Here is a 121,949-nt window from a genome sequence, read left to right as displayed (position 1 = left end):
ATCCTCTGCGGAGGAGAGAGGGGTATACATTCAAACCTCATAGACACTCTTGTTCCTTGGCCATTTTAATTACATTCCATTGCATTCAAACCTGTAATCATCAAAGCGTTGAAAGGAAGAGTAGAGGGGTTAGGGGGGGGGGGGGGGGTGAACTTAGAATAAGACCAACGATAAATAAATCCAACTAGTGCACGTTTAAGTAAAAAATTCAATTTCTGGTAGCTTGCGTAGCAGGCGTAAAAAGGGGAAGGGGGTAGAAGGACGATTGAGGGAATACTAATTTCTGGAAGAGTGTCTCACCCATTTTGCAAGTGGTAGTTGCCTTACCTTATAGGGTCAATATATCCCTGTGCCTTCGGATCCCCCTGTTTTGAGCACCTGAGCTGGATCCTTACGACCGCTTCTCTAGTGTGATGGTCCAGATGAGGTTAGCCCTGAAAACAAGTGTTGTGGTGACCGATGTTTCAACAACCTGCAGATGGAGTCAGACGGCACCTACTCCTTCTGAAGGACTACTCTTGCCCTGACGGTTACACCACAAAGAACTACCAAATCTCAGAATAACACTTCTCTCTGTTTTTATTCTCTTTTTACGTTTTACTTAAATTTTAAATTTAAATATACATGAAAGTACCTAGGGCTTTCCACAAGTTGCTCGGCAACTTTTTGGCAACTTTTCATATTTCGAGCAACTTTTTTTCCTTCGAGCAACTTTTTCCCTCTTGATCAATTTGTTGCATTTTGAACAATTTCTAGAGTAAAGATTTCGAAAGATTATCCGAGTGCTGTTCAGAGGCCACACGAACATTTCCGAAGATTTACGAAGTCGGTTTTGCCGAAAATGTTCGAGGACATCTGAAGACGTTTCAACTTTCGGCTCATTTTGCTTTAAAACGTTACAAAACTCGTCAGCAAACATGACGTCATCAATATGTTCACTACTTTTCTCAGTTAAAGAAATCCTTGTTAATTAACAAATTTTCCCCTTAAGATGTTATTAAGATACTTCTTTTGCTGTACAATTGCATAAAACCGCTTAGAAATCATACCTTCAAATGGAAATTAGCTTATATTCAGAGAAATTTTCTTGATTAGAAGAAGAGTTTTGGATATTTTGTGGCAAATCTCGAGCAACTTCGTTAATCAAAAATTTTGAGAAATTATGGGCAACTCTTTGGGAAATCTCGAGCAACTTGTAGAAAGCCCTAAAATTACCTTTGAGTTTCCAGTTATTATGTTAGGACTGACTCGTAAAATTAATCTCTTCTTTGCCCATGGAGAAACCATAATCTCTTCTTATGCCCATGGCATAAAAACGCGTTATTTTTCATGCATAGGCAAAGCTGTGGATTGTATACTGCCTGATGACTTTTGCTGATGGGAATGCCTTAGATTCGTAAAGACATTCATGTAAAATAGTGTCAGGAACCCATAGGCTCCTGATAGTGTACATTTCTCCTGAAATATTCTCAATTAATATTTTCAATGAAAAGTAATTTAATTTTTCACAAATTTTTATTTTTTGACAGGAACCCAGATTCCTGTTACGGAGCTCCTCGTCCAGTTCAGTCCGGGGAAATCTGAGTACAAGAACACTGTCGCTGGCATAAGCCCAGAGTGCACGTGGGCTCAGATGTAAATTCCCGCGAGATTTGCAAGCTTTTCAGTCGCAAAGTGACTCGCAAGGGAACCTCTTTCGTTCATAAACTACGTCGATGGAATCTTATTTGTTCGATTTCCAGCTCATTAGCTTGCTTTCAAGCGTTGAATAATCCACCGGTAGTTAATTATTCCGTCTTCAACCGCAGAAAATACACAAGGGACGCGATGAAGTCCATATCGCTGCATATCGCCATTGTTCAAACGGTTTGCAAAGAATAATTTTGAAGAGAACAAAAATTAGCAGGTAAGTCAATAAAACAATGGACACATTGTCCTTATATGCTTTTAAAACTTCATTTGCACAAAGTTAAAGAACTTTTAGTATGGAACAACAAAGGAGGTAATTAATTTATAGTCGTAGCTTTTGAATAGCAAGTCAGCTCGAGCTGAAATACCTTAGCACTGACGCTTCATAAATTAAATTCGGGAAACGGTGTTCGTTCGGTAAACTTTCGGCAATGGTGCCTTAGTCACCGTTATTGCAAAATCTTAAGTTTTTGTATGGTTTAGCTCTGTGAATGATACATTCAGCCAGAATCCAGCTCTCTAAAAGATCTTTAGAGTGATGGAATTACCTCAAAGCTACATGCATTGTGAGCGCGCAAGTGAAGGTATTTCTCACTTCGCGCCCGGAGGAAAGAAGCCTTTTAAGAAAAATGCGACCAGCCAGAACAATTCTTATAAAAATACGTTTTCCTCGTTTTGCAGTGAGCAGTGTGACCCATCAGCAAAAGTTTTATTCACCGGCAAGCCTGAATGCACTTCATCTTGTGATCAATTCTCAAAGATTGAGTCCACGGCCGAGTGTCGCAGTGAAGTCAAATCGAATTTTCCTTTCGGGACTCATCAAATGTCAAGCTTTGAGCGGGCTTGCTACGAGGACTTCCAAACTTACATCCCAGAAATTACAGCTGAAACACAGTTCATACATCCAAGCAAATTAATTGAAGATAATTCAGGTTATGGCTGTGTGTCTCAATCTCGTTCATCTGTCAATCATGACAAGATCTTGACACATTATCCTAGTGTGAGCAGCCAAAAAGCCACACAAAGTGCAAGACACTGCTTTTACAATGAAGGATTGGAGCATTTTGCTGGTGAAGCCAAGAAGAATGTGACATCCAATGCACCATTGAGTTGCGAGTTCAGGGACACTGCACCTGGTTTTTGCGCCGAAAATGGATTTTCGTGGTCCCAAGAAATGCGTCCCAATTTACCTGAAAATCTGAGATTTTCCAAGAGTGCGTATTCCAGGTCAAATACAGAAGCATCACAGGTTCCACCAAACAAGGTTGTGAACCGTTTTTCGCAACCGTTATGCCCAACTGTGAGCATTCGTGTGGATATCTCTTGTCCTAGTCTTACTTCGTGCAACTGCAACCAGATGTCTTGTTGTTGTCGAGATGGTTACACCAAATCTCCTATGCTACTTAGTCATGGTAACCTTTCAGGAAAAAGGAATAACAACGCTTTCAGGTCAAGTGACTTTGGAAACATCCCCGCAGCAGCATGGAACACTAAAACAAATTCATTTAGCAGTAAATTAAGTCACAGCCCAGTTTATTCCAATGGTTATACCACAGATGTTTCAAAGTATCCAATGAAATCCGATTGCTTTCCTGAAACAAGTTTCATGCTTGATTCTTTAGCAAACAACAATGGATTCTCAGATAGGTTTAGTAACAATCTGTTGAATGTTGACAGACCTGTTCAGACCCGAAGCTGGATGACTGAAGATCCAAGATCATGTCAAAGACTGTGGGCTGATAACACTGAAAAGAAGTTTGCCTTTCAGAATACAAGGACTGAAACTGTTAATCCAAATGCAATCCAATATGATGAGAAAATGAGATGGAATTTGAACTATACAAAGCCTGAGCACTTCTCTGTTAGTGAAAATCCTTGTGCTGTGCCAGACAATAAAGATATGAAAAACATGAATTTTCCAAAAGTAAAACAGGCATATCCAAGAGAACTTTACTTTCCCAAAACGATGATAAATTCATATCACAATGGCGGTGATTTTAAGAGTGATATGGACAATGTCGTGGAGTTGAGACCCATCAATCCTGGAAAGATTTTTGGACAATGTCAATTCCAGACCAATGAAAACAACATGCATGCAGAAAAGAAATATAGTTGTGCACAACCGACAGGTCAAGCAAAAACCTGGCAAAATGCTTCAAACCAAGACGTACCATTGTTACAAGCTCAAAAGCCTGTAAATGCGAGAAGCAAGAAAGCGCTGAATGATGTCTCCTTAGTTGTGGAACCATCGTCTCCTATTGCAAACCTGTCCAATCTAGTAGCAAAGATTCACCCGGATCATGCAAACATCATGACAGGAAAAAAGAATCCAAAACCCGAAGGTCAGTAAAATTGTAGAACTGAATTTAAAGGGCTCTGTTACATTTCACGAAGAACATTTTGTTGACTAGTGTATGTTAGAAATGTCTTGAAAATGAAGAAAATTTAACTGCATGTGGTGTATAACTGTCACGGTTCTGCAAATGGTAGATAGTACATTGGCCTTTGACCGTAATGTAAATGGCCAATACCCTATATCCGCCTTATCGAAGATATCTTATTTATCTAATTAATTAATTATTTATTTATTTATTATAAAAGTAATGTACATTGGGTCTGAAAAGCCCTGATTGGGAGATTCAATAAAGTATTACTTATTACTTATGTCTGTAATGAACAACTTAACAAGCTTTTCACAAATATATCATATATCATATTCTCTACCTGTGAAAACAAAAGGCATTACACCCACTTTTAGTGTTATGTGCATAGCAGCTATCTTTCAATGTTCTGTTTGAAATGAGCCAGTCACAACCAATGCATACCAGTGTTTGTTTCATGTCACTTCTGTGGAAATGAGCCACAAGTTCAGAAGGTCATACTTGTGGGCTATGATTAGTGGATTTTGATCAGTCTCATTTGTTTAGCATGTCAAAAGATAGGTGTCGAAAGATAGCCACTATGCATGTAATAATGAAAGAAGGTGTAAGGAAGGCAACTTTAACTCACCCCCTCTATAATTCCCATGAGACAAAGAAAAGTCATCATTGTTCATTTTGCAAACTTTTTCTTCTTTTTGTCTTCTTAGTTCAAAGAAATGAACCATTTAACAAGAGGCGCTCTCACTGTGTCTGTCCAAACTGTATCAGTGGTCTTAACAGCGGAACAGGAAACGTGCAACAAAGATCACACAGCTGTCATTACCCTGGCTGTGGCAAGGTATGTACATGTACAGCATCTATTAAGTTATTTTTAAGAACAGCATAGGTCATAGTGTGCATTCTATAGATGTCATAATGACATGATATTCCACTTTAATTCTTCAAAAAAAATACACAATCCCTTTTCCACAGTAGATTTGCCATATTACAAGCTGCAGACTGGTACATAACCAATACTGGTAGTACACAGTCTGTGGTAGGCTATTTTCCATCCCCTACCTCTACCCCCTCCCCCCTCTGTCAAGATCAGCATGCAAAGAAGTTAGTGTCCGCTGGCCTGGGGCAAGTGGATTTTGCGGTCAGAAGAGTGAGCTTAATCCTTCACTTGCCCAAGTTGGGCAAGTGAAGCATCATAAGCATTGTGCTTAATAAGAGAATTTTTTGGGCTCATAAAAATGACTTTTGGGCTAGAACATCAAAGGGCAGGCTGGGAAATCTATTTCTTTGCACCCTTTAAGATACCCCAACAATAATATTCATCAGCACCTAGTTAACATACCTTCTACAACCTTTTTATACAGTAAGTTTGTTCTCCCATTATAGGTTTATGGAAAAACCTCTCACTTGAAGGCTCATTTACGTTGGCATAAGGGAGAAAGGCCATTTGTGTGTAACTGGGTAAGTTCATTTAAACAAAAGTAGTACTCGATATGATTCTAGGTGGCATAATTTTTTTTAAGTAAGGATGAATGCAGGAATTGCTACCTCTCCCTCCCTCCCTCCTTCCCACTGTCCTTTCTCTCTCCCTTCTGCACTCCTATTTTTTTTTTTTTTTCATTTCCCACTTCCACTGGAGAGCTTGCTTGCAGTGATTGATAGAGCAATGCTACCCATGGAGCCAAATATAATTTGCAACCTTCCAAGTTAAGACCATTTTAGTTGCCATGGCAACTAAAATTTTCGAGCTGGCGACTAAGTTGGAACCGAAATCGCCAGCCTGGCAAAACAAGTTTTTTCACTGGCGACCAAACTTGAGCAGTCGGTGGCCAAATGGCCACTAAGAAAAAAAAATAAACTTGGAGGGTTGATCTGACCAGTGGTGTGTCTTAGAGACGACACTCATTTTATTAATTTGATTTAATTCTATTTTTTCATAGAATACTAGTGCACGTCGATGTGGGAAGAGCTTTACTCGGTCAGACGAACTGCAGCGTCACTTGAGAATACACACAAAAGAGAAAGCCTTCATGTGCACTGTTTGCAACAAAGCTTTTGGGCGAAGCGATCACCTGAGTAAACACCTTAGAACTCATGAAAGCAAAGGAAAGAAAGTTGTCCAGGAAAAGGAAAGTGAAGAAGATGATCAAGATGATGCAAAAGTACTTGATGTGGACGACGAAGATGATGATGTCTTTGAAGATGATTAAGGTTCAGAGAACAAACTTGTACGTTTTGAGTGAAATTCAGTAATTATTCAGGCATCTTAGATGACCAGTACAATTTTTGCTCATGACTGTCACATTATGACTTGGGTCCAATTAGTTTCCCTCGCAGCCGTTTTTAGTGTCGTCATGCAACCCTCCTCCCCTTGTCAACACTAAAAACAGCTGCAAGGGAGACTACAATAGGGTCCCATTTACGCATAGACCACTTTGCTGTGATGATCTTAAGTAAACAAGCAGTAGGCAGTAGGTTGAAAAAAGGTGTGCGACAGGCACATTATACATAAGAATTTCTCATGTCTAAGTCGACCCTGTAACGTACTGAAAGAACTTCATATTGTTACTGCCCAGCCTCAAAGAAGGGTTTTTTCCTGCATGTAGACTGTATGTTAAGACTGTTTGTTGGTTAACAAGTTGTTGAAGAGTATATGTGTATTTTGGTTTTTTTCTGGTTTTTGACGTTTTAAAGTAAATTGTTGACATAATTTGCTGTGTTGACAAAACAGATATGTTTGGCTTTTCAGCCAGAGAAATAATGTGCAAATTTGCACAAAGCAATTTTTCTTACAGCTTATAATGCCATGCAATGCCAGCTTCATTGCACTTCAGATTGACTAAGGGTCATTTAGAACCTCGCAAAGTAACCTTCACTCAGATCAAGGATGGCTTCAGTTTGGGTAATAAACTTTAGCTTTTTGAGCTATAATACTATTACATTGAATATTATTTGGGTGAAGTTTTTCTTTCATTCCTAGATGGCTTACCAGCCAAGTGCTTATTCTGATTGACAAGGAGCATTGCTTCTCCCCTGGATGGGATGCTAGCAGGCTTGAAGCTAGATGTAAATTGCTGTTTCAAGAGTTAGTTTTTTAGCAAAATTAATTTGGAAATCTTCAAATAAATTTGCACTTAACACTGCAGATACACCCTACATGCTTAAATTTTGTCCTCAGACCCCAGGGGGTACTCCCGCATGTAGATGACGGGGATGATCGAAGGATTTTTTGGGGGTTGAAATTTTAGGTTCTGGGATTTTTTTGGGTTGGAAAATTTGGCAAGTATTTTTTTGGGTGACTTGATTTAAATTGGGGATTTTTGAAGTATTAAAAACGAACTTAAGTGCCTTGGCACGGCCTTTGGCGTATTTATGGTATGATGAATAAATTTACAGGAATATTATTGCCCCTCCTGGCAATTTAGGGGTAATTTGACAAGGGATTTTTTGGGGGGTTATTTTTGGTCCAGGGATTTTTTTGGGGTAATGTCGGAAGACTTTGGGGTCCTGAATTTTGCCTCCATTCGATCATCCCCGTCATTTACAAGCCGGAGTACCCCCCCTGGGCCTCAGACCCTCCTAAGAGGTAGGACTTGGGCCTTTTAGAAATTGTTAGATGCATGCCAACTTCTCAAAGCTAGCTAAAAGCCTTGATGCTAATCCATCGCATTATTCTGTCATGGAATACAGTAATTTTGTAACATCCCATCCAGGTGTATGACAACTCCATATAACAATATTTGTACTTAGGAAATTGTTTTATAAATTTTTTAACAAAGCATTTTGATGTGTAACTACTGAACAAATTGTTAGTTAAGACAAGATATCTAATATTTATTTGTTATTTAGTATAATTTTGTATGAAAAAGGATATTGAAATAATTAGTATTGTTGATTGACAAAACAATCTCATTTTAGAGATTAACTTTACTTAGTATTTAACATTTAAGATAAGCTTGTATCAAGTTTTGTGTACTATAACTTATTTATTATCAGTTAACTATTAATTTATATTTGCACATCTCAGTTGTTGCATTGTTGTTTCAAGTCTGTAATGTTAAAAACCATAAAATAATCATTACAAAAAAACATATCATTTATGTACTATATTTATCAACAGTTCTATTTATATGATGCACATCTTGTTGCATTTGTTTGTACCAAAACTGCTAAAGCACAATAAAAATTTCACAATTTTTCACAAGAAACAATGGAATGGCAGGGAATGTAGGGTTTGATGGTAAGGTTGTGGCCCCGGGGGGAGGGGGGGGGACTCGCATATGAAAGTGACGGGGATGCTCGTCGTCTCGCTTAGGGGTGTAAATTTTGGATTTTTGGTCTCACTTAGGGTGTTCTGGGCAAAACGCCAATATTTTTAGCCATAATGGTCTCGTTTAGGGTTACACACGAAGAAATATACAAATATATTTTCTATTCTTTGTTTTTTGGTATCTTTTAGGGGTCAAGAAAAGCTTGAGCCACACGCAGATTGGTCTCTTTTAGGGGTTCTTTTCAAAATTTCCGACGAACATCCCCGTCCGTTTCACATAGGAGTCCCCCCCTGGGGGTTGTGGGCCACGTTTTCCCGTTCCCATCAGGCTCACAATGCCAAGCGAACCGTGCACGTCCGTCCCACAATGCCAAATGAGACATGCACGACCAAGGAGGTGGACGCCCGGGATGAGGCAGGCAATTTTACCCTATTTCTCAAACTCATTATCTTTTGCTTGGAGGTGAGAAATCCCACTGTACAGCAATTTTCTGCTTTTATACTTATTCATCCTTCACCTTTTGCATTTTATTGCTATTTTTGTGTGAAAACTTGAAACTAAAAAGCCCTATTAAAAACAGCAGAAATCGATGTCATTTTTTGGGGGGTTGATATTTTGGCGACATGCAGCTGAGCCAAACTACTTTTTACCCATGGTGAGACCAAAGGACTATACTCAACCCAAGAAATTCTGAGTGGTAGAGGGTTTCAAAAGCCAAAGTTTTTAAAGGAAAGTATACAAAGTTGCACTATCTCCAGAGGGGTAGGTGGTGGTTAAATCAGTAAAGAGTGGGATCCAAAGTTAATGACGTCAAATTCGTTGTCATGGCAACATGAAAGAGGTCAAAAATACCCTATTATTTTTACCATTCAAGGCAGTGAAAGTTTTTCATACATATTTTAAGACATGAGGCCTTTTAACAAATTTTAAAATAAATCTGTAGATAGGGTTCAGTGCCACCTTAAATTTATGTAAAAATAACAAAGCTCTAAGCCCTCCAACAGAATTTTTCAGACTTTGCCAAAACGCTTCTTATGTACCCCCCCTCCCTCCTTTCCACCTCCCCCATCTTCTAATTAGACAAGTTATTCCTTAACATTATTGGTGTGGCTGTGATTGAATGCCAAAGAGGGAGTCAACATTACAAGCTTTATGTATGTCTATTGCATCCCATCCAGGGGGGAGTAAAAATACTCCTAGCTGCTTAATGCTAAGGAAACCGGGATAAGCTCCGGCAGTATGCGCCACTTTGGCTCGAAGCTGACCTTTTTTTTTTATTATTGCTGTACCAGCAGAATAAAGAGGATTAAAGAAAACAAAAAAAGATAGCAAAAACTCTTATAAGCAAAATTTAATTCTTTTAATTTATATTTCAATGAATTACATTGACAGTAGTAAGCTCAAAGGCATCTTATGTAGTGCTGTGAAAAATCTGACAAGTATGACAAATACTTTTAACTCTTTGGTCTCTCTTCAAGCATATTTACAGCATTAAAATATAATGTACCATTTTTTTTTATTTTTTTTTTGCTATTTGCATGCAGCATTTGCATGATCTATAACTTCTAATGTAAATGGAATTTCAACCAAACAAACCAAGTACAATAACTATATTCTTGGTAATAAATAAATAAAATTGGGTTTGTATTTAAATGGTTCTTGTTACACCATAATGGATTGCAAAGATGCAAATTATTTAGTCATAAAACAGTCAAGGTTCCCTTGAACGTTGTTTTTTAAAGTACATTTGACCAAGGGAACAACATGTTGCCCAGTCATGGGAGCCATGCGAGTCATTCAGGTTAGCCTAAATAACACATTGGTTAGCCTACATATCACTCCGGTTAGCCTAAATAGTACTGTGGTTAGCCTACAATTAGTTTAGGTAGCTTGTGGTTAGCCTTTTATTGGGATTTGGGATTTCTGGCTTGCATATTGTCCTAACTCATCCCTTTCATATGGGAGTACCCCAGGCTTTTCCTACTGTTAACAACCTATTCTTTACAAACAAATGTACACACTGGAGGGCCATGAAAGAGTTTAGTTAAAAAGGTGTTTGATGTGTCACTAAGAGTACAGTCATCAGAGAATGAAATCTAAGGGCTAAAACTTAATATGAAGTTTGAGCTGAGTTTACACCAACAGCCAAAACTTGTTATACATGTATGAAATGTAAACAGTCCTCGTGAAGCATAGATTCCAGTAAAAACCTTCATTCAGCCATCAACTCGGTCAAACTTAGAAGCTTTAAATAGCAGCTGCTCTTAAAGTTTACTTCTATGTTTAGGGCTTTTTGTTGTGGTTTTAATTTATCTCTGGTTTAAAATTTTTCAAACCACTTCCACTTGTGTCAAATTATGATAAGCAACATGAGACAATCGAAATCAAAAACCACAAAAAAATGTTTAAAGCAAAGATAAATTTAAACCACAACACATAATCTAATAAAACAAAGATAAGTAAAGACAAGCTTTGGTACCCTCCTTCTGTTGCTATCAGGAAGTAGTCTTCTACTGATTTACAAAATATTTTCTGTTTTGTGCAAATGCCTGCCAATAAAAAGTCTTCAACCCTTGAAACCCAAGGTAATCAAAATCTAACTTCTCCTTCTGTTATTAACATAATGCCGAGCAAACAGGTAATACTTAGAATACAGAAAACCATCAACTGAACATTGAGCCTCTATGGGTATTTCCGAAGAAATTGAAGATGCGAAGATCATCGCAGAAAAAACGAAGATCTCAAGGTTGAAGTGAAGATCTAAAATTGGCCAAAATTCGCATGATCAAATTGAACACTGTTATAGCTTATTGTAAGTAGTGTTATGTCTTGTGTTGTATTGTACGTATTATAACTAAATGTCAAAAAAAAAAAAAAAATTACAAAAAAAAAAAATTGAACACTCAGATACAAATTTCTGAATTTTGGCATTTGACCACATATCACAAAAAAAACGAACGAAGATAAAACGAAGATCTGCTTAAAAAAACGAAGATTTTGAAAAACAATTGTGAAGAAAACGAAGACCTTGGGTACCCATAGAGGCTCAACATTGATCTGATGTACCATGAAATTCTTGTCACTGAACAGAGGGGCCTGAAGGGGTAAAATGGGAACTGGGATTTGAGCAAATTTTGACTGGAAAAATGGAATTTGGTTCACTGGGACTGGGAATTAAACAATAGAACTGGGACTGGGATTTGGAAAATCTGGAAAACAGTAGGCTGGGAAATGGGATTTTATACGCCCCCCCCCCCCTTCAGGACCTTCCAAACACTAAGGAAATAACGGTATGAAATAGTGTTTTAAGCAGGGTCCCTGCAGGCGGGGTGTAGGGCTCCTGGCTCTGCAGCAATAGGCTATGCAGAAATAGCACTAGGGCTCCACTGAGCAAATTGAGGGTGCTCTGGGTTCCACAGCAAAGATATTAGGGCCTCTGGGCTGTGGCCGGCCACCCCCAACTCTTCTGGGACCCTGATTAAGGTACACCAAATAAACATAAGTACCCTAACAAGAATAAGATAACCATTGTTTTTTTTTTTTTTTTCAAAATAACTATATGTTTACATTTTGGGGGGTGTATTAAGTGATATCTTTGTCTATAAGTCGTTACTTTCTAAAGGATAAATAAACTAATTCAATTTAGTATCAAAAAAATATTTATAACTGAGAATTACGAAAGCATAACTATGCCATTTTGACTCTCAGGAATGACTTATAAATAATTTAACACCATTTATTTAATTAATTTTTTGCATTGCCTACTTCTTTTTTCTTGACACATTTTCGGCAAATGCGTAACATTTCTCCACTTTGTTGAGCAAACAGAGGCTTGATGTGGACAGGTGCATCTCCACGTGTCACACATCTGTAAGACTTGACTACTTTCTCATTACATCCTGCACACTTCACAGGCATCTGGTTTCTTCTTGTCATACAGTGACCTTTTACTGGAGACAAAGAAAGCAATTATCAAAGCCTTGTTTTACATAAGGATTTTCGCATCACCATTTCAATCTTCTTTATTAGGCTGCCCCCATCCTCCTTAAAATGTGCTTGAAATACTGTTAACACCCGCAGATAAGCCGCACCCTGAATTTAGCAACTCATGTTTTGAAAAACGTTTTTTGAAAGTAAATCAATGAAAGAAAATCCAAAGTTGAGTCTTTAGAACAAAGTCTTCATCATTGAACATAAATTTGAGCTCTTTAATTAATATAATGAACACCAACTTTTCTCGCTCGTGGAATATCGATTGCAAGCAGCTTTTAGGAGCTAATATTAATTTACATACTTTTCCATAAAAGTGTCAATTCACGAAAATTTATGGCACTTCTACTTTTCCAAATGTTCCCGCAGATAAGCCACACCCTCGAAGATTTGTGGAAAAAAGGTGCTGCTTATCTGCGGGACTTTACGGTACCCCCCTCCCCTGGTGGGATAAATAAAAGGTTCACATCGTAGTCTTTGCCAAATTTATGAGTGACATGGTTTTTGCAATGTGTATCACAACCTCATTAACCACCACACTGGAAATTTTTTTTTGTGTGCAATGTCTTGTTAATCTGATGAAAATGCTCTATAGGTCTTTATATAATAACCTGAATTCTACGCGCATTTTGATTGGTTCTTACTTATGATCTATTAGAGTACAGACACATAGATGACGTCACGCGGTGGTGTGACTCGCGCGCGTGATCAGAGTTCATAGTCCAAAACTCCAAATCAGAGTTGTCGGCAAAGTTTTTCAAACTTGCGGGGCCACAACAAAACAAAAAAGTTCAGCTTAATTACAAATCTTCAGTGAGAAACAATACGCCAAGCATTGTTCACCTTTCGAAGCATTTAACTGGGCGAAACAAGCTTGAAGGAGACAGTGAATTATTCAAGAAATTATCCGAAATCTGTATGAAAGTTTGACCGATGTTGTACAGTTGGACGACGCCACGGAAAACAAACGAATTGCGGTTGAACGCTTTGGTTAATGCTTACAGATTTGAACAACTTTCCAAATCAGAATAAAGGTTAGTTTTTCCATTGACTTTCAATTGACCATTTTTCTGTTTATTCAATCGGATTAACAGTGCTTCGTGTTAACGAAAACTTAATAGTGAAATCAAAACAACTTAGCTCATCGTTACGGCGGCATTGCTCACACTCAAAAGTGTGCTGAAGTCTTGTGTTATTATATAAAACAAATAGATTCCATTTTGCCGTGGGTCTGTTCAGTTATAGATCACAGAAGACGTCAAAATGTGTTATGAACATCAGTGACCAACTCGCCTTCGGCTCGTGGGCCACTTCTTTTGTTCATACCACATTTTGACGTCATCTGTGATCTATAACTGAACAGATGCACGGCAAAATGGAATCTATTTGTTAAGCAGACAACATGCATCACAAGCCCCTGACTAATCAGAATTCTTTTAAATTTGGAAGCAAATATCTTAATTAAAGAAATATAAACAAGGAAACAAAATGACCAAAATGAGTGAAACGACCGAAACAAAACCGTCGAAACAACCGAAACGGCTGAAATGAAACGAAATTGGCGAAACAAGCAATACCCTGATTACAGTTATTGCGAGCTATCCTTAAACAGGCTAGCCAGAGTGCTTTTTAGGCTAACCAGAGTGTTATTTAGGCTATCTGGAGTGCTAGTTTAGGCTAACCAGAGTGTTATTTAGGCTATCCGGAGTGCTAGTTTAGGCTAAGTTCTGGAGTGGAAGGTGCACTCCAGTTTGCTTGAATAGCACTCCGGTTAGACTGTTTACCGTTAGCTCTCAGGAATTTAATGGGTTTTGCTTGTTTCAGTGATTTGTTTTATTTCACTCGTTTAGGCCCTTTCACCAATTTGGTTCAGTGGTTTCATTTTGTTGTTTCAGGTTTTATACATGCCAAGAAGTATTAGTCTCACCTTCTTTTCCCGGCTCTTTTTCTTCTTTTGCATAAGGATGCTCCACCTTCACTTTGTTGGTAGCAGCACTAGCAGTGGATGACGCCAAATCAGCAGCTTTCCTGGACATCTTCTCAAGCAGAGCAGCAGCCAATGCTCGCTTTTTCCCACCCGGAGTGTCATCCACTTTTTTATCTGCCTCCGACTCGGAAAATGAAGCCAGTCTTTTACGCGTCATTACTGTCGGCATTATTTGTTTATCCTCACGCTTTCTTTCTGGTGTATTTAAACTTCTACATTTCCTTGGTGAAGGAACTTCAGTAGATTTTGTTTCTCTTGTTATCACAGGAGATCTTGAAGCTGATCTTCTTCCTCTAGTCATTATATTTTCTGCGATGTTTATAGAGACTGCTGTCTCTTCCTTGTCTTGTTTTGTTCCCTCCTTGGGACCCTCAGCATGTTTAGATTCCACTTCCAGTTCCTTTGATTCCACTTGGTTCTCCTCTAGTTTATCGCTTGTTTTATCTTTATCAGTTAATTTTATATTTATTTCTTCATCATTTTTCTCCTTGACACTGGCTTCTACATCACTTGTTGTTACTGTCTCCGCTTCTGTTGCAGAAACCTCTTCACTTGGCTTTGATTCAACAGGAGTTTTTTCTGCTACATTTTCTTGCTTCTTGGACACATCCTCAACATCAGCCTCTTTTACCGTGGGCTTCTTGTCAACAACATTGTCATCTACACTCAACAAAACAACTTCATCTTCCTCGACACTCTCATTCAGTGACGAGTCAGTTGCCTTGGTTTTTACTCTGTTGACACCAATCATAGATTTCATTGACTGTGTTCCAGAATCTACCTTAACTGACTTCTGCTTGCTCACTGTATCATTTTCCTTTTCCACTGTACTGTTCTTAGCTTTTTCTGTCACGCTGGTATCATTTTTCTGTGTCTGCGTACCACTCTTTGACAAGGTCAACAATGTCTTACTCCCTGCATTTGCACCTTTGGGATTGTTTGATTTGCCAGCCTCTCCCTTTGATTCCTCTTTCACCGGAGGATGAATACCTTTCGGCAAAGCTTGCACAAGTTTGACATTCAACACTTTTAGTTCTTTTGTCACTGTTCCTTTTGAAACAGGAATTTTCTTTGTTTGCACCGCTAGTGAACAAAGCTTTTTTGAAGCAGGAAGGACCTTTGACTTGTCATCTTTGGCACTGTCCTTTCTTTTCTTTTCATCCTTTGTCAGCAACTTAACACTGTTCTTGTCGACACTTGTAACCTTTGTTTTATCACTCGTCTTCACAGCATTTGCTTTTCCACCTGACTTTGCATTTTTGATCAACTTCGCGCTGTGAAGCTTTGCAAGTTTTCCTTTCAACACTTTCACTTTTCCCTTTCCTGTTCCAGCACCATCTTCACTGCCATCCTTGGGTTTCTTGTAAGGCATACATCTGCGACAAACTTTGACGATCTTCACTCCAGAGGTAAAAAGATGTTTGATTTTCTCTGGGGCATTCTCTTTCTTGTAACAGCTGTATGATTTTGTAACTAGCTTGTCGCACTGGAAGCAGACTATCCCACAGGTTCTCTCTGAAGTAGTTGTTTGTCCATCTGTAGTTACTGCAATCAAGAAAAAGAATTGTTGTCAAATAATTGAGGCTTTGTTTTCTGCACTCCATCCCCTATAAATGGGCTAATGGGGATGTGCCTCTGGATGGGGTCGCATTTTCACGACTGGACTGACTATAATGGGGTCGCCTTTTCAAGCATTTTTTATAGGGTGACTAGAATGGGGTCACACAGTCCAGGATTTTGAGAGTAAGAAAATTATTTATGGTAAGCAAATGTACCAGAATGTTTATAGTGTTGGTGTAAAGTAAAGTGTTCTTCATTCAGTTTATGAAATGTGTCAATTCATTTTAGAATGACTTAGTTAAAAGGATTTATTCGGTAGACGCAAAAGCAGAAAGTGACTACGTTGGGGTCGTGAAAATTACATTTACTCAAAAGTGACTAAGATGGGGTCTATACTTGGCCATAGAATATGACTATAATGGGGTAGGGTTTCTGAGAGGCCAGCGGCACATACCCAACAAAAATTGACCCAAGTACCCTCCCCGGGACTCCATCAGTCATGATGAGCTAGCTCACATAATCTGATTGGTTAATGGAGCAGTCCCAACTTTTTATCTACCCCTATGTTAGAAATAATAAAAAGAACAACAACAACAAACGTTTTGACCTTGAGCTTAATTACATCCCTTCATTATGCCTAGTTGACTGGCAAATTATATATGGGCATAGTCAGGTATTTTTTTCCGGTTGCAGGTTGAAAAATCTACTTTTGAGTTTACATTGTACTTAGCACTTCGGTTAGTCTGAATATAGCACTTTGATTGGCCTAGATTAGCTGAGGTTGTTTGCAGCCATTCAAGCCTTACACAGTCAACTCTTTCTAAGACAGACACCGTTGGGAGTGTCTCCAACTGTCTGTCTTAAAGGGGTGTCCGTCGTATACACATGTAGGGAGTTTTATTACTGACAGTAAAATGACTGAAAAAGGCGGGAATGAGACCAACACCAGGTGTCAGTCTTATGGAGGTGTCCATCTTATAGAGTGTCTGTTATGAGAGAGTTGACTGTATTGAGGTTTTTTCAACTTGCAACCTGCAACCAGCAAAAAATACCTGCCGTATGGGCAACGGCACAGCAAAGTACCACATTATCAGGTTAAACCTGGGATCCTACTGGTAGAATATTGCCGTCAGTCTTCAGCTTGCACAGCCTTGGGTGATATTCTCCCAGCTCAGCCCTCACACTCAGTTAATAAAAAGTAATATCATTGTCTCAACATTACCTGTCTTCTTCTGTGGGTCTTGTTTTGTGTTGTTTGGTACTTTGGCTTCCTTTGGAACAGATGGCTTCACAGGCTTTGTGACAGCTCTGGGAGATGATGGTGTCTTTCCTTTCGGGGGTGGTAGGGCATAAGCATGGTCCAAAAATGTCAGTTTGTTGTTTATAGTGTTGATCTCAGAAGTTGTGGTTTTATTCACAGTTGGTGGTAATGAGATACTGTGTTCCACAAGTTTTCTAAGATTTTCTGTGACATCTATTGCAAGCCCATTTTCTTTTTGTTTCTCGGCTTTCTCAGTCACATTCTCATTGTCCTTCAAGTTGCTGTCTTCGCCATAAAGTGTAAAACAATTTGGCGTGGAGCTGTACTTTCCACTGCGATGTCTCACCACTGTAACAATTCCGATATTCTTAATGGGTGACACTGGCACTTTATCTTGTTTAACATTTTCATTTTCTGTTCCAAAACGTTTAGGACTTTGAGCCTCTTTGCTTTTTGTTTCATCGCTATTCAACAAGAACTTCTCACTGTCATTCTCCATTTCATCTTCATCTGCCATAGTCTCGTCGCACAGAAGGTCTTCATAAGGCCTTTTAAGCCCTTTCCTTAGGTCACGTGCAATGTACTCAATGCCTTTCGTGGCTCGATTGTAGGTAACTCCAAGAGGTGTTCGCAGGTGAACCATTTGGCTTGTTTTGGAGCGGAGCAGTATGAGCGCCAGATTTTGCCGGCAGCGCTCTCGAGAGCTAAAGCACCTCTTGCAAACCCTGATACGGTCATTGTCTGGAGTAACAAAGCTCTTCAAGTGTACAGGTGCACTGGTTCGGTTGACAAAACGATAAGATTTAAATGCTCTTAGTCCACAAACATCACACCTCAATGGCACCTTGGGGACAGCATCTAACAAAATGCAAATTAAAGCATTCATGTAAGGTAGCAATAAGAGAATGGAAAGAAAGGTTGGCCATCAGACGGATGTAGTAGCTGCTAGCTTTGCAATATTAATAATTTTAATTTTTCTTACAGGATTTTTCTGTATATCATTTTGTAATTTTTTTTCAGAATTATGTTTACTATTTATTATCCATTTCGATTTCGATTTTATATTCATTAAGGCGTCCCCTATTAGCAGTGGGGATTTCCCACTGCTAGATTTAATTGACACAGTAATAAAGTCATTTTAATTACCGGTATTATCTAATGGTATATCGGCCAACTGCCCCACCAGCATTTTGTAGATTTCTACCAACAATAATACATGGGACTGGTGTGGTGGCCTAATGAGGCCCTGCCAGGGTAAATTCCGACAAGCGACATGGCCCAAAAAGTAGCAACAGCATATTAATAAAATCACGACAAACGACAGCCTTTATGGAAAAACTTAAATTCCGACAAGGACAAGCAATTTTCCTTAATTTTAATTAATGACAGCGACATGAAGAGCGATAAAGCAACGACACGGCACATTTTAAATTTAGACAAGCGACACAGGAACCCCCCCTGGCAGTGCCTCCCTAATGGTTAGACATATAGTTGATTAGACTACAGATCAAGTGGTCCAGGTTCAAACCCTGACCAAGACCTTAGTCCATCTCTGACAGCATTACCCCCAGCATTAAATTCAGTGGTACCCATTTATACACCTGGGTGAAAAGAGGTACTGAGGTACTGAGAGTGTCTTAGCCAAGAATACAACACAGCCCCCCCTCCTGCTAAAGCAATCTGACTGCCTACCGTAAAATTCAGGTTATAAGCCCTGGGCTTATACAACTTTGTAAGGGGTTTTGTTTGGGCTTATAAGCAGAGGGGCTTATATCCGGGAGGGCTTATAAACGGAATAAAAAAAATGTCTTGAAACGAGCCACGGGAGTGTGGATCAAACTACGTTTTTTGGTTAAAAACGCATATTAAAGCAAAATTTAGCCCTGTTCAGTACTGTCATCCAGCAGAGGGGACTTATATCCGGGGGGGCTTATAATCGGATGTATTTTTTTGTTTCCAGGTAGATGGGCCTATTAAACCGGAGGAGCTTATAATTGGGGATCTTGTAACTGAAATTTTACGGTATATCAATAAAGGGACTCTGCTGGTCAGTAGTTTACTTGTGTTTAACTTAGCCTTAATAATACATTTTGTTACATTTAGATCAAAGGCAAAAGGTACGCTACTAACCTTTCTTAATTTCTTCCTTTTCATCTTGTGTGACGTCTCCTTTGTCACTTGATTGTTCTTCTTCACTGATACTCTCCTGGTCACTTATGGCAGGTGACGCCGGGCCCGAAGATGGTGTGGGCGGCAATAGATATGGCCTGTTATATTGAGAAATAATTAGCAACTACACTACAAGCCCAAGTTTTCTATGATTGAATAGTCAGCATGACTAGCCGCTTGATGCTACAGAAACCAGGATAAGCTCGGGCCTGATGAGCCACTTGGCTCGACAGCAGGCCTTACCTTACATTAATGCCTAGCTTGGATGATTAAATTGATTATTTTGCTGTATAACAATTATTTAAGAGGAAATATCATGGCAAAGCCTTTGGTTACCTTATAGAAACAGCTGGTCTTGGAGAAGACAACGGTTCTTCTTCCTGCCAAGAAATTATGAGAAAAAACGAAGTCACCTTCCATTCTATACAGTCAAACATTTCTGTGCCACCACCTCTTGTATGTGTTGTGGTTTAATTTTTTCTTTGGTTTAAAATTTTTCAAACCAGTTTGATTTTTATTTCCCTTTGTTTCAGATTATGTTAATGAACATAAGACAATGAAAAATTTTAAACCAAAGAAAAAATTAAACCACAACATATGCAGCCACTTGCAACCACAATGCTAGTATTGCAACTTGGAAATTGCGTTGGATGCACTGAAATCTCTTTAAATTACCAGCTGTATTCTTGAATAAAGTGTTTTTTGGTTAAGAGATGTATTTATGCATGGATTAGGTCTCTAGCCTAAGATTACTACAGAATTAAGATCCCCTTGTGGTCTAACATCTTGGCATTTAGAGTGGTCAACACCTAAGAGAGGTTCAAGGCTGAATTTCTACAACTCTCTTATGTCCAGTTTTCATTCTTCCAGTAAAAAAGGGGCAAGATGATTGACCCAATTTCAGCCTAAAGTTCTGAAAACCAATAAAAAATATTATTCTCTTAACTTACTGCCATGCTTTGCTTTCAATAAGAGTAAGGACAATTTAGTGGTGCATCAAAAATTTCAAGATCTCTTATTTTGCCGTTGTCATTTATAAACCAGTGCAATCATACAAATGTGTGAAATGGGGATACCTAAAACACATTTATTGACAATGACATGTGTCACTGTAATTTTTATGGCTACATGAAGGGGTACACAGGAATTTCAAGTGATGAGATGATGAAAAGAATGATTTTTCAGGGTTTGAAATTTTTGATTCCAGGATTTTTTGGATAGGGAAATTTGGCAAGTATTTTTTTTGATTAAAGTAGGGATTTTTTTGGAGTATAAAAACAATCTAAAGACTTGTGGTTGTGCCTTGGATGCATAGTTCTGCAATTTAAGTACAAACAAACATGTTTTGCTGTTGATTTTTGGGGAGTTTATTTTTGGTCTAAGGATTTTTTTTGCATTTTGTTGGAAGCCCTGGAGATTTTGGGGGTCTTGATTTTGGCTCCCATTCAATCATCCCTGTGAAATCTGGAGTAACCCCTGGACATAAATGCTTCAACAGGCAATAACATCATTACATGAGCAGCCTCCCCTCCCTAGACAGCTTTTGCACAATCAGTTTATGTCTGTAAACCATAGTTTTTTGGGAGGGGGGAGGGGAAGTAAGGTGTGAAATTTGACAAATTTTCTGTTGTCCACTAACTGCATTGATGATCAACCAAAAATAACTTTTAAAATTTTAAAATAGCATAAGACTTTTGTCAACTTTAACAATGCAAACTGTGAAATCTACACCTCCAGAAATAAACATGGGGCAAACCACCAACTATCAAATTCCGTTCAATTTTGCCTTCAATTGTTGCAATTTGTCAGATAAGAGCTCAAAGATTAAAGCCATTGCATCATGGCTTAACTCGGGAGATTAAGGAAAATATGCGTTATTTCAAGTCCTTGTGTTTCAAGAACGCCCCCAATCAACAGTTTTGTCGCCGGGCAGAACTGTAAACAGTGCTAACAACATTGGAACCACCTCCCCCATAAACAAGTCTTGCGCAAATTATAGTTCGACGATATTTTTTCAAGTCGCAAAGTGCGCGTCACGATTGCAGTTTCTTTTTTAGTGCTCCTGCTAATTATCCACTGCGTCGAAACACCATTTCATGCAATCAAGCGCTTAAAATGCAAAATTTAACATTTTATCGATTCGCAACTGTTTCTAGACGCGTCTTTGAAATTCAAAGCAGTGCGCTGCGCTGAGAAAACGAAACGTTTAGATGAAATCCTTAATTCTGATCGTAAAAAAAGATTCGTACGCAATATACATCCTGGCGCACTCCATTGAAGCGGAAACTTTTATGCATCCGACACAGCGCAATCTAGACACCTAAGTACAAAAGCGACGCACGCAAAATTTAAGTACACTTTATTGCGTTTATTTATTTTGCGCCTTCGCGAAAATCGGTTTGGCCTGAGTGAGGAAAATTTCCTGAGACTAAATATCTGAATGCGGTGTTTTGACTGTAAGATTTTTGCGCTTTTCTGATCACACGACGCGGTCGTTTTGCCTTGTGAATGGCGCCGGCAGCCATGTTCATGAAAGAAATGCGTTCTAGAATTTTACCATAATGCGCGCAAGGAAATGAGATTTTCACTCAAATATCGGTTCAAAGGGGTTGCGCACACCGAAAAGAAAGTAAATACTTATCAGTCAGGGCAAAACAGTTATCGTATCTTGTCGTTCATGATTACATTCGACGATACGCATCTTTTGCAAACGGCAAACAGCCGGCTTTGAGCCGTTGTGCGGGTCCAAACAAGCTCGAAAGCACTGCCACTTATTGGACGGTGCGCATCGAAAATTTCTACCAAAAAAGTATTCTCACAAACTAAAAACGTTGATTTATAGTGAAAATGACTACAATGTGAGTTAAAAGTCGCCTTAAACAGCGACCGAAGACTTAAATTCTGCTCGCAGCGAACGGTATCCATGATCCACGCGAAGACGAAGAACGCGAAATGGCCACGATCGCGTTCGCACATCGCAATTCAAAGTAAATCTTCCCTTTTTTCGACAAAAATCGATGCGTAAACGTCTAACAGGAACAAGGGAATCAATTTTGATGAAATCTGTGAGTGCGCAAGTTGTTTATAGCGAAAAAAGCGAGAAGAAAGCGGAAAGCGCGTCGCAAACGACCTCTAAATTCTTAAAAAATCGCTCTGTAATCCAGTTCTGCAGCTTGCGCCGTGCGCCAAATCAAACCTTCTTCTACATACCTGTTTTTTCGAAACGATGGCATCATTTTTCGTTTCATTCTTTTTAACGAGTCGGTCTACGATGCTCAGAAGGTTGGTTCTGGAAAACATGAAAAAATACAAAATATTTTAGCGTTATTAGAAAGCGACGTCACAAAACCGAAACACGGAAACTTCGGTGCGGAAACTCGCTGTCGAGCGAAATCTTCTCACCGCTTCTTCACTGTTGAATTGAGCGCCATCACAACACAACAATTCTCTCATTCCGCGTTTTAAAACTTCCACATTTCGCAGAGAAGACGCGAGAGGGTGTTGGTGAGGGAACTGAGAAAGAATATCCAACGCAAAGCTAAATGAGATTCGCATAAAATTTACAAGTTAGCGCGCCCGGTGTTATCCCAGAGTTCAGTGCGATCGCCTAGAAATTATGGGCTGTCCACAAAGAAAATCTATTTATAGCGTTTTACAGAAAATGAGGTAATCTTTCAGAAAATGTGCACATGAAAAATAAAATAGAAATATCACAGAACAAATTGGTACTCCCAAACCGGAAATTATTGAGCCCTCTATTGGACTAATTTATTGCAAGCACCACAATAAACATTCCAGCCCCCAATAAAAATTCCGTGCGTTTATATTGTGTGAAGTATTTCGATTTCTCTCGTTTTGTGGCAACCGACAAATGCGTTCTTTTTATGTCACGCAATACAAGCTGTCTACAGGTGCATTTTGCATAAGAGTGACCTTCTCCCTTTTATATTTTTAAGTATGTGATGCAGCGAAGACTCCTATTATTCAGCCTTTTAAACGCTCCAGGGAAACTTCTAGAGTATTCCAAAAATTCTGCTATTCGCTCAGCGCGCTAGCCTGTCTTTCCTTGCGGAAAATTGTGGCGCAAAACGCCAAACCTCGATGTTAGCTAGTGAACTTCGTGCGACTACAAGCCCCATTTAAAGGCATTGTTTGCACACGAAACTTGTGGAAAAAGAGACATAATAATTTCTCAGCTTGCATACAGCGTTTACAGTAAGTAAATACTTACAAGGCAAATTTACATTCTAGCCGAGGGTAATGAGCTTTCCCCTATAGAATTTCAAATCAGATTTAGTTAATCTTATGTCAAGCGAAAGAAAATACAAACTTATTCATGATGAAGGAAAGCTTCCTTATCCATTGTTGATTAATGTGACGTCGCGCTTTAATTTTAAATTTGCAAAAGAAGTAGCAATAGTTTGATGTTTGGAGGCAGGCTATTTCAGGCTTTCCAAGTTACCAAGGGATTGTTTTAAAAACTAGACTGCGTGCAATTTCTCCCAAAAAACGAAAAATGCGGCGAAAGAGAATCAGCGTGGATGGTGTTTTCCTTATCGCGCTCAACAGACTGGCTTCATCTACGAGGGATTCATTTGAGCTTTTTCATCTGAGCTGTGCTCAATCTTATTGTGACAAAAACCGCTATACCTTTCGGTTGCCGACTTTTTGCCTTTGTAGTTTACGCGCTAGATAGCACAATTAGATCCAATATGGTAAAATCGTTTTCGGACAAACGATGTTTTCTCTCTTGTTATTTGGTTTTCAACGCCATAACGCCGAGTAAGCGGAAGTTAACTATGAACAATAACTCTGTGTGGGAAATGAGAAAATTAGAGCAAGATGAAGTTAACTGAGACATAAGCTGCAGGGAATTAAGAAAACAGGGGAAAGTTCTGCGTTTTTCGTAATGTGGCCCAGGAATCCCCGACCCGGCGTCATATGTGTAAATGTTGAATGTAAGTTGGAGAAAGCGGAGCTTTTTCTTTAACTCTTCAGCTCTTACATCTTGTTCAACAATTTTGCATCCTGACTTGCCGTACCTTTGAACTTGGTGAATCGAAGCAATATCGATGGGTACATGTTGTTCTAAATAGTCTGTTTAAGGCTATGCCATCCACCGCAAGGAGAAGCCCTGCTTGCCGCATCCGCCGGTCTGTTATGTCTTTTGCATTGCGCTCGTCTTCGTGTTACAATACCACATCTCTATTTATATTGAAGGCAGCCTCATTTTCCCGTTCTTGGCCGTGATCAATACTTAGTTAACGAAGAATTAAGAACAAAAGCAAACTTTAAAATAATGGAAGCTTTACGATATTAATTCTACCAAGATAGCTGAAGTGAACGAGTATGCGCCGTGAGTGGGCGGTCTTTGTCCTTTCCAAGATGTAGCTTCTAGTTTAATTAATTTTATGCTTTCCATGCTTGCGTCCGGTCAACAAATCAGCAATGCTCTAGTTCAGTTCCGCAACCCATTACCCCACTTTCCTTCTTTCCGTGGAGTAGAAAAGAGGAAAAGGGGTTGAGGGACTAAACAAGCAATGCTGAAATTTGAACCACTTCACTCGTACACGCATAATTAACTAGCATTTCCCCCAAGCGAGCGACTGGGGGACGAGGCAGTATAGTCTACATCACAAACAGTCTACACCGTCGTTTGTGACACGTTCGGCTGTGACACCGTCCGCAGTTTACGCACGCGCTGTTCACGCTTCCATCCGCCGAAAAATCCGCCGAATCCACCGAAGAACGAATCTCATTGGCTGATGCTTGCACGCGCGTTTCTTCTCCTCTGTTTACGTCACAGTGGAAACATTTCGGTGGCGATCGCAAGTTGAGAACGTTTGTTTCAGACGCTCCTTTGCCAAGAGAGAAAAGTTTTCTGTATTACACAAAACGAGAAAGAAGGAAGAGAAGGGAAAAAATGAACGTGGAAGGTACTGAAGTCAACTTTACCAGATGTTTTCAGTAGGAATAATGGTATACAAAAGCTCAAACATATAACAATCAAATATCATCTCAAACATGTCAAAAAGGCAATATTGCACAAAAACACCGTTAAAAAAAACATCGAGCATACGAATTCCAGCGCGGTAAACAGTAACAACGGTAACAATTTGTCAATTAATATAGATATTTACAAGACACAGCTCACATGCAGCTCGCTTTCACCAACTTGCACAAGGTTGCGTCAACAAATCAAACATGCTCTTGTCGGCTTCTTCGACCGTTTTCACCGCCTCTCTATTTCCGGTCGAGTACAAAATCGCAGAAAAGAAGTCCACAAACCATTCAAGGGACTGCGCGCACGCACCGCACGCGCTTACGTCACGGCACACGAGAGCGAATGCCATTGGCCGATGCTCGCACGCGCGTTTCGAATCTCCTCTGTTTATGTCATACAGGAAGGATTTCCGTCGCGAGATGAAGTCGTTCGTTTCAGACGCTTTTTTTGCAAAAGAGGATAGTTTATTACATTTCACTAAACGAGAAAAAAAAAAACTTGAACATGTAAGTGATGTCAGTTTTTAAAGCGGTTTTTCAGAAGGGAGATGTGGCACTTTTTATACAAAATACATTGACGAACCCACTGTTCTTCTTTCAGCAAGGTGAAAACAGAAAGTAAGCAAGCAAGAAAGGAAGGAAGGAAGGAAGGAAGGAAGGAAGGAAGGAAGGAGGGAAGGAGGGAAGAGGAAAGTGCCTTATTATAGGAAATTAACGCTTGTGTTAATTAAAGTTTTTGAAATTAACGCGACTTAAATTAACGCGAATTGTAGAAAAAATTACTTCCCAGTAAAGGAAATTAACGAGAAAGAGGGGGTTACATTTCAAAATAAAGGAAATTAACGCGACGAACACAAAGAAAAAAAACTTATTGGGACAACAGGGACAAATTTTTCCCAACACTAGGCGTATAATCCGCCTCCAGCGTTCTTCATAGTTTTAGTGATACTGACAGATGTCTACCCTGATGACATTACGCCTTTTCCTAGGAGTCAAGAACGCCTTAGCAGTATCGAGAAATTGGAGCCAAAATAATGGAAATTAAGGTCATGGAAATTAACGCTCCATTTAATTAACGGCGCGGAAATTAACGTTAACAAAAATTAACGCGACTTAAATTAACGCGAATTTTTGAAATTCGCGTTAATTTCATGTAGCGTAATTTTCTATAATTAGGTAAGTTATGTATAAAGTAACTTTATTAAAGTGTCAAAACTTCTAGCACTTGATATACTAATTGGTGACACTAAAAAATAAATATAGTAGTATAAGTTTTAAAATTAATAAAAACAAATAACACATTTACACTTAAAAAAGGGAAAAATATCTTCAAATCTACATGTATGGATTTAAAAATACTATTTATAAGCGCCAGTACCAGTTATAAGTGCAGTGTTAGCAGTGTTAAGTTCATCCTAGAAACCACTGTTTTCTCGACAACGAAAAACTTCACTAAATTGGAAAAATGCATTTTGCAGCATTTGAAGGCGAGTCTGGTAGAAAATGAAAATTCCACTCTTTTCTTTTCGCCTTTGTGTATCGCATAATATTTGCATATTTTTCTTACCTATAATTTCCCTGAAATTATTTTGTTATACTTAACGTCTTCCCTTTACTTTAATACCTCTCTATTTTTTTTATTGGCCTTTTAGCCGCTAGGTTTCAACCGGACTAAAGTTTAAAATAAGGAATTCAAAAAATCGTGTCTCGACTGAAGTATAATATCAGAAACCCTTATAGGTTTCTGAGAATATATAGTGCAGATGTAAGACGAGCTTAAGACCGATTTTGCAAGGTCAGGTGCGTGTAAGGCTAAGACACCAGGGTATGGGGAAATGAGTGTTCTTTAACTCGTTTCGTGGTCGGCTACCGTGAAAAGGGTCCTGAAGGGGTAAAATGGGTACTGGGATTGGTCTGCCTTTGCCATGGGAAAATGGGATTTATCACTGGGACTGGGATTTAGGTCACTGGCAATGGGAATATATGCCAAAATGAGAATGGGATAAGTGTTTGTATTTGTAATTTATATGAAAATGAAACCGTATTGAAACCAGTCAATTTAAATTCACTGATAGCAATAGAAAGAGTTCCAAGCGAAAATGATGAGACACCTAATTCAAATGAGGACGTCAGTATATCACCAAACTCGCCTTACAATGGACATGTAGACAGCTTTAGCGCCAGTGACAGTGACTCTGATGAAGAGAGCACTACTGATCATGATCCGTCCGACTAGGCTTGGAAAAAAATTAGGAACACTTACAAGTCGAACGGCAGACTTCCTGCAGGCAGGAATGTAAAGTGGCAGGAACATGTCACCTAAATAAGTGCTGCAACTTCCCTACTTGCACCGTTTTAATACTGAGTCAAAAAGGACCCTATCGTCTTCAGAACATTTTTGTAAATCCTCGTGAATCTTTGGGTCATTGGGAATGGGTTTTGACACTGGGAAGTGGGATTTGGAAAAAGGATAACGAACAAATGCACTGGGCCGCGAACAAAATGCTGCTAGTAGGCTGGGAAATGAGATTGATACCCCCCTTTCAGAACCTTCTATCCAATGGACTTTTGAAAAATTGTCTGAAAACAACATGATTTTGACAATTTAAAAAATACTCAATTTCTGAAAGTTTTAGGACCCAAAAAAGCCAAGAAATTCTTTTCCAGCACTCAGTTTTCAAAACTTTTTCCGAGGGGGAATGTCTCCGCCTTCCTAAGAAGTGAAGCTGAAACCGTCTAGTTTTCAAAAATCGCAAGATCACCGAACACCCTGAGTGGCAGAACTAATAAAAGTGACAGTGCCAAATGCGCGTGCTGCGCGCGCTTCCAAGAACAAATTTCATTGGCTAATGCTTGCACGAGTGTTTTCCCTCTGTTTATGTCATAATGAACTGAGCCAGTCGCAAGATGATCCCTTGCTTTGTCAAGGGAGAAAAGTTTGCTTTATTACACAACATGAAGAAAAACTGGACATAATAGGTATGTTTACTTGGCAAAGTGTTTTCAGTAGAAACACGTCGTACATAAAAATGTAAGCACAGAACAAGCAGCATTTTTAGGTCAAATTGCATTGTCGAGCTTGCGAAATGTTTTTCGTCCAGCGCCCATTGCGAGGTATAAAAAAACATAAACAATAAATAAATGATCTATACTATGATTAGTATGGATTATCAAATTTAATATTTTGAATGCAATTTGAAAGAAACACGAGTAAATTTTCAAAAGCTACGCCTTGTATCATTTGACAACTTTTTTGAGTTACTTCTCCCTCGAATGGCTTATAGATGGAAACCTCGCCAGCGGCTCGAACTCTTTCTACACTATCTCAGAAGCCAAATGTAAGCCTGCCCATTTATAAAACGGAAAATAAAGAAAGCCCATTACGTTCGACTTCTTAAGGTATTCAAATTTGAATATGCGCAAGAGAATTTTTTCGTATTTTTCCCAAGCACCGACAACGGGGACCGCAACGGGGACGTGGAAACGCGAGGGAAAACCCCAATAACGTTCTGCGCATGTCTGGCGGGAAAAATCTTGACGTTTGCCATTTCACAAATTTTATTCCGTTCTTTGCTCTTAAACGAAATAATTAATATCAAATGGTATTTAAGAAACTGTAAAGATAGTCGACATGTATTCTTTGTCGCAATTTATGCGAGATAATTGAATATATTTACAAATTCAAACTGGAGAAATTATCTGGCGGCGGAAATAATTTCACAGCCACTGTCAATTCCTTTAAACTCCGAGCTGTTTTGCGAGTTTTCCGTTATTTTTCAATGTGTATTACTTGCTTTTCCTTCTTGTTCAAAATAAGACTTGCCAAGACGTCCAAGTTAATTTGCACCAAGACGGACAAACGGTGAATACTGCGAAATTTATCAAAATTTTCTCATTGGATTCGTACGGAAGATCCAGTTTTCTTGACTTATTTAAATCGTAAAATAGAAAAAAAAATCTTCATCGTTTATCACTCCTTGAGAGTGGCTTACCAGGAGTTGATTTCTAACTTCTTTTAGCTTAGGCATATTTCGGAAAAATATTTTTGGAATTTTACGGCAACGACTCTTTGAGCTGCTCTTTCAGCAACCTTACGGCACAAGGAAACGCCGAAGGGGTCCCAAAATCCCCGCGAATTTCCCTAGAGGGGTCCAGTAGCCGAGCGAAGTATAGCAACCCTTGGGGTCAAAACAGGTTGACCCCGCAAGGAAGTTTTCGCAAACCGCAGTGCGCGCGAAGAATGTGTGACCATCTTGTGATGACATATCTAGAAAGCAGGCTTTTGCGTGTTTTCTTTATAACTCAGGTTTATTTATTCGCTGGCAGCATGTAGACTTATAATGAGTCTCGTGGCATTTTGCAACCAGCAAAACGAAAGTAAATTCAACGTAGCGAAGCGGAAGGAAGAAAAACGACATATGATACAGACTTCGCTTCCTTGCAAATGGCGTAGCACAGGACTTGGAATAGAGCGCGCTACATTCTGGTAAACATGTATGTTTTCAGCGTACGTTTTCCAAATTACTTGTTATTCTCGTAAGACTTTGGAGAGAAAGATCAGATTGCTTTCTGTAATGGAAAAAGCATCTGCGTCACATGGTTTTTAGAGGAATTCATTTAACGAGGAGCTAGTGAAAGTGCGTTTGTCAGCCGCTAAATGGACGAAAATGCCGCATGGCAGCTTGTGACAGTGTAAGTCAACAGTGGGCTTACTTGCATTGAAATGCAGTCGACCACAATTTTGTTTGCGTTCATTTTAATAATCAGAGATTAGTTTGTGGAACGTATAAATTGAACGTTCAGTTGAATAACTGAATACACATTGCGAACGCTTTAGCCCTGCAAGATCACGTCGAAGCAAATTACAAAGAATTGAAGGTCAATCTTTGTGGATTGTTCCTGTTCGGATTTTATCCATCACGTTAAATCCATGGATCCGAAACCAAACAGTAGCTCAGTGGAAAAGTTCAGGAAAAACAAAGTCAGCGTGGTGTCTGTTGCAAGCCAGAGAGCTGTTCAAGTGGAATTGGATTCTATGCCCGCTGTAGATGCCCCAAGCAAGGTACATGCTAAGCTTATTATAAGCTAATTTGTTAACAAAGTAAAAGAGGCCGGGAAGAAAGAACTTAATAGTAACGTGTTAATTTGATTAACGCGTGGGTAAAGAATATTAACCATTTATTTAGGCTTAGTTTCAGAAAATACGCTAGAAGACAAAATACAGAGGTTCTTGCATAAAATATCATCGCTATTTAAACCTGAAAAAAACATCTACTGATAATGCACTTTTGAACAAACTTAAGCTTAGATTTGACAGAATAAATGAAATCATTTTTTTCTATCCTTTCTATCACAGTGATCCACCCATTTTTTTCTAGTGTAACATTCACTCTTATGCTCATATCGCAGAGATAAGCCCAAATAACATATTACAATATCCTGATCGTAAAGGTAATAGGGATAATCTTTGATTTAAGATTTGGAGAGGCTTGGAAAGACGATCTTGTGCCAATGTACAGATTACAAGTTTACAGGGTAAAATACCCAGTAAAATACTTGATGTTCCAAGGGAAATCCTGGCCTGGCCTGGCTTTAACTTTGAAATGCTACACTTTCAATGTCCACGAAACCTTTCCTTTAGCACTATATCTTACCAAACCCTTTTTTCAAAATTTTTCTAGTGGTAAATGCAAGACTTTGCAAGATGGCGAAACTGATATCTTTTCATGAGCCTGAGACCTTTTTAGCCTTGCAAAAGACAAAAAAAAAAAATTCGAGACGATGAGCCCTGAAATTTGGCTAAAATTCTGCGAGACTCCCCTTTTTGAAGGACCATTTGCCACCCCTAGTTTTAGCGAGATGTCATGCTTTACTGTTAGCAGGAAAGTAGGGAAAATGCTTTAGTATTTTTTTTTATCAAGGCCCTTGAAGTGAAGTGAAAACACAATGTCTTCTTACATACCACACACTATTAATCAGTATCTTCCTTTCATTCCTAGAAAATGTGACAAAACAATTTTAAAGTTAAATTTAGTTTCTGGAGATTGTTTTGATCTTGGTTACAGATTTCTTAGAATCTCTCTACTTACTTCATATTGAAGTGAACATATATCTCAAAAACAAAATCTTGCTATAACAACAAAATTATTTTCATAGAGAGATAGAAAATAAAATTTATTTTAATTAATAGTTATTATAGCTAAGGATTTACACCACAAATGGCTGACTAGCCCCACGTTTGCAGGTTTTTAATGGCTGATGGTCCGGAAGCTGGGCAAAGTTCCTAACCTTTGTTCCATTGAAGTGGCTAAATTGCTTTTAAGAAAAGTAATTACTTTTGATCAATTAGGTGTCAAGTTTTGATGCAAGTTTACACACATGAGAGAAGAGATTATGTTTCGTGTAATTAAAAGTTAATTAGTTTACAATATGGTGACTTGTAAAGTATAATTATTTTTCTACTAAGCAACCTATTAGTCTGATTATTGCCCCTTTAGCAGGTATAATAAAATACCAGTATATATATTATTATTTATATCATTGTTACAATTTACCACCCATAGGGAATAACCCTGGGGTAGTATATGTGTTAACCAGTTTAAGGTGATTTAGAAATTTTGAATTCTTCCTTCTTGTTTACAAGTGACAGTGTGTGAATATATAAGGCAAGATGTTTTAAGTTATTGTGGTTCCAAAAGTTACAAACGGTTATTTGGTTATTTGGTATCTACATAATTGCAGCAACCCAGGTCTAAATTTCTCTTGCTTAAAAGAGAGGGTACATGATTTTTCTAGCTCTTATATTGCATGGGGCTTTATATTATTTCATCAAAAAGGGGTTTCTGGGAACCCTGGCCCCTCCCATCATTGGACACCGATTATTTTTTTTTTTTTTTTTTTTTTTTTTTTCTCTTCCCAAGAGAAAGCTTTTTTTTGCCAAAATACCATGCATACTCACCCCAGGGAAGGTCATTGAAAATTCCTAGTGGCTGGAGGGTCTCAAAAGCCAAAGTTTTTAAGGAAACTGGGAAGCTAAGGTGGAATTACCAGAGGAGTGGGGCATTCAAACAAAAAACTTTATGTCAGGAAGGTAAACCTATATGGATATTTTCTGGAACAACACATTTATGGCTAAGGTTATAAGTTGTGACAGAGTCCAAATATTGTCTAATCTTCTGTTGATTTTCATTTAATCCTCTGTGCTGGATTTTACAATTTTGCATCCCAACTAATTACCTTAAACTGCAGAGTTATGGATACCCTTTGACCTTTTCAAAAAAGCCTGTCACAACACATAACTTTGCTACAAGCCAATTGTTGGCTTGGTTATGGTGAAGATTATAATCTGTGACAGACTAATTTATTAAGGGTGAAAAGTGTGTTCAATCTTGGGGAGTATCTAAATATTGTTTAATCCTGGGCTTAATTCATTGTTAATAAGTTTGAACTTAGCAAAGTAATTTGTTTCTATCAAGCGTTTTTGTTGATTATCATTCAATCGTCTATGTGCTGGGTTGAATTTGTATATGTCTGTACTTCTCAACTGATTACCAAAAAATGGCCGAATTATGGGCACATTTTCTATTTTCTATTAAATTTATTTAGTCTTTCACAGCTAATATTTCCTGCCAAAGTGAATCCAGTTTTTACTTGCTCATGGCCAAAGTTGTAAGCTCTGATAGGCTAATTTAAATGGGTGAAAGGTGTAAGTTCATTCTGAGAGGTATCTAAATATTGCCTAATCCTGGGCTGTTATAGACTGTTAACAAGTGTACAACAAAGTAATTTATCAAACTGTTTTGTTGATTCTCATTTAATCCTCTACGTGCTGGATTGCACACGTGTTTACGTCCCAGTTAATTAAGTTAGTTAATTAGTTGGGACGTGATTAGTTATGGACATCAAAGGTGAAGGTCAGATAAGATCTTAGGAATTTTGTTCAGTCTTTTCTTGATCCATTTCAATCTCAAGTGCCAAATCCTTCTTATAACATATGGCACGCAATGCATGTAGAAGCGATGAGGTTTGACAAGGGGTCTTACATAATTTTGAGGAAATTTGTCAAAAACTTAACGTAAATAAAAGGAGCTGACACCTTGTATGTGAAAAGACTGTTATCCAACTGCAGCTTACATTTTTAAAACATAAGAAGCAATGTTAGTGATTGTGTAAATAGCATAGTTAGGATCCGATGGAATTCAAATAAATACAGTACTTATGAATTCATTGGCTAAGGATGCAAATAATACATTTTCTTCCTTGATTTGCTCAAATGAACAACAGTTATATTTTATTTATATTTCTAATTTTTTTTCTAGGGTTCCCTATGTTGTCTCAACAAAGATTGCGTTATATTTTAGTGTGACATCTGATAAACGAAATACGATACGTGCGAGCAAGCTTTTAAGCTGCGAGAAAGGTCAAACGGTCTCTTGCTCATAGCGGCCCTTTATATTATAAGAATAAGAAATTTCTGTCTTCTAAATCTAATAGATCCCACCATATATAATTAATCTCTTTCGTTTATACATTGTCAGTAGTGTTCCATTCTGCGTGTGACCAAAGAAAATTGTTTCCTTTGCATAATTTACAAAGCAATGCTTTATTTTTGAAAAAGTTTTAAATCGCACGTAACATCAAGCAAACTTCCAACTGATGCCAGAATGCTTAAGAGTTGGCTAAAATGTCTTGACAACCATAATACAACAGTCAGTGACAAACATTAACTAATAAATTCTTCAAATACATATAATAGTAATGTGGGATAAAGTTCATTAAAACATGTAAACATAGTCATCAACGTCATTCCCAGGATCTTTCTTGCATTGGTAATTTACATAGTCAAAGTTTGTCACGTCTTCTGTAAAACTTGCATGTTTTTCTTCCACAGGATGCATTTATCAAAAGTGACTCTCAACAAGATCTGTTGCCTACTGACACTGAGGGTTCTACTCATGACAAAGAAGCGGAGAGGCAGAGAAGGAGAAGGCTAATCTTTATTCTTGTTGTAGCTTTGGTAACTACAGTCCTTCTAGTGCTGGTGGCAACCATCCCTTTCTTGCTTGGTAGGTAATCTGTGGCAGGGATTAATTCCTATAAACAAAGTTTGATCCTAGTAAGGAAAAAGGGACAGAATTTCCCTATGAGTAATCAATACTAAATTTTCATCAAGTTGTCATGAAATCCTGCTACAGGCCCCTCCCTTAGATCTTCACTGTATTTGCCCCCTGGATATGGTGGCGACAACTAGAACAAATTTTATTTCAACATTGAATGCTTTTGGCTGAAATCGTACAGAGTTGATATGTCAGATGTGGAACATCTGAAAGCAGGCCCGAACTGTAAATAGCATAAACAATATACCCATAGGATTTTACGTTGCAAATTAAGATCAAAATACAGTTTGCAGAAAAGAGAAAGCCAACTATGTCTGGACAGGATCCAGAATTTGGGGTAATACTAACAGAAATTAGGGAAATGGTCAAAACTATTGTACTCAGACAGGACCCACCACTCTGCAAAAAGACAGGTGGTCCCCTCCCCACCTTAAAAGATGAGGTCTTGTTTGTATAGCCCCCACTCTATCAGGAGTAGAAACTAAGAAAAAGATTCAAATATCCTTGTGTCATTTCTCTAGCAATGCAAGCTTCATGCACACCTAATATGAAAGTCTTAACTCAAATTTTGAAGCCAATAAATTTTGTCCATTTGGCTAATCAGACAGGTGGTATCTTGCATAACCCCCCTACCCCTACGCAAAGTGGGTCTTCATCAAGTACACTTGTTATGACCACTTCCCTTAAGGTCCTGAACTAAGGAATGAGGTGTTTGAGTTTAAGTGCTGGCCAGAGTCACTGTTTACACTTGCAGTGGCTCTTTCCTCCCCTTCTGGGGCTAACTTGTGATGAATTAGCATCCCATCCAGGGGAAGAAGCAATACCTCTAGTCACTTCATGCTACAGAAACTTTAGCTAAGCACCAGAACCAGTGAGCTGTTTTCTTCAGTATTGCAACGGAGTTAATCCTATTTCTTTTTTCAGGATCCAAGTCGACAGACAAGGATTTACAGGATGGCGGAGGTTCAAAAAAAGCAATCGGAGAAGAGCTGAAATGTGGGCGATTGAATCATACGCTGACAGATGGGCACCTGGTTTGTGATGGAGAAGGCGTCAACTCCACATGCTGGACTGTGTGTATTGAGGGTTATGAAAAGGAGAATGCTTTGACTGGAAGTTTTGAATGTGAGGAAAATGGAGAATGGAACGGAGAGAGAACTACATGCATTCAAAAAGACTGCGGACCTCTTGAACAGGTTGTGAAAAACTTAGAATTTTATTTTTCAGAGTAAGAATTATCTGACAGTAGAGTTTAACTTCTTATTGTAAGGTGCAGACCAAAATTCTGTAAACAAATTAACAAAATTATATTCCTCAGAATGTATTTATTAATTGAGTCACATACAAAAGATCAGAGACTGAGAAGTGAGTTGAACATTTGTTGCATATTTTCAAATTTAAATAAAATAATAATAATTAAATTTTATAGAATGAAATAGATTAAATAAAATGAAATAAATTAAATTAGAGTAAAATAAAATTAAACAAAATTGAATTGAACTAAATGAAATAAAAATAAAAATAATAAATTAAAATATTTAAATTAGATTGGGATTAAGTTTAGAATGTTCTGGGCATGAATTATTAAAACACTATGTAACTTAATGTGTACAAAGTTACAATCAGATGAAACTAGGGTGTATTGAAAAAAGTATTTAAAAAATAAAATAGATTTTATTAATTTCTATAATCTCCTTAAAAATGTTGTGTATCACAACCTGTTGACTGGAAATAAGCATCGGAACACACAACTTGAAAAAATTAGCAAGTTTTTTCAAGTTTGTCATTCGTAATTCGTCTTACAGTTGATTTCAGTTTACTTTGGCCGCCCACTTTGCAAAGTTCGTTGGGAAATTGGAAACGTTGTTACCAAGTTGCCAATTATGTTGCGAATTTGCAAATCAAATTGCGAACAAAGTTCCCAACTTCGGCCCGAATTTATTAAAACCTTCTGTAATTATGTTATCAAAAAGGGCTTTGCTACGCTAAACTGTTGGAAACAAATGTCATAAAAATAAAAAATGACTTAAAATATTGTGACACTGCTCCTTTAAGAGATCGAATGAAACTACAGTACTCCATATGTTGACCTACCTGTTTTTTTTCATTTCTCTAGGTGCCCAATGCTCTACAGGAATGCACAGATACAAAATACAGAGACACATGTGAAGTGAAGTGTATTGAGGGATATGAAAAGAAGAATGCTTTGACTGGAAGTTATGCATGTGAAGATGATGGAAAGTGGAGTGGAGAGGAAACAAGTTGCATTCCAACAGACTGCGGAGCACCACGCCAGGTAGTAAAGAGAAAAGTAATGTTATTTAACAAAGTTTTTTTAATAGGTCATATAGTGTGATTGTCTGGGTGAGAGGAGTAAGTTCTGAGAAGAACTGTTGTTAGTGACAGACATAATTTTTCGTCAACCTGAGCAGAAGTCATCTTCAGAGTCAAGTGGGTCTAGTCTGACACTGACTGTCAACTGACTGGTTTGACACTAACTGTATATAATGTTCAGCATTTCAGTCAGTGTCAGACCAGTTGAAAAACTTTGTTATGCCTATCCTGTCTGCAATTTTAGCATTTTTAATATAATTTAGTTCTGTAATATTTTGAAAATCTGATTGAGAGAAAAAGAACTGTAGATTTTTGAAAATTATATGCTCTGTTCATATTTTTGCTCAAAAGGTTTTTTATTTTCATGGGCTAAATTATTTATTGTTATAATTACTCTTTTGGGAGAAGAAGGGGTTTGTATACTAGCTGTCAGAAGGAATTTTGTGTTTTCAAAAGTTTCAAAATATTTGAAATATATTTTGTCTGCAAAAGGTCAGGAACATATTAGAATGTAATTGTAATAAGTTCTAAATTTATTGTTAAAATATAACATGTACAACAAGCTCCATAGCGCAGGGAGCTTATCATCTGAAAAGGTCATACCGTCACTTGCATCTAAGCGTGAATACATGCTGCCGAAACATGATCTAATTGGATATTGAACGTGGCACGATTGGTCGTCAAACGTTTGAAGTTTGGCAGATGTAACGGACACACTCGTGCCAAAAGTTCAACACATTCCGGTTTCAAAATGGCGAAAAGGTTGGATATAGAGTCTTTTTCCAAAAATATGATCCTGATCTGTGTCGATATGTATTTGCAGGTTCACTTGAATCTCTTCTAGTGTAAAGGTTTGCCCGTACTCAGTGTTTACTTTGAGCATTTTTAGTGTGACAGTTAGTGTTACAGTCTGCTAAACTTCAAATGTTTAACGACCAATCATGCCATGTTTAATCCCAATTAGATCATGTTTCGGTGGCACATGTTTATGCTTAGATGCAAGGGACAGTATTGCCCACTGAGGGCTAACTCTAATCTTTTTTCAGGTGCCATTTGTGGAATTGTACAGCTGCACTGGTACGAAATACAAAGATACCTGTGAAGTGAGGTGCGATGAAGGCTTTAATAAAACTGTCTCTTATGTACAGTGTGGATCAGATGGCCAATGGAAGAATCTAACTGGAGGTAAGTATGTTTATGTCATTGAAGCAAAGTCTTTCTGATGAGTGTCCTGGTAAACGTGACTGTTCTAAGTAACCAAGTAAACTTGAAAATAAAATTCAGATAATCTTGACCACATTGCCATGAACTGTGTTGTTCCAGAAAATATCCATACCCCTCCCATGGAAGGGCTTTTGGTTTGAATCTCCCAACTCACTTTGGAAAGTCCAGTCAAGATTCATACTTTCCTTTAAAAATATTGGCTTTTGAGAATCGCACCCCCTTGGAATTTCCAATGACCTTCCATAAGGTGGGTATTTCCTAGAGCAGCACATTCCTAATATAGTGAAACTTGATGCATGCATCTGCAGTCTCCCATGTTACACTGCCTTTTACTTGGTTTACTTGTTGTCTATGCATGTGGCAAGTGCTTTATATACAGTTGTTAAAACATTGGCATTAAATGTAGAAAGCTCAATCAATAGGACAATGACTGATCATGGTCACTTTAATGGTGAGAAATTGGTCTGCATTTGTGATACTATGGTTTACAACATGCAGGAGTAAGTAGACTTGTACATAATGTGCAAGAGTTGATAACCCAGGCCATTAGTATATAGTAGTACTTAGCACATACTGGGTAGTAAGTAGTTCCATTCTAAGAGTCAAGTGACTAATTATAGACGAGGCAAGACTACTATTGTGGGAGGCGCGGTGGCCTAATGGTTAGCGCGCTCACCTCCGAGTCGAACGGCCCGGGTTCGAGGCCTGGCCTGACTGGGGCGCTGCGTTGTGTTCTTGGGCAAGACACTTTACTCTCACAGTGCCTCTTTCCACCCAGGTGTATAAATGGGTACCGGCGAATTTACTGCTGGGGGATAACCCTGCGATGGACTAGCATCCCATCCAGGGGGGAGTAGCAATACTCCTAGTCGCTTAATGCTACGGAAACTGGGATAAGCTCCGGCTGTATGGGCCTTATGGCTCGGAGACAGACTTTACTACTACTTTACAAGACTACTAGTAAGGTAGTCAATAGTGATTACTGACAGCAGTTAAACTCAAGACTATTCTCACTCAAACAATCATCCTAAACAAACTAGAATGTATTAAGTTTAATAACTGCAAAGCTTCACTTCTGAAATGATTTCTCGCTATTTTTTGGCAGCTTGTTTCATAAGTGACATTTGTAGAATTTGCAACAAAGTGAATGGTTCATGCATTCAAATGCCAAACAACCCTCAGTCATTCTGCCAGTGTAATTTGGGGTTTGCTGGTAATGGTGTTCACTGTCAGGAAGATTCCGATTTGGATGGCTACCCTGATGTCAATCTGACTTGTCGTGAAAAGCATTGCAAGGCTGACAACTGTCCGTCAATACCCAATAGCGGGCAAGAAAACAACGATGGCGACCAGCTTGGGGATGTTTGTGATGTTGACGATGACAATGACAGTGTCACAGATGCTTACGACAACTGCCAGTTTGTGGCAAATCCACTTCAAGAAGACAGAGATAAAGATGGTGTTGGTGACGCCTGCGATAACTGCATTGATGTTGCTAATTCAGACCAGGCAGATAGTGATGGTGATGGTATTGGCGATGCTTGCCAGGTTGGGGATTTAGACAATGATGGTGTAGAGAAAGGGGACAATTGCCCTCTTGTGCCGAACCCTGGCCAGGAAGACAGTGATGGTGACGGCGTGGGTGATGCCTGTGATAACTGTGTCAGTGTCTCTAATGTTCACCAGAACGATACAGATCAGAATCTCATTGGTGATGCATGTGATGAAATAGCTGATGAAGATCGCGATGGTGTAAGTGATAGCATAGACAACTGTAAAACTGTCCCTAATGGAGACCAGGTGAGATACGAGATTCATATTGACCCTTTCAGTATTTTGCATACCAGGCAGGGAACCCAATTTACAGGTCGTTGGGCGGGGTGGGTGTGTCGGGGATGATCTGTGGTTGGTCAGTTGGTGGGAGGTTCTTTGGGTGTGTTAGTCAGCCAGTAGATTGAACAGCTGCAGTCAATTTCTTTTAAATTGTATAGAAATGATCATAGATAATATAGACTTCAATGACATGGGCACAAATAAATTACTTTGGTCAAAGAGTGGGTATCTACAGGATACCCAGACCCCCTTTTACCACAGGACACCCAGGCACCTTTCTCAGGGATGTATCTACGAAAACACTATGCCAGCTCATTTATAAGCCCAGCTGGCTTTTCTGGTCTTGGCAGCTCTAAAAATTTACCCAAGTTTTTGTTGTCATGTGACATTTCAGCCAGATTTAAGTTCTTGTTCAGCCGGTGAAAAAACCCGGGAGCCGGCCCTTAGCAACATCCCTGCCTTCTGGTTAAATATTGTTTTCAATAATATACCACATGCCCACTACTTACTTAATATGTCTTTTTAATCGATTAACTAATCTGTTACATTTACAGCTTAACAGTGACAATGACAAACTTGGAGATGCCTGTGATAATGATAAAGATGGAGACAGCGTTTTGAATGTAAACGACAACTGTCCACTTGTATCCAATCCAGATCAGGTAAGCTTTGGCTGCTGATCCTTTAACAGTTTGCTGCATTGGTGAAAAAATAGTAATGAACAATTCAAAAATAATTGCTAAGTCAAAGATCTCCATCACAATAAATAAAATGACAGACCCTTATTTTTAAAATGTATTTGTAGGTCTTCTCTATTATATCTGGCAGTATAAGTTACCTGCTAGACTCAATTGTTATAAACATTCTTTTTCATTAGAATAGTTAAGCTATGGAATAATTTACCAAGAGACTTAGTGGAAGCTGATAGCCTCCAGCTATTTAAATCCAAGTTCAAATTGTACCTCAATGTTTAGTTAAGGATCTTTGTTTTGATATATTTTCTGTATTTCTCGTATTATTTTAGGGAGTTTTTTCATTTGTATACTTTTGTAACTTTGCGTTTTGAATAAAGAATGTATGTATTTATAGTAGAATACTAAGTACTCTTAGTACATTTGGTGATTTTTTTCTCTCCACAGGCAGACCATGATGGTGATGGTATTGGTGATGCTTGTTCTGGTGACACTGATGGTGACTCAGTGATTGATAACCAGGTATAGCTATAAAACAATAAACAATAATTGTGTAAATAAGAATGTTTAAAAATGGCATTTTCTTCCCCCTTTTTTCCTTCCTTCCCTTTTTTTTTTTCTTTTTTTTCTCCTATTTCTTTCCATTCTTTTCTTTCCCATCAAATAAAACTTCACTAATAACTGACACCAAGAAAATGGGGGCGGGAGAGAGAGAGAGACCCAGGGAACAAGGTTGATATACATGTAGCACTACATCCTAGACTGTTCAGAGCCCATTAGGGGTATAATAAGGGATTGATGACTACATTCCATTGCCGGTGTAAAGAAAGTCCTGTCCAATAACTCAGTACTAGCTAGTGGATTTTCTTGTCTGGCTAGTGGGTTTTGTTTATCACTTGCCTGATGGCCAAGAAATATTTTTGGGTTATTTTTGTTGGCACTTGAAGAAACGCCACTGAGAAAGGCCGTTGGGCTAGAACACAATGACTCCAACTGGGAAATCGATTTATTTTGCACCCTGATTGCATAAAGGCTCCAAGAAGCAACAATATAACAATAGAAAATCTCTCAGCTCCAGGCACCACAGAAAATCAGCCAAAAACATCAACTTCTAGAGCTTCCTACCCCTCCAGGACTTTAACTGTTGATTTTTATTTATGATCTTTGCAGGATGATTATCCAGTCAATAAGTTTTTAAACAAAACTGACTTCAGTTTGTATCAGGAAGTGATTTTGGATAGTGTGGGGAAAGTTCAGAAGCCTCCAAAGTGGATGGTTTATGACAACGGACGAGAGATTGTGCAAACTGTTAATGGGTAAGTATCTGTCTTGCTCTCCTTACATACGCAAATTAGAAGTCATTGGCATCAGTGTTTCGCAGGTTTTAAGTTTGCTTACAGGTCAAGGGCCCATTTCTCGAAAGTCCCTGAAACCTTTTGGGCCTGCAAAACCATTTTTAGTTATCTGTGTCTTAAAAACAAAGAAGGGCCTGAAACTGTATATGTGAATGAAACAACAGTTGCTCTGTACAATCATAAGGTTTGAGATTTTGCTGTGGCTTTCTGGGTGTAAAAACGTTTTGGGATCACCGTAAAGAAATGGCCCAGGTCACAGGTATGGTGTAGTAAATGTGAAATATTAGCAAGATTGTTGACTGGTAGAGTGTAGCATCAGTACTTGAGCAGGAAATGTAAGTTGTAATTTAAAACTATCAATGGATCCAGAATTAAGTCATACATTTAGTTCTCGGTAAATCTTGATTTCATCATTGCAATGAACCATGTCCTTTTGATTAGGAACCCAGGCCTTCTGTTGAGCTACACAAGATTTGGACGTGTAGATTACAGTGGAACATTCTTTATATCTGACACAAAAGATGACGACTTTGCTGGCATTGTCTTTGGCTACCAGAGTAATAGGTACTAACAGAGAGATGTTTTAGATATACAGTTGTTGTTAACCTGTTGGCCAGACTTGTTGGAGGGTGAGCACTTTCACCACTGGGCCATCCCTGCTGCCCCAAATAAGCAACCTGAGGTTCAATAGAGCTGGGGGGAGGTGCTGGTACTCCCTTATAAAAGCTATATTATAGTCATGTTTGGCGGCAAAGGGTATGGTTTTCAAGCTGGTTTGGTCTGCAGTAACATAGCGTAAATTTGGACTGGTTTGGTCTATAATAGCGTATGCTTTGTGCACTCTGGTCAGCTTTAATTAAGGTATATTTGTTGAAAAGCCACTTTTTGTGTGTTATATTTAATATGCATCCCTTAAGAAGTGCAATTTAAATATGTTGGACATTTGAAGCCCTTCACGAATGTTTACACAAACTGAAGCAGTTTCTGGGTTTAATCTGGTCTGATATAGGGTAGGCAAAATTGCATAATAATTATAGTCTAAAATAGGATTCAGGTGTGCCACCCCCCCCCCCCCTTCCCCAACCCAAAGTTTTAGAGGGCACCCCCCTCTGGAAATAGAGTTTTTGTGGTGATTTTATTGTGGTAATTTTTTTCTAATTTAAATTAGGCATTTTTACGTCTGCTCTTGGAAGCAAAAGACCCAATCATATAACCTACAGAAAGATTTGCCTTATCCAAGATCTGTTGCAAGACAAGGCATAAATCTCATGGTATGTGAAATTAAATGGGTTCAAAATATGCAAGGCGGCGGAACATGCCAGTCTCATCTTGAAGGTTATATATTCAAAAAATACTTACATATTAATTAAAAATGGGTTTCAGTGAGTTTAAAATGTGAACTAGTTTACACTAAGGAACACTACACACGCAATCAGTGTAAGCTGCCCCTGCACTGTGCTCTGAGACAAGCAGTGACCATCTCTCTACTACCAAACATGGCCTTCAGGTTTCACTTAAGAATAACCTACAGTTTGCTTTTGACTGTCATGTATGACACAAAAAATGTAGGATTTTGAAACATGTTTTTAGTCACACCATGGATGTATTTCCAGATTTTCAATTTGGCATAAACCGTTTCCCAATAAACGGGAGCTTGGCAGGGGAATGTCTCTCAAACATTTTTTAACATTAATGCATGAACCTAGTTTACAGGGTCTGGAAGGGGGGGGGGGGTCCTGATCCCGCATTCCCGCTCCATTTTTACAAAATCCTGAATCCCGCACTTTTTTAATTGCCATCCCGAATCACGTTTTTTCTTTTCCCAAAAAGACATTAAAAATACTTATTTCTCCAAAAGCTTATAAATGTAAGGTGTCCTGCATCCCATGCCCAAATTTTGGTGAATCCCACTTCCTGGAGAGAGGTCAAATCCCGAATCCCGTCAAAATATTTTGCGTTTTCCGAATCCCGCACCATATTTTCGTCAAATCCCGGATCCCGAAAATACCCTTCCAGACCCTGAGTTAAGTTAAGCCTTACATGTAAGTTCTGTTTCATACAGTCGAAGCTCTCTTAACAGACACTCTCGCAAGCGGACAGCTTGCGGTTTTAACTTACATACAAACTCTGTATTTTTACATTCTCGTAAGCAGACATTCCCGTAAGCGGCTACGGACACTTTCAGAGATTACGACTTAGACTTTTTCTTTGTTTTTAAGCTCCTGTAAGCAGACACCCCAAAGAAAATCCTGTTAACAACCTCTGTATCTTGTTTTTATCAATCAACTTCACATCGCCGTCCATCACAATGGTTTTACAGTTAATACAGTACTATATTTCAGTGCTTGTTTTGTCATCATCCACGTCCGTCCGGTTATTGTTAGCTGGGTAAGCTTCCATAAGCGGCCATTTATCTCCTACACCTCTAGTGGCCGTTTACGAGAACCATTATCGTAAGCGGCCAGCTCCAGTTACGGACACTTTTTTCGCTTCCCGACGGTGTCCGCTTACGAGAGCTTCAACTGTAGTAACGTTTACTTATGAAAAGAAAAGAGAAAACTTTCATTGCAGTTGGGACAACTACATAGATGTTTGATAGTTGGCCATCATTGAAGCATCTTCTGGTTTATGCCTTTAGGTCATCGATTCCAGCACTGGTCCTGGTGAGAGGTTACGTGATGCTTTATGGGAGACTGGGAACACCATCAATCAGTCACATGTTCTGTGGTATGACCCTGTACCTCAGTGGGTTCCGGGCGTGGCATATCGCTGGAGACTCCAGCATGACCCAGACTCTGGAAGAATCCGTGTCCGTTGGTACCAAGTAAGTCATCTGCCGATAACAGAGTAACATAATTGCACACAATATCATGCTAAACACTTTACCATGCAGGGCTCAAAATAATTTTCGGACAGTTAACGGTCATGTTGTCCGGCCAGACTGATTTTAGCTCGGTCATGTGTCGCTTCTGACCGGTCAAAATATAAAAAAATAGAACTTTTAAACTACCACTCATTTCTGCTGTTCGTTAGATAGTCTGTTTGCGTGGCATAAAACCCCCCTCGACCCCCCGCTATTTCTTCACTGTTTTTGGCTACAATTTTTATGAATAGGTCGCTTTTTAATGCCCTCGTGGTCATCAGTTACTATTTTTAAAGCCACTGCATGTAGGTGACCGGTCGAAATGACCGGCAAACTGAAGCTTTGTCCGGACAAATTGTCATCTTGGTCGGACATTGTCCGTTGACCGGCCGTTATTTTGAGCCCTGCCATGCTACTGTACTTTAACTCATGTTTCTATAGCATAAACTGACTATGTAACTTTCCCCTGAATGCTAGTCTACTGCAAAAATTCCTAATGTGATAACCACAAAGCTGTGGTGCCCCTCAGATACTGGTACTTACGGTAAGCTGACATGCTGCAGCATTAAATATTAAACAACTAGCAATGGTATATTGCAATTCCTGCATTTTGATTGGTTAACAGGCAATGGTATATGAGCTCATATACCATTGTCCACAAATATGGTAGCCAATATGTGTCAACGAAAACAGCTGGGAAGCTCAAATATTGCAATTATTCCACTCGCGCTTGTTGGAAAAATTGTCCATTATAGCCAAATGGTGCTATGTGCCTCGTTGGCTATCTACCATCTCATATCCAACATACGCTTGTGGAATAATTGTCAAATAAAAACTTGTTTTTCCCACAGGGTGGAAACTTGTTATCAGACTCAGGGAACATCCTTGACAAACGCTATAGAGGTGGACGTCTTGGCATGTATGTCTTCTCGCAAGAAGCAGTTTACTATTCAAAATTATATGCGGGGTCCCCTGAGGTAAGAATTACAGTTGTCTTAACTAGAACACCTGTAAGTACATCCAGAAGTATGAATGGGATATATCTTAGACAGATAGATAGATCTTAGGGGCTGTTTACATTATTTTGAAATAACTTTCATTCATTCTGGTGTGTGCATTAAGGACAATTTACTTTATGGAATTGTCTTTAGTCATTTGTGGTCTATTCTTTTTGACAGAACAGAGATTATGCTCTAAGCCTCAATGGAATTGGTGATTATGCAGATTTAGGAGCCCTCGGTGACATCCTGGGAGGGTCCAGCAGTATCACTGTGGCTGCTTGGGTGTGGATAACAGGTGCCAAGTGAGTATTAACTTATCAATAACAACACTTTTATTATAGATTACAGATTAGCTGAGAATTTTGGTGCGAATTCCGGACTCTTCATGTCAGAAAGCTCTGATCGTGGATACTAAAATGATGTTCAGATAACTTTTGGTCACTTCTTTGTGCAGTTGTTATTTATTATTAATTTTCAGGTTAGTGTTGACATGTGCCTTGTATCCAACCTCCACTATAAACAACCCTCCAAGTTAAGACCATGCAACTAAAATTTTGTGCTGGCGACTGATTTGGAACCTAAGTCACCAGCCTGGCGACTAAAATTGAGAAGAAGGATTAAAAGCGTGAGCTTAATTTAGCGACTAAAATTTTTCACTCTTGACCAAACTTGAGCAGTCAGTGGCAAAATGGCCACTAAGTGCTTGGAGGGTTGATAAAGCTGCTTTCTTCTCATCAGGTGTGATCACCTGATTATTTAAATAGATGTCTTGATTTTAACATTATACCAGATTATAATAATCTGCATTGAGTAAGTAATTAGGGTTACTAGAAGAAAATTGTGTCACTCTGATTTGACTTGTAGTGGAAGAATCACATGCAATTTGCCTTCAATTAATTTTGGGGTCCGGGCCCCAGAATTGGGGATTCTCAAGCAGTCTTCAGATGACGAGGAGGACTGGATACTAACCAACGGGAGAACCCCATCAGGAGCCACTGGACCTTCAGCTGACCACACTTCAGGCTCAGGATATTATGCTTATTTGGAAGCGTCAGGAATAAGAGTTGGAAATAGAGTATGTGGACTTAATTATTTTTATAGTAGAGTGGAATTTCAAAGCCTTCAAATTGATGGGCTGCCATTCCATTGCAGTTACCATCTGACAAGTAACATTTAGTTATTTAGTTTTTCCAAGAAGTTTTCAGTGTCCATTTGCACTCCTAGGTGGTGAGAGGTCTCCTGCCCAAGAACATAGCATAATGGAGGTCATCTTGCACTCAAACTTTCAACCTTTGTGATTCTTTATTAAACCCATCAACTCCTAGAGATTTTTGAAAAAACCCGTATTTTTTTGGATGTTTTTGAGCTTGCTAATTTATTAAGCTCCAACCTACTCAAAATGTCACTTGCAACATGAAAGCATGCTTTTCTTTCCACTAGCATCACATTTTATGACATTTTTGTTCGGGCATGCGCACAAGGTAAAGTTTGGAGTTAAATTTCCGAAAAATTAAGGTGGCTCTGAAACCGCTCCAGAGAAATTCTTTTCACTTTGCAAAAGGTTGTATTTTAACATACTGATCATTATTCAATAATAAAACATAGGGGTCACCGGACTCGTTTCTGAGTTATAAGTGCTTAAAAGAAAAAACTAAGGGTGTTTTAAACAGGTGATACTGTTGCTATGGTAGCCAGTGACGTCATGAAAGTGACCACAACTTGTTCAGCAATAATTGGACATTTGTTTGATATCATTATTGTAGTAGCAACTGATAAAGATTTGTAGTACTGACCAGTCAAAGTATAAGAGCTGGAAAATGCTGGAAACCGTTGTGAGCCGCCTTAAACTTGAGTAATAGTTTTCACTACAGCTTCCCCCGCCTTTATATACTGTAATTTTATTTACTTGGTAATCAAACATTAGTGGAGTACATTTGATGCTTTTAATTATTACTAGCTGGTAGCTATAATTTAAGAGGGAAATAAAATATGGTAATAATTAACAACTATTCGCCGAAATGGAGGTGGCCAGCGGTGGATATTTACTGAGCTGCGAAGCGGCGAGGAAAATATCCACCACTAGCCACCTCCACTTCCGCAAATAGTTGTTGTTAGTATATACTAAAACTGGGAGATACCGGTAATATAGCCCGAAAATGATGATGTTTGACTCTAGAGTTAATTATTGTCAAAGATTACAATTTTCTTGCACGCGTTGCTCGGAGGGGAATAGCAAAGGATATTATGAGTAGTCAATCAGCGCGCGCCAAAAACGCTATCCACTGTTTTAGTGTATATACTAATTAAAAATATACCAAATTCTTTTTCTGATATTATAGTAGCTTGTACCATTAACTGAATAATTCTTTTTGCATTAAATTGAAAACATTTTCTTTTTTTGTCAGGCATCTTTTGAGACCCCCTGGTTTGCTGCTGGTGATGGATGCAATATGAGTTTCTTTTACCATATGTATGATAATTCAAGTAGTAATGCTATGGGGACCCTGAGTGTGGAGGTAAAAACAGTGGATAAAACATGGTTCATAGTATTTGGGAAACGTGGAAACCAAGGCAACACATGGCATCAAGGGACTGTTGATCTCTCGGTAAGAACCATCGTTTTTTCTGATTGTGTGGTTTCAGAAATACCTATACCCACCCCACGGAGGGTCGTTGGAATTCTGATAGGGCGGGGTTGTTAAAGGGCAGAACTTTTAAAGGAAAGTATGAAGCTAATACAGAATTCCCAGAGCAAACCCTCTGTGGAAGAAGTATGGATATTTTCTGAAGCAACACATTCACAAAAATATTAAATAAGTTTTGTGCAATTAAAGATTGAACTGTAACACGGATGTGACATAATAAAAATGTAAAAAGCATTCTCTGGTTAAAAAAGTTTAAGAAAATATAATTAAGCTTTCGGCTATTATACTATAGCCTTTAACGAATGAAAAAGAGAGAGTAAACGCGTGATTGGAAATATATGCAGGGGAGGGTGAGAAAAGATTAAAAACTAAAATACAATAGAAGTGTGAAAAGCTAAAAAATGGACAAAACAGACAAAAATAAAAATTACAATAAGATCGAATATTGTCTTGGTAGCGGTTTTCTCACCCTCCCCTGCATATATATTTCCAATCACACGCTTACTCTCTCTTTTTCATTCGTTAAAGGCTATAGGATAGCCGAAAGCTTATATTTTCTTAAACTTTTTTAACCAGAGAACTCTTTTTACATTTTTATTAAGTTTTGTGCAATCACAATATGTAGTATATGCGTGGTTATCTGGAAAAAGTATGGAAATCATCTCACTACTTTTTCAGTTCTGGTAAAAGTTCAGAAGATGAAAATATATCTCAAATTTTGGTATTTTTGCCCAAGCCGTAACATGTAATCTCATTTGTTAGTGATCAGTGAAAAAACTCCTGTTTTGATTTTAATCACTTTAAGTTACTTTAAAAAAGGTGATGCCATGTAGTAATCTTTCATGCTAGTAAGGGATTTCAAAAAGTTTTGAAGTACCGGTAGGTGTCAGCAACTGGAATAGTAGGCGGCTGTGACAAGCTGAGCTTGTTTCTCACAAGCTGATTGCTATTGCCAAAGTCACCAGTGATATAAAATCAAGTAGCCGGTGGAACTTTGGTGGGTGCCGGCTTCTTTTCAAAACCCTGTGCTTAAGTTGCTAAGGGATGCCTCCTGGCCCCTACTATGCTAAATTCATGTGTTGTTTGTTAATGTCTGCTCTTATAAATTATATAACAAATCAACTTAGCAGAGGTCATTTACATATTATCATTACAATAGGAAGCTAATTGGCACCTTATGCTGAGCAAATAGATACAGGCAGCTTAAGAGCTCTTTTTATCCTGAACATGAATGTAATATGAAAGGTCAAATCAGTGAGGTCGGTTGTTGTCAGGTCCATATAGCTGGTGCATTCATTTGCAATCTCCTCTGGAATGTCGCAGTCTCTGAGTTTTATACCAAGCACTGTGTTTCCTTCAATGGCGTCAAGAATCTCGAGGCAGAAAGGCTCGTCAAAAAGCTCTGGAGTGAGAACAACAATCATCCTAGAAGCATTTCTTGATGCCTTTCTGTTTGTGGTGACGTTAAATCTGTTTGCTTCCATCATTCCACTTAGCCATCTCTTTACCCATAATCTATCCTTTTTGCTGTGAAAGATGTGAACTTGAGAATCCTCTGGCACTACAGATAGAAAAATAAAAATTAATTACAGCTACAAACTTGTACATTCAGGATAAAGCTGACAAGAGGAAGCACACTTTAAGTCAATTGTTATAAATGTATAGGTTTTCCTTTCACATCCACATGCAGGCTTATGATTTTTATTAACCAATCAGTTGTGCAGCCCCACAAAATATCCAGATACATCACACGAGAAGGTCTTTGAAATTCTGAGGGGGAAGGTGGTGGTGGGTCAAAAGCCAAAAGTATGAAGCTTAAGCTAGACTGAATCTTGGGGGGTGGGGTGTTCAAACATGCATGAGAGGGGGGTTGCAATTGGTTTTTTTTATAGAACAACACATTGTTTTCATCGCCGTTGTTGTCATCGCCATCATTATCATCATCATCATCATCATCATCAATATTTTTATCATTTTCATTTTCATTGTCATCACCATCATCATTGCTTTATAATTTCTCCATGTAGGGTCTGTAGGTGTCACTGTTATAAATTGAAAGTTGTTTTTTACTATTATTTTCTTTTTTGGATTGGGGGGGGGGGGTGTGCAGTGATGGAAGGCTTGCTATTGAAGAGAAATTACCAAAAACATGGAAGGGCTTAAAAAAACTTACATGTTTCTGGATCAATGGGTGGTTTTGGTGTCTTCATCCTCAGTGGATATCTTGCACTGCTACTGGGTGTCCATCGACGTAGGTCAGGTTGCCACTCATTCATGTCGTTAAGTGAGTATACGTCATTGTCCAGCAGCCACTGAAGATGTGCTGTCCTATATCTAACTGCTCTGTTGTCTCCTTGGGTTGAAAACTCATCAAAGTCTGGAACATATTTTATTAAACATTGTCAGATGCAGTTCTATATAATTTGATGTGATTGTGAGACTTGTCAAAAAGACAGATAAAAATCAAAATGACCAAGACCCTTTTCTGCTATATCCCATTCCTCTCCTACATGTATGACTTAAATTTTCTTTGGTCCAGTTGCTGGACTTTCAATGCATTCAATTCCCGGGAGGGGGGGGGGGGTACTCCCCCAAAATACCTATACCTGTGGATCCAAAATATCGATATCACGCATACAGACCAACTTCTCAAGTCACATCAAGTCTTCAAGTCATCAAAACATCTTAGGTCCTCTTTGGTAATGCTCGGAAGTCGTCGGAACATGTTCAGAAATCGGAACATCGGAACATCGTCGGAACATCTTCGAAAAATGTGGAGATGGCAATCTCACGCTTTTGACCACTTAGGAAAAGTTGGCAGGTATAGGACAATCAGTGGTGTGAAAAGGAAAGACAGTGAACAATTATTACCTGTGCACTCCTCAGGGTATCCCCTTGAGGCAGGGCTCCTATCAGCTGCTTTTCTTTGGTTGCGTCGTTTGTCTCTGTACTGACTGTCACAGTATGATGTCCTTGAGCATGAGTTACTGCGTGCTGCAGATTGTTTATCAGAGACTTCACCACTTGGGTGACAATGACTTCTTGACGACATGATCCAGTAGACAACTAAATTAATTAAGTTAAATACATTTTTCATTGTTTTATTTTCAATATTATTACCATTTTTATTATCATTATAATTATCATTGTTATTATTATTATTATTATTATTATTATTATTACGGTATTCCAGTTGTAATATTAATTGTTGAGCTACTTCTATATATGCATATGATTTATTTGAACTATATATTTGTTTTCAAATTGCCAAAATGTTTCTCTTGTTTAAAAGGTATAAATAAACTGTTTGTGAATGATTATTCTTATTTTGTTGGTGTCTGTTGTTTCTGAAATTAGCTACAGACAGATAGTGTCTTGAGGAATTGAAAACAAATATGTATAACTTTAGGTAGTTAGTCCTGTAAATTATTTCTTTACATGCATGTACTCTGGAACTAAATATGTTCACGAAAATCACAAGAAAAATTGTATAGATATATTTGAGAATAACTTTAAAATGAATGTAACCAGTGTAAACATTCAGCATGCACCTAATCGATCACAGAAATATTTGTATACTAATTTTAAAGCATACATTTTAACAATCTAGTAGTACTTCAAAATACCAAAATACAATTGTAATTATGATTAGTTTTAGTTTCTGTAAAGAATCAATTTTTTTCAAAACACTTAAAGTAAATTACTGTATATACTTACCTTAAACTACACAGCAGGACTTGGGAATTGTTGGATTTTATCACCATGGAAATTCACTACATTTTTAATTTATAAGAAATAAATGTTTTGACAGGAATGCTTTTTCATTGGTTAATCTACCTTAAAATGGTTTTAAAATATTTCAGCATTTTATACCTTTGATCAGAACATAACTTCTTTTAACTTTTTGTGAATATTTATATCATTTTAGAAAGAGAATTTAGTAATTTTGTCCGCTGAGAATTTAAGTGGGGGCTTAGCAAGCAGGTGTCAAATTGTTGTAATTTTTAGTTATAAAATATTCATGTGTGTTGAAACTTTGCATCCTGGGTTTAAGTTGTAAGAGTTTTCTTAATTTCTCATAAAAATTATGTTGAAACTCAGTGATAGAATTTAAAAAAATCAACATATTTTTAGTTATCATGACTTATTCAAAATATTTTATGCATTCTCATTCTTACTTAACGAAACTACAAAGTATAAAATTTATTCGCAGAGGTTTAAATGTATGTATGTGAATGATTGTGTTACAATTATATTATTTACTCCAGACAGCTTAAAATGTACTAAATTAAATCTCTGTATTGTAGCAATTTTGTGTAAAAAAAGGATTTCTGACTTGTTATCAAACTTGCAAAATTGGCAACGTTGAATAAAAGTACCAAATATACAAAAATATTATTTCATGTGATGAAAATTTGTTTTCTGCAACTTTATAATTTTTAAGCAGAACACATTTATCCAGAAGTTTAGGAAATCTTCCCTTAATCTTTTATTTGAAATGAGTTGGTAGAACAATCATATGTTATTAATTGACAAAATGAATTTTTTTTTCTTCTGGTAAAGTATTTACCCAGCTCAGACAAAGTAGATTTATGTTAGATTTTTAGGAATACAGCCAGCAAAATAATTACTGCGGACCTGTGTTGGGAACCCAATTTTGATACTCACAAGAAAAATCAAATTCCGGCGCAAGATGTCACCAGTATCCAATTCACATGGCTGCTAGTTCAAAGTATTTTTTTGTTTCTAATCTTTTTAGGTTTACAAAGGACTTGTTGCTGTAAAATTTATTGCAGCCAAAGGAAAAGCAGCAAACAGTGACATTGCCTTGGATGACATAGTGTTTAGGTAAGAGAGGTAAAGCTAAGAGGTTAATGACTGGGCCATTAATGACTGGGCCACACTACCTAGTGTTTTAAAGAAACTGATGCCGAAAACTATTTTTAAATACAAACTGAAACAGTTTTTATTAAATCATTTTTAACCTTAGTTAGTAGTATTTTAATTCTTGTTCTAATTTTTAATCTTAGTTAGCGTACCGCATAGGTTTTATCTTTTTATTATATTTTAGATTTTAATGTATTTTAAGGTTAAACATTTATTTTTTCAGAGGACCCTCCTGAAAACCACCCCTAGGTGTTTGGAGGCCTCCTCTTAAAATATTATGTATTATTATTATAGGTGCACTTACTCAAGAATAGTTTTGCTACCAATATCCACATACAAATTCTCCTGACCGATCTCCATACATTTTCTTATAGTGTTAGTTAGAAGAATTTGTTGAACGATTAAAGCAGTTTTCCATTGGCGATCATTATACTAATTCTCATAACCTTTTCTCCTGATTAAGTATTGATATTGTGAGGAGAAATTTGATGTTGGTCACTTAAAAAAATGTTCTTGTAAGAAACACCTCCATTCCAACATGCACCACTATTTGTACTAATAAGTGCCCCCCCATATTGTAATGAATGCCACCTGTTCTATAAAGTTCTGTACTTTGCAGTTTGCTTCCAGCTATCAATATTAGTGCTCAGTATAAGTGGCGGATTTAGGGGAGGAGAGGCCCGAAGAGCTGAGAAACTTTTTTCTCAGAGCACCCCCCTTATTCTAGGGTTTGGATGATGGCCCCCCCCCCCCCCCCCCCCCATCTGAAGGTCTGGATCCACCACTGAGTATGACATGCTTAGTTAAGTTATGAGTTAAACTGATTTAACCAAGATCATGGCTTGTAGTCTGGGCATTCCACAGAGAATTACCAAGGTTAAAAAATCAGCAAGGTAAAAAAACACATAAGAAACACCCTATAAGCCCCTCTCCCTCGAGCAACCAAAAACTAGTATTAGTGTTGTGGGTTCTGAATCAAATTGTTACAGAAAATGTCAAGCTATTTTTGTCCAAGCTTACTTAATTTTCTCCATTTTGCCTGGTCCTTAGGCTAATAATAAGCTAGGTTCATCTTTCTTAATTGTCATTTTATAGTGCAAGCTGTGGCTCTGCTAAAGCTTGTAGCAGTCCAGATGTTGTTCCCATCTTTGGTACCAAAGAAGGAACAGGTATGTACCCAGCTAACTTGTCTCTATAGGTTAGTGCATTAGACCAGGGTACATGTTGGTAATCAGGAGATAGTGAACTCTGTTTTAACAAAGTGGTTGTAAGATGGGGCTTCACTCCTGTAGCAATAATGGGGGGGGGAAAGGGGGTGTCTGACCCCCCACTTCCCGTACCTTTTTCTCCCAGTTCCCCACGTCCCCCTTTTCTTTAGCAGTTCCTGCCTCTTTGTGCTATTTCTATCGGAAAATATTTCATAATGTAAAATGTTTCTCAATTTCTCCAGTTCCTGCCACCCTGCCGGAATCCCGCTTCCCGCCCTCTCTCCCCCTCTCCTGCCCCCCGTATCCTTCCCACTCCTATTTACCTGGGCTCCTGCCCACTTGTCCCCCCCCCCCCCCCGCAACAATTATTTCCAGCACTTCACTGATCCCTGAGTTGTCTGAATTGTGTTTGTTCAGGTGTACATTTGTCTGTGAGTGGTGGCAGTATACTGGGTGGAGTGAGTGCTTATCATTCTATTAGAGGCAACTTGTCGTTTACATACAACACCTGGACTCATGTGGCCTTGCAGTACAATGATCAGACAAAACAGCAAGTAAGGTCTCTTTCCATTCAATAAATCAGAAAGCAGAATAAAGTGGTTTTCACTTGAGTGTCAAAAGTAATTTGGATTTGCTTTTGTTTTGCATTACTAGGCTTATAATCTTGCGCCACTTTCTCAGTCAATCAGAACTAAAACCAAAACCAATCGTGTCTCCCTTGCGCACGTTTTCTCACGCTTCGTGCCAGCTACAGTCAACTCTCGCCTTGCGGACACCCCGCTATTGCGGACACTTGCTATTACGGACAAAATCCAGATCCCCAGCAAGAGAGATTTGACTGGAAATGACTCCCGCTATTAGGGACTCTCGCTATATAGGACACTAAACGACGCCCCGAGCGTGTCCGCTATAACGAGAGTTGACTGTACATGTATTTGCTTTGAGTATTGATTGGTTTACTGGATTGTCTGTGTCTTTTGTGATTGGCCAGAGTAATTTGGGAACAATAAATAATTATAAATAATTTATTATTGGCCATCAAAGGCATGTAATGCATGCAAAAAGCTACAATGTATGTTACTCTCTGCACACATTGCGTGCCCACGATGCAAGTAAACAATTTAGAGCAATTTTCACTTGAGTGACAAAAGTAATTCACATTTGCTTTAATTTGGTTTTGCAAATGACTATGCTTTGTGACTGGCTAAAAAATTGCAACAATTTCTCAACCAATCAGAAGGAAAATTGTAAAACTCAAATTTTGTGACTCGTTCCTGAAGATGCATTTAACTGTGCTAAATGCCAGCTTCATGTATTTGCTTTGAGTTTTGATTGGCCAGCATAAATACTTTTGTTTTGGTTTTATGCGCTCTTTTGTATGTTTTGGTTCACTGGATTTGTCTGGTTCCCTCTCCAAGAATCGACTGCAACACAGGATGCTAATCTTTTTTCTTTCCATTTTATTTTTTTGAGGTCCTGTTTGTTAATGGCAAGGTGGATCAAGTCATGAACAATGTTTCAGCCCCCTTGTTGCCAACAAACCTCCTCTTGGGAATGAATGGTGCTAAGCATATGGCTGGACAGATAGACGAGGTAACAGCAAAAAAAGTTCTGTCTTATTAATTGCCAAACCTATCCAGAGGTCTATCATCTTAGGCCTTAGGGTAAAAAAATCATGTCAATAAGTGGGCATTAGGTCATCTTACTATCCTGCAGGGAGAGTCTCTTCCAAAAAGTCAGGAAGTTTTTTCCTTGGAAGATCAAACAAGGCTTTACTTGTTAAAAACTAACTTTTGAAAGTGCATGCAATTGCACAAGTGTGAAATGAACTGGATCAAATTTCCTAGTTTTAAAAAAGCCCTCTCTCTAATGTAGTTTGTTTTCATTGTTACAGGTCCAAATCTGGAACACTGCTGCCAATGTGTCAGTTTTCTATGACAAGTACTTGAAAGGCACTGAAGAAGGGCTGGTCAGATATTACAGGTCAGTTGAAGATAGAACAAAACAGTCAAAAACAGTAATCTAAACTCACTCTCAAGTTTACTGGCTAGCAAAAAAAATTAAGAAATAAAAAAGTGTTTTGTCCCAAAACTTGACACCGAGTTGAGATTGCTGTTGTAAGTCAGCTTTTTTGCTACTTTCACTAATCAACAAAAGCACCAAAAACTAGGCAAAATATGACCATAATTACAATACACTATTATATTCTGTATAGCAGTATAACTTTGTAGTGCCTTACATTGGAACTGAAAAAAACAAACAAGAAAAAAAGGGAAGTGAAATGGTTATTCCCTAAATTTCTATGGTTTTACAGACAATACTTTTGCTCATTCCCTGCACAACTTACAACAATGTCTGCACTTTTATCTGTAAAGCTAATAAACTTGTTGATATACTGTGCATCAAAGTTAATCAGTTGAAGAACAAAACCACTCCTTAAAGTAGATCACCACATTGAGTTGTAGCTGATGTTCTTGCATGCCAAGATCAATTTTAAATTTTTAGACAATATGCAAAATTAGTGCCATTATAAGTTAACACTTTATGTAAACAAACTTCTCTGTATCAAAATTATATCAGGTGCAATGAAGGAGAGGGGCAACAGCTAAAAGACAGCCCTGCATCAAAGAAGACTGGCTACCTTAATGGAACAAACTGGCTTTCCTCATCACTGGAGCTTAATAAGCTAGACTAAACCAGATGTACACAGCTTGTGTATTACTTTGATGTACAAAGTGACAGTTAGTAGTGAAACAAGCAACTGGCTGATCTTTGTGTTTGATTGGAGGCAGTGTGGACAAGTCGCTAAGACACTAAATATCCTGGATTAAAATCTTTCATTCACCTTTCAGTTGGATTTGTAGCACATTCCTAGGTCCAGCTCCTTGATTATGAGCATGGCAAAGGGTTTTTTTTTTTCTTTTCTGTTCTTTGTTTCTTTTGTGCTGCCTCTGATCTTTCTCCCTTCCAAAACATTATCCACTAATTGCGTGACCAGTGCACGGCCACGACTGATCTTCTTTTTGGACCCTAGGTCAATCTTTTCTGATAGGTAACTGAACACCTTTTATCTTGGTTTTGTGAAATGGCTTTTTTATTTTGCATGAAACGTTAAACGGCCATTTGAATTTTTGGTGCAACGTGATCTAGACCCCTCCCCCCCCCCCCCCAGCCCTCATTAATGTAAATAGTGTAAATGGCCAACTGGTCTGCCTCACGCAGTTCGGATTCTAAACAAGTTTATCTTCAGTTGCTAGATTGTCAGAAAACCATCAGGATCACTAGTTAAATGTGCAACTTGTTACCCTCATTACAGTTAATTTTTATATTACACAGCAAAATAATATAATTTAGTAGTCCAACCACAAAACCAGTTGACTACATGCAGAAATAGAAATTTCATCAAAGAAAATGTAAACAGAGGTACTGATGTTAGCTGCTGGTCACTCCATTGTAGAATTTGTAGAATAAGTTAATGTTGCTACTGGCACTGTGTAGTAATAATAATTATTATGGAAATTTGTGTATCTGCCCGTGTAGGATATTATATTTTCAAGCGTGTATTATTTTTAACAGCAAATTTTTTAATACACTTATTTTTTAGTTTCTGTATTCACTGTAATTCATTCAGTCATTCTGTATACAGTGACATTTTACTTTGTTGTTAAAAAGCTGGTTGTACAGTTTCATTTTAAGCTATTGCTACAGGTGTGTTTTTTTGCCATACACATAATTTCATTCCTGGCTGGCAATACAACAGTTTTCAGCCTGAGCTTTACCCAGGTTAACAGTAAACCATAATTATTGTACATGTCCTTTGTATTCTGTGTGAAAAATAAACAAATAAACAAAGAAGCTACAGTATTGAAAACACAGTATTTATTAGACAGCTTTTCAGACTTGTTTCGCTTGTTTTTGTTCTTGTTACATGGCTATCATTCCTTATTGCATTTTCTCATTTGTCAATTCACAATGTTCAATACAAAAATGCCTGAAACCTTACTCTGAAACAGTCTTCACTTTACATTCCAATTTAAAACCTCTGACACTTAATCACAAAGCTGAAAACACCTCATCAACATCTTGATAACAAAATAAAGAAATGTACATTTTTGGGATTCCTTATTCTGAGACAATCTCTTAAAACACCCAAGCATAAACTTAAGTCAATTACTCACAAATTAATTGTACCAAACTATATCTGACAAGTTTACTGTTCTGTTGATTCCTTGGGTGGCCATTTTCCTTCCTTGACAAGCTTATCTTTCTGTCTCTTTACCTTTTGAACTCTTGTATACTGTTGGAAACAAAAGCATCACGTGACTATATATGACAATAATTACCTTATTACCTGAGATGTTGCAAACTACCCTTGTAATTCCTTTATATAACCACAGTCACCATTTAAAAGACAGCGGTGGCCAAAATAAAATTAGATTGTAGTCGAGATGCTTGCAAACACCGGTGGAGTATTTCTGTCCCCCCTTGGATGGGTTGCGAGTCGATTACATAATGCAAGAACATAATCGAAACACAAAGAAGCGAATGCAAGGGCATCAAAAACAACAGCAATCGATGTTTTGCCGAACATAATTGAGAACACAAAAAACACAATTCCTAACATCAAAAACACCAGCAAAAATATTAAAAACCGCATTGGCTAACAGCATAACTAAATCCGAAACTTAAATTTGGCGGTAATCACCCCTCATAACATTGTCTCCCAAAACTTGTTGTTATACAGTCAACTCTTTCTTAACGGTCCTGTCCCTGCCGTTTTTTCAGTCATTTTACTGTAACTAAACTCCCTATAAATTGGACATCTCTCTTAGAGAGAGTTGACTGTACATCTTATCCTGAGAAGAATGGTGACTCATGCTAGTGAGCTCAAATTTATCCCAGGTCTGGTAAAGTACACCTGACTCTCCTGATGACCCAAAACCTCTGTTTAACTGCTAGAAAACAAACGCATTTTGCTGATGCTCTAAGCTGCGAAAGATGACTCACGCATGACAATCAAGGATGGTGAAACCAAAAGTAAACAAGAGTGCTTATAGTTCCCAGTTCTCTTTGGTTTGATTAGTGGAGTAATCATGCATCACATGTCACAATAATCCACCATCGCCTCACAGCATTAGGTGATACTGTTAATGCCTAAAAATATGACTGGGTTAAAAATTTTGGCTTTCGTTACTTTTAAGGGACTCGCGCTAATACCTAACAACTGTCTAAATGCTCGCGCAAAATGGCGCAATTAACTGTAAAGGCGATGTACACGCAAAATGACATTTATTGAAAAAACGCATCACGTTTGTTCTTCAGTTTGCTTGCGGTTAGTTCCACTCCAGTTTGCTTGCGGTTACTCTGGTTTTCTTGCGGTTAGTTCCACTTCGGTTTGCTCGCGGTTAGCTTTTATTTATTAGTAAAGCAGCACTTTTTTAAAAATTGATAACCATATCACTAGCGTAGTACTACTTTTGTTTACGCCATTTTGCACGTGCATTTAGACAGTTGTTTTCCCTATATAGCGCGAGTCCCTTTAAAGTAATGAAAGCCAAAATTTTGCAGGCCCAGCCCAACGAAATTATGGGCTGATAGTAGGAATGTAGAGACTCAGGATACTATACACTGTATACATGACCTTGGGTGAGACACCAATTGTCAGAGAAAATAAATATTAGGCGATTAAACCCCCTGTAGCATTTTAACGCTCTCGAACTAACTTGGGTGTTTATAGCATGGGGGTGGGGGGGGGGGGGGGGGGGGGGGGGGGGGGGGTATTTGATCACCTAATGTAATATTTAGAATATTATATCCTGATTATATTAACCCAGCAGAGATAGATTTTACTTTTATGTTTTGAGAGTTAGAGAGACTCAACTATCAGCTTACCAGTTTCTTGTGGTGCAAACATTCAAGGTAATCTTCTCTGAAGTTTTGACATTGTACCCACTGATCATTACGGCCAACTCTTACCACGCATGCGAAAAAGTCGTCCCAAAATGGAGCACATCTCGGTCTATTTCCGTCGAGTCCCGGCCCAAACATCCTCGAAAAAACACTGGAAAAACGAAACGATAAAGATTGAGGTACACTTGAACTGTTTATCATGACTGTAAAAGCAAAATCTAGCTGTAAATTTTAAGAATAACATAAAACATACCAATATTTCCAGAGTTTGTGTCAGTTTACTTGGCACACAAAACAAAATGGCGCTGGAATATATACGGGATCTTTTCAAGTAAGAACCCGCTGCATTTCCCACGCGGGCGCTAGAACTCAGAGTGGCGCCACTTTTCCTTTTGTTCTGCCGCCTTTGTTTTCCAAATATGGTTTATGGCGTCGGGGTGATATTTCCCGGGAACAAAACTAGCCAATGAAAAGGTGAAATTCCTTTGTAACTCGTTCGCTGATTGGTTGTTCGATTCCACCGCGCGCAAATTCAAGTTTGCGTCGCGTCCTTCGCTGATCAGTCCTTCCTCAGCCTCTTTGTACATTGCATCTCCTTGCACTTTTATCTCCTTCTTTTTAGTAAGTAATACCTTCGTAGTTCATCATGCTTGGTGTAGACAACTATATAGTCAAGAGCGACGACATTGGCAAGCTCTCAAAAGCCGTCAAGGACGTCGATATTAACGAGAACGAAGACAAATCCTACGAGAAAAGCGACGAGGTAAGACAAAGAGTTCGTAACGATATCTTCGATTTTGGCGGGAGAAAAACATTCTTGACAAACTTGCTCCCGTTTATCCGCACGTAAGGTTATATAGGAGCAACAGTTTCTTTGCAAGTTAGCTCGCTGTTCCATTTTTTGACCCATGGCCTTATTTTTTGCCCTCATAAATCGAGCAAATTCACCGACAACGCGGCAAACGACTTCGTGGCAAAGTGCTGCCACTTCGAGCTTCTGGAATCGTGCGGTTTGAAAGGATTTCGCATCGCCGAATGGTTTCCTAAGCGTCTGAACGTTAGAGGTTTGGTTTTAAAGGTTTTCAGTGTTGTTAGAGTATTTTCTTATCGTTTGCAATTGAAGTATTCTCGGCAAACGCATACATCGGCGCAAACAAAGCACGAAGTTCGTTTCGGTTTTCGACCACAACGGTATTTGGCGGTAAATCGAGAACTCGGAAAATTTTTCTTTAAGCGTGCGTTCCCTTCAAACCTTTTCTTCTTCTCTACTTTAGAACCAACGACGCTCTAACTTCTTAAAAGTATGAAACGTGTAAATAAATGTGCCTTTTTTTATTTTATTTCAGCATCGTGGACCAGAGAAACCGGTTTACAAAGAGAAGTCCAAGTTTAACACCGAAGATGAACCGCTTCTCCGTGAAAATCCACACCGATTTGTCCTCCTTCCCATACAGTTTAAAGATATCTGGCAAATGTACAAAAAGGCTGAAGGTAAGGAGGCGAATTAACTGAAAAAAGTTATAAATTTTCTACATAAAGCTTCAAGCATTCATGAAAGTTACATAACATTTTGTCCAGGCAGTTGCATAACTTTTGGTCTAAGCGCTCGTTGATTTCTTTTTTCGTTTGAATCTTACATAACATACAGTCAGTTGCATAACTTTTCGTCCAAACAAAGCCAGCACTTGTTTATTTCTTTGTATGTGTTTGGAAAGGGGGGGTTGACATGGTGATATTGTGTCCAGGAAATTTAAAAATTTTCCCATGATGTTAAACTATAGACAATTCTATGATCTGATACAAAATTGCCTACATTCACAGGAATCTTACCAAAAGTAAACTGTTTTACCAGAGTATTTGTTGAAATATTTTTTTGTCCTTCTGTTGCAGCGTCCTTCTGGACAGCAGAGGAAGTAGATCTTTCCAAAGACAAAGATGACTGGGCTAAACTTTCGGTAAGAGTTCTACCACCCTGTTAATATTGGGGCTTGGCAGTGGTGTACCACATTTACATGTAGACAGCATTTTGTTGTGTTTCCAAAGAAGTGGTCTTTGCATTATTATCCTATAGTTTGGTCCCTTTTCTTTTTTTGTTTTTTGTTTTCGTGTTTGTTGGCAATTTCCCAGGAATTTCTTATTTACTCAACACTTATTTATTGATTTCTTGCATTTCCTAGGATGACGAAAGATACTTCATCAAACACGTCCTCGCCTTCTTTGCAGCCAGTGATGGCATTGTGAATGAAAACTTGGTCGAGTGCTTTAGCCAGGAAGTCCAGGTCCCAGAGGCAAGATGTTTCTATGGTTTCCAAATTGCAATTGAGGTAAGTTCTCCTTACACACACTCTTAAAATCTATAAACAGTATGTCTGAATAAAACTAGACATGTAAAGTCAACTTGGATAAATTGAAAATCTTACTTATAGTGGAAAGTAATGTTCTTTTTTATTCCTTTCAGAATATCCACTCTGAAATGTACAGTCTGTTGATTGAAACTTACATTGAGGACTCTGCGGAAAAGTAAGTTACATGTGTTCATGCAGCTTTCATACTTGTGCATATACCGGTAATTTCCTTCTGGACTTCAGAGCGGGACTCTACTGTTACAGTTATCAATTTGCTTCTTGTTTGTTTTCAGGCAGCGACTGTTCAATGCTATTGACACAATGCCTTGCGTCATGAAAAAAGCACAATGGGCCCTTAACTGGATCAACCCTCAGAGAGTAAGTTGGGTTCTAAATATTAACCTCTTTCTTGCAGGTTCTTTCTTGAAATTGAACTCTTTACACTATAAGTTTGTCAGCCTTGGATGCAAAAAAAATTAACTCTACTGATATTTTTTTTTTTTGACAGGCATCTTATGGTGAGAGGATAGTGGCCTTTGCTGCTGTGGAAGGAATCTTTTTCTCTGGTTCTTTTGCTGCCATTTTCTGGCTGAAAAAGAGAGGCAAGATGCCAGGACTCACATTCTCAAATGAGCTCATCAGCCGCGATGAGGTAAGAAATATTTGTTAACACTTTGTTTCTCTAAGCATTTCCTTAGTTGCCTTGGCTTGATGAAAATAAAACACTTCGGCAAGAAGTTGCACCCTGATCTAAAGTCTAATCAAATACAACTACTTATTAGAAATGCACAATCAAACCATATCTCGCATAGGCATAGTATTTTTTTTGGCAAGCAAGTGCAGAATATTCTGATCAAGTATTTTAGTCGCCATGTTGGATTGGTAAGATCAAGAAAGCCTAAAATAAGTATAGAAAGTGGACTAACTAGGGAGATGGTAGAGGCCTGATGTGTTTGCTTCTCTGTTTCAGGGTCTTCATTGTGACTTTGCCTGCTTGATGTTCTCATATCTGGTCAACAAACCATCAGAGAAAGTAATCCAAGGAATAATCAAGGATGCCGTAGTTATTGAACAAGAATTTCTCACAGAAGCCCTCCCAGTGAAACTTATTGGCATGAATCACACGCTGATGAAGCAATACATTGAATTTGTCGCTGACAGACTGTTGGTTGCTCTCAACTGCTCCAAGGTAAAGATGCATTTTTATCTTGCTGAAGAAGGCAACAGTAGTGGCCGAAACGTCCAAAAACAATATTTTTAGCCAGTGTCAACTTATTAATTCGAATTTTTTAACATGCCTGGCTACAACCCGAACATTTTTAAAGAATGTTGTACTGTTCAGTCTAGGCTAAAATAAAACAATTGGAATTCAAAAAATTGGTGTGAAAATTGCAGTGTTTGATTAAGTGAATCAAATCCCAGGGAATCTGGGAAATCTACAGTGTTTTAAAATGTTTCACTTTGAGGAATTGAGTGTTGGAGAAATTGTAAGTCCGCTGTATTTGCTCCAAAGTCTGAATTACCCCCTGCCCCATTTAAATCTGCCTTTCTTACATTCAGCCTGTACAATACAACAGTTATTCTGCCCGGAGAGCAAACTTTGCTTTAATACGCATGTAACTTATTCTGTTTTTTTTTTTTCCGCTCACAGGTTTACAATGCTAAAAACCCATTCAACTTCATGGAGAACATCTCTTTGGAGGGAAAGACAAATTTCTTTGAGAAGAGAGTCGCAGAATATCAGAAGGCAGGCGTGATGAGTAAAAAGGAGGAGAACAAATTTACACTTGACGAAGATTTTTAACTTGCTTTTAATGCTAAAAAAAGAGGAAAACACTTTCATCAACCTAAACACGAATGACAATATTTTCAAGAGACACATGCTTACATAAAAGTTGTAAATAGTCAACATCTGTTTGCTTTTCAGGATTTGAATGCTTTTAGAAGTTAGATCTTAATGAATTACACTCAAATGAATGTTTTTATATAGCAGTTTGTTTAAATTATTTTTTAACAACAGTGTACAGACAGAGTTTTTTTCACTGATTGTAAATTCTATATATATTTTTAATCAGTGTACAGCTATTATTTTTTTCCACTGGTTAGGTTAAATTATTAAACATTTTTGTAAAATGGCTTGTGTATTCTCTGGGTACTGGGTGAGAAGCAGGCTTTTCTAGGGCGTGTGGCCCTTTCTCCCCCTCCCCCCTCCCCAAAGGAAAGGCCTGAAACCCCTTGGGCAAACACTGACAAGTTGGAAAAGTCTTAAAAGAATCATTGAAGCTGGATTCCATCATTTTCCCAAGAGTAATTGCTCAATAACGGTTCAACTGTGTTTTCTGATAATAAACCTTGGGCTTTACCCTAGTTGACTGAGAACCACCATGCTGTTTACATTTTTAGTGTTTTTACAGGGTTGCAACAGCAGGGAAAATAAAATTCTAAAGGTCAATATTTTTTGCATTCGGAAAATTTTAGCACCTGATTTAATAGCATTGATGGTTGGAAGAATTTTGCAAATAGTCAACAAATCTTAGCTCTTGCCTTCTCTCCTCTGCAGAAGCCTCTTTCGTGTTTCGTACGGCCAGGTGGGAAATGAGAGGTGAAAAGTAAGCACGGAGAGAATCAAAACGAAAGTGTGCGGGGGAATCTCGGAAGGGAAAAGTAAAGGCATTGTCCCCTGCGCCTCCCCATTTTTCATTTTTAGTGTTTTTTGCCTTCCTCCCCCCACTAAAGAAGCCACTGCGGAGGAGAGAGGCTCTTGCCAAAGTCAGTAAAAGATCAGGGAATTTTGGCTGAAACAAAATGGTTTTGTTGATGAAGCCAAATGCCATGAATTCAAAATCCCTTTAAAAACAAAACATTGAAAATGAACAGAAGGCTATCGATGGTCTGCAAAAGAAGCTGGTTGGGCTTAATAGCCCAATTTCCATTTTAAAACTCAGTCAAAAACAATAGACATCACTACGAGGCGGAGTAAACCCCACAAACTCTATAGTTTCGTCCCTGGAGCCTCGTCCTGAGGTCTATTGTTTTGGGCTGAATTTTAAAATATCGAAATTGGGCTATTTGTTAATTCCCCTTATTCGAGGTTAGTGAAAATTGTTTTAAAGAGGGAACTTTTGGGTTCAAATGTGTGTCAACCCTGTTATTTCTTGAAAATTGTGTGACATTTAGTATTTTATCAGAGTTGTGTAGTACCTTATTTTGAAAACTTGTCTCTGCCCGCCCTTCCCTGCCAAGAAAAATCAATGGTCCATCCCCCAAAACAACTTCTTTGGAATGGCTTACTGAAAGGAATATTTTAAAAATAATATTGGGTTGATACATGATATAGATATTAAAAGAGCTACTATAAAATTTTGAAAATCAGCCCTGGCCTTACAATCATTTTTTGGGGAGGGCTTATAGATACCATATGTCTGCATTGCATTGTGGCGGGTACTGAGTTTGCAGTTCATGTAACTTGTAATTATTTTCTAAAATTGTGATTTAACTGGACCTTATGCACCTATCAATGTTAAGCCCGAGGGGGGGTCGGGCTAACCACAGGAATTTGATCGTGAGGTCGGTCCCCAGGGTAGGGATTTTGATCGTATGTGATGGCCTCAGGGTAGGGATTTTGATCGTATGTGATATCCCCAGGGTAGGGATTTTGATCGTATGTGATGGCCTCAGGGTTGGGATTTTGATCGTATGTGATGTCTCCAGGGTAGGGATTTTGGTCGTATATGATCCCCTGCAACAAGGTTTGAAGGACATCTGACCACCTTTCATTGCTCCCGGGTGGGGATTTTGACCAATTATTTTGTCCCCCACCTTTCATTGCTCCTGGTGGGGAATTTGACTTTTTTTAATTGAAACTGTCAAAATCCCCACCCCTTGCCCGAACCCCCCCCCCCCCCCCTCGGGCTTAACATTGATAGGTGCATTAGTCTGAAAAAAGCAACAAATGGTTTGGAAAAAGTAGGGAAAAGCCTTGAACTTTGCATATAAAAATATTTGTATAAGCCCTAGTTAAAGCGCAAATTAACACTAGGTGGAAGAAAATCAAAAATCAAAGTATAAACTTGATGTAAAACGCGTGTGACCTATCAAGGCAAGTTCCGTGATGTTTTGGAAATTGGTCTGGAAATTGGACTTTACCCTGGCTTTGTCTCGGATCCGGAGGACTGGGCACTAGTGAAACGCCGCCATTTTGGAGCAGAAAATATGGCTTCGTGGCTCTGACGTTTTGGTTTAGAATCAAAGTTTGTGTGATGTCTGCTCCTCCAAAACCTTGGGAAGGAGTAGGTATAAATGCAAGGTCGACGTCTCTCTCATTTGATTCACCATCTAGGCTCCCATTAGGGGCTGGCGGCCCAAGACCGAATGCTCTTCGTAGCTGTTGCAATCCAAACGAAATGGCTACCTCTTCAAGTTCTGGCTCAAAACCACCTCCGTTGCCTCCCAGACCTCAGGCACAGAGTTCAAGCAGTGGATTGATGTATGGAGGGTCAAGATATGGTAATTAAGCTTTGATTCCTTCCCTTTGTATCTTTGTAAAGCGTTATATAGGCTCATGCGATCATCTAAGCTGATCTAAGACACTTAAAAACTTGTTGCTACAAGAAACTTATAATGAGCAATTTTGTGATTTTTTTTTTCAATAGCCCTCAAACTTTCTCCTTATTGGCATATAAATGGTTATTTCTGCTTCTGTTTTTTGCCTGATAAGAAAAACGGCAAATACGTATTTAGATCTTCAGTAAAACACAGAACAACAGAGTTTACATGCAATAATTTTGCACACAGTCACACAGAACAGTTTATAGGTGTAAGAACTTGTAAAACTTTTCTTTGTTTTTTTGTTCTGGAGCTATTATTTTCCTGCTCTATACTGTTTCAAGGTTCTTTGTTGTTTGGTTGTTCTTTGTTTTGCGTCACTGGTAAGTTCACAGGTTCTTACACCGAGGATGAGTGCACAAAATTTGCCATTTTACTGTATTTACCCAAGTTAGTGCATCCCTCACATAAGAGCTAAACATGACAACAAAAAATAAAAAAAAAATAAAAAAAAGTGCTACCCTTGAATAAGTGTCGCACTTCTTGAACAGTAATGTGGCCCTCTGAATAGTAGCTGCTTAGTTTTACTTTCTTGAAAGCAAATAACCAATCAATGAGCCCAGACAAGGGGACACTCCCTGTAGTTGGTGGTGGACTATTGGACAGCCTCCACCCAAAAGGGGTGCATATGCCTTTATTCGGCTGGAAGTGTAATTATGAAAGGGGGAGATTTCAAGAGTTGAAGTATAGGAAAAGGTAGGCAGGGTTGGTGTGGGTCCTGGAAAACCTGGAATGTCCTGGAATTTTATTGTGGCACTTTCCAGGAATGGAAAGTCCTGGTTAAAGACTACGGGTCCTGAAAAAGTTCTGGAAACCTGTTAAACTCAAGTAACAACTGAATTCTCATAACTAACATTATAAGAAATGTACAGATCTTAGGAGTTAAAGGGTTTATGTAAATTTTCGCTCTTTCCGATCGTGGCTTCGCCACTCTCTCGACGATCGCGGCTTCGCCGCTCTTTGTCACCGCAAAAAAAAAAAAACCCTCTGGAACCCAGGGTACTTATAGGGTACTTATAACCCCATGTTCTATATAAACAATTCCCTTTCTAAAACTAATAAGCTTAGGATACAAGCTAGTAGAGTTGTGATTCAGACACTATATTTCAGGTTATGGAGGGAGTATGTATGGAGGCTACAGTGGAATGTATGGAGGTGGAATGGGAGGTAAGTGCACTTAAAAACCCCGGGGGGGGGGACTCCCATATTAAAGGAGACCAATCTGGGTATTACTCATGCTTTTTTGGCCCCTAGAAGATACCATTTTAAAACAGTTTGAAACTGATATAATTCTTATATTTTTTCGCAAGCAACCCTTAACGAGACCTTGACGGCTAAAAATACTGGCTTTTTGCCTGAAACACCCTAAGAGAGACCAAAATCTGGATTTTACACCCTGAAGCGAGACGATGAGCTTCCCGTCTCTTTCATATGGAAGTCCCCCCCCCCCCCAAGTTAAAAACAGTTAAAGGGCTGTAGAGTGCATCAATAATTGAGTGGCCCTTGTCTCACAGCTTAAGACCATAAGCAGTACATGGTCTAATAAGCTGAGTATATGCCAAGGTCGACATTGGCATGTCAAATTTTTGAGAGCACTGCCACAACAACAGCAGTTAGTGGAAGCCTCTGAGAGGGTACTCCAAGTGAGGAGTTCTAAGGAGACTAGCCTTAGCTTTGCTCAAATTTTATTTGGCCACTAAAGGACACCACTCTAAAGCAGACACACAAATACATGTAAGAGCTGTTAATTATAACTTTAAAGATGATTAAGAGATTGACGGCGAATGGCTTCATCTATGGAAAAGTTTTATTAAAATAAAAGATTTCATTTGAGATCAGTCTAAATCTTTGTTTTCCTTCGCATGCAACCCATAAAGGATACCTTAATAGATAAAAAGATTGGCTTTCTGGCCTGAACACCCTAAGCGATTCAACTAAAATTTCAGGCAAACTAGGGAAATACATTGATCTCTTGTTGTCCTTTGGTAACTATTTTCACTTGACTTTGAACTGGCCTATATACATTAGCTGAATAGGTACAATTGAGTCCTTCCTGGGTTAATTTTTTTTACAGAGTTTTTCTATTTTTTATTTTGCACAGGTTATGGCATGTACGGGGGAGGCTATGGAGGGTACGGTAGTTATGGTGGCTATGGAATGGGCATGAACCGCTTTGGCAGTCCCATGAACCAATCGGGAACAAGCTCCTTTGTGGGGCGAGCAGAAGAGAGTAGCCGAGCGGCATTTCAGTCAATTGAATCAATTGTCCAGGCATTTGGATCTGTTGCGATGATGCTTGAATCCACACACTTTGCCATGCATAATACATTTCTTGCCGTTTTGAGCATGGCGGATCATTTTAGCAGACTTAGAACCCATTTGGTTAGTGCGCTTGGCGCTTTTACCTTGTTCAAGGCCATAAGATATGTCTTCAGAAAGGTTCGTGCTTTATTAGGTTTTGCGCCAAACCAAGCACTTGAAGAAGAACTGTGGAATAGTGCAACAACAGCCGTTGCTTCAGCAAAGGAAGGAGGCGATTCTAAAAAGCCAAGGTCGTGGCCTATTTTGCTGTTTTTCGCTGTTGTCCTTGGTACACCGCTAATTATTTGGAAACTGCTGCAATCTCTTTTGAATGATGAGAATAACACTAAGGACTGGAAGACAGGTATGGTGTACCAACACTTGTACATGCATTATCATAAAAGCTCTTTTAAGGTCATTGCCCCGAAATAGAACTGAACATAGATTTTCAACCAAACTTTTCCCACTTGTTGATTACCTTAAGGGGACTTAAGGTTTGAAATAAAAAAGTGGGTTCCCCATATTTGTTTAGGAGCAGGAATACCTTGTATATACCGCATTTTTCCTTAATAATTCCCTTGCGAGTACTGGCAAAGTACACATTTCCAGTGATTATTTATTTTTCAGGCATAGGAATTGATCTGTTTTCGTTTTACAGAAAGAACTTGATTGCTACAACCAAAATCTGAGAATAAATAGTGTTCTATTTAAGGCCAGGTGGGCTGCTAACTTGATTCACAGGAAAATCGATTTGCCGTCTGGCTTAAAAATTGAAGACATAACACAACATAACCCTACTGTTTGTGTGATCTGGAATTGGGTAAAATTCCTACCCATAAGCAAAGGATGGAAATCACTTTTTCACTGTGTTCGTCACACCTTTCGAATATCATTATAAAGTCGTTTACCCTAAGCAGCAAATATTAATAGTATCCCACGTTAAATCTGTTGAGTGTGATGCAAGTTCGTTTTGTGTGAACAGCAGCTACCTGGTTAGTTTAGCTTTATAAAGTATCATGCTAGAGGCCCATTTCCAGAGGGTGGGGTCTTAGAAGAAATCTCTTCTGTGGGGGAGGTATGGATAATTAATGGAACTAGACAGTATGAAATTTGTAACTAAAATGCTTTGATTGTTTTCAGGAGAAGGAGATCACGTTATTGCAAGAGCAGAATATGACTTTGATGGTGAAAGTGAGGAAGAGCTGTCATTCCGTGCTGGTGACATTCTTCGGCTTGCTCCCAAGGGCAAACAACCTCGCATTAGGGGCTGGCTCTTGGGCACAGTTGACGGCAGTAGTGAGGGGATTGTTCCTGCAAACTATGTCAAGGTTAGTAGTTTCATTTAGTTAATTCTGTTTGGTAATCTTAGCCAAAGGGATGTCATCAGTGATTTTTGTTCTACATGTACCAATGTTTTAGGGAGCATTCTTTTACCCAAACAACCAGAATTTTGATTCAAGTCTTGGCAAACTTGGCTCAAGTCCTATTGTTTGTCTAAAGAATGACCCATCTGACGCTTAATTTAGTACCCCCCCCCCCCAAAAAAAAAAAAAAATAAAAATAAAAATAAAAAATAAAAAAAATGAAATAAAATAAAATAAAATTAATGATGGACACCTTAATGATCCAGACATGAGACAGGCCTTGGGTTAACGACCTGGTAGAGACAGCCACCAGAAGCTTCCCGAGGAAAAATATTGGAAGGAAGCAATCCTATATCATGAAAGAAATTTCAAATGTTACTTCACTGTACATGCAGTTCTGAAGGCAACTAGTCTTGCTGTGTGATTTAATAAGTCTTTGGTAATTTGAGAGTTAGCTTCATGCTTAGTGTCAAATTTGAGAAATTATTATTCGTTGTAATGCATTGCTTTTTGGCAATATACAGATTTTAGGTCTTCGTCGTGCAAAGAAGGAAACAAAAGGCCCCAAGAAGGGAAGCAGCGAAGAACCACAGGAACCACAAACAGAACAAACTGATGCCAACACGGATCAAGAATTTGACAAAATAATGGAGAAGACAGACGACAACAGTTTGTTACCGTCTCAGAACTTACTCACCGAAGATCCTTTGAATGAAAGAACTCTTGTAGATGATGACCTTTTAGATGCTGATTTACAAAACTTTAATGAAGGACAGACTTGATTCCATAAGATCCAGTGCTTAATATAGCTAATTTAAGTTTAGTATTAATGTCATTTTGAACTAAAACCTCCGAACAGACTGCTAAAAGATATCAAGCACTGTGATTTTCTGCAGTGGACTAGTTAGTATTTAAAAAAATTGCTGCCTTTTTTTCACAATCTACACTCTTAGAGACTAGGGGAAAGGTGGTTGATGTGTAGGTGGAGGTGGTTTTTTTTAAAAAAAAAAAAAAAGAAACTCAGATGGGTGGGGTTTCAAACAGAGAGCATCTGGTAGTGTCTTTGATGGTGTAATTCAAACAACCAATCGGAAACCAATAGTCACTTAGGTATCTGGGTAGTGCTTCAATAGCAGTCAAATGTCAATGTCTTGCAGGGGATGGGATGAATTATATCATGAATGTGCAGCAAAAGTTCACTAGTTGCAGTTCTTCAGGTTCTGAGCTTGTTTTGTTGCTGTTCTCATAAATCAATCGGTCTGACATGTTGTTCAGGATAGGAAATTTTGAGGTCTTAGTATTGTAATACTGGTCCTTGAAAACTAAAAATTTGTTGTCACAGCCTAAAAAATATAAAATGGTACAGTGCAACCCCCTTCAGCAATAATGCAGAACATACAGCAGCCAGAGGTAAATGGGATGTTATTAATAACGCAAGAAAAACACTGAGAATTAGCCTACATCTTATAAAATTATGTCTGGACCAGGCTTTTAGCCAGGATTTAAAAAGTTGGAGTCCAAAATTTTTATAAGGCCTGACTTTGTCACCATAGATAGGAGGCCCCGAGGAGCATTCAAGGTGTTTTTTCTGCAGTTATGAGTGCAAAGGTATCTAAAAATCTCTTTATACAGTTATTCATATTAATTTTCTCTGAAAAGTGGCCATCCATTGGACTCCTGGATTCCCACTTGGCTAAAAGCCTGGTCTGGACTGTGCATGTGTTCATTAGTCAAACTGGGTTCACAAAGAGAATGCCATGCTTCCAAAAACACTCTGTGTGACCAATACATTGTCAAAATCAAATTAATTTAATTATTTTGCAGTTTTTTTGGCACACAATGTTGCACCAATAGAGAGTTTTTGTTACCTGTAAAACAGCTCTTTTGTTTCCTTGTTCCTGAATGTATAGCATATTGTGAAAAGGAAACACACAAAAAAATGTAGTTTTGATGTCAAATTTTGATTTTCTCTACAGACCTTAAGATAGATGTAAATAAATAAAAATGTTTGGTTGCGAGTCAAAACCTGATGTGAAATAATAGAAGTTATTTGAAAGATACTAAATGCTCATTTTTAAAATAAAATATGTTAATCAAATAAATGGGGTGAGTGTATTAGTCTCATATTCAAGTGGGTAAAAAAATGGACACTTTAAAAAGTAATAAGCAAAATCATCAAGCCATTTTAATTTTTAAAAGGTAGGTTTTGAAAGTTAGAGAGAGAAATGTATGTGGTTTTTACTTTTGTTTGAAAGTTGTTGTAGTTTTGCACACTGACCTAACAGTCACCTGGGATTTTCAACAAATTCCATGTTGTGGTATTTTTTTTCAAGATAGCTCAGCAGAGAAGGCAAAAAATGGGCGTGTGCTATTACATGCATACATGTATGGCTGACATCAAGATGACACCTGTCCAGGTACTAGTGCAAATCAGTTTATTTGTATTCAAATAACATGTTAAACTTTACCTTAAATTGCCATGGTGACAGAAAACCTATATATGGCTTTTATTGTAATTTGGCACACAGGGAGCAGACAAGCCAAATTTGACCTTTGTAAATATGAAATATTTTTGTTTACGCGACAGTTAAGCCCTGGTATCATGTTGCGCTTGGCGTAGCCACAGGCTCAATGACTGGACGCCCGCTGAGATTATGCAACAGACTATGAAAAGAGTTTCCCCCTTGCTTAACTGCTGCATAAACAAAAAGATCGCATAACATATGACAAGCGCCATGGAATAGATCGAACATTTTAATGTTCACAAAGGTTGAATTTGGCTCCTCTGCTCCCTGTGGTTGGCATATCTACTTTAAGCATAATTTTTTAATAATTGCGAAAACATTATGATAGTAAGTAAACAATGATTATTACTTCTTTATAACAAAGTGTGAGGGTGGTACTGGGGATTATTGACCTGAGATTTAGGTAGGCAGTGTTGCAATCATGATCAGTAAGTCAGTATTCCTTAGTATCACCTCTTTATATAATTTGTTAGTTAGTGAAGTTATGAAATACCGGGTAAGTGAACATTATAAATTTATATATTGCTGGTACATGTATAAGTAAAATCCATTTATACTCCTGGGACCCTCTATTTTCTTGTTTAGTCAAGTCAACTTACATAGCACCTTCTGTTCTAAACTACTCTCCTTTTCCTGAGTTATTAGAAACTCTAAGCATTGAATAATAACTTGATAAAGCTGTTAACTAAACTAATACTGTAAAATTCTAAAAGTTAAATGACCCCTGAAAGTAGTATGCAAACTGTATCAAAATGAAGTGATTGATACAGTACTGAGCCATTTATCGTGATTTCTTTTTGTTTTGCTGTTGTTTTATGACAGTTCATTCAGATTAAACTTTTTGCTGCATCTTAAATTGAGATTCTTGCGATTCTTGTGAAGGTTGAGATTCTAAGACACTAGTTTGTAAAGCCAAGATATTAAGATTCACCAGACATTTGCCGAGACTCATTATTTTTAAGCGATGGCGTGACATCGCTTATATGCCATCGAACGATCGGTTCGTTTTGTCTGTTTGGCCCGATCGAACAGAAAATCAAGTTTAACTTAACAAGAAATCGCCGCGTAAACACAAAAGCAAAATACTTCCGTGCAGTTAGAATGGAACACTACAATGTATAAACGAAAGAGACTAATTATATATGATGGGGTCTATTAGATTTAGTTGACAGAAATTTCTAATTCTTATAATACAAAGGGACACTGTGAGCAAGAGACCGTTTGACCTTTCTCGCAGCTTCAAAGCTTGCTCGCGCGTATCGTATGTCGTTTATCCGTGATATCACACTACAGTATAACGCAATATTTGTTGAGACAACATAGGGAAATCTAAAAAAAAGTATAAAAATATAAAATAAAATATTACTTTTGTTCAATTGGGAAAATCTACGAAGAAAATGTATTATTTGCATCCTTGGTCTGTGAATTCATAACAGCTATAAAATCACTAACGAGCTTCTTATGTTTAAAAAAATGTAAGCTGCAGTTGGATAACAGTTTTTTCACACACAAGGTGTCAGCTACTTTTCCTCAAAATTATGTAAGACCCCTTGTGAAACGCCATCGCTTCTGCATGCATCGCGTGCCATTTATTTAAGAAGCATTCCACACCGAAAATGGTGACCCCTGAAAGTTGGGACCTATTGAAATAAAAAAAAGCCTCTAAACAAGGGTCGGTCCTTACTTTCAGAACCTTATGTTATCAAGGAAATGTTTGCATTTCTCACTAAAAACTTCTACAAACACTTTTCAAAAATACAGCTAATAAATAATTTTTATGTCCGCAGTGATAAAAATGATAACCTCGTCTTCTCCGGATGCATCACATTTTGTAGATGGTCACACCCATGATAGCCTCAACCATGCTAAAGAACTCTCTCATGTCTTCAAAGCTGTGCCATTCAAAGTTATAGGACCTCTTTGGAGTCACAACAGAGGTTACAAGCATAAAATTGATGGTATGTTGTTCTGTAGTTTCTTGTGCCTTTGAGGCAATCTTGATGGCACTTGGCTCGTACTTTCCTGGAAGGACACTTCTTAATCCTAAGGAATGAAAAGAACTCTTTATTATGGGAGCATGGGAGGCATGGTGTCTTAATGGTTCACGTGCCGGCCCCGGGGGGACTCCCATATGAGAGTGACGGGGATGCTTGTCGTCTCACTTAGGGGTATAAATTTCGGACTTTGGGTCTCGCTTAGGGTGTTCAAGGGAAAATGTAAGAAAATGACAATATTTTTAGCCGTCAGGGTCTCGTTTAGGGTTGCACACGAAGAAATATACAAATATAAGTACTTTTTCTCAGAATTTTGGTATCTTTTAGGGGTCTAAAATAGCTTGAGCCACGCCCAGATTGGTCTCTTTTAGGGGTTCTTTTCAAAATTTCCGACGAGCATCCCCGTCCCTTTAATATGGGAGTCCCCCCCCGGGGCTGGACTCTGAGATTATTGCATATAAGCATGGTGCTGTTGCTTTTAATTAAGGTATGGGACCCCCTTTCCCCCTTATTTTTAGAATTTCAAAATTTGAGTTCCTATAAGATAAGCAACTAATAGGCAAAGTTTGACAAAAATGTCAGTGCAGGTTTAATTTCAGGGGAGTGATCTTAATGATGATCAGAGCTGTGCTCTAGCAGAGCCTGGCGATTTACTTTTGTCTTTTGGCGACTTGTAAAACTTTGCTAACATGAAAACTTTTAATAGCTGGGCACCTTGGAAGATTTCTTGCATAAGAGCCTTTAGGTACCTTGTCGCTCTTCTGGTCAATCTCGCTGATTGGCCAGATAAACTGTTTTTCTGGCCAATCAGAAAGAGGGAGTTCAAACGCTTCTGGAACTGGTTGGGTAAGACAAAGTGCCCAGGGGCTGTTACGCTCTATGTTGTAAACTGTCACCCGAAAATCCTGTCGTCCCGATGATCTACCCGTCGCCCCGACTAACTGCCCCTGGGTCTCCGACGATGCCTGACCTGATTCAAGACTTTCATGCAATCATACCTTTCATAGGTATCTTCTTTTCATCGCTTCTCTGATTTGAATTGTTAGACCTTCGGAGCATGGTTTTAAATGTCAATGTTTGGTTTCTGACCTCAAGGTAAAGAGTTCCTGTGTGCTTGCTTGTGGATGCTGTTAAATAGGATGAACATTCTATAAGCTTTCTGGTGGATTGTGTGTTATGAAGCAGAATGCTACCTATTTTAATCAATTTTTATTCAATTTTCTATACTCCTAGGAGTAGAAAGGCATCTACCAGGAAATCGAGTAATAATAATTTTAGTTGGACAAAAATTGAGTATTTTAAATCCTTACTAATGCATTTTTTTACCCTTTCTAAAAGCTAAAGATGTAATTAATTATAGTCAACTCTCGTTACAGCGGACAGGCTCGGGGCGGCATTTAGTGTCCGTTTTAGCGAGAGTCCGTAATAGCGGGAGTCATTTCCAGTCAAACCTCTTTCGCCGGGGATTTGGATTTTGTCCGTAATAGCGAGTGTCCGCAATAGCGGGGTGTCCACAAGGCGAGAGTTGACTGTAACCATGATAACACCAACAAAAATTTCTTATCAAAGCCTAAGAAAAAAGAATTCGCAAGAACCATGTAAAGTATAGGTAAAATCTCACATGTTAAGCTATTTTGTTTAGCTATTTTGAAGCGATTCAGTGGAATTTCGAAATTTGTTTTGATGTTGGTGTTGATTTTGGTGTTGTTAGAAATGATTTCTTTTGATAAGATATTTGAAACAGTAACGAGAAGTTTGCGATAAGATGTAAATAGTTCTAATACATAATTTTGTCTAATAAATACTTGAAGTCCTGGCAGATTCCATCTTAATCATTTAATCAATAATAGCAAACAATAATAGACATTAATATTGTTACATCTGTTATGAGACTGGCTGGGTTGAAGGCATTCTTTACTTAAATTAAAGACCTGAATAACTGTTAGTGTTCAAATGTTTTTTGTATTTGCAAGAAAAGTTATTAACATAAGGAATGAAAGGTTCTTCATAGGACTAGGTGAGTGCAGCAGCTGCCATTTATTAGTTTCTAAAATCATATCCCCGTACTGGTGGTCTTAAGGTTATAAAGAAATATACCTTTCTTGGAATACAGTAGAACATTGACACCAGCCTCAAATTTACCAATAGCTCGTCTTTGTTTTAAGGATGTGGGCAGTCGAGGAAGGCTTGGACAGAGGGTTCTATATCTTATACCAACAGCTGTGGCCAGAATTCCACCAACAACTACAGAATCGTCTGGATCACTAAGGGCAAGGTGATCTCCTGGACAGATGTAAACATCAATGTTGTCTACAAGAAGTGAAGAAAATTCAGCTGGTGTGTTTATCGAAAGGGTAAGCCACCACTAATTTGGTTTTTCATATTCAGGAAAGGTTTGGCAGTTGGAGGGGGTACTCCTTTATGAAAGGGGCTGGGATGTCATCGGAAATTTTAAAAAGAACCCCTAAAAGACCGATTTTGGTGTGGCTGAAGCTTTTCTTGACCCCTAAAATTAAAGATACCAAAAAACTAAAAATAGAATTTTTATTTCTATATTTCTTCGTGTACAGCCCTATTGGCATTATACATTGAGATAGTAAACATTATCAAGGTCGACGTTTTAGTTATCTCCTACATAAAAAAATGTTACAGTTTGGAACATGTATTTGATGTCACTTTTCAGAAAAAGTAAAGTTTTGATTGTAATGAACAAACAAGTCAGTTTTCTAGTATATTTTTTGTATTAGTATTATTTATTGTAGGTTTTAATAAAGTAAGCAACTTTAAACAGACTTCAAATGGACATGTGTATTCATTGTGCATAGCCCTTCAGCTTTACTATCTCAGAATTACTGGTGTCACGTTACCTTGACTCTCTATAATGCAGACACCTCTCTAAGACGGACAAATGGGACCAGTGTCCGTCGGTGTCCGTCTTAGAGAGAGTTGACTGTAAATAATGTTGCCTGTAGAATTGGCAGAGTGCTTTTAGCCAGTGAAAATTGAGATAGCATCAACATTGATGACATTTAATGAATAGGGAACTCACCATCTACCAACAAAGACCATGCAGCATCTGAATCTTCTTGAAGAGGGCGAGTAGGTGTGTACCGTTGATCTGCACTCTTCAAATAGGTGAGAGGACCTTTGAACCGAACCTTTTAATGCAAGGGAAAAAGTCAATAAGAATTATGCTTTGGAGGCAAAGACATTAAATCCCTCTGTAAGCTTAGGCTACTATGCAGATACCTCTAGCCCATAGGGTTGATACTTGCTTTCTAGTGAGTTTTAAGGATTTTCCTAAAGAAGCCCTAAAAATGACATTTTAAAGTTTAAAAATTCATAAAAAATTAATGGAGCAAGAAAAGAAAAATTTGAGACACCGTTTTTTAGATCAATATATGTAGATCAAATTCCACATAAAAGTTTTGGCTCTCATGTAAACGTGTTCTCAAATAAACCTAAAGTTGCGCAACATCATAATTGCAAACAAAATGCTGACGTTGCTTATTATGATCTATATGATCAAAACAAAATCCAAAATTACAATCTTTATTCAATATGCTTTCAGAAAATATATACTTTATTGGGGTTATCATTGATGGTTTGGACACAATTTGACTTGAAACGAAAACGCCAATTTTCCTTCCGTGATACCTTCATGCGACTTACCAAATACGGTCATGACTATCAAAAGTGAAGACAACCTCCAATAGAACAAACATGGCCAAGAACTAAACCTAGGATACTCAGGGGGCCCAAGATATGACATTAAGAAGTCATCATCCATAGTGACCATTACGTAATTAAGGGTCTCCCCCCTTAAGCGCTTAGCACTTAAATGGATAAGCGCTATATAAATTTTAGTGTATTATTGTATTGAGGCCTTACGCGTCCAATGGCGCGACAAGGATCGATGATGATGTATTATTGTATATTTTATTAACTCTTACTAGCTTTGTACTGCTCAAATGTTGCCTGTAAGATCAGAGCAATAATTTACTCTTCAGTTGGAGATGTTTTCAAACTTCAAGGAAAGTTTTTATGCATTTGTGGAGGCGTGCATGATTTTATTGCTTAACGTAGAAATTGAAATTTTTCTGACCTGTGGAGGCTTCCATTCCCTGTGTTTCTGAGTAGCCATTCTGTTGTCATGGTGTAGAGAATCTTGAAGCAGAGTTATATCATACAGGGGGATGTTGTTATCAGAGGCTCTTTGTTGAAGAAATTTGATTGTGTTGTCCAAGCCCTCCTTTTCTCTCAGTGCTTTATACTCATCTGTTGTCATACCGAGGCTGGTGGAAGCCAGTCTAGAAAGCACCTGCTCAAATGTTGCCTGTAAGATCAGAGCAAATTCAGCAATAATTAATAATGGTAATAGGACTGAGTGGAGTCCAATTCGGTCTGTAATCATACAAGTGATGAACGAAACCGGACGACCGCAATGCAGGAGTCCAATTTGTTTAATCACGAGTATGATTACGAGAGAATGAGATGACAAGAGGTCCTATTACCAATTAATCATGAGTATAACAAAATTTGAGGAAAAATTTAGACAAACGAATCCTGTTAAGGATTTATCCTCACCAACCCTAGGGCTGAAAAACTACATCGGGCCAAGATATTACAAAAAGGAAAACACCATTCTTCTTTATTTTGTAAGCCTTTTAAATAAGGAGCACTTAATTTTTACTTCATAGGCACTTTAAACATGCCAATACATGTAAAGTTTGCTAATAAGAATGTCAGCTGTCCTATCCACCACTTAATACATGAAACTACAGAGCGCACCAGGCTGGTTTGTCAGTAAAAAGGCGAACTTATTGTGCAACGATCAACGTCAGCTTGTTATACACTACACACCATACCTCAAATAGGCCGTCCATTAGTTTGTCCAACTTTGTACCACTAAACAGCAACTCCAGTCTGGCAGCACCAGTTCTGTTTGGTAGGTACCATGGAAACGTGTCGATCATTGCCACAAATGCCACATCTTCATATTTCTCAGTGAGAATATTTGCCATTTCATATGCCACAAGACCACCAAACGACTGTCCAGCTAGGTAGTAAGGCCCATGCCTTTGAACCTCCCTGATCATCCTTATGTAGCTTTGGGCCAACTTGCGTACACTTCTGTTGTCTGCCTTCATGTAAGGCTCCGTGTATCCAATGGCATAGAAAGCAACAAGTGACTGAGGCGAAATTAAGAAAGACGCATTTTTTGAGTACCTTGGGAGTGTACTGTCACTTAACATTTTGGAGTGCAAATTTTGAATGACGGTGATGATGATTATTATCATTGACAGATGTTATTTTCTGACCAACTATATGTGCATTCGCCAGATTGTCTATTAACGTTGCTTGCTTCCACAAATCGTCGCATTTGCAACCATATTTGGGGTTAAGTGCTTATATTTCACAGAAATATAAGTCAGAAATGATGTTTTACCTTAACGCTCAACAGCAATCATCACCAATTTTAAACAGTATTAAGAGCAAAGACCTATCACTCCTAATAGATAAGTTTAACAAATGTGACATATGCTGCTAGGCCACTATAAATTTTACATTTTACATTTTACACCTCTTGTATTTTAAAGTTTACATTTTATTCTCATTCATTTATTTATTTATATATGTAGTATGTTTTCTTTAATTAAATTGTAAATAATTTTAACTTTATGTAGCTAAGATATATTTTAATGTACAAATAGTGTCCCGAATTACTTTTTTTAAGCTTAATACCATTGACACTTTAAAAATAAAGTATTTTGTTCATTCATTCCGTAGATACCATTAGAGCCCCACGTTTAGTGGTTTTGTAAATTAACCATTTCTTCACCATTTGGCGAAACACAGTCGATTTATTGTTATTAGGAAAGCAACATAGCCTATCCTTACCTGTTGTGTAAATCCATTAGAGATGGGTGCAAGATTCATGGCATACCGTCCGGCTGGATGAATGCAAAACAACTTGACCTCAGCTTGTTCAGGCTTAAAAAGAGGAATTAGGTGATATGTTGCAGAATCGGACGCTTCATCTGTTGGATGAACGGATTCCTCCGTGGCAACCTTCCTTTGTGTGACGTCATCAGGCGCTGGTTTTGCCGTTTCCCGTTTGACCTCGCTTTGTACAGGCACAGGGGTGTTCCTGAGCCTTCCAATGATGTCCTGTACCATCTTAGCAGGAGTTGTGTCAGGTTGAGTGAAGTAGAACACCTGTTGATCAAAACTCAACCATGTAACTAGTAAAACATTACTACTGTCCTGTTGTACGGTTCATTAAGGTATCATGGAAGGAAAATTGGCGTTTGCGTTCCAACTGAAATTGTGTGCAAACCTTCAATGGAAAGAAAAAATCTGAAACACCTTTTTTAGACCAATATGTAGCTCAAATTTCACATAAAAGTTTAGGCGCTCATGTTAACGTGTTCTCAAATAAACCTAATGTTGCGCAACATCATATTTGCAAACCAAATTGCTGACGTCGCTTATTGACAAAATCCAAAACTGGAATCTATATTTTATAAGCTTTCAGAAAATATATACTTTATTGGGGTTAGCATTTATGGTTTGCACACAATTTCACTTAGAACGCAAACGCCAATTTTCCTTCCGTAATACCTTAATACATAAACTGGGAATAAAATGAATGTCTATACATTTCAGTTGTTCACCCCATCAGTACATGACAGTTGCAAGTCCTGCTAGCTCTCAGTTAAACCTTACAACTCCGAAAATACCAGTTCTTCCAATATTATTAGTCTGCTTCCCTCCCCGAATATCAGCCCATGGGCTTGTGTTGATTTAGCTCTTAGAGAAAGATAAAACTTCTTCCAACTATACTTCAAGGGGCAGTATCACGAGAAAACCTCTAAATTTGTTACTGAGCTAGAACTGATTCATAGCCTTTGAATGACAAAAGAAAGAGGTATAATTTATTCTCCAAGACGTGAACAAGCCGTAATCAATGTTTTCTTAAGTGATTTTTTTTCCAAGTATCATCGGTCAAACTTGAAAACGTCGGGCCGATGTTTTTAAGTTTCAAGCCACTTCTTTCCTACCGGGTCCGTAGCTACACCACTTTGTTTATAATTTTCATGTCAAGTACAGTATGTTTTATAAAGGCCAGGCAACTATTAGTGGATTTCCATTTAATACCAACACCTTCATTGGATTTTCAAGATGCACTAAACCTTGTTGAGACTGCCTCTTTAAACCTCTGTCTAATTAAGAAAGTTTACCATGCAACTTAACAGTATTCTCTGTCGATTTGTACCCAGTTGCACTTATCAATGCGTTTTTGCAGTTTTTCCAAAACGTACCTCAAACGAAAGTTGAAGTGAAGACTCCAACTGCATTTTAAATGTCAATCCAGAAAATGAGTCCATTCCATAATTGTACAAACTTGAATTGAAATCCAGCTCAGAAGGTGTATTCCCCGTCCATGAACAAAGCAGGTCGGTGACATACTGTTGGACCATTTCTGCCTGTTTCCTTGCGTCCTTTTCCATGAGTAATCTGGAAGCAAGCTGCTGCATGTCTTGCGTGTTCTCAGTCGAATCTTTTTCATTTCTTATGCGGGCTAAGCGAGTTGACTTTGCCAATCCAGGTGTGCTGTTTTGAATTTTCTGCCAGTCAACATCAAACAATCCAAGCTGTGCTCGATCCGTTTCCTCAAGCAGAACTTGTTCCATGTATTGTATTGCTGGCATTAAAAAAAATAAAGGTGTTGTGTTATAGAGTTGCATCATTTATTCCCTTTACTGACACCACAGATAATGTGTGTGTTAAACATTTTCAGCACAAAATATGAATACTTCCTCTAATGCTTTATGTGTTTGTTCGTGTTGCAAGCTAAGAATTTGGTTACACATCAAGGTAACAAGAAGTGTGTGTCCCTAGTTGGTGTCTTGTTGATATATTGCCACCTGTCTGCTTCAAAATACATTTTGTGCAATCTTTAAGGATTTAAGGGTTAGGAGAGTATGAAACTCGTCTTGTAAATTGTCAATATTGTGACTTCATTGTTTGATTTTTACCTTGTGCTGCAGGCAACAGAAAGTAACCTGCGCGCGAAAGATGCTCAGCAATGGCCTCCTCACGCTGTAGAACACCAGCTCCTTTGATAGGTCCCCAGTTAATGGATACCGCAGGAAGACCAAGCATGTGCTGGCGATACTGTGCCAGACCATCAAGGAAAGCGTTGGCTGCTGCATAGGAAGCTTGACCTGGATTTCCCAGCAGCGATGCAATCGATGAGAACAGAACAAAAAAGTCCAGGTCCATATGCAAGCTCATCTCATGCAACAAAAATGCTCCTGTGGAAAGGTAAGAAAGGTAAGGTAAGAAAGTATGTTAATTTATTACATATAAAGCGTACTTGCATGTGTCAACTGTTGGCAAGCGTGTATATCACAGAAGCAAATTACCAGAGATTACTTCAGTATACGCTACCTTTGATTTTGGGTGCGGCAACAACTCGAAAGTTGTTTATGTCCAGAGTTGGTATCAGCTCATCTTTTAGGACCATTGCTGTGTGCACAATCCCCGCAACGCTTGGAAGAGTCTGAAGTCTTTGTTCTAAGGCTTTCATACATTCTGGACTTGAAGCATCTGCCTGGTGCAGAATAATGTTGGCTCCAGTCAAACTCATCAGTTGGGAAACTTCACTTAGTTTTGATTCTGATGGTTTTGAGCGAGCAACAAGGACAACGGTCTTGGCACCAGAGTAAGCCATCCACTTTGCAACTTCAAAACCAAAACCGCGAATGCCACCCACTACCAGGTATGAACGGTCACCTTTTAATCCCTGTTGGTCAATACCAGGAGGCAGAATTTCAATGGAACCTTTTGTCCAGTATCCCAGGTTTTTATACGAAAGGGAGGCAAAGGCTTGGGTAGTCATTTTCAAGTAGTTGGACATGATCTGTGGGTCTTTCTCTTTAGCTTCATTCACGTATTGAAAGGCATCCAATGTGTGTTGGGTTATTTGCAATACTTCATTCATGAGGCCAGTAGAAAGCATCAGCTCAAGAACAGGTGTCCATAGCTTGGAGAACGTGTGAGGTTTTTGGAGAATCTCTGTAAAGCTGATACTTTCACATGTGATCTTCTTATTTGTGGGAATTGTAATGCAGCCATTGACATCTTCTTTGAGAATTACCATCTTCCCTCCGGCTTTTAGGAGTTGGCAAGTGTTCTGTATGACCTTGGATTTGGGTTTCGTGAAAAATATGGCAGCATCGACTTCAGACGCTTGTTTCTCAGCTGCAGAGTGTTTCTCGCACACTGACGCATGGGCTGAGGTCCTTCCAGGGCAAGAAAATTTCTTTGGTCCCCCCTGTGAATCACTGAGCACGTTGTGGCCTAAAGCTTTGGCGACTAGGACTGTTACTACCCCAAGACCACTGTTTGTGTCATCTACAAAGAGACACATATTTTGATGTTCATCCAAAGTCCTTTTGATTACATAGAATGCGATTACCATGCAAACAGGGAGAGTTGCTGCTTGCGGATCAGTCATACCTTTGGGTTTGTGAATAACGTGATCTGCATCCACTTGAATTTTGTTTCCGACTTTAGAAATATTCACCATCCCACAAACTTCATCTCCAATCTGAGAACCTGCTTTACCTGTACCAGCTAGACAAACTTGTCCACTAAAGCCGACAACTTGGGAATCACTGAAGAGGTTGCTCATGTTTCCATCAACAATCCAAGTGCAAGCCACATTCACTTGAATTTTGTCTGGAGAGAGACGCGGCCAGGTGTTTTTCTTGATACAAACTTTGTGTGTTGTGGGATGCAACGTGATGCAAATTGATGGGCTAGCGTCAATTTTGCGCAGCCCAGTAGTACATCTTGTAGACGTAGACAACTTTTCCAGCCCGGTGATGCGATTGACAAAACGTTTTCCTCCACGGAATGCGATCTCATCCTCCGACGTTTCAGCTTGCACTTCTTGTACTAGCAAACCAAGATCAGTAGATTCATTGCTAAGGTCAACCGTGGTACATCTGATGTTTGTATATTCAAGGGATGCTGTCCTACGTAGTCCCAAAACAGACGTAGCCCATGGAAAGCAGCACATCTCTTCATCTGAAGTGACTACTTGGGAGTTTCTTGTTACTATGACTAAGTGGGGGTTTTTCAGATTCGCACTGGGAATGGCCTGCAAGATTTGCACGGAGCTGACGAAGGACAGTGTTTGTGAGTGGTCATTGGCTTCATTTGATGCTGGCAGAAGTCCTGCATCTACAGGAAGGAAGTTGATGAGCTGGACTTTGCTGTGGTGTGTTGGTGCAGAGGCTATTGCTGACGTAATTGCTCGTGGCAAGGCCTCCTGCAAATTTCCATTACTAGCAGGAACTTCCACAGTTACAACATGGGCAGCTGGGATTTTCCTCTTTAGCAGATCTGAAAACGATTGTCCAGTTCCCTGAGAATCGTTTAAGACAATCTTCACATCTGGTCCCGTCCTTGCCTGGGGTTGTTCTAGGGCTTCAATCGCCGACTCCACCCATTTCGTCTCGTAAGCTACATTTTCAAGCTTCTGTGACCGAATAAGGGTGTTGATCTCTGCTGACTGAAATCCCTGTACTGCGATTAAAACGTTTCCGTCACAATCCATCAGATTGATGGTGTAGGTTACCCAGTTTCCCCGTGTGTGCTTTGAGACGTAACAGAAGGTTCTTTCTGGAATGTTTTTATCCAAAAGCAACAGTTTCTTGATGCGAACTGGGAATGTGGTTGGTTTTGTTTCACCATCTGTGTCTTCTTCAACTGCTACTGACGTCTGCAAGCAGGCATCCAAAATAGCAGGGTGCACAATGTATCTGTCCATTTCAGATTTGATCTCGTCCCTGTCAATTTCAATACAGCAAAATGCTTCTTCGATGCCTCTCCAAATCATCTTTATCAAGGAGAAGGAAGGGCCAAAGTTAAAGCCATACTTCTTCGTCAAGTGTTTAAACTCTGATAGTGCTACTGGCGTCATTCCGTTGATAATATCTTTGAAGTTGTCTGTTTTAATTTTAGCTTGAATCGATTTCACGGAGCCTATGACGGAAAGGTAGAGTCACGATTTCCAAGACGCAACACTTTCGAAATACTTAAGATACTGCACCCAAATTACATGAAAGGTTTTACACCCGTACCCACATAGCGCCTTTCTTTCGACAACCATCTTTTTTATATTCGACATCCTAAACAAGCAAGACGGATCATTCTTGATAGTGGCTACGGAGATAATGCATGAGTGCGTGAATAGTATTTCTGTAATTTCCGAAAATTTATGAAAATTATCCGAACAATGTCTTTAGTGATAAACTCGTATATAAGTTCAAGAATAAGATAGATAAAGAGATAAATACGTGAGTGCACGGAGAATGAAATTGAAACATTTTTGCAATTTTTGAAACTTTCCGAGCATTTTCCGATGAGTTTCCGACAGTGATCCGAAGATGTTTCGACTAATAACGATGTTATTTTTGATATTTTATTTTTCATCTTATTTTTCCGCCATCCGCATCTGCGTTTTACATAGTGCCGTCGAAAGATAGCCGCTATGCACGTAACACTGAAAGCGGGTATAATTACAAAAATACCATATGCCCTATAGAGGCTGTGGTTCAGTGATTACATTACTTAGTTTAACATGCACTCGTTTTAAATTTACTGTATTTACCTTTCTGAGCACGTCTGGGATGTTTCCTCATTTTTCCTTCACCAAGAATGACAGTGACCTCCCCTCTTGCAAGAACTATTTCTGAGCCATCTCCAGGAATTGTTTTGACCATGAAGTCAGCAGTGCTAGCATCTTTGCCATCTTTAAGCTGCAGTTGTAACAATCGAACTTGATTCTCAGGAATGGTAAGGACATTAGTGAACTCTGTATTTTTAACTTCAACTTCATCGCAACAGAACCTTTCCACTGCCATAGCAATTGCCATTTCAACGCACGCAGCACCTGGGAATACAGGGCCACCTTGAGTTAGAGCATGGTCTTTCAAATAAGGAAATTGATAGAGATCTACTTCTACTTCCCAACACTGCAAACCAGTGAAACTTGCAGTTGGTTTTACGTTGGTGAGAAATGCGTGGTGGCAAGCTTCAACACTTTCCTCATGCTTGAGTTGCTCGTCTTGTATGTGCCAGTAGTCTTTCTTTTGCCAAGGGTATGTTGGTGTGCGAATGTAGCAGACATTGCCTTCTTCTCCTTGTATAAGGTCCCAGTCTATGGAGTATCCCATAGTGTACAGTCGACCAACAGTGTTGTGAAGGAATGCTTTATGTTGGGCCTTTACTGACTTGCGAGGATGGGTGGCCACATACGCAACATTACTAGACTGCAGTGAGTTACTCTCTTGCTCAGCTACCCTGCTAATGTAATGACCAAGTGTAGGTTGCGCACTTATCTCAACTGCCACCCGGTAATTATCCCTTAGGATGTTTTGTACAGCTTTGGAAAATTGAACTGGCTGACGAAAGTTGCACCACCAGTAATCTTCGTCCATTGTTTTGCCAGAGATAATATCACCAGTTACTGTCGAATACAAGGGAATTGTTGTTGCTTGAGGATGGAGATGCAGAGTTTTAATTTGTGACTGGAAGTAGTCTTTGACCATTTCTACGTGACAGCTATGGAATGCTCGTGAAGTGGGAAGATCCTTCCAAAAGACCTGTATGTTGTTTAACTGGAGGTGAGTTTTCACACATTCTAGTGACTGCCCATCGCCTGAAATGGTAACGCTATTTCCATCGTTAATGGCTGCAATGTTGATGCTGTTTTCTAATTTGAGTTCAATAATCAGTTGTGATGCACCTTCTTCTGACATTCCTAAAGCTGCCATAGAACCATGACTTGGACAGAGCTCGTGACACCTGGAGCGGACTAAGATGATCCTGAGTGCTTCTTCGAGTGTCAATGCCCCTGCCACACAACTTGCAGCAAGCTCTCCAATGCTATGACCAACAACAGCTGCAGGGACAATTCCCCAGCTTTCCAGTAACTTAGCTGTGGCATACTGAATGGAAAACGTTGCAGGCTGACCGATGATATTTCCTGTTAGCTTTGAATCATTTTCCTGGCAGAACAACTCATCCTCTAGTGACCATGTTTCTCCAAGACCTTGAAACATAATGCTTATCTTGGTAATGATCTGCCGAAAGAGGGGTTCGCATTTGATAAGCTGCCTTCCCATGCCATACCAGTTTGCTCCTTGACCTCCAAAAACAAATACTGCTCTTGAGTGTTGGGTCGTGGCTTTACCTGCTGTGACATGGTCTTCCCATCCTGTCTTGTTCTGTCCAAATAGTTCCAGCAAGTTAGCTGCATCCTGCAACGTCTCAAACACCACTGCCAAGCGATGTTTATACTGACTGCGTCGTGTATTAAGAGACCAACAGATGGAACTCTTTACCTTCTCATGTTCAGGGTTTTCTTTGAGCCATTTGGCATGTTGTTTAGCCATATCATGAAGGGCGCTTTCGGAGTGTGCAGCGAGGGTGAGAACAAGAGTTTCACGAGCGGATTGTTTCTCTAAATTGCACTCTTTTTCTGGGAACTCTTGAAGTATGACATGAACGTTTGATCCGCCATATCCAAATGAATTAAGGGCTGCAGTTCGAGGATTGGCACCTTGCTTTATCCAGGGTTCACAGACATCTTGCACTTTTATTCCTTTCTCTTCAAGTTTCAATTTTGGGTTCAGAGAAGTGATGTTCACAGTAGGAACAAACTCCTTATTTTTGAGCATCAATGCCACCTTTATGAGCCCAGCCAACCCGGATGCGGATTCTGTGTGGTTCAAATTTGATTTCACGGAGCCAATTCGGAGAACTCGGCTATTTCCAGATACTTTGCTGCAGTATGTCTTGGAAATAGACTTAACTTCAACTACATCTCCAATGGCAGTTCCTGTTCCATGGGCTTCAAGGTATTCTATGTCATCAGCGTCTAGGCCAGATTCCTCTAAGACCCTTTGAGAGAGTTCCGCCTGTGTTTCTGAGCTAGGAGCTGTGATAGGCACTGCACTTTGACCATCATTGTTCATACTACATGCAATGATCTCACAGTATATGTCATCTTTGTCCATAATGGCAGCGTCTGTGACCTTGAGTAGTACAGCTGCGAAACCTTCTCCCCTTCCATATCCATCTCCTGATGCATCAAAAGATTTGCATCGTCCGTCAGGTGCTAGCAGTCCACCTGCGCTAAAGATGATCTGCACAGAAGGGTCTAGGATGATGTTTGGTGCACAGACAATTGCCACATCACATTCTCCACTTTTGAGGCACTGCGATGCTATCTTAAGAGCAACAAGGGAAGAAGAACACGCTGTGTCCACGGTCAGACTGGGCCCTGTTAGATTGAGACAAAAGGATACCCTGTTTGCCAAAATAGAAGAAGTGACGCCTGTAGAATGAAACTGGTTGAGGTTCTTGCGGTTTTCAGGCTTCATCACACGACTTGCATAGTCCAAGTTCATGGCTCCAACAAACACGCCAGTTTTGCCCTTCTGAAGATCTTCCAAGCGTAAACCTGCATCTTCTATGGCTTCATAAGCTACTTGAAGGAGAATTCTTTGCTGAGGATCCATGGCTCTAGCCTCCTGGGAAGATATGTTAAAAAACTCAGCATCAAAATCACGAATGTTGTTGAGATATGAACCTCCAAGAGCGCAAAGTCGTCCTTGGGTAAAGCGTTTTGGGTTGTACAGCATGTGGTACTCTTTGTGCTCGCCAGGTCGATTTACTGGATACTCATGCTGAAAACCGCATTTCCCTTTCACGAGCATGTCCCAAAAGAAATCCTTTTTTTCGGCATTTGGAAATCTACAGCTTATTCCTAAAATAGCAACACCATGGTCTGATGGTCTTGACTTCCGGAAGTTGGCTTTGTAGGGGAAATCTCGGTTTAAGGCTTGTTGCTCCCTTAGTTCAAATAGTTGTTGGGACTGTTGAAAGGACGGTGCCATAGCTCGGGCACAGGCCTCCATTGGTTTACTTGTGACAAGCAGTGCTGAAGGAATGTAGCCAAGTGAATGAAATAGGCTCAGTGCAAAATGAATAGGGAGCACCCTGTGGAAGATTACTGCCAAGTTTGGATAAATGAAGCCAAGTCCTGCGGAGCTCACAATTGCTAGTACACCTCCAAACAATATTGCCGTTCCTCCAGAGTTCAATGCAGCCATTGTTCGCTTTCTAACAGTGTTATCAACTGATAAGGCTCGAATTTGGCTCATTTGAATGCTAAGGTTTATTGAAATTATGAAGCCAAGAGAGATGCAGATTGCGCTTATGTAGTTTAAAGGCACGTCCCATACATGAAGAAGAACCATTAATTCGAGGACCTGAACAAAAAACCCAGCTGCCAAGACCGCGGCAATACGAGGATTGGCTGAGAAAACTAAAGAGAGAACTGTGGCTGTTATTCCTGCTGCAAAAGCTAACCAGATGAATTCGCGTTCCACATGCATTAATTGCTCTGTCTCTTCAAGGAGATGTGAAGCAACTAAAACTTGTATGGACTGCTTTTCTTGGAAGTTGGCTATGTCGCTTTGGAGGGATTTTAATGATCTCTTGTTGAAAGAAAATTCTTTGGACGTAGTCATGTAGAGATGAAAATAACTCGCAACCAAATTCAAAGTGTCTTTACGCACTGTGACGTTTAGATCCTCACGAATGAAAGCATTTTTAGGGTCTCCAAGGAAGTTTGTTAAGCAGCTGTTAAATTCAAGTCCTGTGCATCTCAAGCCTTGCAGCTTAGCCCATTCTTCAAAACGGTCAATCCAGCTGTCGACTGGGCGGTCACTGTAGTAGGCATTGCTTAACGTTTCGCCAAATGTTTGCAGCTTCTTTCGTAGATCGCTGTTACTGTAGTTGAGGTTGCTAGAAAACAATATTTTAACACGTTTCTCGTCAAAGAATTTTCTCTTCATGTTTAGGAATTTTGCTGCGTCATCTCTTGGGTTTATTATTAATGGACTGTCAAATGCTTGGTTTTGTCTAAATGCTAGATATGAGCTGCCAGCAACAATGCCAATGAAGATCATCAAGAGGAAGGCAGAACCTGATTTACTACAAACGATTTTTGCATAAATCTGCATGGGCTGACAACAGGCCGATGTATCGTCTTGGGTGTCATCTCTTGGCTGTTCATTGTCGTAATTCATAGACTTGACTGCACGGCGACAACAAGACATTTCCTCATATTTGAATTTCCTTAGACAAAGAGATAAACATGCCATGAGAAGAACAAGGAAGATAATGTAATAGAAAAGAATGATGACCAATGCCACGAAGGATAATTCCCTAAAAACCGGAAAAGAAGACATCTGTGCAAGACCAAATACCACAAGGGAAATAAGGTTAGATGTTGATAGGGCCATACCAGATTTTGTCATACAACTTGTAATTCTGTGTTCAATGGATGGTATGTGCCTTTGTTTGTGCATATCCTGAATTAGGATTAATGCATCTGTGGCGCCTTTGCAATACATAAAGATAATGATCATCCAGTTGGACTGCCAAATGTTAACACTGACCAAATAGCTTATACCCAGTGTTGAAACCAAACCAATGGCAACACACATTGTAACCAAGCATCCGAGGATGAGAACTACAGGGCGTATTGACGCCATTATGTTCGCGATCATTAGAGTAGAAATGCAAAAGAGCACCGCAAAGGTAAAGACAATGGTCATAGCGTCGAAAGAAAAGAGATGAGTAGCAACACTAGGGCGATCCTGAAAAGACGTGAAATACAGTGATGCGCATGTCATCTTTGAGCGAAGGTCTTCCATCTTTTGAATGAACGATTCCTCCCATGTTAGAATTGTCTTCTGCGATGGATCGCGTTCCAGAGGGTTTTTCAGGTAGAAGATTAGTCTGATAGCTCTTGCAGAGATTTTTTCTCCCTTGGGGCTGTTTTTGTCTTCATTAATTTGAAGGTCACTAACAAATAGTTGTTGATCAAACTTAAATGTCCGGCCATCTGATAGGGTCTTACTAGAATTTTTCCATTCTCTTTCAATAGCCTCTAAACAAAGCTCGGAGTTCTTCTCATACACATTACACAGTTCTAAAGGGTTGGTCATCATGCATGAGGTATTCTGCAGTTGCCCTTTTTCCGTCGCTACCATGCAGACATTTTGAAAGTTTGCTAGGCTCACGACTGTCTGATAAACGAGTAGCGCATCTTTTAAACAAGCACTCGAGAGCACATTATTGCCTTTTTTTGCCATTGGAGTCAAGATCACCTCTTCCTGCCTAGAGTTAATTTTTGGGAAATATCGTCCCGCTGTCGTGAAATTCCTTACCAGGTTACCTTTATCTGAGATAAAGAATTCATCCTTTAGGTTTGAAGGAGACATGAACAGGAATCCAACACAGCTAACTGCTGCTAGAGGAAGGAACGCTGTGACAATAAGCTTCCTTGGGTGTTTAACTACCAGTTGGCCAATCTTTTCCAGGACCATCTGGTATTTGATGAGGACAAAATGGAGGCATATCATAAAACCTGCTGTAAGTCTCCTTATTTTCTTCGTTTTTGGTCCTCGTTTCTTACCAGAAACCCTGTTGAAGTTGCAAACAAAAAGCTTATGTTGAACATCGGCTTCTTAGTTAGTCTAGTAATAGAGCGATCTTTGCTGACGTCACTGTTTACATTTTGCCTCATTAGCATACAACTCTACGTAGAGAAGGCATCATGCTATATACAAAGTGACTCCATATATTTAAAGAGCTTGTGAAACTTAATTATCGGCGAAATTTGCAGCTCTTTATGTGCGAGCTTGTTTATAGCAGGAGTCAAGTTCGAGTCACGAGTCAAGTTCGAGTCAAATGTTTTTTTGTCACCCTTTCTTAAGTTCTTTTGACTAGAATTGTTATTGTCAAAAAAAAAACGTCGCAGAGGTAAAATAAAGATCTCATAAGCAGTTAGGTTTTTCACACGGCACAGTTTTCCGATGCAGAAGCGATCGCGAAAATTTCATTTGCATTTCATTTGTATTTCATTTTGCCGAGTTTGCACACAGGTAGCCCAAGCTCCTAAAGGAGCCGTCAACATGTAGACTACATATGACATTGCGTAATAACGTTATTATAAGGGTTTGTATGGGAATATAACGATCGTAAAAAATAATTCAAAATAAAGGAAAAATATCCGATAAAATCGACTTACCTATCCTCTTCTATGTAAATCTTGTGTTTCTATGCCGTTTGGGGGCGTTTTGAAGCGATTCCAGTAGGTTTTAATCGAGAAAGGATATGACAATAGGTATTCTTTACGTAGGCTCGATATCGTATAAATTTGTCAGAGAAAAACCACCATTTTTTAGCAGATACAAATAAAGTAATCGGTGGCTTTTAAATGGCGTTTACTTTGATACGGTCCGCATGAAACAATAACGAATTCGAACTTCATTAGCGTGAACAGCCCTATGCTTATTTGCGTTCACTTATTTGCGTTATTATTCGCGGATTGGTCTAATCTTTATTTTGAGTTTTTACAGTCTTCAGTGTAGTTGATGTGTTGCTACCCCGTGTGGTCTGTAGTCTATTCCAACTAGTAGAAAACCAATACCCTACAGCTTCAACCAAGTTCAAACAGCATCTGTTTTTCAATTCACTTCGATAAAATCTTATCGCATTTTTCGGTTATTTGCCACCTTAACAAAATTTAACTGTTGTTGTTGTTGTTGTTGTCACATTGACGGAAAGATTACGTGACAAGCCAAAAGAATGTCTGCATCGGATGCTCTTGCACACGTCCGGTTTCCGAGAATTCAGGTTGATGTTGTGAGAAAACGAACTGATTTTTGCATTCATATATTTAGCGACAAAATAAGCGGCAAAACTTAAGAGCAAGTGGAAAATTCTGTTCTGTAAAACAGATATCAATCTCACCATTTGGTCTTTAATATTCCTTTTGTTTTTCTATCTTTCTGTAACATGTCACATTGACGGAAAGATTGCGTGACCAGCCAAAAGAATGTCTGCGTCGGAGGCTCTTTACACACGTCCGCTTTTCCGAGAATTCAGGTTGACGTTTCTGAGAAAACGAACTGATGTTTGCATTAATATTTCTTGCGATAAAGGAAGCGGCAAAATCGATTCTGTTAAACAGATATCAATCTCACCGTTTGGTCTTAAAGATTCCGTTTGTTTTTCTATCTTTGTGTAACATGTCACATTGACGGAAAGATTGCGTGACAAGCCAAAAGAATGTCTGCGTCGGAGGCTCTTACACACGTCCGCTTTTCCGAGAATTCAGGTTGACGTTTCTGAGAAAACGAACTAATTTTCGTATTCATATTAATAGCGGCAAAAGAAGCGCAAAACTTAACAAAAAGTGGAAAATCCATTCTGTGAAACAAATATCAGTCTCACTAAATAAAATTAAGAAATTTTAACGACTTTCGGTTTTCGAGATTCTTGGGTCAGAAACCATACCATTCAATTTTTTCAATATTAAAGGTACGCTTAAAAGTCGATAATCGTGTATTCTGATCTCCTTGGTACGTTTTTACTTTAGGAACTTGACGAATTAGAAGATCTCAGAGTTGCTGCTTTTGTTTCGACAGCCAACATGGCCCTGAACATGGCCAACAATCAAACAAAAGCAAACGACGGGATGATTTCAAGCTTAAAAAACTGAACAGCAAGAGGTCGCAACTGCTTCCCAATTAACCAAGAATCTAATAAAAAAAACCGCGAGATATTGAAGAAGGTAAACACTGTGAAAAGCCGTCGAATATTGTAAAACAAGCATTCAATTTAAGGGACACTGTCACGGGGATTTAAATGCTTTTCGGTAAAACGTACTAAAATTGGCGAATAGATCTTCTCGTACATGAAATGCACCTAGTACATCAAGATGTAGATATAAAGGAAATTGTTGTTGAAGGAAGAAGGGGGCCATAATAATTTTTAGGTGTTTTTTCAGTCCACAAGGACTAAACTTGATAAAAACAGCCTGACTTTTTCAAATTGAGATCTAAAGTTCTTGATGGCATCACAATAATACCATTCGTTTTTCGCTTCAATACACTTGCGTGATGGTTTTTAACAAAATTGCACCACTATTCGTAGTTTCCATATGTCTTTAGGCTCTTGAGTTTTTGAAGTTAACTGGTGACAGTGTCCTTTTTTAACCGGTATTGGCCGTTGAAGGGGATCTACTACATCAAGCATTTCTGTTTTTTCTGTAGACTCCTTGTCAACTTTTGATTTTAAAAGCTTGTTACTGAGAATATTTATGACCAAGTTGTCGTGACATTTTATTGTATTAAAAGTGGAAATAACAAAGCTTTTAAAGTTAAATCTATTCCGCTCCAAAGTCTTATACAGATACTAGTACAAAGAAATGAAGTTTGTCACAAATAGAGAGGTTATTTATAGTGTAGTTAGAGCTGTTCACAACTGATTGTCGTAAAACCAAAACCAAATAATCACTCTAGCCGATTAAATTGATTACAAAGGATGCAAACAATCCAGTGAGCCAATTAAACTCGCACCGAATACATGTAGCCGGTATGAAGCGCGGAAAACGTGGGCGGGCGCAAGTTTTTTTGTTTTTGTTTTTGTTTTAATCCATCCATAAGCGTAGTACTGCAAAACCAAAGCAAATTCGAATTACTTTCAACACTCTAGTGAATATCGCTCTAAAGCTATGTTTTGCAAAGGAAGTCAAAAAAGTAGAACCCTCAGTATTAGAACAGCTCAGCAACGGTTACCTTAGCTAAAGTAGTGGTGTGTGCGCAAATAGTAATTACCGGTAGCTTTGGCCTTTAGACTCAATTTCAGAAGCCTCCATCCTTGTCAAATCGGATGCCGCTTTGATGATGTCTGTCAGTCCAAGTCTAAGGAAAAGGAGCAAAAAGCAATTAGGCTAACTTTTGAGCCCGTAAGAATATATAATGAAAGTTGAGATAATTCTCCTATTTACCTACGAAGATACTATTAATCAAGAGAACTTTAAGATTATATAAATAGAATTAAACTTACCGCGCGAATTGCTGAGTCCGTCACGCTATGATGCGTGACCACTTTCGGGGCTCTCTCAAGTACTTATGCTGTTCTTTGATTGGCTAGTGAACTTTGCGTGCTTGCTGGGAAAGACAAAAAAGGTAACTTAAGGTCTCGGGGGACACCTTAGGCTCATCATTATGCATTTATTTAAAGCGTATGCACGAAGTACAACGACTGACATCGACAACTTTACGAGATATTTATGACTGGACAAAAATATGGGCGCGTGCGCGTGATTTGTAAAAAATTCCTGTTTCTTTGATATTTTAACCAATTTAAAACAACACTTAGCGATATACGTTCATATAGATTGTAGGAAGTCTTTGAGCTTGTTTTCATTTAAATTTGAATATTTCTGCAACTCAGAGTAATCACAAAAATATTTTGCATAAACAATCGTGTACTTTTTAAAAACGCATTGTTCTCACCATAAAAGAGTGGAATATAATTACCATAATTACATCTCTCCTTGGCAAAATGATCGTATTTGGGTCGGGACACCTTCGGAAATCTCAAAGTTTGGACTTTTCCGACAATTTTGTGGCAGAGAATACAGCACGGATACAGAACTTCATGACTTGCCACTGCAGATAGGTAAACTATGAATACTGTAGTGTGTCACAACAAAAGCGGAATTTTAAAAGAGCGCTTTTAGAAAGAGGTAGAAGACATTAAATTCAAATTTGCGCACTTAAACCGCCATAACTTGCTGGCAAACTTTAAATTAAAAAATCTGCTTCTGTTATGACACTCTAGAGGTATTGACTGATTAGTTTTTGACAAGATCACAGTCTGCTGTATCCTACTCGTTTCGCAAACTCTGCCACAAAATCATGTTTTTCCCAATTTGGCACTCACGAGGCTATAACATCGCCGTTAAATGCAATGTACCAAATAAAAGATGACATTCACAATCTTTCATCGTTTCTTTATGTTTCTGTAAAATTTGAGCTTAATCGCACCCATAACAGCTGAGAAATAAGCGTTTTAAAAGATGCAGGTCAAGCAAAATTTCCCTTCATGAATTTATTCATGCTGTAGGTATCCCCCGCGACCTTAAATAAAGCTAACACGGTTAACATTGAAAGAATCTCCTTAGAGAAAATTAGCTTTTGCACAGATTATTTCAAGGTCAGGATGTGCGAGAAACTGTATCATAACCAAAATAACGCTAGTATCAATAAAGCTATTTAAGAAAACCAGGCAGCTTTTCCTTTTATATGAGAAAATGTAGAGTATCCGCTGCAAACGAATTTATAAAAGATGTCTTTTTGTTTATCTTGTTTAGTAGACGAGTTTGTCCAATAAAATAGCGTGCGCTAAGTTGCTCTCATTAAAAACGTTTTCGTGTAGTGTTTTTATTCGGAGTAGGCGAATTGAATAACGGTTAAAGTAGCAACAGTATCACTTTAACAAAATAAAAAGCTATTTTTACAGTTGAAGAGGTTGAGTTATATCTCTCGAGAGCCCTCCTACTTATAGCTAATCCAGTTATTTCAAAACTACTAGAGGACTTCTTGGTTTTTTTTTTGCAGGGACAGAGCCGAAGGGCTCTATCTACTAAAAACTCTCGCCATTACTGTATATCCCAAATTTAAGTTTTTCATCTTTAAGCTAACAAACTGTAAAGTTGAGGTCGAAATGTTTTCCTACCTGAAGATGAACTTGAAGATTTCCTTCCTGAATGTTTCCCCTGCTAGTTCAAAGCTTAGTTCACTTCTTTGACACGCAATGCCTCTAGCTCCTTATTCGCTCTTCTCAGCCCGTCTAAGTTCTCTCTCGGACAGTCGCGAAATGAAAGTGATGAGATTTTTATATCTCGGAGCGGGCTGATAGCCAATCAGGCTGTTTCAGCGCTACAGATTCAAATCCTCTTTTTGCATGCAGTCGTTCACGTTTTATCCAAAAATGCGGAAGGAAGTTCGTTTCTTCAAGTGATTTTTCTGGAAAAGACGTGCCATGTAGCGCGCGCATTTGGTAACCTGAGTTGTCTAAATTTAATTGTGTTTTTTTCCATCGCAACTAAGTTGTCATATGATTGATATGTTTTTGTGTTATGTCAGCAGTGACCGAATTACGAGAAAGCATTATTTTATGGTATGCACTCCGGACTCAAACATTTTTCTATATTATCAGTGGCTATAGACGAAATTCTGACAGCGACATGCAAACCTTCTACAATTGCGACGTTAAAAGGTTTGAAATTCAGACGGGGGACGTAAAGAACCCACCCCCCCCCCTCCCCCCCCTTAACAGGGCCTCTTTCAAACCGAAAAAAAAAATGTCAGAAAAGCCTTCTCTCTCTCCATTTTCCATCCTCCCACACCCCTAGATGTCTTTCAAAAATCCCACTTTAGACAACACTGTTTAGAGGGAAGAGGTAGCGAGCTTGCTTGCGTCTGTTTATGCAAACAAATTCTCTGGAGAAACATGCTGCATTCCATTCATATTTTAATAATGACCCGGTTTTATAGGTCGCATTTCCGGAATACCTTCAAGAGGTGATTTTCCCTTTTAATTTTCTTTCTCTTTTTGTTTTTCAAGTCAAATAATTGATTACTAGCAGACTGCCATCACTTCGCCGCATTTTGCCTTTCAATTCTGAAAAATTTAATTGTGTAACTTCCCATTAAAACTTAGCTGCCGGATCCTTGATAAGTTTCTGTCATTTCGCTCTTTACTGACAGCTGTCAATGAACCCGCCTAGTAAACGGAGAAGAAGCGCGTGCTTTTATGTGTGTCTGGAAGCAACCCCTGAACTGACAAGGTCATCCCAAAGGCCCTTTTGGAATCGATTCAAACTGGCGATTGACATGTTTACTTATCGTCGACTAACGAATGCTACTGTGCACGTTCTCGACAATCAGGAAGTAAACGAACTTCAGCCGCTGGTCAACTGTAGTCGAGATTATAAGAGAAATGCCTGTTGCTGAAAACGCATAGATGAGCGCTTTTTTGCCGACGCGCATGGCTGTGGTTCATCGCTGCACTGCCCCTTGATGAAACTTTTACTGAAAAGAAAAAAAAAACAAGAAAGGTAAGTAAAAAAGGACAAAACGAGCGAGTGAGGTAGTGTCTGTTTACTGTCGGAAATATAGCGAAAGCAGCAAATTATGCGAGACTTTTAGATATATATTTCCGCGCCTTTCTGGACCTCTTGTGAAGAATTTTATGTCGTGGTTATTTTAGAATGGTACAAGTACATTTGTCTTTCTTTTTTTCTGATATAAAATGGAAGGAAGCTAAAATTCAGGCGACCTCTGCGTCTACCGAGCACTGCAACGGTTGCGTAGCTGGAGAGATACAGAGAGAACAACACAACAACAACAACAATTTCTGTTGAGCAGCCCGTGCAGACTGAGTAATTTTTTTTTCTTCTTTTTTTACATTGTGTTTCACAAAACTTTTCACAAACGGTTTCCGAAGTTTGTTTGAAATTCGCGAAGTTCGCTTCGAACTTTAGGGGGAATTTCATTAAGTAGTTGTCAATCAAATTACGAACTTCGAAACGAAATTGTGAATTTCACGTGCAGCGAAGTTGAAAGGTCGAGGAGTTCGCAAGTTGAGAAGAAGTTTGTCCAGTTTGTTTAATTTGGTGAAATGAATCCGTTCCCAGTACAGCAAAAAGGCTAAAAACAATCCCAAGTCCATGCAGTAAGGCAGGACATCAACGGACTAAAAAGCAAGGCTGCCCTGAAAATGGTTTGTGAGTGTTACAACTGAGTTTTCCCGGTTGTTAGTAATCCGCGTAACGGCGGAACGCGGAACGGCGTAACGAGAAACGGCGGAACGAGATTTTTTTTCTGTTTTTTTTTTTTTTTTTTTTTTTTTTTTTTAAACAAACAAATCAACAAACAAACAGTAAATATATGTCACAAAATAAAGGGCATGCATATCTTCTTTTTCTTTCGAGGTCGATCTAGAGCCAGGATTTCGAGTTTATTTCGAGTGAGGATTTCAAAAAGCGCGACTGCCCTTCGGGCTTTCTCGCCCCAATCGAGACAATGAAACGTACAAAGTCGAATCAAGTCAACGAACCCGTTGGAAAAAATACAAGGGCCTGAAAAATTGCTGATTTCGTAAGAAAACGAAAGAAAGAAAATGAAATGCCCGCAATAAGGGGTATTTTCAGTTGGTCACCCATCCAAGTACTAACCCCGCACAACAGGGCTTAACTTCGGCGATCGGACGAAAACCAATGCTTTCCTTGTGGTATCAGTTTCAGACGAGACAAAGGGTTATAAAGAGTCTTGCAAATAGAGAAAAAAAGGAATACCTAGTTTAAATGGATCTTATGGACAATTTGGCACTTTCCTGCTAAAACTGGACTTAACTTTTATGAACTGATTTACGCGCTCGTTCTGATACCACATGGAAAACAACGGTTCTTGTCCGATCGCCGAAGTTAAGCCCTGTTGGGCGGGGTTAGTACTTGGCTGGGTGACCAACTGAAAAAAAACCTTGTTGTGGGCTTTTCATTTCTGTTCTTTTTTTTTTGTCTTACAAAATTAGTAACTTATCAGGCACTTCTATTTTTTTGTGTCAAAGGCTTTGTTGACTTGCTTGGACTTTGTACGTTTCCAGTGTCTCGATTGGGGCGAGCATGTCCGAAGAGCAGTCGCGCTTCTCCTTGATATCCTCACTCGAAATAAACTTGACATCCTGGCTCTAGATCGACCTCGAAGCATAAAAAAGATATGCATGCCCTTTATTTTGTGAGATATATTTACTGTTTGTTTGTTGGCTTGTTTGTTAAAAAAAGAAGAAAAAAAAACAGAAAAAAAATCTCGTTCCGCCGTTTCTCGTTACGCCGTTACGCCGTTCCGCCGTTCCGCGTTCCGCCGTTACGCGGATTACTAACAACCAGTTTTCCCAATGTCACCCGACAACCGACTAAAAATAGATTACAAGTTCTACTGTGTACAGTTTCAAAGGGAAAAATTTCAACAGATAAACCAGTTTACATATAAAAAAACTGTTTGTGTGTGCCGTAAAAGTCTTCTAAAGAGAAAAAAACGTTTTCCTTCTTGAATACTCGCCACATCAGTTTGGAAAATCTGTGAAAACCAGAACTTTTCAATTCCGTGTCGTTATACTTCTGTGTTTACACACCACGCAAGTCACGCCATCTGTCTGTTGGTAATAAACTCTGTTCCTCTGAAATAATTTGTATTTGCAAAAAAATAAGCTTTGGTTAAATTTTTTTTACTAAAAAACAACACTTGCTTTGGAACAATTGAAATGTGTATTTATTTACGAATTACTTATATTTTATTATTAAGGACAGTGTAAAAAATTTGGGGGGATTTCTCAAGAAAACCCTGTATTCCCAAAGCATAACTACCAACCGAAGCATTTGTTTACGTTATAAAATTGAACTAGAAACCTGAACTTAACAAATTAAATAGACTGCTATATCCGACCAGTTTGTTTTACCTGTAACTTAAAATGTTCCAATGTTTACAGTGTAACGCGCTCTCTGACAGTAGAAGAAAACTCAACAAGCTGGAAGCTAAATAAAATAATCTTTGACCTTGAAGCCAACTTTAGATGATTTCCTGCCTTCCTGGACTTGAAATTGCCTTTCCTTAATGTACCGTGAACGGATTCATTTCACCAAATTAAACAAACTGGACGAACTTCTTCTTAACTTGCGAACTCCTCAACCTTTCAACTTCGCGTCACGTGATATTTACAATTTCGTTTCGAAGTTCATAATTTGATTGACAACTACTTAATGAAACTCCCCCTAAAGTTCAGTTCGAAGTTCTGCACCGTGTGCACGGTCTGCAGTCTGCAGTCTGCAGTCTGCATGGTCTGCGTTTTATACCGACCGCTAAAAACATACGTCAGGATTCTCTGATTGTACTTGCAAATTCATCCAAATTGGTACATATGTTTATTTTTCATTCAAATGGTGAAGTCTTTCGAAAATTTGCTTTTAGTTGTTCAAACAGCACGTAGTAAACTGCGAAAAAATATTTCTGAGATGCACATCTGGAAGCAAGAATAGTTTCTTTTTGTAATCGGCATTAGAGGAGCCATAATCAGGAACAATTGAAGAATATTATACATAATTTTCTACTACACCTGGGATGTATGAGAGTGAAATTGAATGACCCAAATGAAACCAACTCGTAGCAATATGTCATGTCTTGATCAATTCTGCAATCTGATTGGATCTGTAAGGCCTGGTTCACACTAGCCGGATATAACGACATAACGACATGGACATAACGACATAAAGAAAAGTTCAGTTCTTTCCTTATGTCGTTATGCTTATGTCATTATGTTCCAACTATGTCTTTATGTTATGTTGTTCACACTGGTGACATAAAACGTCAACGTGAGGTGTTTTTTGCATGTTGCTAGTGTGAACCAGGCTTAAGCCAGCGACGTGTGCGTGCAGCCGTCTTTAATTTCATTTCGCATGGAATTGAAAATGGCGACGGCAAATGTCGACAATTTCATATTGGGCCTCCATCGTCCTCGTTGTTAACAGAAATGTTGTGCGTCGTTTGGGAAAGCTCATGTTCATCAAAGTATACAGCAGGATTGCACTCAAAGTTAAAAAATGGGAAACAAAACTTGATGATTCCCCGATGGACGCAAAAAAACAAGACGTTAATTTATATCGTAAATGCTTACGTACAGCATGCCCATGGAGTGGTTAAGAAAGACGCCTACAGTTCTTTATACATCTTGAAAACACAGAAAACATAATGTTGGTTTCACCAGTGCATGCTAATCAGTGTTTGACGACTCTTTGATCACTGTACCGAAGTTTTCTTCAGTGCCAGGTAAAATATTAGCATATTTCTATCAAAAACTTAAGCTTTATAAGCTTAATTGTTTTTTTGCTAAAACATGTCAATGTCACGGATCGATTTTTGTTGTTATTGTTTTTACGGTTTTTAGTGAAACCACAATACCCCTTGAAGATTTCATAAATTTGCTGTGGTGCCTATACTAGAACAGTTTATGATATATCCCCGCAAAGGGAACATTCACCCAGATATTCCCTTTTAGGGGTTGGGAGGAGGGGGGTGGGTATGAACAGTTCAAAGCATCACAGCAAATTTAAATATTCAAGGCATATTGTGGTTTTACTGAAAAGTGTATTAAATAGATTTAACCAAGCCTAAAAGTGGAGCTCCCCGGTAATTTACTTTGCCCTTTATCTAAATATCTGAATTCACCAACCATAGATAGGGAAAAAAATTAGGACTTGAACCCACGATCCAATAAAAAAACCATTTTTTGGTCAGTGGTCAACTTTAAAAAACACGTGACCTCGATGAGTTATACACCTGAGCCTGTGATATGGTCATGTGATACTGGTCAGTGGACCCCTTTATTGACAGCTGTCAATTGACCATAACTTGGATGCCCAGTATCAAAGAGGTTAGGGTTAATATATATCTAGAGTGCACGACGTACGTGCAGATGTACATGTACGTATATGCTCGCGAGCTAAGCTGTTAGCCATGTCATGACCATGGAAACTCAAATCCATGATTTTCCTATTTCTGTGGACTTTCTATGGTTATGGGTCTCTGCTCTGCGGCCCTTTGGGCCGCTGTGAAGCTCCGCTAACAATGATTGTTGAATTGGCTAGCATGGAGTTCGATCAAACTACCCCCGGTAACAAACAGAAGAAATGAAGAAATAATATCTTTTAAACGCATATGTACAGCCAGTCGTGTTACCATGGCAGGGCTGCAAATAACAGTCAGTCATCGGACATTGGTTGACCACAATTTGCTCATGTCCGACAAAATCCCAAGTGTGATCGGACATGATGTCCGGATAAAATTTTTTGATCGTAAATCATTTTACGGCAACAATGGGCAAAATTCAACCTTTTGTTTTGGTGATGTCTGACCAAAATTTTGTTTTGTCTGACCAAGATGGTGTCTTTCTAGGACAAATGTCCTGTGAAAAAAAATATTTGCAGCCCTGCATGGCAATGAGTCTATCACATCTTCAAAGTAAACTCCACTATCCACTTGCTCAGTGGTAATGATTGTTAACATAATGTGAGTCACTTAATTTTATGTCATGTTATGTTTGGGACACCTATTGTTCATGCACTTTAATTTCATGGGGTTTTTGCGGTGATTTTATTTCTCAGGTGATAAGCAGCTTTTGGAGACCATTACATATTTTCTATTCCCTATCCAGAAAGTCAGCTATTTAATGCATCAGCTCTTGCAATTTTTGATGCATACACTACACCATCTGTAGTTATAAGCTGTTTATGGTTTAATGATTTCAGTATAATTTTTAGCATGTATAGATGTTAGTTTTTAGCTGTGAGTTCTTTTAGCTATGTTAATGAAGGTCTGGGCGTGCTGGTTTAAGCACTTGTTTATTACTTAGTCTGCATTTGGTTGCAGTAAAATATTTCTTGCATTTTAGATGCATACTTGCATTATGCATTGGTCATGTATATGTAGTTGCTTTAGTCACTTGTAATTGTACAATGGTACAACGGGTATTTTAAGACCAACACTCCGATCGCAGTGCCCTACTCTTTATGATGAGAGTGTGGGTTCTTTAATGTCCCCTGCTGACCATAACACTGAAGATGTAGGAGAACACCATCCTTATATATGAGAAGACTTGAAAATCTAACCATTTGTAGTTGTCAATATTGCAAAGGCAGCATATTCTCCTCAGCTATTTTAAGGCCCAGTGTTGGTCTGATGCAGGACTCAAACCTGAGACCTCCTGCAAAGTCTGGAGCTCTACCAACAGAGCTAACTGGTCAGCTGTTGAAGCTATATAGCTAATCGGTCAGTATTTATGGGGTTCCAATTTTGTCCTTGTAGTCTGAGATGGGGACGCTAAATGGGGAAAGTCTGTGTCGAGCTTAGGGCTCATCAACCTAAAACTTATCCTGGTTCCCATAACATTAAGAGTTAGGAGTATTTTTACTCCCTCCTAGATGGAAGGCTAGTCCATCAGAGGGCCCCACTCAGGATAAATTCACCAGTATAATTATCCGTTTATTCACCTAAGTTGAGAGTCAGGTACTATACAAGCAAAAGCAAATGAAATGTGTTTTTTTTTGTCTTTTGTCATCACAGTTAGAAGCCTTAAACAGTCAGTATCTGAACATGATGGGATCAGCTGTGAAAAAGAACACTCAGATAACAAATGAAAGTGATATAAAAGAAGCTGCCTCTACATCTGCTTCAGGGTTGGTATAATTATAATTCTGTGTAGGTTTTGTAAGGAGTTTGGGGTAGGTAGCTAATACTGGGTTGGGTGGGCGAGGATGTAGCTAAGAAAACACTAAGCCGGCTCATCAACAAGCCCATCTGGCTTTGGAAGCTCTAAATGTTTACCTAAGTCTTTGTTTTCATGTGAAATTTCAGCTGGATTTTAGTTCTCTTTTAGTCGGTGAAATTAGCTGGCAGCTGGCCCTTAGCGACATCCCTGGGTGGGAGGGGAAAATGAGCTGTAATGGTTGTAAGGAAGCCACTCTGATTAAGATGGATTCCCTAAGTCAGACCTCTTAACCTCAATGAACCAGAAATCTGGAGATTGAGGTCAAAAAATCGGGAGATTTTAGTAAAAACCGGGAGAATGATCAACTGATGACCAAAAATAACCAAAACCAGGTGCTTATCAAGGGAAAGTGTTTGTTTCCTGTTTTAGCAACACAAAAATTAACGTTATTTTTACAGCTTAATGTGTCTCCTATATATATGGTCATCGATTGTGCGTCTTATAGGGAACAAACTAATAAGTACTTTTACTGACTACGGATTTACACAGAATTGGCACAAGAGAATCGCCTTAGTAAGCCAAAAAATGACATTACACAAGGAACAGCTTGTGACTCTGTTTATCTTGTGATTTTTGTGTCTCATCATGAGACTGTGAGATTGAACTAAAAAGCACGAGTCTCACGGCAAAGTCATGAGACTTGAGAGGTCTGCTAAGTGACCCTGTGATTAAATTCTGAAGCACTCCTGAGAAACTTAATTTCAAGCCTCATAAAAATGCTTACAATTACTATTATTTTATTGTTTTGAGCATCAGACATTCCAGAATGTCCGAGACTCAGGGACATTTGCACATCTTCGTGAACTTTCTGTCGTGCAGGAACCCTGCATTAGGCCGAGTAGAAATCTTTCCAACTCGAAAGGAAACAACTATAATTTTCGATAAAAGGCAATCGACAAAGTTTACTATTTTTAACCAAGCCACAGTACAGTGTATATGAGTCGCAAAGCGCCAGCCGTCGCTACTGACAAATATAGCATTTCCCCCGCGAAGATAAAAAAAAAAATGCTTGAACTGAACTGCAAAGAAACTGTTAGTTTATTAATTCTTTAAAAGACAATTCAATTCATCCATGATATGTTCGAAGAACAATGCACAGGATAAACCTTCTACTCATACTTGATGCAAAATAGTCGGTATCTCGAAGAGATCTTTGTATTCAAAATGTTACCATATTGCTATGAATTCTTTTTGGTAATTAACCAGTTAGTCGTGCCTTTTATATTGCTAGAATGTTTAGCAGAAACTGTCTTTAATGTTTTAATACGCACTATCCGCAATTGCTGCCTGTTTCAGTACTAAATACAATGTTCTGAGATGATGTAGGAGTTAATGTGTAGTTCCAGAAAATATCCATGACCCCCCCATGGAAGGCCACTGGAAATTCCGAGGGGGAGGGGGGGTTCAAAGGCCGTAATTTCCGAGGGAGAGGGGGGTTCTTGTGAAGCTAGTTCTTCCAAAGGGTGACGAACCACTTATAAAGTACTAAAAGCAACGTGCTATCGATCTGAAGTAGAAAAACATACTTACCTACGTTGTTTTCAAACAAAAATCATTGCTCCCGAATATTGAGATGAGGTTATACATAAGCTTTATTTTTTTCTGTTTTCTCTTTAAGTTAGCTAGCCCTGCAATCGAACTAGAGGTAGCCGAGTTGGAGTTTATAGCGCGGTCCTGCCAAATCAACATGGACAAACATTGAAGCATAACCTGCGATCAAACGATCATGAAGCATGTGTGTCACGCGTACGATTGTTTGTGTTATGATTTAGAACGCAAATATTAAACCTTAAAGTTCACTCTGTCATTTAATTTTCTTTTGAAAAGCGCAGTTAAATGTGTATGAAAGAACCTAAATTGGATACTTGCGTGCGGCGTTGTGTTACGTTTATTTACGATGGAGTTTATTCGAAAGGTTTCAAATTACTTTTGACATATATGCAAATTTTGCCAACTTTTGTGCCAGGAAATGTTCGCAGAAATTGTAACATATCTTCTAGTAAATTAATGACTAACAGTGAAAGAAATAAAAAGGCCCAGGCTTTAAACTAATTAAAAAAATATTCTAGCGGTGTGAATGAAGTTTTGAAGCTACATGTTTACATACTGATTTCTGATTTACAAGTGATAATCACGCACGTATTAAACGTTTCTGCCGACTTTATTTAGTGTCCCAATGCTAAGGATACAACTAGATTGTTACAATCGTCCTACATTTTAAACTACAAAGCAATTTCGAATTTTAAAGGGTGTTTAAAAATATTGGAAATTTCTGGGGGGGGGGGGGCCTCACAGACCCTCTGGAACGGAAATTCCTGGGGGGGGGAGGGGGGTGCAAAACAAAAAGCCTTCCGTGGCGGGGTTATGGATATTTTCTGGAACTACACAATATGAAAAAAGTTGGGTAGGGGATGACTTTTATCCAGGAAAGCTTGTAACAGGTATTTTTTTTGGTAGCAGACAAATATAAGGCTTATAACCTAGGGGCTTAGAAGCAGGGGAAGGCGGGGTTGTTTGGGTCCAAGATCGGAAGCTGTCTCTGTAATTTGGTTCACTGAACCAAGAGTACATTCAAATTACAGACACCTCTCTAATACGGACACCTCCCTATTACAGATCATTTCCGATGTCCTGACAAAATTCTCCTATATTTTCTTTCAAAACCCTCTATAATACGGACCCTTTCTAATACGGACAATGGACACTAAGTCTAAAATTCCCTTGTAAAAAATTTTACCACGATCGCGCTGCGTTTTTGGCTGCCGCGATTCCCACTTTGCGGTACGATTTGCGCCGCGTTTTTGGCTGCCGCGATTCCCACTTCGCGGTGCGATTGCGCTACAATCGCAGTACGATTTGCGCCACGTTTTTGGCCGCCGCGATTACCACTTAGCGGCCCGATTGCACTCACTTACAATCGCGTCGCGCATGATTGCACTGCGGTTGCATCAAAATCGCGACGCAATTGCGGCCATCACGGTGTGATCGCGATTGCGGTCAAATTTTTACCAGGGTTGGCCCCAGGAAGCAAATTCGTACAAACTAACCTCTTTATTACAGCCGACACTGACGGTGATCAGGTGATGATAGTTTGTGTACGCAATACTAAATAAACATCAATGCATTATTCATCTTAGATGTTTTCAGAATTGTTCTTTATATACATTTACTTTTCTACATGCAACATTGCATTGTAAATCATTTTGTTTGAAAACAGTGATTCATACAAAATATTGTAGCTGCGATGTACCGGGTACCGGGTACTCTACTGATAAACAGTGTCTCAACGATGGATAGTAGCTCTTTCGTATGTCTAATGAAGTGTTTTTGTTTTTGTTTTTGTTTTCTCCCCTTGTTTATTTAGGTCTTCTAACCTCAGCTGTCATAGCGTTTATTCAACATGGTTGTCTTTCTGCAACTGGGTCCACAACATTCTGGAAAAACTCTTTGGTGCAATGGGACAGATAATAAGCAATCGTCCTTTTACCACCATAGCAGTTGCCATTTTGATTGTTGGGGTGTGTTCGATTGGATTCTTATGGATAAGCCCTGAAAACCGAGCAGCTAAGCTTTTTGTGCCCCAGAACAGCAAAGCTATTCAAGACCTGAATAAAGCAAATAAATTCTTTTCATTGAAACTTCGCCAAGAGCAGGTCATCATGGCTCCTAAACATGGAGAAGATGTCCTTGGTGTTAAGTACCTCAAAGAAGCACTACAGGTACACAAGGCTATTGAAAATTTGACAGGTTACACTGACATCTGTTCAACAAGGTCAGGATCTAAGGCAAAATCAAAAGAGGACTGCATGGCTGTTAATCCTTTAGAACTTTTTAAGTTCAGTGAGGCAAACTTTGTTAATATCACGGGAAAAATCACTAAGGCTTTCACCTGTCCAGGGCTTGTAATGAGTAATGGTCGTCCATCTTGCCTTAACATGCATAAAATGTTTGCTGCCATAAGCAAAAACATGTCCACCAATGAAGTCTTGAGTGCAAATGCATTAAAGGTAACATACTTTGTCAATGAGCCAAACAGTGATGAAGAAAGGAAACAAGTTGAAGCCTGGGAAGATTTATTTCTCAAAAAACTTTTAACTCTCCGGGATGACTTGACAAGTGTGACACTTTACATTTCTGCAGAGAAAAGCTTAGATGATGCAATTGCTGCAAGCAGCTCATCTGACATTCGTTGGTTTGCGCTTACTTTTACTGTCATGTTGCAGTTTGCAAGTTTCATGGTTGGAAAACTTTTTCGTAACCCACTAACCGGACACTCTTTGCTTGCACTTGGTGGTACCTTTTCTGTTGGTCTTGGTATCCTAGCTGGGTTTTCTCTAGCAATGATGATACAAACTCCTTTTATAAGTATTGTGGGTGTCCTACCCTTCCTTGTTATTGGCATTGGTCTTGATGATATGTTTATCATTGTTGATTATTTGGATCGCCAAGAGCGTCATTTGAAAGTGCCTGTGACATTGCAGAAGGTTATGTCTGGTACTGGTGTAACTATTACCATGACAACGTTAACTGATCTGGTAGCCTTTGCTGTGAGTACGTTTTCTCAGTTTCCATCCATCAGTTACTTCTGCACTTATGCTGCTTTAACAATCAGCTTTGCATTTCTCATGATTGTGACTGTATTTGTAGCTTTACTATCCTTTGATGTGCGAAGAATAAAAGCAAATCGGCGTAACTGTCTTCCAGTGTGTTACGCACCTGACCCAAAAGAGGGGCAGCCTCCGTGGGATGAGCCACACCCTCAGGTGTCAAACAAATTGATGGAAAGGTGGGGAAAGTTCCTTATGCGTCCCAGAACAAAGGCAATGGTCGTGTTTATCTCACTTGGCTTATTAGCAGCAGGTATATATGCTACTATTCATCTAGATCAAGAATTTGACCGATCTTTGTTAGCCAAAGAAGATTCTTACTACAAAGCCTTCATCAAAATGGAACGTAAATATTTCACACTTCCCACAGAAATCAGTGTTGTTTTGAGTGGAAATGCGGAGTACCAGGAGTTGTCTATCCAAAATGAAGTTAACAAGCTTTCTAAAATTGTGGCAGAGAACAAATACTATGAGAGGGATACAATTACATGGATGGGCGCATTCTCAAAGTACTGTAGAGAGCAAAACAAAACTTGCAATGGTCATAGCTTCACAAGCAGCTTGAAAAGTTTCCTGAGCACATCTCAATACAGTTATTTTAAAGAAGACATCAAATTTGGACAGAATGAGAGTGATATCGAAGCCACACGCATGGTTGGTTTCATGAAAAGCTCCTCCAGCTCGGTGTTTAGAAAGGATGCCATGTTATCCATACGTAAAGATCTTGCCAGCAAGTCCAAGCTTCCTGTTTATGTTGCATCGGCGTCCTTCATTTTCCTTGAACAGTATGCAGTCATAGCCTCTGAAACAATTCGTAATCTGACCATTGCCGCACTGGCCATTCTCATTGTTACTGCGCCTTTCCTGGTCAATCTAAGTGTTTCCTTCTTGGTCTTCTTCGGTTTTGTGTCTTTGATTTTTGAGTTGTTTGGCATGATGTGGTTGTGGGGTGTCTCTCTTAACTCAATTTCTATGATAAATCTGGTCATGGCTATTGGTTTTGCTGTTGACTACAGTGCGCACGTGGCTCATGCTTTTGTGGTTGCTCCAGGCAACTCAGCTGAGAAGAGAGTGATTCAAGCACTTGCTCATGTTGGAGCCAGTGTTCTATTAGGAGGTAAGCGTATTGAGAAGATGTTGTAAATCAGTATGCAGCAACGCCAACAACAACAAAAAACCAAGGGTCATGCATCACAAAGTGTGAGGCAGCAAGGCATGCGATCCATGTCGGTTAGCCTAAATAGCACTTTGGTTAGCCTAAATGGCACTCCGGTTAGCCTACTGTTAGCTTAGGTAGCTTGCAGTTAGCCTTTTTATTTGGAGTAGGGATTTATGCCTCGCATGCCTCACTGCCTCCCCTCGCATGCCTTGCTGCTCGCTGCCTCGCACATTCGTAAGACTCAAACAACAACAACAACAGCAACATTAACTAATAAGGGCTGGCTAGTGGTTAATTCAAAAGTTTTTGAGGTGGCGGGATTTTTTAGTCTTGCTAACTGAGCAATCAAGACTCTGAGGTGGTGTTGCAAAAAAATTTAAGATGGTGAGACCGTGAATTTTGTCTAAAATTTTGTGAGATGCGTCCTTTTTGATGGACCATTTACCACCCTTTTAACTAAGCCACCCATTAAAATCTCAGATGCAAGTGAACTGCAAAAAATAAGTTGGTTATTCTCTAGTAATTATGAGTCCATAGCTCTTTGAATGTGTGGTTCCAGATAACATCCATATCCACACCCCATGGAAGATCACTAAAAATTTAGGGGAGGTCTCACAAGCCAAATATTTTAAAAGAAGATATGAAGCTGAAATGGAATGTCCAAAGGGTTGAGAGGTTACAACCAAAAAGTCTTCCATGGTTGGGGTATGGGTATTTTCTGGAACAGCACAATAAAGAACCCTTCCATTGTGCACTGTATGGCATGTTTCAAGAATTTTGACTTTCAGTTGACAAGTCATTGTTTTAATTTACCAATAGACATCTAATTATGCCTTTTTTTTTTACTTATGTGCAAAATCCTATTCAAAGCACACCACAGCCCACAGCCTGACTTTAAAAAATTCCCTCCAGTGGTGACCCCCCTGTACCCTGATAATTTAGCAATAAAATAAACATGTAGTAATATAACTAAGTATAAGCAAAACTCCAGTTTCTGTACAGTGAGCATCCTTACTCCCCCTGGATGGGATGCCAGTCCATAACAGGCTACCTTTCAGCATTTAATTTTCCAGTACCCATTTATATACCTGGGTGGAGAGAGGCGCTATGAGAGTAAATTTTGTGTCTTACGACAGGTTGCCAGTTATCGAACCCTGACTACTCACTCCATCCAGAATCCGGTGTACTAACCATAATCTAGGCCATCATGCCTTGAATGAATAAGCCCCTTGTTTTTGTCAGTAATATTATTCATTTTATTATTATCGTTATCATTATCATTATCATTATAATTATTATTAATATTGAAATTAAATCTTGTTTAGGTGCCAGCACTCTGGTTGGAATTGGAATGACAGCCTTATCCAAGTCTGAGATATTTCAAATCTTTTTCAAGATGTTCTTTAGCATGGTCTTTCTTGGCCTTCTTCATGGGCTTTGCTTTCTGCCAGTCTACCTGTCAGTTTTCCACAAGCTCACCTTGTTCACTCATGCAAGCAGCAGTGCTGAATTGCGTGACAGTGATGTCGGAGTTGCCGAAATGAAGGAAGGCAACACTAACCCAGCAGTAGAGACAGAGCTAAACGACAAGCACATGGAACAATCTGGTAGCAAAACAGCAATACAAGTCGGTTCTTTGAATGTTTCATCCACTGAGGAATGCAATGGTACTGTTGTGAAAGGTGGGTTTATAATTATTCATTAATATGTACTAGTTTTATCTGCAAGCATAGTTTAAAAAATATTAGTACTGTACGTATGCATATGTATATTAAACTACCAGGTAAAAAGTCACGACCAGATTGGTCTCCTAATAAGGGATTTTATTAGCCTGAATTTCAGTCATCTTCTCCGGTCGCTTACTCCTGACATTTAGCAGCTAATGCAGTAACTGGCATTGTTTCTCCAAGGTTCTAACCATCCATACTTTTCCTTTAGACATGGCCGAAGACGGGGACTCTAGTGGTCTTAATGATGACCTTGCTCCTCATCCTGCCTGCTTATCAACAAGCAAAACCATGGACAACTGCAGAGAAGAGGGCTGTAAAGAAGAACACCCCACTTATTTGCCTTGGACTAGTGACACAAAGGTTTAAGCAGCCAATTAAAGGAGAAGCTCATTTTAAATGACACTTTTACTTCAAGCTAACTAAAAGGTATGTCCAAAGAGTATTCAAACCCTATGAAATCCCTTGTCTGAGGTAGTCCGAAAATCGAGAACTGGCCCCCGCCATCTTGGAGTAACTAGGCGGCCTGGCAATGTATATGTAACGTCAAAGAGCTCAACCTGAAGTTTAGCGGGAAGTTTAAATATTGTTTAAATACTTGACATTCCTTGTTAATTTTGTATTGGCTTGTTTTTCGAAATGCCCGTTTATTGCAGCATCATTTTGCGCAAACTGAGCTCTAAGAGAGTAAAAGTTGAGCTCTTAATGTCACGCATACATTGCCAGCTGGCTGCTAATTTTAACTCCAAGATGGCAGCAGCCGGTTATCAATTTTCAGACCACTTCAGACAAGGATTTCATAGGTTTTGAATACTCTTTGGAAGCTGAAATTTTGGCGAGTAACATATCTTAATGTATTACCTTTTCATTGGCGTGAAGAAAAAAGGTGCCGTTTTGGAATGAACTTCTCCTTTAAACACAGTGATTCACTGACATGAGGTACACATAGTGTGCGCTAACAGCCAAAATAACGAATCTTAATGAACTATAAGTTGAAAAAATATATATAAACCCCATTAGCTATAGCTTTATGCAGTTTCCGAAGTACTGAAGTTTTCAAATATTAATTATAGTTATTTGGAGTATAGTATTAATGTAAACAGAAGTAACCAATCAAGGGTGTGCAAAGAAAATCAAGTGTGATCGATAGCCTGGGACTAGTGAATTTGCTGATCGGCAAGTGACATATTTGGACTTTTTAGTTGGTAGATAAAGTAAGGCAACTGAGAAAGGCTTTGGGGCTTGCACACGATGGTTCTAACTTGCCCAAAGAAATACCCAGTTTCTTTACACCCTGATAAATTAATTTGTTTGAATGTCATGATGTGGTTACCACTTCAGTTCTTTACCTTTCACTAATTGCGAAAATCGTTTTGCAAATACTAAGTGGCAAAAGGTCACTGTATTGTAAGTGTACATATTGAGTTGCTGGTTACGTAACTCAGCAGCTCAACTAATGGCCCATAATAGTTTGGACTTTCTTATCTTTGGCATTCTATTGCAGCAAGCTCAATGGTGTGGCAGAAAAATGTCACTGTAAACCATTTAAGACATCATCAGTTAACATGCTCAGTTCCAATTGGCATCAAAAGAAATCAAAGATACCCTATTTTGGACCTTTTGAGGCTAATAACTTAAAAAAAAAAACTAATCAGTGTTTTTGATCCATTTTTGTCTAATCACCATAACAGGGTCCCAAAGGCCGGGTTGAAAGGACCATGCACTGTACTAGGCTTCAGGACCTAAAAAGCCAGGCTCCAGGGCTTCAGCCCTCCCCCCCCCCCCCCCTCCAAAAAAAAAAAAAAAAAAAAAAATGAGGCTCTGAGCTCTGTTCATATCAGTAGTGCTTAGGTTTTCATGCTCTGCAGCTAAGACCTCCAAGCAACAAAATGATGGGGCTCTAGGCTCCACAGCAAAAACTTTGGGGCTCCTGAACTTCAGCCAACCCTCCTCGCCCCTTTGGGATGCTGGCAAAAATCTATGATATATATTTACTGTGGCTGATATTAGTCTCAGAAGGTCAGAAAAAGGTTATCATTGACCTTTTTGATTAATTGCCTTCTCAAACTCAATAATTCATCAAGCTAAAACAAAGAAAATCATATAACCATGAAGAAGGTTTGGATACCTGGTCTTAATTAGCATAGATTTTTTACGATTGTATTTCTCCGTTTACTCTAGTTTTTGTTTCAAGTGAGAAGATAATTATATCAAATACTTGCAGAGACAGTGTTTCATTGGCTATCCAAACACCTCGAATTTTGTCAAAAATACTTCGCTGCACGTGCTATTTTCAACCCTCTTCTTGGTGTTTGGATATCCTGATGAAACACTGTCTCAAGTGTTTGATATAGTAAATGACAGCAAATCGTAATGTCAAGGCATCCTCAATATGTTCATTGATAATACCTTAAAATTTCTTTGTAAAGTTAATCCTTAGCGTCATAAGTGTAGCTGAGTTTGAATGTCAAAGACGGGAATGTTTAAACAATTATGAGTCACCTTTAGGAGTTGTGTACCGGATGGCAATTAACTTTAAGAAGTTAGCATAAGTTTTAACATTATTTTATCAAATTTGCGGTGTTTATAACCTCTGATGTTTTTCTACCTTACTCAACTATTATTCTGAGATACATTCTCATCCCCAGAGCCGCTTGTCCCTCTGAGCCGGTTGAGCCTGTGCACGAGAAACAATAGCTCTGGGGACGCGATTTGATTGGCTACATTTTAACAAAGGGAATTTCAAATCTAGCGAATCAAATCAACCGTTTTAAACTTGTATAAAAATGGATTTTTAATCGATTCATGTGATTAGCTGCTCCTTTTGTTAACATCCAGCCAATCAAATCATGTGTCCCCAGAGCCACTTGTTTCTCGTGCACAGGCTTAGCTGGCCAAGAGGAACAGGCGGATCTGGGGACGAGAATGTCTAAGATATTTCTAGAATGAAGGTAATGTTGTACACAGGTCCTTTCAGCTAGTGTAAACGTGTTGCTGAAATTGAACTGTTGTATATATTTATTGTAAAGACCTTCTAGTTCACATGTTAATGTTTAAAATGTACCGGTAAGACAAGCCAAAAATATTTGGTTTGTAGCAGGGATGGTTAAAAATGGATTAAAAGGTGTTGACACTGGTTTTATAAACCATGTTTGGACGTTCAGTTACTATAACATAATCTTCTTCAGCTAAAAGATGTAAATTATTAATGGCATCCCCCAACAAGGATGCCATTTATTAAAATAATACTCTACATTTTTTACCTCAGTGAAGAAGGTTACAGCAGTAACCGAAAATGCAAACATATAGTTTATAATGCCAGTGTCGAACCCCTTTTTAATCCAATTTTAAGACAAGCCATTTATTTCTTAATGAAGAATTCATCAATGAACAAATAGTTTTGATTTATCTAACAACTTTCTGTCTTGTAAGCCACGTAGGATCTATACATAATTCCTACTGTATTGCTAACAATATTGATGCTGCATTTCTTAGGTCTAGTATTTTAAGAGAGGATGTCACTTTCTCTTTGAGGAAGGTTTTTTTTTTTTACAGATTTAGATACATTTTTATAGCAATTCAAGTAAACAAAAATAAAACACCAGTTTCCTTCATTTAGCATTGTCGAATGACTGCTTTTCACCTAATCTTTTGCAATATTAGCCAAATATATCCAAGAAACGTTATCATTTATAGAGGATAATACATGGTTGCGCGGAGATATATAATTTATCTTCGAGTGTTCAAATGGATAGCTCACGAGTGAGCGCAGCGAACTATCGTATTTAAACACGAAAAGTTAAATTTCATATCTCCAAGCAACCATGTATTATTCTGTTTATTATATAAACCTATTTTACGATGTTTTTGACGATTTTCCGAAGATTTCCGAAAATTTTCAAAATGTTGTCCGAAGCTTGTACGAATAATTCCAAACATTTTCCGAAAATTACCGAAGATTGCCAAGGAAGATCCGAAGATGTTTCGACCTAATATCGATTTACTTTGGCTTATTGAACATTGAAACATGGCAAACTCTGCGAAGTGATTGGTTAAAAAATGATATCACACGTGTGGATATCATTTTTATCCACACATGTGTGATACCATTTTACTCGATTTGCTACCACTCGCTAAACCACTGCAGTTTATAAATAATATTATTTCCTGACTGATTGTGGTCTTGTTTCGAAGGGTGTGACCAAATGTCAATTGTTAAAGTCACAAGTCTGTTAGAGGTGGAGAAAATCCTTTGAATATTCAAACAATCAAAATCTAGTCCAATGTAAAAGTGGTCAGCTTTCGCAGTTTCTACCTCGTTATAAACAAATTTCTGTTGTTTCAACATTCATGTGTAAAAGGAATGTGTCACGTATTTTAGCTAAATTTAGGCATGGAAAATGACCATCAAATTCGTTGAAAAATTAAAAATAACCCCTTAAAACAGTGAAGGAACATTTCAATGACAAAAGCCATTTTGAAAAGCCTTTTGACCATTTCAAAATGGTCAAAAGCGACGAAGATTGAAACGGATTGTGATATGGGTTGTTGAAATATTGTTGGGCTGAACAGTTATCAAAATTAATCTTGTTTGCTTGTAAATTTAAATCATAACGCCCATCCCAGGAGACACATTTGGTTGCAATGAAGCTATGGTTTTGTCATTTAGATCCATAGAAGTAATTTCTTTGCAGACATTAAGTTTCATAGCGATTATTTGCAAAAACGTTATGAAATAAACTTAACTCAGCCGTGACACAGTCCCTTTAATGTCTCTGTGAAAAGGGGGATTTCCCGAACAAATACGTGCATTTGAAAGGATGTAGCCAAGTGTCCGTTGTGTGCAAACGACAAAGCGAGAAGTCCCTTAGAGATGGAGAAAATCCTTCCCGATTATATTCAACAATAGAAATCCATTTATGAACAAATTGGTCTACTTTTAAAATGGTTGATTTGGGCAGATTTAAACTCATTAATGATTTTCCATTGTTTTAATATTCATGTGCTAATATCTCTGCGGAGAGGAGGATTTTCTGGCCGATTGTGCGCGCTTTTGAAAGAGGGTGTGTCCGTGTCTATTGTGTACAAGCGTCAGCGTTGGAAGTCTCTTAGGGCCTGTTTACATGGAAGGCGGGTGCCCCGGCTAACCGAGTTACCCGGCTAACCGAGCTACCCTAGGCGAGCCAACTTTTCATACGTTTCTTAAGAAAACGCATTGAAGCCTTTACATGCTAGAAGGGTAACCCGCCTTGCCGGGGCACTCGGTCTACTTGCCCGGGGCACCCTTCTAGGCGGGATAGCTTTTTGCCATGTAAACGGTTATGCCCGAGCTATCCCGGCTTGCCGGGATAAGTTTTCGCGCGTGTTTTTAAACTAAATTTGAAGTTAATGGCATAAAATGTATAAATTCTGGACCCAAACAGTGCTATTTGATCAAAATTAGTTTTATCAGTCGGCTGGAAACATTTCTTTGAGCAACAGCCAATTAATTCGAAATTTTCATGGGAATGATTATCCTAATTCACGACACAACAAATTTCATTTCAATTTGGCGGCCAAATACTGTTGAATTTCGATTGAATTTCGTCAAAAATGAACGCAGTAAATATCTGAGAACTTGCACATCAAATTAAAATAAGTTTTAAGACGAAAGGCCTTGATTATTCAGTAAAAAGTCATATTTTTCTTCAATCATTTGGAGCTAGATTGTTTTCCCACGCCGTGACACGCTTCAATGACGCTGTCTCAACTCGGGTAGAAGGGCTGTGAATTCTGCATGTAAAGGCGGGCTATGTAAGTTTATCCCTTCTAGCCGGGTAACTCGGTTAGCCGGGGCACCCTCCCTCCATGTAAACAGGCCCCTCGCGGAAAAATTCCTCACTGAATATTCAAGCAATAGAAATCCGTTAATGAGCAAAATGGTCCACCTTCAAAATGGTTGATTTGGGCGGTTTTCTACTCATAAACAAATTTCTATTGTTTTAATATTCATATGTTAATATCTCCAAGAAAAGAAGAATTTCCAGGTCGATCGTGCGCGCGTTTGAAAGAGGGTGTTTCTGTGTCTATTGTGTACAAGCGTCAGCGTTGGAAGTCTTTTACACGCGGATAATATTCCTCACTGAATATTCAAACAATAGAAATCCGTTAATGAGCAAAATGATCCACCTTCAAAATGGTTGATTTGGGCGGTTTTCTACTCATAAACAAATTTCCATTGTTTCAATATTCATGCGTTAATATCTCCGCGAAAAAGAAGATTTCCTGGTCGATTGTGCGCGTTTGAAAGCGGAAGTGTCCATGTCTATTTTGTGCAAGCGTCAACTTCGCAACACCTTGAAGCGTGGAGAAAATCCTCACTGAATATTCAAACAATAGAAATCCGTTAATAAGCAAAATGGTCCACTATGAAAGTGGCTGATTTGGGCCGTTTTTAACTTATTAACAAATTTCCATTGTTTCAATATTCATGCCTTAATATCTCCTAAAAAAAATGCTTCTAGTGTATCTTTTAAAATTTGTCAAGAACATGTAAGCGTTTCTCTAATTTTTGTTGGATTTTTTTCATGATTCGTGAAAAAGTAAGCGCCATCCGAGACAATATAAAAACTTTTTTTCGCTGCAATTAAAACGCGTTAATTAACAAATTAGAAATAAGCACAAGCACACAAGCAAACGGCCAATTTTGGATAACAAATACTACAAGCTCTAAATGAGCTTTTACAGGCCAAATCTCTGTTCTGTTGTCAGCATACGTTTATTCTTTTCAGCGAAACTTTATAATATACTGATAAATGGGTGGGAACATGTAATGTTTTTAAATTTTTTTTATACATTCATTTAATGATTCGAGGTAAAGTTAGCAGATTCCACGGCAAGCTAATGCAGTTTTGCCGAAGAACTTGACGCTGAATATGAACTGATTGGCCCCCTTTTACGAACTAAACGGCTAACTAGCGATGCGAATGAAATTGAATGGGTCACAAACGATTCTTATTGAGCCGAATGGACGGGTAAAGGTAACAGGTAATGTGCGCATACGAGCCTAGTGGCCTATCAGGCCGGAGCTTCTAGCGTTTCCTTAGCATGAAACGACTGGTAGTATTTCTACTACCTCCCTGGATGGTATGCTAGTCCATCGCAGGGTCATTCCAGCATTAAATTTACCGATCCATTTACACCCGGCTGAAGAGAGGCAGTATGAGAGTAGAGTGTTAAGCTTAAGAACATAACACAGTGCCCCGCCAGGGCTCGGACCCGGACCGCTCAATCCGGAGTCTGGCGCACTAACCATTAGGCCACCGCGCCTCCCGAGTAGGCAGATTCGTCGGTAATAATCCATTTAGTTTCAAAGTATGCCATTTAATTTATGATGCGCCCTTATTAAGTCTGATTAGGCCTTCACTGAGAACATGATTCATTCATTTCGTAGATTTTAAGTTATCTTAATAATTACCAAAGTTATGGCGTAGTTTGTGCGGTGTTCACCATTGCTGAACTTATTTTGTTAATTAGTCATTGTATTAAATGATATTAATTTTGATATTAATCTTTTTTTGATTGCAGATAAAAATAAACGGCATGCAGTGCATGCAGAAGCGATGACGTTTCACAAAGGGTCTAACATAATTGAGGGCGTGATAAAGACTGTTATCCAATTCCAGTGTACATTTTTTTAACCTAAGAAGCAATGTTGGTGATGGTCTAAATAGCATAGTTAGGATATGATGGAATTCAAATAAATACAGAATTAACAGTAGTTATAAATTCACAGGCCAAGGATGCAAAGTTAATAATACATTTTCTACGTAGATTTGCTCAATTGAACAACAGTAGATTGCGTTATATTGTAGTGTGTGACTTCCGATAAACGACATACGATACGCGGGAGTCAGCTTTTAAGCTGCGAGAAAGGTCAAATGGTCTCTTGCCCACCGCGGCCCTTATTATTATAAGAGTTAGAAATTTCTGTCTACTTATTCTAATAGATCCCATCATATGTAATTAGTCTCTTTCGTTTATACATTGTAGTGTTCCATTCTAACTGCACGGGAGTATTTTCCTTTTATGTTCTACGCGGCGATTTCTTGTTATCAATTTAAACTTGATTTCTGTTCGACCGAAACAGACAAAAAGATCGGGTCGGTCTTGCGATGACAATAAGCGATTTCCTGACGTCATCGCTTAATTAAAGAAATAAAATAAACTGCTATTCATTCAATGGTCATTATTCTGTTTATTTCTTCAGAAATTTCAAATCATTTTGTGATACACTCTATATTTTCAGTTATTTTTCATGGTGTCTTTGATCCAGTTGATGAAGGCTCGCACAGAAACCTTTCCATCGTAAGACCCAGGCTTAGCACAGATATCACGCCCCGTTATGTGAACTCCCTCTAAGGGCCTCTTCATATGATCCCGGTTGACCGGGCTGGCCCAGTTACCGAGATCTCGGCTCACTCCTATTTTCTTTGTAAAATTTTTGATGTGTTCATATGAGAAGGCGGGCCAGCCCGTTTACCGATATCTCGGTTTCTGCAAACGAGATATCGGCAACCGGGAAGAAAATTTCCCCATATGAACACTCCAGCCCGGTCGCCGGGACGCAACTTT

General features: G+C 38.7%; 9 protein-coding genes across 11 annotated transcripts; 5 read left to right on the top strand and 4 right to left on the bottom strand.

Moving 5' to 3' along the window:
• The first annotated feature begins 1,658 nt into the window (after positions 1 to 1,658).
• LOC144646312 (uncharacterized) lies at positions 1,659 to 8,266 on the top strand. Of its 2 annotated transcripts, XM_078505859.1 has the most exons (5): positions 1,659 to 1,906; positions 2,371 to 4,031; positions 4,778 to 4,908; positions 5,454 to 5,528; positions 6,008 to 8,266. In XM_078505859.1, exons 2-5 carry the CDS (start codon positions 2,513 to 2,515, stop codon positions 6,275 to 6,277), a joined length of 1,995 nt encoding a protein of 664 aa, XP_078361985.1. In that variant the 5' UTR covers positions 1,659 to 1,906; positions 2,371 to 2,512; the 3' UTR covers positions 6,278 to 8,266. The 2 variants fall into 2 exon arrangements, with proteins under 2 accessions (XP_078361985.1, XP_078361984.1); XM_078505858.1 differs by lacking the exon at positions 1,659 to 1,906 and having other exon boundaries at positions 2,228 to 4,031.
• Positions 8,267 to 9,680: 1,414 nt separating this feature from the next.
• LOC144646311 (uncharacterized) lies at positions 9,681 to 22,887 on the bottom strand. Of its 2 annotated transcripts, XR_013569391.1 has the most exons (8): positions 22,708 to 22,887; positions 22,516 to 22,594; positions 19,642 to 19,685; positions 19,267 to 19,403; positions 17,098 to 17,994; positions 14,256 to 15,860; positions 10,356 to 12,288; positions 9,681 to 10,321 (listed from the first exon to the last, which is right to left on the bottom strand). XR_013569391.1 is itself a non-coding variant. In XM_078505857.1 (7 exons), exons 1-7 carry the CDS (start codon positions 22,734 to 22,736, stop codon positions 12,083 to 12,085), a joined length of 2,997 nt encoding a protein of 998 aa, XP_078361983.1. In that variant the 5' UTR covers positions 22,737 to 22,887; the 3' UTR covers positions 9,681 to 12,082. The 2 variants fall into 2 exon arrangements, 1 of the variants encoding a protein (XP_078361983.1); XM_078505857.1 differs by having other exon boundaries at positions 9,681 to 12,288.
• A 5,972-nt stretch (positions 22,888 to 28,859) lies between these two features.
• LOC144646314 (thrombospondin-2-like) lies at positions 28,860 to 57,372 on the top strand. The gene is made up of 22 exons (XM_078505862.1): positions 28,860 to 30,370; positions 34,199 to 34,373; positions 35,349 to 35,620; positions 36,541 to 36,720; positions 37,805 to 37,943; positions 39,088 to 39,782; positions 40,370 to 40,477; positions 40,955 to 41,029; positions 41,678 to 41,823; positions 42,304 to 42,426; positions 43,031 to 43,133; positions 44,501 to 44,686; positions 45,577 to 45,702; positions 45,904 to 46,028; positions 46,591 to 46,801; positions 48,132 to 48,332; positions 53,131 to 53,219; positions 54,354 to 54,427; positions 54,884 to 55,020; positions 55,940 to 56,059; positions 56,361 to 56,449; positions 57,047 to 57,372. The coding sequence occupies exons 1-22, from the start codon at positions 30,239 to 30,241 to the stop codon at positions 57,159 to 57,161; spliced, it is 3,621 nt and encodes a 1,206-aa protein (XP_078361988.1). The 5' UTR covers positions 28,860 to 30,238; the 3' UTR covers positions 57,162 to 57,372.
• On the bottom strand, positions 48,733 to 51,483 carry LOC144645612 (uncharacterized). The gene is made up of 3 exons (XM_078505178.1): positions 51,243 to 51,483; positions 50,545 to 50,748; positions 48,733 to 49,932 (listed from the first exon to the last, which is right to left on the bottom strand). The coding sequence occupies exons 1-3, from the start codon at positions 51,466 to 51,468 to the stop codon at positions 49,547 to 49,549; spliced, it is 816 nt and encodes a 271-aa protein (XP_078361304.1). The 5' UTR covers positions 51,469 to 51,483; the 3' UTR covers positions 48,733 to 49,546.
• A 3,556-nt stretch (positions 57,373 to 60,928) lies between the features above and the next one.
• Positions 60,929 to 64,854, top strand: LOC144646318 (ribonucleoside-diphosphate reductase subunit M2 B-like). The gene is made up of 9 exons (XM_078505865.1): positions 60,929 to 61,139; positions 61,723 to 61,867; positions 62,267 to 62,331; positions 62,554 to 62,700; positions 62,835 to 62,896; positions 63,015 to 63,099; positions 63,230 to 63,373; positions 63,692 to 63,910; positions 64,373 to 64,854. Exons 1-9 carry the CDS (start codon positions 61,023 to 61,025, stop codon positions 64,523 to 64,525), a joined length of 1,137 nt encoding a protein of 378 aa, XP_078361991.1. The 5' UTR covers positions 60,929 to 61,022; the 3' UTR covers positions 64,526 to 64,854.
• A 2,055-nt stretch (positions 64,855 to 66,909) lies between these two features.
• Positions 66,910 to 73,078, top strand: LOC144646310 (peroxisomal membrane protein PEX13-like). The gene is made up of 5 exons (XM_078505856.1): positions 66,910 to 67,227; positions 68,437 to 68,493; positions 69,428 to 69,991; positions 70,768 to 70,955; positions 71,516 to 73,078. The coding sequence occupies exons 1-5, from the start codon at positions 66,981 to 66,983 to the stop codon at positions 71,771 to 71,773; spliced, it is 1,314 nt and encodes a 437-aa protein (XP_078361982.1). The 5' UTR covers positions 66,910 to 66,980; the 3' UTR covers positions 71,774 to 73,078.
• Positions 73,079 to 73,403: 325 nt separating this feature from the next.
• Positions 73,404 to 82,907, bottom strand: LOC144646309 (uncharacterized). Its single transcript, XM_078505854.1, has 8 exons — positions 82,836 to 82,907; positions 81,412 to 81,729; positions 80,379 to 80,702; positions 79,616 to 79,846; positions 78,560 to 78,668; positions 77,608 to 77,820; positions 76,509 to 76,637; positions 73,404 to 75,559 (listed from the first exon to the last, which is right to left on the bottom strand). The coding sequence occupies exons 1-8, from the start codon at positions 82,899 to 82,901 to the stop codon at positions 75,339 to 75,341; spliced, it is 1,611 nt and encodes a 536-aa protein (XP_078361980.1). The 5' UTR covers positions 82,902 to 82,907; the 3' UTR covers positions 73,404 to 75,338.
• A 9-nt stretch (positions 82,908 to 82,916) lies between these two features.
• On the bottom strand, positions 82,917 to 89,601 carry LOC144646308 (phenolphthiocerol/phthiocerol polyketide synthase subunit C-like; the record flags this gene model as incomplete). The annotated part of the gene is made up of 4 exons (XM_078505853.1): positions 87,200 to 89,601; positions 83,968 to 86,571; positions 83,553 to 83,831; positions 82,917 to 83,218 (listed from the first exon to the last, which is right to left on the bottom strand). Coding segments are annotated over exons 1-4 (5,553 nt in total), but the record flags the coding sequence as incomplete, so codon positions are not given.
• Positions 89,602 to 99,477: 9,876 nt separating this feature from the next.
• On the top strand, positions 99,478 to 116,940 carry LOC144646317 (patched domain-containing protein 3-like). Its single transcript, XM_078505864.1, has 5 exons — positions 99,478 to 99,583; positions 105,639 to 105,751; positions 109,208 to 111,567; positions 112,935 to 113,291; positions 113,548 to 116,940. Exons 2-5 carry the CDS (start codon positions 105,669 to 105,671, stop codon positions 113,703 to 113,705), a joined length of 2,958 nt encoding a protein of 985 aa, XP_078361990.1. The 5' UTR covers positions 99,478 to 99,583; positions 105,639 to 105,668; the 3' UTR covers positions 113,706 to 116,940.
• Positions 116,941 to 121,949: the final 5,009 nt, after the last annotated feature.

Source organism: Oculina patagonica, chromosome 3 (assembly GCF_052425735.1).
Source record: "Oculina patagonica isolate OP01 chromosome 3, crgOcupat, whole genome shotgun sequence".
Lineage (NCBI taxonomy): Eukaryota > Metazoa > Cnidaria > Anthozoa > Scleractinia > Oculinidae > Oculina > Oculina patagonica.
The sequence above is the reverse complement of the archived record's forward strand: the minus strand, read 5'-3'. Positions and strand labels throughout refer to the sequence as shown.

Excerpts from the sequence above, each read along its gene's own strand:
- LOC144646312 (XM_078505858.1), top strand. The coding sequence starts at position 2,228 with ATGGAATTACCTCAAAGCTACATGCATTGTGAGCGCGCAAGTGAAGGT. Across the intron at positions 4,032-4,777 it reads AAAGAATCCAAAACCCGAAG|TTCAAAGAAATGAACCATTT; the intron begins GTCAGTAAAATT and ends TTGTCTTCTTAG. Across the intron at positions 4,909-5,453 it reads ATTACCCTGGCTGTGGCAAG|GTTTATGGAAAAACCTCTCA; the intron begins GTATGTACATGT and ends CTCCCATTATAG.
- LOC144646311 (XM_078505857.1), bottom strand. The coding sequence starts at position 22,736 with ATGGCGCTCAATTCAACAGTGAAGAAGCG. Across the intron at positions 22,595-22,707 it reads AATTCAACAGTGAAGAAGCG|AACCAACCTTCTGAGCATCG; the intron begins GTGAGAAGATTT and ends CATGTTTTCCAG. Across the intron at positions 12,289-14,255 it reads AAAAGAGCCGGGAAAAGAAG|TAAAAGGTCACTGTATGACA; the intron begins GTGAGACTAATA and ends CTTTGTCTCCAG.
- LOC144646314 (XM_078505862.1), top strand. The coding sequence starts at position 30,239 with ATGGATCCGAAACCAAACAGTAGCTCAGTGGAAAAGTTCAGGAAAAAC. Across the intron at positions 42,427-43,030 it reads TTTGGCTACCAGAGTAATAG|GCATTTTTACGTCTGCTCTT; the intron begins GTACTAACAGAG and ends AATTTAAATTAG. Across the intron at positions 43,134-44,500 it reads GACAAGGCATAAATCTCATG|GTCATCGATTCCAGCACTGG; the intron begins GTATGTGAAATT and ends TTATGCCTTTAG.
- LOC144645612 (XM_078505178.1), bottom strand. The coding sequence starts at position 51,468 with ATGAAAAATGTATTTAACTTAATTAATTTAGTTGTCTACTGGATCATG. Across the intron at positions 50,749-51,242 it reads ATACCCTGAGGAGTGCACAG|ACTTTGATGAGTTTTCAACC; the intron begins GTAATAATTGTT and ends AATATGTTCCAG. Across the intron at positions 49,933-50,544 it reads ACCCATTGATCCAGAAACAT|TGCCAGAGGATTCTCAAGTT; the intron begins GTAAGTTTTTTT and ends TTCTATCTGTAG.
- LOC144646318 (XM_078505865.1), top strand. The coding sequence starts at position 61,023 with ATGCTTGGTGTAGACAACTATATAGTCAAGAGCGACGACATTGGCAAG. Across the intron at positions 63,100-63,229 it reads ACTGGATCAACCCTCAGAGA|GCATCTTATGGTGAGAGGAT; the intron begins GTAAGTTGGGTT and ends TTTTTTTGACAG. Across the intron at positions 63,911-64,372 it reads TTGCTCTCAACTGCTCCAAG|GTTTACAATGCTAAAAACCC; the intron begins GTAAAGATGCAT and ends TTCCGCTCACAG.
- LOC144646310 (XM_078505856.1), top strand. The coding sequence starts at position 66,981 with ATGTCTGCTCCTCCAAAACCTTGGGAAGGAGTAGGTATAAATGCAAGG. Across the intron at positions 68,494-69,427 it reads GTATGGAGGTGGAATGGGAG|GTTATGGCATGTACGGGGGA; the intron begins GTAAGTGCACTT and ends TATTTTGCACAG. Across the intron at positions 69,992-70,767 it reads CACTAAGGACTGGAAGACAG|GAGAAGGAGATCACGTTATT; the intron begins GTATGGTGTACC and ends GATTGTTTTCAG.
- LOC144646309 (XM_078505854.1), bottom strand. The coding sequence starts at position 82,901 with ATGGACTCATTTTCTGGATTGACATTTAAAATGCAGTTGGAGTCTTCA. Across the intron at positions 78,669-79,615 it reads GGGAATGGAAGCCTCCACAG|GTTCGGTTCAAAGGTCCTCT; the intron begins GTCAGAAAAATT and ends TTGCATTAAAAG. Across the intron at positions 76,638-77,607 it reads TCTACTGTATTCCAAGAAAG|CATCCACAAGCAAGCACACA; the intron begins GTATATTTCTTT and ends CCTATTTAACAG.
- LOC144646317 (XM_078505864.1), top strand. The coding sequence starts at position 105,669 with ATGATGGGATCAGCTGTGAAAAAGAACACTCAGATAACAAATGAAAGT. Across the intron at positions 105,752-109,207 it reads GCCTCTACATCTGCTTCAGG|GTCTTCTAACCTCAGCTGTC; the intron begins GTTGGTATAATT and ends TTGTTTATTTAG. Across the intron at positions 113,292-113,547 it reads CAATGGTACTGTTGTGAAAG|ACATGGCCGAAGACGGGGAC; the intron begins GTGGGTTTATAA and ends CTTTTCCTTTAG.